The sequence below is a fragment of the Nerophis ophidion genome, linkage group LG18, assembly GCF_033978795.1.
Source record: "Nerophis ophidion isolate RoL-2023_Sa linkage group LG18, RoL_Noph_v1.0, whole genome shotgun sequence".
Classification (NCBI taxonomy): domain Eukaryota; kingdom Metazoa; phylum Chordata; class Actinopteri; order Syngnathiformes; family Syngnathidae; genus Nerophis; species Nerophis ophidion.
In genome coordinates, this window is record NC_084628.1 from 23797103 (window position 1) to 23913981 (window position 116879).

The following is a 116879-nucleotide window of genomic DNA, read 5'->3' on the forward strand; positions in this document are numbered from 1 at the left end:
CGGTCACACACGGTCACACACGGTCACACTCGGCAATTATTTTGACCTGGGGAGCAGATATAGAGGAAAAAATGTGTCTGGGGGGCCGGGATATCTGATTTTCAGGTACAAAAAACTTCACAATGACACAAAATAAACACAACAGTTAAACCTCACACTAAAAACAAGACATTGACTTGTACGTTCAAAAGACAGAATAGAACAAGTCAAGACATGCAATGCCATCTACAAAATGTTATGTAAATGTTAGTCATTACACACGCGGCTATGGTTTTGATGTATTTGTTACAGACATGTTTACGTCAAGTAACATCACATGGTTCCATTTGCACCTTTCAACAAATCTGAAAAGGAATATTAAGAAGTAAAACTTATATTTAATCCTACCTCTTCTCCGAGCACACGGTGACCGTACATACGGGTCGAAAAATGTTGACCTAATTCAGCATTTCTCAAAGTGTGGGGAATAGAGACATGACAGGTGGGGCGCGAGGAAAGGGAGGAAATTTTTTATTTTTTATTTTTTTTTTACTATGCTTTCATTTTCTATACACACTGTAAATCACTTTGTGATTCTGTCTGTGAAATCCGCCGTATAAATAAATGTAAATTACTTATTTTTCCTGTAGGCTTTAAATTTCTCGGCAGGAGCGAAAGTTTGACAGACATAGCAACAGTAACTTTTGCAGGCAGGGCTAAGAGGAACAAACTTTCGCGCGGATGGGTAGCAGGCTAATGTGCGAACCACAATTACACAAAATGGATACATTTGCAACTCGCACCTCAAAGGTCTGCGGAGAAACAAAAATATGACGGGTCTAATCAACCAAAAAGTCAACCTAAAAGAAAATATGGCGAAGGGTATCTTGCTCTTGGATTCACGGCAGCGGAGGTGGGGGCAGAGGAGAGACCCCTGTGTGTTCTTTGTCTAAAACGGCTAGCAGCAGACAGCATGAGGCCCAACAAAGTAAAGAGACAACTCGAGACCACACATGATGTCCAATAAATTGTTTTGTTGGGGCGATGGGGGTAGGTGGGCCTTGAGTCTAAAGTGGTGATGACAGAAAAAAAAAAAGTTTGAGAAGCCCTGACCTAATTGTACGGATCTCACTTTAAACGGCAAACCGATCATTTAAATGTTTTCACTTTGAATATGAAACGAGGAGTAAAATGTACAATATTATCAATTATTTCACAAGGACATGTTTTAAGGATATTGTACAGTATAATTAAATCTAAAATGAATGTGATCACTTTCAGGATCATTTTATTTTTAGCCAGTAAACAACTGTTATGTACTTTTGAATCGGGTTTTCCCCTTTAAATAACAAAAATTATAGAATTTTACAATATTCATTATTATTAAATATTAAATGTGCCAACTAGTTTTACGGCATACATCATCCCCCCTTTACCCATTTGTTAAAAAGACGAAAGTTGATGCGAACGCCTACGTGCTGTCAGAAAACTAAAAGAAGAAGAATGCCTTTGTGCAATTACTGCTAATAAATCAATCAATAAAATGCATCAGTCAAATAGTACAGGCAACTTCGTTAACATGGAGCCACAGACAATTTCATTCAAAAAGTCCCAATTGCTAACATAGAGATACAACAACAAATAAAGGCAAAGAAGGCCTAGTAGGTAATTACAACAACAGACAAAGTATTAAAAATATCGGTCCAATAACTGCACAGGGATGGGCAGAGCCAAAACATGTGTAGCAAGTAAGCTGGAGACTGTTGACACTGAAATAAGGCTATATGTGGCACAGATACAAGATTTATAAACTCTACTTAAACCCCCACTTAAGAACTTTCAGTTTTGGTTTATATTGGCCGCACCAGTGAACCAAAGCGATGGCGTTTTCCCAAAAGGAAAACCACATTTACCATGAGGACTAGCGCATATAGCGTCAAACTGACACGATAATGCCACAATGATTCTGTATTACTGAACTTTCCACAGTAGGAACCTACATTCGTTTTCTACCACTTATTCCCTTTTGGGGACGTGGGGGTCGCTGGCGCCTATCTCAGCTACAATCGGGTGGAAGGAGGTGTACACCCTGGACAAGTCGCCCCCTCATTGCAGGGTCAACATAGATAGACGGACAACATTCACACCAACCTACATATTTTACTCAAACCTTATATTTGCAGTTTGAAGTCACTGCATTGTTTTTTCCTTGTACAGTTCTTTTGAGTTTGTTGCGTGGTTGGTCAGTGTGGAACTGCAAAGTATCGCGCTGGTGGGTATTTATTGCTACCACACAAATTTCCAGTAGCTAAAATTAGTATTATTATTCTGATTTGAGCATTGAAAGTCACTTACTAGTTTAGCAGGAACAGATCCAAAGCAGCATTGGTCTAAAATCTCTTGTCTTTTGACCTCACGCAAGTTAGTGAAAGTCGTGCCATTGTTGATCCTTGATTGTCCCTCCCTTTTTTTTTTTTTTTGAAAACCCGATTCAAAAGTACATAACAGTTGTTTACTGGCTAAAAATAAAATGATCCTGAAAGTGATCACATTCATTTTAGATTTAATTATACTGTACAATATCCTTAAAACATGTCCTTGTGAAATAATTGATAATATTGTACATTTTACTCCTCGTTTCATATTCAAAGTGAAAACATTTAAATGATCGGTTTGCCGTTTAAAGTGAGATCCGTACAATTAGGTCAGGGCTTCTCAAACTTTTTTTTTTTCTGTCATCACCACTTTAGACTCAAGGCCCACCTACCCCCATCGCCCCAACAAAACAATTTATTGGACATCATGTGTGGTCTCGAGTTGTCTCTTTGCTTTGTTGGGTCTCAGGCTGTCTGCTGCTAGCCGTTTTAGACAAAGAACACACAGGGGTCTCTCCTCTGCCCCCACCTCCGCTGCCGTGAATCCAAGAGCAAGATACCCTTCGCCATATTTTCTTTTAGGTTGACTTTTTGGTTGATTAGACCCGTCATATTTTTGTTTCTCCGCAGACCTTTGAGGTGCGAGTTGCAAATGTATCCATTTTGTGTAATTGTGGTTCGCACATTAGCCTGCTACCCATCCGCGCGAAAGTTTGTTCCTCTTAGCCCTGCCTGCAAAAGTTACTGTTGCTATGTCTGTCAAACTTTCGCTCCTGCCGAGAAATTTAAAGCCTACAGGAAAAATAAGTAATTTACATTTATTTATACGGCGGATTTCACAGACAGAATCACAAAGTGATTTACAGTGTGTATAGAAAATGAAAGCATAGTAAAAAAAAATAAAAAATAAAAAATGTCCTCCCTTTCCTCGCGCCCCACCTGTCATGTCTCTATTCCCCACACTTTGAGAAATGCTGAATTAGGTCAACATTTTTCGACCCGTATGTACAGTCACCGTGTGCTCGGAGAAGAGGTAGGATTAAATATAAGTTTTACTTCTTAATATTCCTTTTCAGATTTGTTGAAAGGTGCAAATGGAACCATGTGATGTTACTTGACGTAAACATGTCTGTAACAAATACATCAAAACCATAGCCGCGTGTGTAATGACTAACATTTACATAACATTTTGTAGATGGCATTGCATGTCTTGACTTGTTCTATTCTGTCTTTTGAACGTACAAGTCAATGTCTTGTTTTTTAGTGTGAGGTTTAACTGTTGTGTTTATTTTGTGTCATTGTGAAGTTTTTTGTACCTGAAAATCAGATATCCCGGCCCCCCAGACACATTTTTTCCTCTATATCTGCTCCCCAGGTCAAAATAATTGCCGAGTGTGACCGTGTGTGACCGTGTGTGACCATGTGTCTTGGCTACCACTCTTTACCGCATCTCTCCATGAACCCCGAAAAAAACATCCGACCAGGAGCGTTGGGTTGCAGTGCATTGTGGGTAGGCGAGTCTTGTACATGATCATGTTCTGTCGGTTCATTTGCAAAATAAACCAGAGAGCACAACTCAGCTTTGATACAAAATGAAAGTAAAAATAAGACTGAGAAGATCAAAATAATTGTCAAAGCAGCATCAAAGTTGTTGAAAGAACTATCTTGGTACCGGGTGCAAGCTGTACTACGGAGAGTAGACGTGACGGAGTCATGTTACCACATTCCAACACCCTGTTAATGGTCCGGTGGAATGCCAGAAGTTTGATAGCAACCGAACGTGAATTAAAGGGATATATTAAAAATATGAAAACTAAACCACGTATAATTTGTATTCAAGAAACAGGGCTGAAGCCAAAATTTAACTTTATAATAAAAGGATATATAACGATTCGTAAAGATAGGAATGAAGGGTAAAGAGGATGATGTGCCACATTTATCAAAGAAGATGTAGTCATGGGTAAAGAAACAGCAGAACCTTTAGCAAAAACATTTGTTGAAGTGCACAGTAATGATAATTTGAGAAATGTGGAAAAACAAAAGAGAGAAAAAACAATGAGTTTAAATATTGGGGAAATGATGGAAGACAACGTTAATAGCTTTACCAACACTATGGATATGACATTTTCTTTGAATGAAATGGTTCGAATTTTGAAAAAGGTTAAAAATACGTCACCGGGGAAAGACCTAGCGGGTTATCAAATGATCAAAAACTTAGGTGGCATCGTCAAAGAAGTGGTCTTGAAATGATATGACAGGATATATGAAGAAGGAGAATGACCGGCAGAGGGGAAAATTAGCGGTAACAATTCCAATATGCAAGTCAGGGTAAGACCCGGAAGAGGCAGGAAATTATAAATTTGGGGAAAAGTAATGGAAAAAAAAAAAAGATTAATGAAAGACTAGTATATTATTTAGAGTCAAAAGAAATAATCAAAAAACTAACAAAGTGGTAAATAATGTTCAAGACTGGGGAACGGCTTGAGGTTTAAGATTCTCTGTTGGAAAGACAAAAGTCATACATTTTACAAAGACAAAAGTACCAAACAAGCTCCAAATAAAAACTCTAAGGTGAAAATATAGAAGAGGTACAAGTATTTAAATATTTAGGAATATGGTTTGATAAAAATATGAACTAGTCAACCCACATCAGCAAAATAGATTTGATTAGATTAGATTAGATAGTACTTTATTTATTCCTTCAGGAGTGTTCCTTCCGGAAAATAAAAAAATAGGGGAAAAAGTAAAAAGGTGTTAAATATAATGAGGTCTTTGAGGGGTAATGATTGGGGGGCTGATAGGTTAACGTTGAAAACAATACATGTATATATTTATAACTTTAATTCCATCTGTTATTGATTACGGATGCATTATTTACCAATCTGCTTCAAAAACATGACTTGGGAAAATAGACCGGATCCAGTCACAGGCTTTAAGGTTATGTTGTGGAGCTACTACATCAACCCTAGTGCCAGTATTACAAGTAAAAATGAACGAAAAACCTTTGGACAAGAGGAGAGATCAACTCTCAGCAGTTTATCGGGCAACTTTAAAAGGATCCAAGCAAGGATATCCGACTTGTCCAGTGCTACCAATCTGCCAAGAAAAAGAGAAAACAAAAAAGAATAGTTTTGGGTGGATTATAGGAGACATATGTAATAAAGTTAAAATTGACAATATTAAAGTTAGTCCTACAGTACCAATGCCTGCAATACCACCGTGGATGTTTGATAACCCAAAAGAAAACATGCAATTACTAAAGAATAGAAATTTAAATACAGTAGTTACCGGATAGAAAAATGGATTGAGATATGATATATACGGATGCATCAAAAACTATATAAAAAAAATAAAGGTAAGAGCTGTAGCAGTTATCCCACAAGGAAACATAGTATTAAATAAAATAATCAGTGATAAACTATCTGTTTTTACGGGGGAATTGGTAGCAATTTATATGGCAGTTAACTGGATAGAGGAAAACAAAGCAAGGAAAGTAGTTGTGTGCTCGCAGTCCAACAGTGCATTGATGAGCATAAAAAAACATAGCATCAGAAACAAGACAAGATTTAGTTTATGAAATAGTTCAGGTAATCTATAGAATAAATAAAGCGGGAGGTGTGGTAACATTTCTTTGGGTTCCTTGGAAGATATTGTAGGATGGAATTCACAACACATAGGATATAAAGCATTATACACGTATTTAAAAAACATTGGGTTAAATAAAAGAATATAGAGTAGGGATCCATCTTGATCCACACTCCATTTCAACCAGAAGGTTGCTTGGCGGAAACAACCGCCCACCTCCGGAATCAGTCCCCGCCCATTCCCCTTAGGCGCGAAATTCATTTGAGCGAAAGACATTAGAGTGAGAGGAGCTCTTTAAAGCTCCTGAGAATCTTAAAAAGCTTACAGAAAACGAGAAAAACTTACAGCGGGTGCCTGTCGGACATTCACCGTCGTTTTCGATGATTTCCCCTCGGAGCAAGGATTCGATGTCTGGAGTCTTTGGCACAATCAAGCCTTCTCCTCTGCCTGGAACGGCCGTTGACGGACCCGCCAGCTTTAAGGGAGACGAGCAAGCCGGAGATGTAAGTAAATATATGTATATATGTATCGTATACCGCATGTTTTTTTTCTTGTAAAATGAGAATCATTTGACTCACCAGACTGCGATTGTGTTAAAACGATCGCGTTAGGATCTTACGGCAAATCCTCTATAAAACAAAATAATGAATACACACAATATTAAATAATTCGAAGGTTTAAACACACCTCGATAATCATCTTCCAACTTTGTAAAACCGTTTAAGCAAAGTTCATCGTCTTTCACTTCGTCGTCATCGGCTGGTAAAAAAAAAGTATTACAACGTCGTACAAGTGCAATGCTTTTAACGTTTAAATGCTTAAATGGAGTTAAACCAATGTCTAATAACATGGTAAAGCAGAGGTAATGGTGTGTGTGTGTGTGTGTGTGTGTGTGTGCGTGTGTGTGTGTGTGCGTGCGTGTGTGCGTGCGTGCGTGTCCTGTTGTTTCAGACGATCGTAAACATTTAAACTGTCAAATGGGTGGCCAGTTGCTATTCATACGACATTCTCAAGCTCCCATAAAAACTGAACCCTCCTTTGTACCCCAAACTGACCTGTTGTTTCAGACGACCGTAAAGACCAGTTGCTACGTGACACTGTGTTCTGCGATAGTTTTTTCCATCTGTTTAAATATGTTTTCGTGAGGTATGGAAGTTGTTTCAGTGCGTACGAATGTGTGTGTGTGTGTGTGTGTGTGTGCGTGTGTGCGTGTGTGCGTGTGTGTGTGTGTGTGTGCGTGTGTGTGTGTGTGTGTGTGTGAAGTGTGTGTGTGTGTGTGTGCGTGTGTGTGCGTGTGTGTGCGTGTCCACCAAAAACTTCCCAATCCACGGTAGATAACGATGAAAATATCGAGAAAGGGCTTCCGTCTCTTCTTTCTTTTAGCTGAAATAAGCAGATATCACCCATTTCGTATCTGAATACAAATCCAAAAGATCCCTCCCCTTCCAAGTCCCATTTCTCACGCAAAGACTCGGTCGGCGGCATCTGAATACGATTTAGAAACACTCGACTTTTTTGCGGAGCGTCAATGTAAGTTTTATTATTTTTATAAATCGACACAGGCGTTTCACTAATCATGACCGAATCGAACAAAGTCTTTACGCTAACGTATAAAGCTCCAAATAATGACTAAGCCTTACACCGCCCTTTTGTACCCCTCCTCTACGTGTGTGTGTGTGTGTGTGTGTGTGTGTGTGTGTGTGTGTGTGTGTGTGTGTGTGTGTGCGTGTGTGTGCGTGTCCACATCTCCACACGTAACATTCCCAGCCATCAATACATCGAAATCTGGAAGTTGTTTCAAACGATCGTAAACATTTAAACTATCAAATATATGGTCACATGCTGCTCAGATGACATTGCTTTCTTAAAAAAACTGATCCCTCCTCTGTTCCCTGTCAGGTCTTAACTCCACCCTCTTCCTGGTTTAACCACTCCCACCGCAGGTCTTAACTCTGCCCTCTTTCTGTTTAAAACTCCACCCTCTTCCTGGTTTAACCACTCCCACCGCAGGTCTTAACTCCACCCTCTTCCGGGTAAGCCACACCCACTTGACCTTGACATTTGAACCTGACCTTTGACTTTGACCTTTGACTTTGACCTTTAACCTTGACCCCCTCATAAATCATTAACCTTTGAACTTGACCCCTCATAAATCATTGACCTTTGACCTTGAGGGTCATAAATCATTGATTTATGGGGGGTCATAAATCACTTTTGACTAAAGGTAGGGACTTAAATTCTCTCATGTGGTTTATTTGGTATATACAGTCGCGATCAAAAGTTTACATACCACATAACCTTCCTCCAGAAGGTCTTATCTTTGTCCATGTGATGTCAAATGACACAAAAATTGAGCTGTTTGGCCACAATACCCAGCAATATGTCTAGAGGAGAAAAGGTGAGGCCTTTAACTCCAGGAACACCACCCGACCGTCAAGCATAGTGGTGGTATTATGCTCTGGGCCTGTTGTGCTGCCAATGGAACTGGTGCTTTACATAGAGTAAATGGGACAATGAAAAATGAGGATTATCTCCAAACTCTTCAGGACAACCTAAAATCATCAGCCCAGAGGTTGGGTCTTGGGTGCAGTTGGGTGTTCCAACAGGACAATGACCCCAAACAGTGGAATGGCTAAATCAGAATAGAGAATTGTCTTCCCAAAGTCCTGACTTAAACGTATGGACACTGCTGAAGAAACAAGTCTATGTCAGAAAACCAGCAAATTTAGTTGAACTGCACCAATTTTGTCAAGAGGAGTGGTTAAAAATTCAACCAGAAGCTTGCCAGAAACTTGTGGATGGCTACCAAACGCGCCTTATTGCAGTGAAACTTGCCAAGGGACATATTAACATTGCTGTATGTATACTTTTGACCCCGCAGATTTGGTTATATTTTCGGTAGACCCATTAATAAATTCATAAAAGAACCAGACTTCATGAATGATTTTTGTGACCAACAAGTATGTGCTCCAATCACTTTATCACAAAAAATAAGACTTGTAGAAATTATTGGAAACTCAAGATAGCCATGACATTATGTTCATTACAAGTGTACGTAAACTTCTGATCACAACTGTATGTAGCATCATCTACAACAGGGGTCTCAAACTCAATTTACCTGGGGGACACTGGATGCAGAAACTGTGTAAGGCTGGGCCACAAGAAAATGTTTCTTAATAAAATCTAACATGCACTTTTTAATGAATTCCCCTCACAATTTTTCCGGGAGACTCCTGAATTTCAGTGCACCTCCCGACAATCTACCGGTGCAACCGTTTTCCCGAATTTGTCCGAATTTTCCCCCGGCCAACATTATTAAGAGCTGCTGTGACTGCACTGCCTTTAACGTCCTCTACAACAGTGGTTCTCAACCTTTTTTCAGTGATGTACCCCCTGTGAGCATTTTTTTAAATTAAAGTACCCCTAATCAGAGCAAAGCATTTTTGGTTGAAAAAAAAGAGATGAAAAAGTCAAATACAGCACTATGTCATCCGTTTCTGATTTATTAAATTGCATAACAGTGCAAAATATTGCTCATTTGTAGTGGTCGTTCTTGAACTATTTGGAAAAAAAGACATACAAAAACTTAAAAAAACTTGTTGAAAAATAAACAAGTGATTCAATTATAAATAAATATTTCTACACTTAGAAGTAATCATCAACTTAAAGTGCCCTCTTTGGGGATTGTAATAGACATCCATCTGGATTCATGAACTTAATTCTAAACATTTCTTCACCAAAAATTAAATCTTTAACATCAATATTTATGGAACATGTCCACAATAAATCTAGCTTTCAACAGTGAATATGGCATTGTTTCATTTTTTTCACAGTTTATGAACTTACATTCATATTTTGTTGAAGTGTTATCCAATAAATGTAATTATTAAGTATTTATGTATGACAGCTAATTTTTATAAAATTTTTGATAAATCTCACTTGACCCATGGTACACCTTCGCGTACCATCAATAAGAGGATTACTGCTCTGTAACCCATCATTGCGCATGCTTTTACATCAAACAACCACAGCAACAGATCTATATCATGTTGTGCGAGACTTGTGCCTAACAATGTTGGTGGCTGCAAGACGTACTTACTCAACAGCCATACAGGTCACACTGAGGGTGGCCGTATAAACAACTTTAAGACTGTTACAAATATGCGCCACACTTTGAACCCACACCAAACAAGAATGACAAACACATTTTGGGAGAACATCCGCACCCTAACACAGCTTAAAAACAATAGAACAAATACCCAGAACACTTTGCAGCCCTAACTCTCCCGGGCTACAATATACGCCACCTCAACCGACGCAAATAAGGAGGGTGGGGTCGTGAGGGGTTGGTGGTAGCGGGGGTGTATATAATGTAACTCGGAAGAGTTAGGGCTGCATGGGATTCTGGGTATTTGTTCTGTTGTGTTTATGTTGTATTAGGGTGCGGATGTTGTCCTGAAATGTGTTTGTCATTCTTGTTTTGTGTGGGTTCACAGTCTGGCACATATTTGTAACAGTCTTAAAGTTTTTTTTACGGCCTCCCTCAGTATGACCTGTGTAGCTGTTGATCAAATATGTCTTGCAACATCACGTTTGTACTGGACAGCCAGATACCACAAATAAATGGGCTTGTACGCTGTCTGTACAGGATGTAGAGGGCGTTAAAAGCAGTGCCATCGTGGCACCCCCTGAGTATTGTTGATTTGGTGGAATTCTGCAGGGATTTCTAGAGAATGGATGCCCTGAAAATGAGGGGACTCCCAGGAAAATTGGGAATGTTGGCAAGTATGCGCTGTCAAGCTCCGTTCACATTAAACTCGCGGGCCGCACCTACATTAAATTGTCTATCAAAGTGCGGACCATAATTGGCCCGCGGGCAGCATGTTTGAGACCCCTGATCTACAAAGATACAAAGAATTGCTATTACGACACATTTAGAACAGCAGTTTCTTTCATTAAAAAAATTCATGTTAATTCACGGTTGGGGACGGCGTGGCACAGTTGGGAGAGGGTTCCTGGTTCAATCCCCACCTTTTACCATCCTAGTCACGTCTGTTGTGTCCTTGAGTAAGACACTTCTCCTTTGCTCCTGATGGGTCATGGTTAGCGCCTTGCATGGCAGCTACCGCCATCATTGTGTGAATGTGTGTGTGAATGGGTGAATGTGGAAATAGTGTCAAAGCGCTTTGAGTTCCTTACAAAAAAGGTAGAAAAGCGCTAAATAACTAACTAAGTATAATTCTTATACTTAGCAAACTCATCCCGCGAGCCGGATAAAACCTGTTTGCGGGCCTGATCCATACGTTTGGCATCCCTGATTTAAATGCTGTTTTAGACGAGAAACTGAAGAATTAATTAGCTGTTTTGTGTCAAGTTCAAACACTGATGACTTCTATCAAACAAAACAAGAAGCAAACAATTAAACAGAGACAGAATTTAATTTGGCTCAATGTGGAGAAACGTGGACATCTGTACCCTTGTACAGTGTCATCACACTCTGCCAAAAGATTGCACGCCTCCTACTTTTATTTTGACCTTCCCTGACGACATGGCAACAGCTGCTTCCAAAGGGACGGGGTCGTAAAAGAGTTCAAGAAAGAGGTTGCAAAATAGTTAAAAAAGATGTCGTAAAAGAGTTCAAGAAAGAGGTCGCAAAAGAGTTCAAAAGAGGTTCGTAAAAGATTTGAAAAAAGAGGTCGTAAAAGATTTCAAAAATGTGGTGCCAGGAGAGGAGTCTGGTCCCGCTTCCTCTTCGCTTTTATACAGTATTTCTTGGGTCAGACAATATCTTTCTGTTGATTACAATACATAAAGGAAACAGAAACCCCTTCATGTTGCTTTCCATCTGACATAGTGGAGTTTTACAAGCCTTCTTCTTGGTAGGTTCAAAGACAGCTTTTGGTCTTCTCGCCGGGAACTTATTTCAACACAAAGTTTTTTGTGATTACTTAGATAAACATATTCCAACATTTTGATTCGTAAAATTCCATACACTTGGCATTCTGAATGCATAGGTGTGTTTACTCTGAGAACACTCGACACGCCTAAAATGTGTGACGATCTGTCACTTAATTTCTGTTTGTTTCCTTATTTTTGTACTTACTTCCCGTCAGTGCTCTTATTTTGGTTTTCACTTCCTGCTTGTTCCGCTGAGCACTGTCTTCGTTCACTCACCTGCTGTCGATTGGCACCTGGTCCACACCTGCGGCCAATCAGCATATGTCTATTTATGTTTCACTCGAACACTCCTCAGTTATCGAATATCACTCTGTGTCTGGAACGTTTCTATGCAAGACTGCTTCATTTTTCTGTTGTATGAGATTAAAACTAATCTTACCTCCTCTTCGCTCTCCTGGTTCCTGCATCTTGGGGTCACAAAAACAGCTGCCATGCGAGTTCCTAACGAAATGGTCACGCATACGCAGCAACGCTTTTACCATCCACGTTCCCTTATATAGATTAAATTGTATTTGTACAAATGTCATTTCACCATCGTTTTGATCAGTAATAAAATCATCACATGATGAAGGGTTATTTGAAATACATTTGCCATACTGGCAAAGATGTTTTTACAGCCAGGTGGGAGTTTTGAGTGGCCATGTGTCACCAGTGCTGTTGGTTTATTGAAAGATTAAATTGCAATTTTAAGCTACACTGTACACATGAGGAATGTTGTACTTCAGCAGATGGTCGCGTGCAACATCTAATCAGGTTATGGAAACTCATTTTACACAAAATGCTATTATTTTAAGCTCCTTGTACCATACTTGCCAACATTGAGACCTCCAAATTCGGGATCGGGGGTGTGTATATATTTTCAAGTATTTTTCATATATATACTGTATATATATATACATATAAATAATACGTTCATAAATGAGTATATCCATTCGGCCACCGTGTTCAATGGAGAAGTCTGATCTACAAAATTTGCAGGCAGCATAGCCCTTCTCCTTCGAGCTGTCCTGGATGAACTGAAATGATTTTTTCCAATCATTTTGGAACTTGCAGGCGTACTTCTTGTTCTTACTCGTCGTCGCCATGTCTCTTCTTTGTTCTTCTGCTTTGTCTCTGTTATGTTTTTGGACATTACTGCTTAGACTTAGAAAATATTTATTGTCCCCAAGGGGCAATTTGGTTTGCAGCAGTATAGTCATTAAAAACAAGGTTCAACAGTAAAAAAAGAGGTGCAACAGTAAAATGAGGTACAACAGTAAAAACAAGGTACAACAGTAAAAACGAGGTACAACAGTAAAAACGAGATACAACAGTAAAAACAAGGTACAACAGTAAAAACAAAGTACAATACATAAAATACTTATAACATACAAACCATCATTAAGGCATAAAGCTAAAAACTAAAAACATTTGGAATACAATAAAAACTAATCACATGTCGCATCCCACTAAAGTGACTACATAGCAGCTAAGTTTGTTTAAGGAGCTCATTTATAAAAACAATAGCTGAGGGAACAAAGGATCTTATGTATAGGTTGTTTTTGGCCTTTCTATTACTTGAGGCGTACTTACTGTACATCCTGAGGGCAAGAGTCTAAACTCTAAGAAGAGAGGGTGCTGAGGGCTGGCCAGAATGGCCTTTGCCTTCTGGATGAGTCTGACCTGATAAATCCGACTCAGGGGTTTCAAGGTAGTGCCTATGGTCTTTTGGCACACCTTTATTATACCACCTAGTCTGTTTTTATTGGCCACACTGAGGTTACCAAACCAGGAAGTGATAGAATATGTTAAAATATAGACTCGAAACAAGATGAATAGAACATCTTCATTGGTGTCCTATCAACCTGAAAACCCCTCAGTTTCCTCAAGAAAAACAGCCTCTGATTGGCCTTCTTACAAACACGGTCAGTGTTGGCATCAAAGGTCAATTTATTTTCTAAAATTGTGCCTAGATACCTGTATTCACGGACTATCTCAACAGCAGAGCCATTAATGAGAATGGGTGCTTTTGCAGGGGACTCACTACAAAAGTCAATGTACATCTCCTTCGTTTTATCGCCGTTAAGCTCCAGGTACGAATCATCGCACCATTTGATAAAGTTTTCCAGAACAGGACCGTGGTCTGACTCTTTGTCCTGCAGGAGGCTGACTATGACCGAGTCGTCGGCAAACTTAATAATGTGCCTTGACTTAAGTGTGCTCTGACAGTCATTTGTGTACAGTACAATCAGCAGGGGGGACAGGACCCGTACCTGAGGTGATCCTATGGAGCATAAGCGAGCATCAGACAGTGTGCTATTAACACGGGTCTTCTGTGATCTTGAGGTGAGAAAGTCCACTAGCCAGCATATAGTACCAAAGTCAATATTGGACATATTCAGCAGTCTACGAGCCAGAATGTGTGGCTGCATGCAGTCGAATGCAGATGAAACATCCACAAAGCATAAGCGTGCATGTGTTTTATTTCCATCTAAATGCCCACAACAAGGTGTAGTAGTGTTGCTATTGCATCATCCACACCTTTCCTGTGCTGATAAGCAAACTGTAGTGGGTCAATTGCATCCTGGGTCATGACCATTAAACTCTGTTTCACTATTTTCTCGAAGCTTTTCATCACCAGAGAGGTCAATGCCACAGGGCGGTAGTCATTCAGCCCCCTTGGTGATGGGACTTTTGCAACAGGTACTACAAGGGACTCTTTCCATAATTTGGGGACACAGTTCTGTGATAAAGACAATTGGAGTATGTGAGAGAAAATGCCGGATAAAAACAGACCACATTCTTTGAGTAGTTTACCACTAATGCAGTCAGGCCCCTGACTTTTCCTCACATTTGTCTGCTCAAATGTTCTCCAGACATCCATTTCATTAATCTGAATCTGACTGCTCAGGGGCACCTCTGAATTAATGTATAGTTCATTACTAAAATCATGGGAATCGAATCTCAAATAGAACCGGTTTAACTAATTTGCTAGTACAGAATCAGGCTTGTGAGGGTTAGACAGACATTTTTTGGAGTCTTGCATTCCGACCATGGACTTAATTCCCCTCCAAACAGAGCGCGAACTACCATTTTTTAGTTCTTCCTCTAGCTTATCTTGATACTGTAGCTTGGCCATTTTCATATCTTTTTTGACTTATTTGTCTTTCATGGCTCTCTCAGCCAAAAAGGTTCCTGAACCTTGGATTAGGGGTCGGGGGTTTGGTGATAGTGGGGGTGTATATTGTAGCGTCCCGGAAGAGTTAGTGCTGCAAGGGATTCTGGGTATTTGTTCTGTTGTGTTACGGTGCGGATGTTCTCCCGAAATGTGTTTGTGAGTGTGAGTGAGTGAGTGAATTATACCGTATATTACCACATAAACGCCCTTGGGCAAATAACCGCCCATGTCCTAATAGCCGCCCGGGGTCTGACCCCATTTTGTGAATTAACCGCCTCTTCCTAATAACCGCCTATGTCCAAATTGCCGCCCATGGGCTGTTATATGCATACTTTAGATTAAAATCATATTGATTAAGCCCAATTTATAAGCTAAAATAAAAAATGGACGCGTGGAGTCCAGAGAGTTACATGACCATCAAAGGCTTAACAAAATCTGTGCCGTGATAGCTTACGTTACGTGGGGATTCTGGGTAATCAACATAATGCAATGGGTCACCGCATATAGCGTAACACACACTCAACGACAACAACAAACCCATGAGGAAAAGTTTCAACCCAGCAAGCAACAGTAGCAGTGAGTTGAATGAACAGGATAGCGGTACACCACAACTGATGGACGGGAATACTTTAAGGGCGAAGAAGAACAGAAAGTTTGACTTAAAGTTCAAGCTAGCGGTTGTGAAGTGTGCGGAGCAGAATTCTGGTTTGGCAGCGGCCAGGCAGTTTAACGTTGACTCAAAACGTGAACGAGAATGGAAACAAAAAAAAAAGGGAGAACTACTATCTCAGTTGTCAATCGATGGAAAACGGGCTCGCTTATCTGGTGGAGAAAGTGAGCGACGAGCATGATGCTAATTTGTGTCAGTGGATACATCACCGTCGTGGACTGAACCACCGTGTGTCTCGCAAAATGATCCGCATTAAGGCCAAGGAGTTGTATGCCACCGCGAGTGACACGAGAGACACCGGGGTGGTGTTTGGTTCAACGAGTGGCTGGCTTAATCGATTCCTGCGTCGGAACAACTTTACACTCAGGAGAACAACTGGACAGTAACCATTGTAACCAAATCATGGCCTCGTGCAGGCTGGTGCAAAAATAAAAAAAAGCCTTGTGCAAATAACCGCCTGCTTCTTTTAAACGCCCATCTCCAAAATTGATTTTCAATCAATCAATCAATGTTTATTTATATAGCCCAAAATCACAAATGTCTCAAAGGACTGCACAAATCATTACGACTACAACATCCTCGGAAGAACCCACAAAAGGGCAAGGAAAACTCACACCCAGTGGGCAGGGAGAATTCACATCCAGATTTTGTGAAATAAACGCCCAAAATACTATTTGGTAATATACGCTATTTATATAGCGCTTTTCTCTAGTGACTCAAAGTGCTTTACATAGTGAAACCCAATATTAAACCAGTGTGGGTGGCACTGGGAGCAGGTGGGTAAAGTATCTTGCCCAAGGATACAACGGCAGTGACTCGGATGGCAGAAGCTGGGATCAAACCTGGAACCCTCAAGTTTCTGGCATGGCCGCTCTACCAACCGAGCTATACCACCCCCAATGTCATTGTCATTCTTGTTTGGTGTGGGTTCACAGTGTGGCGCATATTTGTAACAGTGTTAAAGGCCTACTGACTACCCACCACGCAGTCTGATAGTTTATATATCAATGATGAACTATTAACATTGCAACACATGCCAATACGGCCTTTTTAGTTTACTAAATTGCAATTTTAAATTTGCCGGGAGTTTTTTCTTGAAAACGTTGCGTAATGATGACGTGTCCGCTTGACGTCACGGGCTGTTAGGAATATGAGCGCTGCGCACACACACAGCTAAAAGTCGTCTGCTTTAACCGCAAAATTACACAGTATTTTGGAGATCTGTGCTGCTGAATCCTTTGCAATTTGTTCAATTATTATTGGAGAAGTCAAAGTAGAAAGATGGAGTTGAGAAGCTTTACCCTTTAGCCACACAAACACACGGTGATTCCCTGTTTAAAATTCACAGAGGTGAAACTTTACTATGGATCACAGCGAACATGGATCCCAACCGAATGTCAACCAGCAGGTTTCGGTGAGAAAATTGTGGTAAAAAGTCGCTTCTTACCGGAGATCAGCTGAGCTTGTGCCGCCCATACAGCTGCCATCGACTTCCCTGAGACACTGCGCGTCAACACCCGGCCGTGGACACACACCTCCGACTATCAGGTACTATTAAACTCACTACAACACTAGCAACACAATAGAAAGATAAGGGATTTCCTAGAATTATCCTAGTAAATGTGTCTAAAAACATCTGAATCCATCCCAAGGCAATTGCATTTTTTTTTTCTAGTCCGTCGCTATAAATACCCTCAAACACGAATCTTTCATCCTCGCTCAAACTAATGGGGAAATTTGTTGGAGGCTCCCATTAGAAACAATGTGAAGACGTGAGGAGCCATCATTTTGTGACGTCATCGTCTGCGACTTCCGGTAGAGGCAGGGCTTTTGTGTTAGCAAGCAAAAGTTGCGAACTTTATCATGGATGTTCTCTACTAAATCCTTTCTGCAAAAATATGGCAATATCGCGAAATGATCAAGTATGACCCATAGAATGGACCTGCTATCCCCGTTTAAATAAGAAAATCTCATTTCAGTAGGCCTTTAAAGTTGTTTATACGGCCAACCTCAGTGTGACATGTATGGCTGTTGATCAAGTATGCGTTGCATTCGCTTGTGTGTGTACAGAAGCTGCTTGTATTATGTGACTGGGCCGGCACGCTGGTTGTATGGAGAAAAAGAGGACGTGACGACAGGTTGTAGAGGACGCTGAAGGCACGTCCCCAATATTGTTGTACAAGTGGAAATCGGGAGAATGGTTTCCCAGGGAGATTTTCGCGAGGGGCACTGAAATTCAGGAGTCTCCCGGGAAAATCGGGAGGGTTGGCAAGTATACAAAGGGAACATACAAACGGGACAAGCGGTAGAAAATTAATGGATGTATTCTATTTTTATTTACGATTTACACAACGTGCCAACCTCGCTGGTTTGGGGTTTTGTAATATACCTGTGTAGCCGAGTGTCCTGGGTTCGCATAGTCTGGGTACTGATAAAATAAAATAATAAAAGGGAGTCATGAGAGCAGGTCTCTTAATATTGGGTTTCACCACTTCTTTATTGTTCCCTTCTTTACACCTTTCTCCATATACCTCACCTTCTTCAACAATCCACTTTTATATAGACCTCTTATGTCACAGCCTTACGGCAACACTGGAGGGACACCCTGAACTGTTTTTTACGCCTGTACAGCAGGGGTCACCAACGCGGTGCCCGCGGGCACCAGGTAGCCCGTAAGGACCAGATGAGTCGCCTGCTGGCCTGTTTTTAAAAATAGCTCAAATAGCAGCACTTACCAGTGAGCTGGCTCTATTTTTTACATTTTATATTATTTACTAGCAAGCTGGTCTCGCTTTGGTCGACATTTTTTGTTCCAAGAGAGACAAAACTCAAATAAAATTTGAAAATTCATGAAAATATTTAAAAGACTTGGTCTTCACTTGTTTAAATAAATGAATTTATTTGTTTACTTTACTTCTTATAACTTTCAGAAAGACAATTTTAGAGAAAAAAATACAACCTTAAAAATGATTTTAGGATTTTTAAACGCATATACCTTTTTACCTTTTAAATTCCTTCCTCTTCTTTCCTGACAATTTAAATCAATGTTAAAGTATTTTTTTATTATTGTAAAGAATAATAAATACATTTTAATTTAATTCTTCATTTTAGCTTCTGTTTTTTCGACGAAGAATATTTGTGAAATATTTCTTCAAACTTATTATGATTAAAATTCAAAAAAAAAAATTCTGGTAAATCTAGAAAATCTGTAGGATCAAATTTAAATCTTATTTCAAAGTCTTTTGAATTTCTTTTAAAAATCTAGAAGAAATAATGATTTGTCTTTGTTAGAAATATAGCTTGGTCCAATTTGTTATATATTATAACAAAGTGCAGATTGGATTTTAACCTATTTAAAACATGTCATCAAAATTCAAAAATTAATCTTAATCAGGAAAAATTACTAATGATGTTCCATAATTTATTTTTTCTTTTTTTTTTAAGATTCGAATTAGCTAGTTTTTCTACTCATTTTTTTCGGTAGAATTTTTGAATTTTATAGAGTAAAAATTTTAAAAAAATAATTTTCTTTTTTTTTCATGTTTTCTCTTCTTTTAAACCGTTCAATTAAGTGTTTTTTCCATCATTTATTCCCTACAAAAAACCTTCCGTAAAAGGAAAAAAAATATACGACGGAATGACAGACAGAAATACCCATTTTCTTATATATATAGATGTATTTATTAAAGTTAAATTGAGCAAATTGGCTATTTCTGGCCATTTATTTAAGTGTGTATCAAACCAGTAGCCCTTCGCATTAATCAGTACCCAAGAAGTAGCTCTTGGTTTCAAAAAGGTTGGGGACCCTTGCTGTTCAGTCACAAAAATCGCACAGACTCTAGGCCGGTAGGGGGCGGTAACGCGCCTCTGAGCCCGCGACAGGGAGCAGGAAAAAGAGAGCGGTGGCGAAAAAGAAGAAGACAAACAAACAGGATGGCGGAGCCGGAGCTCTCATCCAGCGTGTGTGACTCAGACGATGCCGAAGCCGCGCCGAGTCCCTGGCCCCACATCCACGCCATCTTTGCCCTGCAGAGCCACAAGAAGAACGTCCATGTGATGCGCTGCCAGTTGTGCCTGCCCAAGCAAGTCTTTATTTCAGCCTACAAGAACTCCACTTCCAACTTGAAGAAACACCTCCAGGTAAAGTGGCCACTTTGGACGCAAACTTTGCGGCATATGTGTGTGTGTTGGGGGGCAACGTGGAAGAAACAATAGGAAAATTGTGTTTACAAGAAGAATGCGTAGCCACGGTGTATGTTATTATCCCGGTTACTATCATTTTTATAAAGCATCCTCAACAATTTCAGTGGTTCTCAAACTTTTTCCCACCAAGTACCACCTCAGAAAACACTTGGCTCTCCAAGTACCACCATCATGACCCTACTGCCTTCTGGTCAGGAGAGAACACACAGAAGCTAATACAAATAATAACAGAAGAAATGAGCAAATTAAAAAAAGATGGTTTGACAAAAACAGACTACCCTTGAATCTTAGTAAAAGTAAAACAATGCTAGTCGGTAACAGTAGAAAAGAGCATCATACACGAATACAAATAGACGTAGTAGACGTTGAAAGGGTAAAAGAAACCAGATTTTTGAATCCAAAATCCATCCATCCATCATCTTCCGCTTATCCGAGGTCGGGTCACGGGGGCAGCAGCCTAAGTAGGGAAGCCCAGACTCTCCTCTCCCCAGCCACTTCGTCAAGCTCTTTCCGGGGAATCCCGAGGCGTTCCCAGGCCAGCTGGGAGACATACCGTATTTTTCGGAGTATAAGTTGCTCCGGAGTATACGTCGCACCTGCCGAAAATGCATAATATAGAAGGAAAAAACATATATAAGTCGCACTGCAGTATAAGTCTCATTTTGGGGGAAATTTATTTGATAAAACCCAACACCAAAAATAGACATTTGAAAGGCAATTCTAAATAAATAAAGAATAGTGAACAACAGGCTGAATAAGTGTACGTTATATGACGCATAAATAACCAACTGAGAAGGTGCCTGGTATGTCAATGTAACATATTATGGTAAGAGTCATTCAAATAACTATAACATATAGAAAATACTATAAGTTTACCAAACAATCTGTCACTCCTAATCGCTAAATGCGATAAAATCTTATACGTCTAGTCTGAGCTAAATAATATTATTTTATATTTTACGGTAATGTGTTAATAATTTCACACATAAGTCGCTCCTGAGTATAAGTCGCATGCTGGGCCCAACTATGAAAAAAACTACGACTTATATTCCGAAAAATACGGTAGTCTTCCCAACGTGTCCTGGGTCTTCCCCGTGGCCTCCTACCGGTCGGACGTGCCCGAAACACCTCCCTAGGGAGGCGTTCAGGTGGCATCCTGACCAGATGCCCGAACCACCTCATCCGGCTCCTCTTTATGTAATCTCATATACAAAATATACAACTTAAGGCGACAAGGAACATTTCAATAATGAACAAAGCAAAATACGTCCTGGGTCAAAAATCACTTCATATTCTCTACTGCTCGCTAGTGTTACCATATCTGAGGTATTGTGCAGAAATATGGGGAAATAACTAAAAATGTGCGCTTCGTTTGTTAACCGTGTTACAAAAAAAGATCAATTAGACTGCTACATAATGTTGGATATAGAGAACATAAAAAATCTTCATTTATTGAGTCAAGAATATTGAAGTTTGGTGATTTGGTAAAATTGCAAACAGCTAAAATGATGTACAAAGCAAACTATAACCTGCTACCGAAGAATCAATCAATCAATGTTTACTAGGGATGTTTAATGGCTTTTTTACCGATATCCGATATTGTCCAACTCTTAATTACCAATATCAACTGAAACCGATACATAAAGTCATGGAATTACCACATTATTATACCCAATTTTGTTGTGATGCCCGGCTGGATGCATTAAACAATGTAACAAGGTTTTCCAAAATAATTCAATTCAAGTTATGGAAAAAAATGCCAACATGGCACTGCCATATTTATTATTGAAGTCACAAAGTGCATTATTTTTTTAACATGCCTCAAAACTGCAGCTTGTAATTTAGTACATGCTCTCCCTGAGAGATCACAAGCAGGTTGAGGTGGGTAGGGTTGGGGGGGTAGGGTTGAGGTGGGACCGTAGGGGAGTAGCAGGGGTGTACATTGTAGCGTCCCGGAAGAGTTAGTGCTGCAAAGGTACCTGGGTATTTGTTCTGTTGTGTTACGGTGCGGATGTTCTCCCGAAATGTGTTTGTCATTCTCGTTTGGTGTGGGTTCACAGTGTGGCACATATTTGTAACAGTGTTAAAGTTGTTTATACGGCCACCCTCAGTCTGACCTGTAAGGCTGTTGACCAAGTATGCTTGCATTACCTTGTGTGTAAATATTATGTAACTGGGCTGGCACACAAAGGCAGTCCCTTTAAGGTTTACTGGTGCTCGTTACTTCATCCTACACCCGTGTACACAGCGACGTTTTCAAAGGTCAAATTTTCTACTTTTTGAAAGCGATAAATTTAAAACCGATACCGATAATTTACGATAATACATTTAAGAGCATTTATCGGCCGATAATATCGGACCTCTTTAATGTTTACTTATATAGCCCTAAATCATGAATGTCTCAAAGGGCTTCACAAGCCACAACGACATCCTCGGCTCAGATCCCACATTAGGGCAAGGAAAAACTCAACCCAATGGGACAATGAGAAACCTTGGAGGGGATCGCAGAGGGGGACCCTCCCCCTCTACACCTTTTCGGACTTGTTGTAATGAAAAAAGTGGAAATATGTGATGCATTACATTGTATCGTACGTATGTTCGACATAAACTGAAACTGAACTGAACGTAGGAAAACAAAACACTGTATTTTGATCAAATGATTATTTGGCAACTATTTTTGATTATTATATTTTTTACCAACAAATTGATGGATAACTTGCTTTGAAAACAAGCAGATATTAGTGTTTAAGTGTTTATTTTTGACAACCAAAAACATAGCTTTAAACGTGACACCCCTGAGTGCACGATCAGATATAATAAAGTTTCAAACATTTGCAATCACATGTAGTTCATGTTGCTGTTATTTGTCGAAAAAACAAAAAAATTTAGCAAGACATGCTTTTATTATTTCAAGCTTTTCGCAGGCCACACAATAAGGAGGCGAAGCGCATAAAATGAAGGTGATGTGACAGACCAAATGAAGTGATATTGTGGACCACATTAAATAATGTGACAGACCACATAAAATGATGTGGTGGACCATATTCAATAATGTGAATGACCACATAAAATGATGGGGTGGACCACATTAAATAGTGTGACAGACCACATGAAGTGATATTGTGGACCACATTAAATAATGTGACAGACCACATAAAATGATGGAGTGGACCATATTAAAGGGGAACATTATCACCAGACCTATGTAAGCGTCAATATAGACCTTGATGTTGCAGAAAAAAGACCATATATTTTTTTAACCGATTTCCGAACTCTAAATGGGTGAATTTTGGCGAAATAAACGCCTTTCTATTTATCTCTCTCGGAGCAATGACGTCAGAACGTGACGTCACCTAGGTAGTCAATTGGCCATTTTGTCAAACACATTATACACATCGAGTCAAATCAGCTCTGTTATTTTCCATTTTTTCGACTGTTTTCCGTACCTTGGAGACATCATACCTCGTCGGTGTGTTGTCGGAGGGTGTAACAACACGATCAGGGACGGATTCAAGTTGATTTATGTAGAATGTACATCGATTAGCACGGCATGCTAATCGATGCTAACATGCTATTTACCGGCGATGCTAAGGCAGACATGGCACAGAGATGTATGGACAACCTGCAGATGCATTTCCAACGATAAAGTCAAAGAAATCACAAAGGTGAGTTTTGTTGATGTTGTTGACTTATGTCAGGGGTAGGGCACCTATGGCTCTAGAGCCAGATATGGCTCTTTTGATGACTGCATCTGGCTCTCAGATAAATCTTAGCTGACATTGCTTAACATGGTAAGTAATGAATAATTCCGCTGGTAATCACAGTGTCAGAAATAACGTTCAAAACATAAAACATTCTCATGCATTTTAATGCATTCATCTGGTTTCTACCTCACATGTTCAAAAAGTCGCATTAATGGTTAGAAGTATTTTATTTATTGTTGGTTAGCTTCAGAATAACAATGTTATTAAAAAGAATAAGAGACTTATTATACTCTAAAAATGTTGGTATTACTTAAAAATGCACGCATTTAGTTGTATTCAGTCTTACAAAAAACATTATATGGCTCTCATGGAAATACTTTTTAAAATATTTGGCTTGTATGGCTCTCTCAGCCAAAAAGGTTCCCGACCCCTGAATTATGTGCTAATCAGACATATGTGGTCGCGGCATGACTGCCAGCTAATCGATGCTAACATGCTATTTAGGCTAGCTGTATGTACATTTGAAACTATATTTACATCCAGCGTTTTCTTCCACCCACATTTAATGCCAAACAAACACTTACCAATCAACTGATTTAGGTTGATCCAGTGTCACAAGATGAGAAACTTCCGATCGTTGGTCTGCACATTTCACCAGCGATGGTAAGGCAAACATGGTCGAATACCGTCAATAGCTATTCGCTCAATAGCTTGAGTTTGTTCTTCAATTTCGTTTTCGCTATCGGCCTCCATACTCCAACATGCGTAATCTGTTGAATCGCTTAATCCGCTGAAATCCGAATCTGAATCCGAGCTAATGTCGCTATGTCTTTCTGTGGTAACCGCCACGTTGTTTGTATTGGCATCGCTGTGTGACGTCACAGGAAAATGGACAGTGTCTTCGCAGATAGCGAAAATCAGATACTTTAAAGTTTTTTTTAGGGATATTCCGGGACGGGTAAAATTTTGAAAAAAACTTCAAAAAATAAAATAAGCCACTGGGAACTGATTTTTATTGGTTTTAACCCTTTTAAAATTGTGATAATGTTCCCATTTAAATAATGTGACATACCACATAAAACAGTGGTCCCCAACCACCGGGCCGCACCGGGCCGTGGCCCGATTGTTACTGGGCCGCAGAAAAATTCTTTATTAATTTTTATTTTTTTTTAAATATATATATATTTTTTTAATTAAATCGACATAAAAAATACAATATACACTCACAATTAGTGCACCAACCACAAAAACCTCCCTTTTTCATGGCAAAAACCTCCCTTTTTCATGACAAAGAAAAACAAAACAAAAATATTACATATAGTGAAACCCAAAATCTAAGTTTCATTTAAACCAGTGTTGGTGGAACTGGGAGCAGGTGGGTAAAGTGTCTTGCACAAGGACACAACGGCATTGACAAGGATGGTGGAAGCTGGGATCGAACCAGGAACCCTCAAGTTGCTGGCACGGCCACTCTGCCAACCGAGCAAACCGCCCAAGAAAATTAAACAACCATTATTGATATTATTATTATTGATACTATTCCTTTTGTACATTTTTGGTTTTCTCTTTATTTAATTATTTACTAACTTATTGTTTTTCGTCAACTGGTCTATCTTAAGTATTGTAAGGCTGGGATTGAAAGTGAAAGTGATTTTTTTTTTGTCTGTCAAACTTAACAGAACAAACACATTTAACCAGAAAATACTTTGTCGCCCATTATTTTCACACAAAATGAAGCGATCTTCAGTTTGACACCTGTGACGTAACAATTTTTTTTTCTCATGAGAACTGCTGTATTTATTATTAATTGATTTAAAGTTTGTCGCAATACCAGAACAGGAAGTGAACGAATGTGTTAGTAATTGCGCTGGAATGGAAAATTTGTGTAGTTTAAGCTCTGCTTCTTCCTACTCATTTTCGGAAAGTAGAATCGTGAAACTGTAAACAAAACACGCGACATACTTTAAATATGACTTTGTTAGGCATGTTCCAAATATATCATTACCAGAGATATTGTCAAGCATAAATGTCTGCTTGGATGGATAAACTTTGTTGATATTTTGTTTTTTCTGTCAACAGAGGATTCACCCCGACGACGTGAGCAGGTATACTTATTTAATCGAGTCCCACAGGAGGAAAAAGTTCTGCTCTGAGGAACCTCCCAAGAAAATTACAAAGGTCACCATTGTTGCATACCAAGTAAATAAAATGTGTAGTTTTAAAGGCCTACTGAAATGAGATTTTCTTATTTAAACGGGGTTTGCAGGTCCATTCTATGTGTCATACTTGATAATTTCGCAATATTGCCATATTTTTGCTGAAAGGATTTAGTAGAGAACATCCATGATAAAGTTCGCAACTGGAGAAAAGCCCTGCCTCTACCGGAAGTCGCAGACGATGACGTCACATGTTGATGGCTCCTCACATCCTCACATTGTTTATAATGGGAGCTTCCAACAAAAAGAGCTATTCGGACCGAGAAAACGACAATTTCCCCATTAATTTGAGCGAGGATGAAAGATTCGTGTTTGAGGATATTGATAGCGACGGACTACAAAAAAAAAAACGCAATTGCATTGAGATGGATTCATAAGTTTTTAGAGACATTTACTAGGATAATTATTGGAAATCCCTTATCTTTCTATTGTGTTGCTAGTGTTTTAGTGAGTTTAACAGTACCTGATAGTCAGAAGTGTACGACCACGGCCGGGTGTTGACGCGCAGTGTCTCAGGGAAGTCGACGGCAGCTTTATGGGCGGCACAAGCTCAGCTTATATCCGGTAAGAAGCGACTTTTTAACCACAATTTTCTCACCGAAACCTGCTGGTTGACATTCGGTTGGGATCCATGTCCGCTCTGATCCATAGTAATGTTTCACCTCAGTGAATTTTAAACTAGGAATCACTGTGTGTTTGTGTGGCTAAAGGCTAAAGCTTCCCAACTCCGTCTTTCTACTTTGACTTCTCCAATATTAATTGAACAAATTGCAAAAGATTCAGCAACACAGATCTCCAAAATACTGTGTAATTATGCCGTTAAAGCAGACGACTTTTAGCTGTGTGTGTGTGTGTGTGCAGCGCTCATATTCCTAACAGCCCATGACGTCAAGCGTACGTGTCATCATTGCGCGACGTTTTCAAGAAAAAACTCCCGGGAAATTTAAAATTGCAATTTAGTAAACTAAAAAGGCCGTATTGGCATGTGTTGCAACTTTAATATGTCATCATTGATATATAAACTATCAGACTGCGTGGTGGGTAGTAGTGGGTTTCAGTAGGCCTTTAAACAATAGTAATAAAAAAAAGGTGGGGTACTAAACTGCAAAAAGAACAATGAATCAGAACTTGAGTAGGTTTGTCATTAAGTCATTTTGTTTGCTATTTTCCAAAAGTTACTGTACTCTTATTGCTGGCTTGTTTGCCCCTTCGGCGCGTTACTGTGCGCGCTCGGTCACTTTGCGCACGAATGTTGCGCGCTCCGGCCAGAAGACGGCGGTGTTACGCGCACGGAGTCTGCGCAGTCGCGTTCTTCTCGACACTGCGAAATCCACCGGAACGCAGCGCAGGAAGGAGGGCCCGAGCACGTCGCCATTTTGCGGGTAAAACATTTCACATTTTGCGGTAGCATTGCGCGAGCGCACCGGCGTGGCGTGCGTGTTGGCGTTAGCACCGCGGCTAATAAAAGAAGCTAGCTGGCGTCTCCAACGCTCGCCCCAGCCGGCGCGGCCACGCGACGCGAGTGTACTCGCCCACGCGCGCGAACAGGCTATCGCTGGCGTGTTTTGCGGTGACGTTCGATGCTCGCGACGGCGTGTCTGTGGCGACTTTAGGCGTTTGTACCGAGCGATAAAGCTGCTGTTTGGGAGCCCACAAAGGCACGGCAGGGACACCGGTGATTGGCCGAGACGGACCACGTGACCGGACATCATTTGACTCGCTGGATATGCTTCATCTGTATTGTAACTAAACGTTAACTCCTCCATGAATTAATTTACAAATAGAATGATTCCTGTCAAGCGTGTATTAATTTGACTATATTTGTGGCCGCATTACTGTAGGTTTTCATTTACGTCCTCACTATGTGTGTTTTGTATGAGTGCACTTGCAAAAGTCTTGATTAAACTGTAAGATAGTGATGTGCGATACCACTGATTTTCTTTCCGATCCGATACCAGGTAAAAGTGAGGCGGGTTTCGATTACGATGCCGAAATTTGTGCGAAAATTTAGTATTTTCAAGTATTAACATATTAATATTTAAAAGAACAACAGTAAAAAGCAAGAAAAAAGCAATAATTCAGAATGTAATTAGAAAAAGCTTAGATTGTTAAACTAGTAATTGATAATAATGCACTTCGTCACCTATAACATTATATATATATATATATATATATACATATATATATATATATATATATATATTATAATATGATGTTAGCATTATTTTTAAATTTAAATAATATCAAAAAAAGAACCGTCCATACTTGACTTTTCGGTATACGGCCTTTGGTGGAAAAAGTTTAGGTACCGCTGAGCTTAAATATTAGAAGCTCTCAAAAAAATACAATATACTTATAGGGACGGCGAAACGCAGTGGAGAAGTGGCCGTGCGCAACCCAAGGGTTCCTGGTTCAATCCCCACCTAGTACCAACCTCGTCACTTCCATTGTGTCCTGAACAAGACACTTAACCCTTGCTCCTGATGGGTGCTGGTTAGCGCCTTGCATGGCAGGTCCCTCCATCAGTGTGTGAATGTGTGTGTGAATGGGTAAATGTGGAAGTAGTGTCAAAGCGCTTTGAGTACCTTGAAGATAGAAAAGCGCTATACAAGTACAACCCATTTATCATTTTTGTATTTATTTATTTACTTAAAAAATAAAGGAAGTTTAGTTAGTTCATAAAAAATGTTCTAAATTATTAATTAGTAAAATTACAACAACCACAACAAACACTTTTAAAGCATACCTGAACATAGGGCTGGGTTATATGGCCTTTTTTTTTAATATATCAATATTTTTAGGCCATATCGCGTTACACAATATATATTTCGATATTTTGCCTTAGCCTTGAATTAACACTTGATACATATAATCACACCAGTATGATGATTCTATGTGTCTACATTATATATGCTTATTTTAAACTTTCATGCAGAGAAGGTAATCTCAACTATGTCAATTTACCAAAAGTGTACTTATTAAACAGTTATTAAGCAGTGGCACACACATTCATGTCATTGCACTTTTTTGCATGATGTCACTAAGATGACATATCAAACAACACTAAATTAAAGTGCATTTTTTGTACAGAACGCCACTAAAACAGGTTAAAAAAAATAAAGTGCACTTTTGTGCATGATTTTGTGGGCCTGTGACACCGAATGGAATTGTTGACATGCGGAGTAAGCATTCTTTATTCTCTAGCAGGAGACTTTTCAAATGATGCTACTTATTAGCAGTAATGCTACTTTTTGTAGCAACGCTTTAGCACCAAGCTTGACAAATTACGGTTGTCTGTTCGACATATTACCACTAGAAACCAAACCACCGCCAGACACTATGTGACGTATGTAAGAAGGTGCGCTTGCTGTCTGTGAGAAGGAGATACAGGAAAGAGTGGAAAGAGCCTGTAGTGTAATGCCCGCAGGTAAAAGCAACTGTGTGAGAACGTATACTCGAATACCACGATATAGTAATTTTCTATATCGCACAGAGACAACCCCGCGATATATCAAGTATATCAATATATCGCCCAGCCCTACCTGAACATTATTTTTTTGAACAGGCAGAAATTGTGACACGTTAGGTTATGCAGTTAAACAATCATATTATCATTATTTTTTATTCTACTCTTACATTTGACAAAACAATAGGAAAAATGTAAAAAAAAGAGCAAAAGATAGGTATGTAATGATAAAAAGTTTAAATATTATATCCAACAATACAAATATTCTTAGTCACCCATATTACTGACACAATATTGTTTTTAATATTTTATTAAAATAAAAAACTTTCAATATGGCCCCCGCATACTTTAACTTTTCAGTTTGGGCACCACTGAAGTATCAAAAACAAGCAATATTTTGATTTGAGGATCGATATTGGAGAGTGAAGATCTGGTATCGATCTTCCAGTATTGACCCGCACACCGCTACTGTAAGAGTGTTTTCACACTTTTCATTCTTAGCCCGATTACAACAAATTCTGTTTGTTCTGCTAGTACAGTTTGTTTGGTCAAGTGTGAATGTAATCTGGCTTGTGGCTAAATTAGGGCCCTATGTAGTATTTTATTTTTGAACCCCCCCCCCCCCCCCCCCCCCCCCATTACCAGATTTACGTGTTTTTCGGACTATAAGTCGCGTTTTTGTTTTTTTTTGTAGTTTGGCCGGGGGTGAGACTTAACCAAACTATGAATTTTTTTTTGTTGTTGTTGTTTTTTTTGGGTTTGGCCGGGTCTCACCCCCCACTGGACTGTGGAGAAGACTGCGATTTATAATCCGAAAAATACGGTAGTCACACTATTTTATTTATGTAAAACAATTTATGTATTCTTTTAATCCGACTTGAATTTAAATTTGGTGCACATTTTGTACTAAACTAATTCAATTGTTAACATATTTTTTGGGGTTCAAAATAATAATGAAAAAACAAATAAAACAAAACTGCATGTCTTTCTTACACATCGCCGGCTAGGATTTGACATCAGTACTACTGCCAATTAGTCCAGCATAAACGATGCACGTCATGGAGTGGTGTGGGAAATTTGCCAGTACAATGGAACCTTCATTTACGAACTGAATTGGTTCGTGAACCTGGTTGGTGAATCGAACCAAATAAATCATATAGGGAAGTTCCTTCTCTATAAGAAACAATGTAAACATTAATAATTGGTTCCCTATTTTAGTAAACGAAGATTTTAAAGACACTATAATGTTTATATACTTACATATTATTTGTGTGTATGCATATATATATATATATATATATATATATATATATATATATATATGTATATATACATATGTATGTATGTGTGTGTGTGTGTATATATATATAATTGTATATATATGTGTGTGTATATATATATACACACACATGTATACACACATATATATATATATATATATACACACACATATATATATTGATATATATATTTTGATAAGAAAAAGACTATATATATATAGTCTTCATTTATATATACATATATATATAGTCTTTTTACCATCAAAATATCACAACAATTGCAAGTTTAACTGTCAATGCACACACACAAAAGTCCCTTTGGTGATTTCAAAAACGTTAACAACAATGTTGCTTTAATAATAATAAAAAACATTTAAAAAGTAAAATAATTTTTACTTTGCTGTCAGTAAATGGCAGACGACGTGCCATCACAAGGCGTAGAAGGGAGAGCTGTCAGAGAGAGGAGGGCATGGAGAGTTTTAAGTCCTCAGCAAATCCCTCATTCTCTCCAGGCTGGTTTGTGGGCCTTTTTGGACTTGTTTTGAGTAAGCAAACTAGACAAAAATGGCGAGAGAAGAAACACTGACGCACTGAGAAGTAGAGACCAAGGGATGGACTGCGTAAACAGGATGTGACAAAATTGCAGCGCACCGTCTGCACTGTACTGCAGAGGAAGTGACGTCATCAAAATGGCAGCAGCACACAAAATAAATGAATTAAGCGTTGGTACACCGAGGTATTTTTTTGTGCCATCTAAATATTTCTGAACCGAAAAGTTTTCAAATTAAGGGCTACTTACTAAATGATATGGCACCCGTGAGAACAGTCAGGATCAAAACAACCCAATAATAATAACCTCAAATCACTCCTTTCAACACTCAAAAAGCAATGCAATAAATTAAGAAATAAGACAAACAACCTGACTAAATCCTTAAAAAAAACTTACATCAACGACAAAATAGAGGAAAACACAAATAAGCCACGTGAGCTCTGGTAAATTCTCTGGATGCAGCTAGAAACTTAAAACCAGACTCACCAACATCAACACAGGTGTCTCCCTCATTACAGACAAAATGGAGATAGCAAGCAGACTTAACACCTTTTTCACCTGCATAGCCATAACTCGTTAACAAGCTGTTCCATCACTGGTCGCTTTGGTGTAGAAAACATTAAAGCCTCCTACAGAAAGCTAGGAGTAATCAACAACAATTTCAAATTAGAAATGGTCTCAGCTGACGAGGTGCTTAATAAATAGAGCGCGCTCCACCCAAACAAGGCCACCGGCCTTGACAATATCCCCTCCAGATTCCTTGTGAACTCTGTCACCACCATTGCCCCAATAATCACACATATAATAAACCTCTCAATCAAACAAGGCCAAGTATCCAAGGATTTCAAGATAGCAAGAGTAACCCCCCTTTATAAAAAAATTACTAAATCAATGTTAGTATTTGAGTGGGCCTCGGGTCCCTCTGTAGTGGAAAAGTTGGGCCTCGAGGTCAAAAAGGTTAAGGTGTAGATAAGACAAATATATCAATCAAATGCATCGACTATTGTGTAACAAATGTCATGCAGCGAATTCTGATACATTTGTATTAAGGCTGGGCGATATATCGAATTTGTAAGATATATTGATATATTTTTAAACAAGCTATGAATTAAGAAAATCTCGTAATATTGATATATTTTATTACCTGTTAAAATTACCAAACAATTTTAGACCAAAAATTTGTTGTGTTCCTTGTGTTCCTCCATGGGCTACTGAACCCCTCTCCTTCCTCCTTCCATGACTCGCTTACACGTATAACAACATCCATGATTGGTTGGTTGTTTACTATGATGAGTCACGATCGGTTAGCGACAGGCCAATCAGAGGCAAGATAGGGCGGGTCATCGAACCAGGAAGGGAAATCACAAAGTGCTTGACTGCAAATATATTTTTTATCTGAGTTTGACACATTTTGTATTATTTACATAGCTATTTTATTTATTTTACGTAGAAATAATATTTTTCTTTTTTATTTATGTTAGGTAATTCTGTGCTACTTAAACAGTTTCTTTTCTGTGCTGTTAATACACATCTTGACTAGATAGATAGATAGTACTTTATTGATTCCTTACTGGGTTAATAAAAGTGCCACTGACTGTTTACAGTACAGTTGTCATTCAGCTCAATTTCACTGAATATCGCTCAAAAATGAATATTTTTACATGTATACTTTAACCGAAAAATACATTGAATATCGAGTTTAAGTAAAAATATATCGAGATATACTTTTTCGTCCATATCGCCCAGCCCTAATTTATATTCATGTATATGTTTTTACTGTTACGAACAGCCCTCTGAGGGCAGCCATAACTGTCATGTGGACCTCAATGAAAACAAGTTTGACACCCCTGGTTTAATGATCTTATTGTGTTTTAATTTGTAAAAGTTTTGGAATACATTTTTAACAGTAAAGGTAAAATGAGGGTTGCACGTCCGGTTTATGTGAGGTCACGCGCGGTCATTGCCTGTTGTAGACGCGCGTCCGCGTGCGGATCTTGGATGTTTTTTTTTTAATGAGAAAAGTTTCTATTGGGGTTTGTCCTAACGGGGGAAGATGTTAATGTCTCTTGTTTTGATATTAACGTTCAAGATAGCTCGCCAGCTGTTTGCGTGCCAGCTTGCTTCTCCAGTAAATGTCTGAGTTTATCAAAATGCGGTCGTCACGGTTCCACCGTCGTTTTAATACAATCCGTATCCTATAGTTAAATGTTTCATGTGATCACATTGAGAAGGAGGAGGAAGTGGAGGTGTTCAAGCGGCCTTTTATCACTAACCTTGGCATGTGTGTTCATGTGTATGTTATCAGAAGATGGGCCCAAAAAGAAAGCCAAGTCTGGAACAAAAACGCTTGACCGCCCGAGTGAGGATGCGTGCGTACAGAGCTCGACTCGCCCTCAAGCGTGCTGCTGCTGCCAACGATATGTTTATGCAGAGACTAAACTTTGCTCCTAGTGTGAGTTTACGTTACACACTATATGCTCCATCAGTTAGATTCTCATCAGCGCTGTTGATGTGCTTTGAACAGCTACATATTTCCTATCCATGATGTCAGTTGGTGTCATTCATGTCCTGGCTGGTGTGCTTGGTGGCGAAGGACACTTTGAGGCCATGTTCACACGAATACAGATACTTGAAAGTGAAAAGCTAAAACCATCTCCGTCCACACGATTCAAAAGCGTCTTTGTTTACACGAAAACACATCAGAAGCTTGCAAAACACTGGTGGCATTATAACGTAGCGCTCAGGAAATATCATAAATGTTTTGGGATTTTTAATCGCCCAACACACAAAATGAAACAGCACTTGTAAATAAATGTAGTCACATTCTGTTGCTAAATAATGTTAAAAAACATGACATAATGTCGCACAAACCAAAGAGCTCCATTTCACCCATTGATGAATTTGGCAGAAAATAGATATTTTAAGACTGTCCTTATGTTGATAATCTCACAGCAATTACATTCAGAATCGGTTCTTGATAAAAACAAATTCTCGTTTCAAACCGATCCCAGCAGTATAATATTTGATGTAAAAATGATAATAAAACCTTTTTATAACTGGTTATAAAAGCTCTCTTGGCCGCTGACGTTTGAAGTATATGAGTGCCGTAGTTAAGCACGGACATGTACAAAAGAAAAAAACAATTATATATATATATATTTATTTATTTTATTTTTATTTTTTCATGAATACTTCAAAATTGTACATTTATTTAGAATCGGTCTGAATAAGAATCGCGATTTGTCCCGCAAATTTAACAGTGACAAATAGGGGTGTCCAAAAAAGAATTAGATTTTCAAGTGAATCGCGATTCTCATTTGTAGCGAGTCTTAATCGATTCAGAAAAATAAAAAAAAAAGTAGATTTTTTAATTATTAAAAAAAAAAAAAAAAAAAAGTCCTATCCATACACTGATGCAAATCATTTTGTTGTTGTATGTGAATATTGTAAATACTTACTATACAAAAGACAAATGTTAAATACTTTTGTTGCTGCCTTATTTGTATTTCACTTTATTAAATATATGGGTAAAATCTTTTTTTAAACAAAACCAGTTTTCTTTTAGGTAATTCAAACATTTATCAGAGCTGGTTGTCTATTTTATGGCGGTATGTAGTTAATCATAGAACTGACACCCAATGTTGTTAAAACGTACTGATTTTTGAAACAAGAATCGATTCTCAATTGAATCGTTACCCCCAAGAATCGAATCGAATCGTGTGGTGGCCAAAGATTTACAGCCCGAGTGACAAGTAAACGGCTGTCTTCACCGCAGTGTAGCGTCTTTGCGAGCAGCCAACTTTCCTCCACAGTGCAAAGCTGCTTTTAAATCCGAATTCCTTGTTTCCCTGGCAGCAAATAAACTACTTTTCTTACAAGTATCATTATAACTGAAGGTCGAGAAATAGCTTAAAATCCGGAGGAGGCTACAATTGGCCGTGCTAACCGCTAAGCTCGAGCTCTTGAATGTACACGAATGTGAGCGGACCAATGCAAATATCAACAGTATCGATACAAGGTATAGCATCAGGATAAGGTCGATACTATGGTGACTAGATTGATATTTTTTATAATTACGAAAACTTTTTTTTTTTTTTTTTTTGCTGTTACAAATTCAGAAAAAAAGTCCAAAGGCAAAAAACAAAATATTTAAATTGGAGCCAATCGTGGGAAATGATTTAGAAAATATATGTTTTTTATGAATGTAGTTACGTCCTGTTTATCTGTCTGATTATATTTGTATTTAATCATTCAATGATCTTGAACATTTTAAGCATTAGTATCAGCATTTGTTAACTTTATAACAGGTTTTGTAACCTGTTCATCATTTAAATAGCAAATAATAACACGCAGTTTGCAAAAGTGGCTGCTTTTCACGGACAAACTTATACATTAAGATGTAAACGAGAGACCAAAACATAAAAGTACGAGTTTCAAAGTTACCCACTTTCGTGTCTACATGGTATTCAGAAAAAGATACTATTTGGGTCCATGATGACATGAGAACAAACAATAGAAATATGTTGACATACAGTTGTCATTGTATGTAGTAGGGCTGCACAAACATGAATGATCTCAATTCACAACCTGCAATCTATTTTCTCAATATTTTCTGATTGAAATCAAATATAAAAAAAAAACTCCTTCATGAACTCACGCTGCGATGGCGTCAGCACGACGGCCGACACTTCCTCCTCACCCTCACTGGCTGTGTCATTCATCAGCTCGCAGGAGAAGCGATCGCATTATTGGGGCATAGGCGAGCATGTTTATGGACTATTTAATTTTTCTAGTCATTCCTAACAACAACAACAACAAACTCCTGTGAAGAATCCCAGAAATGACTGGAAGTGTCCAAAAAGGAGTCTAAAAATAATTTTTGTAAAAAAACAAAAAAAAACAGCGGGTGTGAAAGTAATCTTGCAAAAGAATCTCAGTGAATGAATGCAGACTCGTGCAGCCCTATTGTGTACATGTCAGTGTTTTCCGCCACAAATACATTTGAACTTGTACCTTCTTGACAGAAGGAATGTTAATTATTGTTCGCTTTTTTCTATTTGACTGTTCAAATATGGTTATCTTCTTCTGTTTTAATTTGTAAACGTTTTAGGGTGAGTTTTGATAAACAAGGGTTGCACATCCTGTTGTAGACACGTGTGTGTCTTCATATTACTTTGAGAAGAAAGCACAGCTTGAAGGGTCGATTTGCAGTATTAAACTTTTTTTTGCTCAGACAGCGATGTATTTGTGTAAACGTTTAGCTTGGTGTAAGACGTTAGTGTGTATTGTATTCGTGTTAGCTTTTAAGCCAGATAGCGTAGCGTTTAGTGAGCTAGCTGATTCTCCAGGAAATACGCAATCAAAATCAGTCACGATTTTACGATAATCACAGTTTCAAACTGTAAAACTAATTGTCTGGAATTTGAGCGCGATTTATCAATACCGGTTATCGTTATAACATTTTTTTGCTTGTATTGTTTTTTATTTGCTTGTTTTTGCAACTACATCATGGCCAATTAGGCAAATGGGACAATTACGACTTTAAACCCGCCGCCGCCACAAATAGATTGCAGTCCTGTGGGAAACACTCGACACACTGTATGTCCTCTTCATTAGGTACATCCGCACATGCTCTCATTCTGACGCCACTTGATGGAAGCCACCTTTCATTCAGCCATGCTTTTGCCTCAGGAGCAGAACAACCCGGTGGGTGGCCACAGCGACTGGATGGCGGGCAAAACCGTCGCAGACTTTGAAGTGAACACCAGCCTGCCAGCCATGTCGACCCCATGGCATGAGGAGGAAGATGACTTTAACGTGGGAGGAGACGATGACTTTAAGATGGAAGAAGACGACTTTAAAGCGGGAGGAGAAGATGACTTTAAGGTTGGAGGAGCCCGGGGGCTGAGGTCCAAGCCGAGGTTCTCCTTCTCGGAGGTCAAACTCCTGCTGGAGGCAGTCAAGGAAAACCGACACATTGTTCTCAGTGAGTATATGGAAGGTGGATCTTCTCATGCTTTTCGATACGAAAGTGAAGTAAGTTTTTCAAAGCCTTTGATGTAAAAGTTGGTCCAAATTGACGAAGTAAATACCATATTTGGACCTGCTTTTTCCAAGTTAATAAAGTTAAAGTACCAATGATTGTCACACACACACTAGGTGTGGTGAAATTTGTCCTCTGCATTTGGCCCGTCCTCTTGATCACTCCCTGGGAAGTGAGGGGAGCAGTCTAATGTAACCAGGGTCTTCTTCCTGTCATTCAGGGAAGTTCAATCACGGCGTGTCGTCAGATTCCAAGAAACAGAAGTGGGCGGAGATCACGGATCAGATCAACAGCCTGGGAGAGAACCAGAGAGAGGTGACGTGTTACAATTTACACACATCATCGCCATGTTACAATTTACACACATCATCGCCATGTACAGTAGTGTTTCCTTAAAGGGGTCAAAATATTTTTTTTTCTTACATGCAATACACTTCCTAGTGGTTTACATTAAGGTTTCTTTTTGGGCCGCTGAAAAAAATATGTTTCTCTCGCTGTGGTCTGTATGGGCGGCACTCAGTTGTAATACACTCCTCCACCACTTGTGGCAGTAATGACAACCTCAAGCAAACAGAAGAAGTTTAGAGCTAAAATGGTGAAAATGTATTTTATTTTTAATTTAATTTCATTGACAGTTTAGTTAAACATACTAAATATACATTTTGACATCATTGAATGTGAAACATTTTTTTATTAGTTATTTATGAGTTCATTCTTATGCAGCATATATGATTTGTGCTTATTTTTCTAATTAGCCTGACCGAAGCCGAAGGTTTATGTTTAAATAATTAATAATCTTTGTGATTAACACATGCTTTCATATCATTTGACAAGGTTGTAAACTGTAAGTATGTTAGATATAATTATTGAAGACCATAAAATCAAGAGTAAGATGAGTAATTAAGTGTTATATATTTGAGTGGTCTCCAGACCCCTCTGTAGTAGAAAAGTTGATCCCTGAGGTCAAAAAGTTCAAGAACCCCTGTTCTAAATAACATGTAATGGTGGCCAATATTTTGCATATATTATGTTTTACAGACCGTTTTCAAGCCGCTTTCTCTTCAGTATGTGCTATTTTGGGGGCGCTATTGTTTACGTGCCTCCACTTCAACTGCGTCTTCTTCCTGTCAGCCATGTTGTAGTTTTTAGCGCTGCTAAAGCGAGTCTACTGACAGATATAAGTTGAAAGCATATGCTTCTACTGACAGCTATAAGTTAGAACTATATGCCACTTTGTATTAGAAATGAAGGATGCATGTGCATCTACGAGACAGTCTTCCCCTCAACAAGAGGATAGAGAAAAAGAAGGAGCTTATTTACTATAATCACGGACCCTTTTAAAGCCCTTTTTGTCAATTTACACTATATATGTATAATATATACTTTGTGAAATTAGTTATTTACACAGAAATATTGTGTAAATGCTAGTAAATTAGATGTTATTTAGACCAGTGGTCCACAATCTTTTTGCACCTTGCACCACAGACCGGTTTAATGAAGGCATCATTTTCAGGGACGGGCGTTCCACTTGTGCCAGACAAATACAGTAAAAGTAAGTGCATGAAAAATACCATTCACTATAACGCTCAATTAGTGAAAGCCTTGGGCTTGTTCCTTTGCAGCGAGTTGCAGATGGAAATCAGCCTTTGGCTACACTCTGTCACATTTATATTTTATATGTTTATTAATGTGCATTGTATCTTGTAAGAAAGCGGTAAAAAAATGGTAACTCACTATTTGTGTATTTATATATATACAAACCCCGTTTCCATATGAGTTGGGAAATTGTGTTAGATATAAATATAAACGGAATACAATGATTTGCAAATCTTTTTCAGCCCATATTCAATTGAATGCACTACAAAGACAACATTATTGATGTTCAAACTCATAAACTTTTTTTCTTTTTGCAAATAATAATTAACTTAGAATTTAATGGCTGCAACACGCGCCAAAGTAGTTGGGAAAGGGCATGTTCACCACTGTGTTACATCACATTTTCTTTTAACAACACTCAATAAACGTTTGGGAACTGAGGAAACTAATTGTTGAAGCTTTGAGAAAGTGGAATTCTTTACCATTCTTGCTTGATGTACAGCTTAAGTCGTTCAACAGTCCGGGGTCTTGTTGTCGTATTTTACGCTTCATATTGCGCCACACATTTTCGATGGGAGACAGTCTGGACTGCAGACTGGCCAGGAAAGTACCCACACTCTTTTACTATGAAGCCACGCTGTTGTAACATGTGGCTTGGCATTGTTTTGCTGAAATAAGCAGGGGCGTCCGTGATAACGTTGCTTGGATGACAACATATGTTGCTCCAAAACCTGTATGGACCATTCAGCATTAATGGTGCCTTCACAGATGTGTAAGTTACCCATGCTTGTGCGAACTAATACACCCCCATACCATCACAAATGCTGGCTTTTGAACTTTGCGCCTATAACAATCCTGATGGTTATTTTCCTCTTTGTTCCGGAGGACACCGCGTCCACAGTTTCCAAATATAATTTGAAATGTGGACTCGTCAGACCAGATAACACTTTTCCACTTTGCATCAATCCATCTTAGATGAGCTCGGGCCCAGCGAAGCCAGCGGCGTTGTTTGGTCTTGTTGATAAATGGGTTTTGCTTTGCATAGTAGAGTTTTAACTTGCACTTACAGATGTAGCAACCAACTGTAGTTACTGACAGTGGTTTTATTAAGTGTTCCTGAGCCCATGTGGTGATATCCTTTACACACTGATGTGCAATAATTTTTCCAGATTCTCTGAACCTTTTGATGATTTTACGGACCGTAGATGGTAAAATCCCTAAATTCCTTGCAATAGCTCGTTGAGAAATGTTGTTCTAAAACTGTTGGACAATTTGCTTACAAATTGGTGACCCTCGCCCCATCCTTGTTTGTGAATTACTTAGCATTTCATGGAAGCTGATTTTATACCCAATCATGGCACCCACCTGTTCCCAATTAGCCTGCACACCTGTGGGATGTTCCAAATAAGTGTTTGATGAGCATTCCTCAACTTTATCAGTATTTATTGCCAACTTTCCCAACTTCTTTGTCACGTGTTGCTGGCATCAAATTCTAAAGTTAATGATTATTAGCAAAAAAAAAAAATGTTTATCAGTTTTAACATGAAATATGTTGTCTTTGTGGCATATTCAACTGAATATGGGTTGAAAATGATTTGCAAATCATTGTATTCCATTTATATTTACATCTAACACAATTTCCCAAGTCATATGGAAACGGGGTTTGTACATCTATAAACAAGCTCATTGGTGTGTCTAGTGGGACAGGCGAAAGTTTAGTCTGAGAAAATGCAGTCGTTTATAAATTATTTAATGTTTCTCTGCGGCTCGGTAGCAAATGCGTCACGGACCGGTAACGGTCTCCGGACTGGTGGTTGGGGACCACTGATGTAGACCATAAGAATGTGTTTTAAATGTAGAAAAATTCAATCATAAAATGACCCCTTTAATGTGTCCCAGATAGGCCAAAATATGAACACTAAAAACACTAGTGGTGTAACGGTACGTGTATTTGTATTGAACCGTTTCGGTACAGGGGTTTCGGTTCGGTTCGGAGGTGTACCGAACGAGTTTCCACACGGACATGAATTTACCATGAATTGATTTACGTGGACCCTGACTTAAACAAGTTGAAAAACTTATTCGGGTGTTACCATTTAGTGGTCAATTGTACGGAATATGTACTGTACTGTGCAATCTACTAATACAAGTTTTAATCAAACATTAATTAGCATACCGCATGCTGTGTAAATAATGCACACCGAGGTACAACACACGGCATGCTAGCAACGACCGGGCTAAGATAGACTGACCATACCTCCTCTTTTCACTGGATATGTCCTCTTTTGCGAGGCTGTACGGGTGGAGTTTCTTAAATGCCTCAAATGTCCGGCATTTTAAGTTAGGGTTGCGTGTATTTTCAATGTACGTTTAGGGTTAAGAAAGGGTTAAAAACAAAACAAATTGTGCACGCAGCACCATTCGTGAGGGAGGGGCAGAGACAGAGAGAGCGAAAGAGTTATGATAAACGCGCATGCATCGCCAGGCTCTGCTTATTATCCATAGATTCATCAGATTTTATTTTTTATTATCTATAGCAGGGGTGTCAAAAGTGTACCCCGCAAGCCATTTGCGGCCCACAGCAAATGTTTTAAAGGCCCACAGCACATTCTAAAAATACTATTAAAATAAACAAAAACATAAACAAAAGTGAGATAAAAAAGCTTAAAGGCTAGATGTAATTTAGAAAAAGTTGTAACGTTGACTAATAAAACAAAGCTGTTTTTTTTTTTCTTTTAAACCGTCATTGCTCAAAACTAAATATTCAATCAAAATCAATGTTATTATGGATTATTGACCTATCCAAGGTTCGGATTACTTCACATCAAATATTCCACTAAGAAAAATATTTTTGGTGGAAGATTTTGCAAATTTGGTAAATAAATAACCCAAAAAATTATAATTTGTTGTTTTCTTACTCTACTGAAAATTAACCGAACCGTGACCTCTGACCCGAGGTACGTGCCGAACTGAAATTTTTGTGTACCATTACACGCCTACTAAACACATTTTATAGAGAATAACTATCGTTGCATGTACTTAACTGCTTCTTTCTTGAATTTGATAGTGTTTCTCACCTTTTTTATCAAAACTGCTGACCCTCGCAACTTTTTTTGGTAGATTGTTTTGCAGCTGTACGTCAAAAAGTGTGCGAGTCTTTGTTTGGACACTAGAATATGTGGGCAAAAAGACCAGTTTGTGAAGTGCAATAACTGAGACGGTATTTGGAAACCGGGGAAAAGTTTGGGCGTTGAAAACCAAATCATGAAAGAAAAACCCCAAGGTATTGCTCGTCATTCCTCCAATCTGATCCAGATCAACGTCAATGTGTTTTTTTCCCTCCCAGGTGCGTCAGATCATGAAGAAGTGGGCGGACCTTAAGTGCGATGGCAAGCGGCGCCTGGTGGCCCTTCACTCCCCCAACGGCTCATTTGACAGACGACGGAAGAAGTCGTCGTTGGGCCCCGTGGAGAAGATGGTCCATGAGATCCTGCTGATGAGTCCCAAAAGAGGTGAGGCGCCATCTTGTATCACGCGATCACACGCTTCATTTCATCAAATGGTGCGTTGTTGTCAGACGGCAACAGCGGCGTGGACTTGGGAGGCGAAGACGAAGACTCCAAGTTGTCCGCGGAACAAGGAGGTAACATAAGCCCCTCCTACTCCAGCCTCAACGTGCCCAATAGCACGCTCTCCCTTCCTGGAGGGCTTTGCCTGGACTTCTCTCCTCTGTCCTCGCCTGAGAAGGAACACAGCGGTAAGTCCGTGTCAATGGCGCCACGTCTCTACTGGACCTACAGCGCTTTGTCTCCTGCTTTCCAGGCGACCCGTTCCACTCGTCGTCGGACTTTGACCAGCAGGATGATGCAGGTAAGGGTTTGGGATGTATATTGTTAAGAATTTATCGGTACGATACTCTTATAGATGCCAGTATTTATCGGTACTCTTATCGGTACAGTACATAATTTGTGGTAATAAATATGTGAAAAAATGCATTTAGCGTTTTTATCTGCACGAATTAAACCATGACACTTCAACCATGATGTACTATGTCATCTCAGAGCAGCTGTTTTTTTGAAGTCTTTAAAAGTCAACTGTGTGTGCAGTGCAGTTATGTCATCTTTTTGTAAAGACCACACAGATCCATCTCTGTTTCTATTCATTCCAGCTAAATAATGTGTATGTATGTATAAATCAGACATTTTAAATATGTCCAGGCATGTGATTTTTTCCGTCTGTAGTCGGAAATCCATCTTTTTTTTATCTATGTAAAAATATAAAAAAATATTTTATATTATGTTATGGGTGTTAAAATCTTAATCCATCTCTTTGCAATACCTGACAATAACTATGGTTTTCCTGTAATGAGTACAGTTTTTGATAATCCATTGCTAAAAAGTACTGTTTTCCATTAAAAACGATTAACTTAAAAATCGAAGCTAAGTAGTGAAGCAACCCCACGAGTAGGGGACAAAATATATGGAAATCATCAATGTTGATTGGTTGGTTTACTTATAAGAACATCCACGATTGGTTGGTTGTTTACTATGACGAGTCACGATTGGTTAAGATTAGGGACAGGCGAATCAGAGGTAAGATAGGGCGGGTCACCGAACCAGAAAGAGAAATCAGAACAGACATCCCAAATGACAACGAGAGAGTCGGAGAAGAGAAGAGGGAATATTCAAGTGGGTGATTTAAACATTTAAAAAAACTAGTGAATTCTTCAGATTTTTCTTTTAGCGATGTAGATGACGTCCAGGAAACCGAAAATGCTTCTACTTGGCCACATTTGGACAAATGTATGCTCCTGGTTAAAATAATGCCCAACAGATTAATTTGAGGTGTTTACCATGTAAGCCCAAATCAAAACTGCTCTGGACATGGAAGAAGTAGAATACACATTTAAGAACATACATGATTGTGGCAGACATGTGATGACTTTACATATGGTAAAGTCTGTCTAAATCAGGAGTCTCAAACTCAATTTACCTTGGGGCCACTGGATACAGACACTGGGTGAGGCTGGGCAGCAAGAAAAGATTTCTTTAAAAATCTAACATGCACTTTTTAATGAATTCACCTTCTATTAATGGCTTTCTCACCCTAGCAACATACTTGCCAACCTTCACAAATTTTCTGGGGGACTCCTGAATTTCAGTGCACCTCCCGACAATCTACTGTTGCAACCATTCTCCCGAATTTGTCCCAATTTTCACCCGGCCGACAATATTAAGGGCTGCCGTGATTGCACTGCCTTTAACGTCCTCTACAACAGTGGTTCTCACCCTTATTTCACTTTGAACATTTTTTAATTCAAGTACCCCCTAACCGAGCAAAGCATTTTTGGTTGAAAAAAAAAGATAAAGAAGTAAAATACAGCACTATGTCATCAGTTTCTGATGTATTAAATTGTATAACAGTGCAAAATATTGCTCCTTTGTAGTGGTATTTCGTGAACTATTTTGAAAAAAAGATATAAATATAACTAAAAAACTTGTTGAAAAATAAACAAGTGATTCAATTATAAATTAAGATTTCTACACATAGAAGTAATCATCAACCTAAAGTGCCCTCTTTGGGGATTGTAATAGAGATCCATCTGGATTCATGAACTTATTCTAAACATTTCTTCACAAAAAAAGAAATCTTTAACATCAATATTTATAGAACATGTCCATAAAAACAGTCTAGCTGTCAACACTGAATGTTGGATTGTTGTATTATTTTTTCACAGTTTATGAACTTACATTCATATTTCATTGAAGTATTATTTAGGGTTATGGGTTATGGGTTTGGGTTTGGGTTAGGGTTAGGGTCAGTGTTATGGCACTTCCTGAATATTGTTGATCTGGTAAATATCGACAGGGGTTTCGATAGAATTGGTACCCTACAATTCAGGGGACTCCCGAGGAAAATTGGGTACGTTAGCAAGTATGACGCTGTCAGGCGCCCTTCATATTAAATTCGCGGGCCGCACCAACATTAAATTGTCATATCGAAGTGTGGGCCACATAATAATGTCTCGCGGGCCGCAATTGGCCCGCAGGCCGCATGTTTGGAACCCCTGGTCTAAATGCTAAATTTCATTTTCATTGGTGTTTTAAAACAAGACAGTAGCTACTAGCTGATGGGTTCCCACTTCTCTGTGAGCGCTTTGAGTATCTAATAATAGAAAAGCGCAATATAAAATCCATCCATCCATCCATTTTCTACCGCTTATTCCCTTTTGGGGTCGCGGGGGGCGCTGGCGCCTATCTCAGCTACAATCGGGCGGAAGGCGGGGTACACCCTGGACAAGTCGCCACCTAATCGCAGGGCCAACACAGACAGACAGACAACATTCACACTCACATTCACACACTAAGGCCAATTTAGTGTTGCCAATCAACCTATCCCCAGGTGCATGTCTTTGGAAGTGGGAGGAAGCCGGAGTACCCGGAGGGAACCCACGCATTCACGAGGAGGACATGCAAACTCCACACAGAAAGATCCCGAGCCTGGATTTGAACCCAGGACTGCAGGAACTTTGTATTGTGAGGCAGACGCACTAACCCCTCTCCCACCGTGAAGCCCCGCAATATAAAATCTAATCCATTAATTATTATTATTATTATTATTATTATTATTATTATAGTTTGTTCATTACTTCTACTACCGTATTTTCCGGAGTATAAGGCGCACTTAAAATCCTTTTTTTTTTCCCTCAAAACTTGACAGTGCGCCTTATAACCCGGTGCGCCTAATGTAAAGAATACGTTTGGTTGAGCTTAACCACCTCAAGGCTATTTTATTTGGTACATAGTGTAATAAGTGTGACCAGTAGATGGAAGTCAAACATAAGAGATAAGGCTGTAGGCTGCATTATTACGGGTCTCAAGTAAACACCAACATTTTAAATGTTCCATTGAAAATATGGAACATTACACACAGCGCTCAAAATTCTATTAAAATGTTTTAGTACGACTTTGGTAAGCTATGACGCCACACCGCTTGAAGGATTGTTGGTGCATTTAACATAGGAGTTTTATTATGGTATGTCCCCCGTCCTCCTTCCAAGACGTGTGCTTGCACGTTTAAGAACATCCATTATTGGTTGGTTCTTTACTATTGTGAGTCACGATTGGTTGAGATTAGGGCAACACATTAGGGACAGGCCAATCAGAGGCAAGATAGGGCAGGTCATGAAACCAGGAAGGGAAATCACAACAGACATCCCAAATGATGACGAAAGAGTCGTAGAAAAGAAGAGGGAATATTCAAGCGGGCGATTTATCCATTAAAAAATTAGTGGAAGATTCCAGATGAATTCTCTTTAGATTTTTCTTTTAGCGATGTAGACGACGTCCAGGAAACCCACAATGTGTCTACTTGGCCACATTTGGACAAATGTGTGCGTCTGGATAGAGCATAAATTTGAGTTGTGTACCACGTAAACCCAGATCAAAACTGTTCGGAAGTTGCCAAGTCGGGCATATTACGTAAAAGAAATGCTGCCGAAAAAGTTATGCCAAAGTGAGGAAGATCATAGCCGCAAAATTACGTTACGTCAACTAACTTGCCGCTGACCAGAAGCGTACATGTGTGACAGTGTAGTACAGATTTGGGCAATTATTTTGACTCGGGGGCCAAATTTAGAGAAAAAAAAATGTGAGTGGGGGTCGGTATATCTGATTTTAGGAACACTAATACAAAACCTCACAATAATGTCTGATTGAATGCTAAAAACTTTATGACAGACCGCCTTAAAAAACATAATGGAATTTTTATTTTTTCTATGAAGGATAAAACAGTGAATATTGACAACACATGAACGTCACGTCACACCCCCTTTCAATCGAAGTGAAACGCAACAAAAATGCAACAATTAGTGAAACATGAATGCAGAGGCTACAAAATAAACCCACTTAAAATCTGATACATCTGATATTTGCTGAATTTCCCTTAGGGATCAATCAGACATAATCAGAATCAGACAATAAAGTACTTTCTATTGTACTATATTCTATTGTATATATCACTAAGCTTTAGAACTTTGTTGTGAAAATCTCCTTCCGCGTCTGTGGAAACCATACTTGCCTACCTTGAGACCTCCGATTTCGGTAGGCGGGGAGGGGCGTGGTTAAGAGGTGAGGAGTATATTTACTGCTAGATTCATAGATTCACAAAGTCAAGTATTTCATATATATATATATATATATATATATATATATATATATATATATATATATATATATATATATATAAGAAATACTTGACTTTCAGTAAATTCTTGCTATATATATATATATATGTATATTTATTATATATATATATATATATATATATAAATAAAAGAAATACTTGAATTTCAGTGTTCATTTATTTACACATTTACACACACATAACAATCATCAACTCATTGTTGAGTTAAGGGTTGAATTGTCCATCCTTGTTTTTCTAACCATATGCATGTACAGTAGATGTCGGTATTGTCCTGTTTAAGAGTGTCACAACATTGTTGTTTGGCAGACGAACTGCTTTGCGGTAGACGAAAACGGACTGCTGTTGTTGTGTGTTGTTTTACCGCGCTTGGAGGACGTTAATGAAACTGCCTAACAATAAACCCACATAAGAAACCAAGAACTCGCCCTTGATCATTTTACAGTTATAACGTCATTGGGCAGACACGCTCTTTATACACGTCACTCAGGTCCGCATGGAGCTGGAGGGGGCGTAGCCTCCAGCTCTGCCTGAATTTCAGGAGATTTTCGGGAAAAAATTTGTCCCCGGAGGTTTTTGAGGGAGGTGCTGAATTTCGGGAGTCTCCCGGGAAATCCGGGAGTGTTGGCAAGTATGGTGGAGCTGCTGCTGTGACATATATGACCATAGCAACTAATTAAATCACCATAGAAACTAATTAGATTACTATAGTAACTAATATATCATCCATAAGCGCAAATTCCAAGCATTGAAATACTTTGTGTAGTTGAAGACTTGCGGTCATTACAAAACATCACTGCCCATCATAATGGCAGCTACACTTTCCGTCTTAAAGATCTAAAAAAATTATTTGGGATTGAAAAGCTAGACTTTGCCCAGGTCTGGTCAAGTACATTGTCGAATGGGGCATAAAAAGGGTCTGCCTGCAAATTTATTTTTTATCTGAGTTTGATACATTTTGTATTATTTGCACAGCTATGTAATATATTTTACATAGAGAGAATTTGTATTATTTTATTTATGTTTTCTTTGCTGTTAATACCCATCTTGACTAACTGGGTTAATAAAAGTGCCACTGACTGTTTACAGTACAGTTGTCATTCACTTCAATTTCACTGAATCTTGCTCAAAAATGAATATATTTATATATATACCATTCTTCCATCCATTTTCTACCTTACTTTCACCGAAAAATATGTTGAGATCTATATCGAATATCGAGTTTAAGTAAAAATATATGGAGATATACTTTTCTGTCCATATCGCCCACATCCGTAGTAAGGGGTGTGGTTGGGTGTAGGCTGGTCATGACGCTCTGTTCACGTCTCCTCTTTTTCTTCCAGAACCTTCCGTGGACTTTGACGACAACGACAACTCCACCTTTTCCTACCGCTCCTCCTTTCTGCCGCCCACTGACAACGCGCAGGCTGTCGCCAAGCCCATCCACACCTACTCCAGGAACCAGAACCACAACCCCACCACCTCAAAGGCTCAGGCACGTCCCCTTTTTGAGCCTAGCACCACCTCGTCTCCCGCCGCGCCTCCTCCGGCGCACTCCCCCTCGGACGCCGCTCCCCGCCCCGGTACCTCCTCCGCATCTTCCTCACTGGCCCCGCCCACCACCTCCAATGGCTCCTCTCAGCCTTTCGGAGTCCTGCCGCCTCCGAATCACCTCGCTCCGCCGCTCCCCAGGCACGCCCCTCCGGACTCCGCCCAGCCAGACCTGCTCCCGCCGGGACCCGCCCACAAGGCGCAGCAACGCGTGGCCCAGCTGGCGTCTCAGAGCGTGCAGCAGCAGCGCGCCACCCGCCACCTGCTCTCCTCCGTGTCTCGCTCGCTGGAGACGCTGGCCCAGTCGGTGCAGCTGCTGGTAGAGAGCCAGCAGGAGTTTGTGCACGAGTCGCTGCTCTTGCAGAGGGAGACGCTGGACATCCTCAAGGACTTCTCCGGCACAGCGCTGACCATGCTGCGCGACAAGTCCAACGCCGGCCAGGCGCCGGCTCAGCATCCGCCAGCCTCGCGCATCTGAGGCTGCGGGAAGGTTCCGTGACCAGAGGCCACCTCGGTCCTCTCCCGTCACACGGCCGTCACGTTGTGGACATCATGGACGTCAGAGTCCTCCTCGATGCTCTCCCGCACCACTCAAACGGTCCGTTACGAGCTACGGAGGGAATGCGGGCGGCCATCTGAGGTCGCCGCCAGCGACGTTGACCCTTTCCTCAAACCATGAGACGTTTGAAAGAGGCAGAATAGGACACGTTTTGTTTTTAACTTCATTTCCTTCACTGGATGAACAAATCATGAAATATATCTAACCATGTGCTCGCAGGATGACGCGTGGCAGACACACGCACATAAATGCAGGATCTTCTGACGCGTCACTTGAGTGGAATAAAACTGTAGTGGTGTGAGAACTTCCAGATGACGTCACACACTTCCCAGTTAAACAATGACATCGAGTCAATTAGTATGCTAGTGTGTGAGCCATTGTGATGCTTATTAAAGTAGCAGCAACGCTAATGTTGACCATGTTGGTTTCGGACGATCATTCCAACGCCGTTCTTCTGCCGTCCCGCCAAACCTCCACTTTTCCCCTTCACAATAAAAGTGAGCGCATAATTCAGCTATTCGTGTTCTCAAAATGGCTGACTTGACCGTTTCTTTGCAAGGGCAGAGGTGTCATCAAAAGGAAATGTCCAGCAACTTCCCGCCAGGCTGCTCCTCCCAACACGCAGGTTACGTGTTGTGCGTGGAGGCTCGCCATCCGTGAGGGGCCCTGTTTATTGTACAGAAAGGGTTCAGACCTCTTTTAAATTGTTCATTCTGTTTCATTGCATCCATTTTCTAAAATCAAAAGTGCTTTTTTATCATTAATGTACACCAAGTAGCCCATCTTGACAGAAAAAACAGAAATATAGATTTTTTTTCTTTGTCAATGTATTTAAAATATAAAACTTAAACACATGTACATAAGTATTTCGACCCATTGTTCAATACTTAATTGATGCACCTTTGGCAGCAATTACAGCCTCAAGTGTTTTTGAATACGATGCCACAAGCTTGGCACACCTATCTTTGGGCAGTTTGGCCCATTCCTCTTGTCAGCACCTCTCAAGCTCCATCAGGTTGAATGGGAAGTGTTAGTGTTCGTCTGGGATGTCTCTGTATATTGCAGCATTCATCTTTCCCTTTATCCTGACTCGTCTCCCAGTTCCTGATGCTGCCACCACCGTGCTTCACTGTAGGGATGGTATTGGCCTGGTTTCCTCCAAACATGATGCCTGGCATTCACGCCAAACATTTCAATCTTTGTCTCGTCAGACCGGATAATTTTATTTCTCAAAGTATTGAGCAAAGGCTGTGAATACCCATATACATGTGATTTTTTGTTTTTTTTATACATTTTCAAAAATCTCTTTTTTTTTTTCCGTCAAGATGGGGTGCTGAGTGTATAACAAGGAGAAATAAAATTAACTTTTTTTATTGTAGCGCATGGCTGCAATGAAAGAGGGCCCCCCACGGACTGCTGGGCCCTATGCACATGACCGGCTCCACTTTAGCTGTATGATCATTTAATGAATTACTTCCCAAGAGTTAATTTTACAGACAATCATTCATTAAATTGATAAAAAAAAAATCTAAATAAATGGTTTTGCCTAATCAAATAATTGATTTAAAACATTGTAAGGGGGGCGCCACAGAAAATATTGCTTAGGGCCCTTATTTAGCGAGGAGCGGATTATATGAGAACATACATTTGCAGAAAGTTCCATTGAGTTATTGTCACCCTGTTCAAATCATAGCCCTTTTTCAAGTTTTTCAGGAAACACAAAAAAAATGTACCAAAACAAAAGCATTAACTGATCATTTCTCTCCTAAATGATGGCTACTTGTACAGTAATAATACTCTGTAAACTATGTAACTTAAAAGAAATTACTTAGGCAATTGTTTTACATGCCTTTGTGACTTCAACAAGCTATGCTAACACTTTATTTTGAAGGCGTCTACATACGGGTCACACAAGCCTGTCATACACTTGATCATGATCATTAACGTGACTTCAAAGTATAGATCTTCATGACACTCCTGTAGACACCTTCAAAATAAAGTTGTTACCACCCCTTGCTGAAGTCACCAAAAGTGCCTTTTTATTTCTCATGTGCCATTATTTTGAAGGGGTGGATCACATGATCAATTGAGGATGTCTTCGATTTTACTCTAGGTGGCCGGTGCCATAAAGATGATTTAGGCAAAACAATGTTCACATAAAAACACTCAGGCAATTAGGCAATTATTTGAACAGTGTGACAATATCACAATCACAAATATTTTACCTCTTTTCCTACTACTCACTTTTTGTGTTACAAACTAGACTATTTTACAATGAAACACTTTTAATGAGTATAACTGAAAAATAATGGGACCAAAGAAAGTTGCTAGTGAGTAACACTACTGGGAGTTGGGTGGCATCGCTCTCCACCAAAAGCCTTTGCAAAAAAAAAAAAGTACTAATGATATTTAAAGGTATCTTTGCCTATAGCAAGGCTATTAAAGTACAGTTTCAAGAGCCCGAGATCTTAGGGGCTGACATAAAAGTTTGGATGTTTCTTTAAAAAGTGCCTCCACGGGTTATATTCCCTCAGCTTTCACACTGCATTGTCAATAAATTCATTATTCTGCCCTCGCAACTCGTTTCCAGCGTGTGCATCTAGACAGATAGTTAACAGCATGAAGAAACAGAAGCCAAGTTTATGATTGATGTTCCTTCTTTTGAATTATTTTTCTTAGTTTTATTTCTTTAAAGGTCTTCCTTTATTTAGGTTTGTAAGACTAAAAATAGAAATATTACAAAGTATAATGTCCATTGTGTGAATGTAAAGTGTTAATACACACAGCAAACCATAAAAGAAACAGAAGCTAAGTTGATTGATGTTCCTTCATTTGAATTACTGTTCTTCCTTAGTTTTATGTCTTTATAGGTCTTTCTTTATTTAGGTTTGTAAGACTAGAAATAGAAGTATTGCAGAAGTAAAATGTCCATTGTGTATTTTACATATATAAAATAAATAAATGGTAAATGGGTTGTACTTGTATAGCGCTTTTCTACCTTCAAGGTACTCAAAGCGTTTTGACACTACTTCCACATTTACCCATTCACACACTGATAGAGGGAGCTGCCATGCAAGGCGCTAACCAGCACCCATCAGGAGCAAGGGTGAAGTGTCTTGCTCAGGACACAACGGACGTGACGAGGTTGGTACTAGGTGGGGATTGAACCAGGGACCCTCGGGTTGTGCCGCAAGGCCACTCTTCCAACTGTGCCAATAGAATGTTAAGTGTTAATACACAAAGCAAACATTGCACACACGTGGTTTACCACAATTAAACCTAAAGTGTAGCTTTAAAGTATTTAACCAGTTCTGATCGCCAGAGTTAAACAGTTAAAAACAACTCGACCACAAATACAAAAAGATATCACAACATCAGCAATTTCAATACTTTGTTGTCCAATTGCTGTTAAAGTCAGATTACCACGATTAGTGCCATCTTCTTTTACTCACCAACTGCTGCTTTGTGACACACAGTTGTGCTGATAAGTTTACATACCCTGGGAGAATTTAAGGAGGGACTTGAAGAAAAATGGGCTGCATGGTCGCGTGGCCAAAAAGTAAAATTTTGGTCTTATCACTCCAAATTACTTAGTCCCAGAAGCTTTGAGGCTTGTCTCTGTGCTGTTTGGCGTAATGTACGCAGGATACTTTGTGACATTTACGCAGAAATGGCTTTCTTCTGGCGACTCGACCATGCAGCCCATTTTTCTACAAGTGCCTCCTTATTCTGCATCTTGAAACAGCCACACCACAATTTTTCAGAGAGTCCAGCTGTATTCCAGCTGAAGTTATTTGTGGATTTTTCTTTGCATCTCGAAGAAGTTCGCTGGCAGTTGTGGCTAAAATCTTTGCTGGTCTACCTGAATCCCTCATTTTCCACTTCTGAATCAGCATTTGAACACTGCTGATTGGCATTCTCAATATCTTTGTATACCCCTTTCCTGATTTATGCAGTGCAATTACCTTTTCTCGCAGATCCTTTGACAGTTTGTTTGCCTTCCAGAAACATCTATGCAGCACTGGATGAAAGATGCAATGGTCTGTCAGAAGCCCAGAAACTCACTTACCTTATATATACACACACACACACACTTTAATTACAAACAGGTCACAGGTGAGGATTGGAACCTTGATTAGCCATTCAAACCTGCTAGTGTCAACTTTTGTGCATGTTCCATCCATCCATCCATTTTCTACCGCTTATTCCCTTTCGGGGTCGCGGGGGGCGCTGGCGCCTATCTCAGCTACAATCGGGCGGAAGGCGGGGTACACCCTGGACAAGTCGCCACCTCATCGCAGGGCCTTTTGTGCATGTTATCAGATCAAAGTCAGTGAGGTATGTAAATTTTTGATCAGGGTCATTTGGGTACTTTCTTTTGTCATTTTGATTTAAAAAGAGTTTACACAGTTGTTTGCCAATAAATAGCTTCACGCAACCATCAAGCATGAGTGGAAGAATGGTTTTCGTGTTATAATTCACATTATCTGAAGAATGGCCAAGAAATCATAAATTCTCCCAGGGTATGTAAACTTATGAGCCCGACTGTATGCTTCGCTGTTGCCCCCTGCGGGGTGGTGGGAGCACTGCATACATGAACAACTCTGTTTTGAATGGTTTCATCAAGCCTGTTTGAGTGTTGTTAGGCGGGACAAATTAAAAGCTTTGGCGGGTTGCCAGATGAGTGCGCCTGCCCTAGAGGGTGCTAAATTTCCAGAGTGTTGTTAGCTATATACCCGCCTTTTAGCACATAATTAGTTCGCCCGTACATAACACAGACTTTATCTTTGCGTGTTGTCAGCTAATTTTAGCAAAGTTTAGCCACCAACTCTAGCTACCATTGGATATTTATTTGATCATAATATGAGTGCAAGTTGTTATTTGCTTCCGTGCAAAATTGGTATACCCCAAAAACTTTTTCACACAGAACGATAAGTTTTCCATGTTTTAATTTTTTTTTAATCCAATATTATCTACCCTGTACGTCATAATCGTGTATCGGTTTGTGTTGGGCTTTCACATAAAATCCCTCAAAATATATTTGTGGTCATGACGTGACAAAACATGGAGTAAAGGGTCGGAATATCTGAATGAGCTCTTTTTTGTTGCTGAAAATACGATCAGAAAACTCTTCAACGATACAAAAAAAAAGAAAAGTTTTCAACCCTATGCTTGAAATGTGCTCACTAAGCTACATAGATACTAGGGATGTGCGGGGCCATACTGGAATATCGATAACGCTGATGTTTTGTGTGTACTTTGTAAGATTTAGTTTTACTGGCTTGGCTATATTGTTATTCACACCCCTACCTAAATATTCTTCAGATTTTGAAATAAATATATAATAACAATATTCTACATATAATACTAAGTTAATTAAATAAATAATATAATACATTCTAAATAATAGTAAATAACTATATTCTCTATGCCGGGGGTCACCAACCTTTTTGAAACCAAGAGCTACTTCTTGAGTACTGGTTAATGCGAAGGGCTACCAGTTTGATACACAATTAAATAAATTGTCAGAAATAGCCAATTTGTTCACTTTACCTTTAATAAATAAATGTATATATATATATTAAAAAAATGGGTATTTCTGTCCGTCATTCCGTAGTACATTTTTTTCCCTTTACGGAAGGTTTTTTGTAGAGAATAAATGATGAAAAAAACACTTAATTTAACGGTTTAAAAGAGGAAAAAACTCGAAAAAAATGAAAATTAAATTTTGAAACATAGTCTATCTTCAATTTCGACTCTTTAAAATTCAAAATTAATCCGAAAAAAATGATGAGAAAAACTAGCTAATTCGAATCTTTTTGAAAAAAATTTTTTGGGAACATCATTAGTATTTTTCCTGATTAAGATTAAGTTTATAATTTTGAGGACATGTTTTAAATAGGTTAAAATCCAATTTGCACTTTGTTAGAATATATAACAACTGGACCAAGCTATATTTCTAACGAAGACAAATCATTATTTCTTCTAGATTTTCCAGAACAAACATTTTAAAAGAAATTCAAAAGACTTTGAAATAAGATTTAAATTTGATTCTACAGATTTTCTAGATTTGCCAAAATAATCTTTTTGGATTTTAATCATAATAAGTTTGAAGAAATATTTCACAAATATTGTTCGTCGAGAAAACAGAAGCTAAAATGAAGAATTAAATTAAAATGTATTTATTATTCTTTACTAAAAACAAAACATTTGAACATTGATTTAAATTGTCAGGAAAGAAGAGGAAGGAATATAAAAGGTAAAAAGTTAAATGTGTTTAAAAATTCTACAATAATTTTTAAGGTTGTATTTTTTCCCCTAAATTTGTCTTTCTGAAAGTTATAAGAAGCAAAGTAAAAAAAAAAAAAAGATTTATTTAAACAAGTGAGGACCAAGTCTTTAAAATATTTTCTTGGATTTTCAAATTCTGTTTGAGTTTTGTCTCTCTTAGAATTAAAAATGTCGAGCGAAGCGAGACCAGCTTGCTATTAAATAAATCAATTTTAAAAATAGAGGCTGCTCACTGGTAAGTGCTGCTATTTGAGCTATTTTTAGAACAGGCCAGCGGGCTACACATCTGGTCCTTAGGGCTACCTGGTGCCCGCAGGCACCGCGTTGGTGACCCCTGCTCTATGCTATGTTATTATTCTATATACGCAACTTTTTTAAATTTAAGCAGACACATTAGGTACATTTGCACAAAGAATTGGTAATCAAATTAGCATTGCCGATACCAGCCGCATTTTACTCGGTATCATATCAGAAAGTAAATCAGTGGTATGAAAGAATGAAATTAGTTTATTTTGGTCATATAATCAACCATTTTGTGTGATCAACTTATCAGCACAGATTATACATATTAACAATCATACACATTCACACACACACAAAAAGAAAAAGAATGACCGAAAAAGGAACAGGCTGAAACCAAGTCTAATATTTGCTTATCCTATACATTCACTGAAAATTAGATTGCCTGGAACATCAACGTCCAAAAAAATCAATCAGATGAAAGTAATCGTTGCGACATTTGGTAATTTTACAGTATTTCAACTTTCAAGGCTTTCTTGTACCTTAACAGAAAACTACATGTCTTCAAGTCATCACTGAACTTGTTCCACCTCCCAAAACTGAAATACATTTGGATTTTATATTTGTTCTTACTTTACACATTTCAAAAACCAATATCCCCCGTTAATTATCCTCCTAATTTAAATGATTTAAGAATACAAGCTGGAAGGCTCTGGTTGTTTACTCGAAACACAATTTCCATTGTTTTTAAAAACACAATATCTGAAAATTTAAACACATTAGAACTTATAGCAGCACACTTTGGGTATTATTTTAATGACCCTTTTTCGAAGTTTAATTATTGGGTCTATGTTTGTTTTATAAACATTTCCCCAAACTACAACACAATATGTTGAATATGGAACAATAAAATAATAATATAACATATGCAGACACGTCTTATTCAGCGTGTGTCTTACTTTATAAAGAATAGCAATGGATTTGGATATTTCTCCCTTTATATATTAAATCTGGGGTTTATCACATAATTTATGATCAATTATTAGTCCCAAGAATTTAGTTTCATATACTCTATAAATTTCAACTTGATTTAATTTTCATTTTGCTTGGCAATTGGTCCTCGCACCACTAAACACCATGCAGTTAGATGTCTTATCATTTAATGAAAACTTTTATTAATATCAAACCATTTTTTTAGCTGAAGCAACTCAACCTCTGTTATCCTCAACACTTCTTTCAAGTCTTCTCCTGAACAATATACATTGGTATCATCTGCAAACACAATACATTTCAATATATTAGATATTGAACAAATATCATTGAAATAACAAAAGGTCCCAATACCGAGCCTTGTGGAAACCCACAAGTTACTCTTTTCGGCTGTAATTTAGTCTTATTATTTTCCACATATTGAGATTCATTACTTAAATAATTACTTAACCACTGTTGTGAAATGTTGTGTATCGGACATCACTAATGAATACATCACTTAAAGGCCTACTGAAACCCACTACTACCCACCACGCAGTCTGATAGTTTATATATCAATGATGAAATATTAACATTGCAACACATGCCAATACGGCCTTTTTAGTTTACTAAATTACAATTTTAAATTTTCCGGGAGGTTTCGTCTTGAAAACGTCGTGTAATGATGACGTGTACACAAGACGTCACGGGTTTTAAGGAAATATGAGCGCTGCACACACACACAGCTAAAAGTCGTCTGCTTTAAACGGCAATAATTACACAGTATTTTGGAGATCAATTGAAGAAGTCACAGTAGAAAGATGGAGTTGGGAAGCTTTAGCCTTTAGCCACACAAACACATGGTGATTCCTTGTTTAAAAATTCCTGGAGGTGAAACTTTCCTATGGATCAGAGCGCGGTCAAGCCAACATGGATCCATACCAAATGTCAACAAGCAGGTTTCGGTGAGAAAATTGTGGTTAAAAAGTCAGTTCTTACCGGAGAAAAGCTGATTCGACCTTGTGCCGTCCATAGCTGCCGTCGACTCCCCTGAGACGCTGCGCGTCAAGACACCCGTGGACACACCCTTCCGACTATCAGGTACTATTTAACTCACTAACACACTAGCAACACAATAGAAAGATAAGGGATTTCCCAGAATTATCCAAGTAAATTTTTCTAAAAACATCGGAATCCGTCCCAGTGCAATCGCGTTTTTTTTTTTTAACTTATTGTTTTTTTATCTTTTTTTTTTTTTCTAGTTCGTCGCTATCAATATGCTCAAACACGAATCTTTCATCCTCGCTCAAATTAATGGGGAAATTGTCGTTTTCTTGGTCGGAATAGCACTTTTTGTTGGAGGCTCCCATTAAAAATAATGTGAATATCTGAGGAGCCCCCACAGTTGTGACGTCATCGTCTGCGACTTCCGGTAGAGGCAAGGCATTTCTCTTAACACCAAAAGTTAATAACTTTATCGTAGATGTTCTCTACTAAATCCTTTCAGCAAAAATATGGCAATATCGCGAAATGATCAAGTATGACACATACAATGGACCTGCTATCCCCGGTTAAATAAGAAAATCTCATTTCAGTAGGCCTTTAACAGTAATAATATTTAGGTTCGAACCTTTAACAGCCAGCTAGGTGGGCTCTTTTTACACATCCGATTTTATTCCAACAGTGCTGTAAGTGTATTTAAAAGTCGAACAGCAATGAGATATATTATTATATTATACTATTATATAAGCTGTAGGCGCTTGTCCGAGCGAAATCAAAACGAATAATTTGCCCTCAAGATACAGTTTGAAGCGTCTGGTGCGATAATGTGTCATTTTCCATCTGGCAACACTGACATGTGTCACTTAGTGTAGTTCAAGTGGCGTTCATTAAGCCTCGAAGTGGTCTTCAAACTCCACGCGAGGCATAATTATCCAACTTCAGCCGTGGAATACACATTTTTAAACCGCTTAAAAAAACATTTGGATGCATTTATACTTCTTTTCTTTGTGTTTTTCCCGTTCTTTTTGTGGGACCAACCGGAAGCTAAGGAGCTAGCTTAAAATACAAAAACACGCGTGGAAGAAAATGCGCCCAAAAATGGATTCAAGTGGACTTTTGAAGGTTTAACGCAAGTCAAGTGAAGATGGATCATGTTTGATACACTTGCTGTCGACAGGTAAGGCCTAAAACCTTAACATGTGCTTCCCCAGAAAACCAAACACTAGCGTTAAGTACCCGTATTTTTTTACTATCTTATTTTCACAAATATTTATGTTTTTGTGTTGGTCATATTGTTACATTGTTGATATATTTATATCATATGTTGTGTTGTTTAAAGAAAATATATGTGCCGTATTTGACTGATCATGGAATGAGTGTACGGAAAGCTGGTGATGTACTGCCATCTAGCGGTAACTCTTGCTTTGTGCACTTTAGCAAGATATTCTATCAATACATATGCTGGAAATATTACTAGGAATCATTCCTATGCGTTTTACTTGCGTAATTGTTAGACATCGTAAGCAAACTTTAAATGGAAGAAACCGAACTTTGTTTGTTGAAGCTTGTTTTGGACAAGATACAATGAGTCTTGGACATTTTAGAGACTGGACTTATTTTCCATTCTTCTTTTAAAAAACAACTCAGTCGAATTAAAAGGAAAGTATTTTTTTCAGATATTGCCAAATATTCGGTATTAGATTTAGGCTTGTATAGCCTCTATGAATGTGCTATAGTTTGTTATAACGTTGTTCAAGTTAGATCAGTAGTTCTTAACCTTGTTGGAGGTACCGAACCTTGTTAGTTTCATATGCACATTCACCTAACTCTTAGTGAAATATAAAAACTTTTTTTTTCTCCAAATTCAAGACAAAGTTATGTGTTTTTGGTTACACTTTAGTATGGAGAACATATTATAAGTAACAAAGAATTAATTTAGAATTTTTTGAACACTAGGGGAACATATTCTAAGTAACAAAGACTTAATTTGGAGTCATTTGGTTAGGGTTAGGGTTAGAGGGTTAGGGTTTTCAATGAGGCCATGCCGAATAAGGCATTAATAAGTACTTAATAATGACTAGTTAAGAGCCAATATGTTTCTTATTTGCATGTTAATAAGCAACTAATTAATGGTGAATATGTCCCCCATACTAAAGTGTTACCTTGTTTTTTTACTAGTGCACAAAATGAACCGTGCATGAACATCACCTTGTTCAAACAACAAAACCGACACTAAACTCACACTAGACTGCATAAACTCACAACAAATTACACACCTGCAAATCAGTGTGACTTCTGCTGTTGCCGTATCCGTAATACGCCAATAGGGAGAAGTTTTTATTGAGACGATGAGTTGGGTGTGTTTTGACCTCTGCCAAACCCCTGAGGCCGACTCACCGAACCCCTAGGGTTCGATCGAACCCAGGTTAAGAACCACTGAGTTAGATCCTAAACAGTGTTGTATGAGCTACCCACCACTAGATGGCAGCAAGATTAGCATACTGTCCCATACTAGTAAACAGGAAGTGGTTGTGAAGGGGGGCAGGGACACTTCCCGGTTGAGCTGAGGCGTGCAGAAAAAGCCCCATTGCATGATGGGAACACATAGTTGTGTTCAAGTGTAATGTTAATAGTAATACTATTGTAATGATCAGACAGTGTTGTGTAGTAGACTCTTGTACATGTGCAGTCTTGTTGAGTGTGTGTTTGCTAGTGTGCACGTGATGATGCCATCACTTAACATGGTGTGTGTGTGAATGACTTGTGTGTGTGAGACATGTACAACTCATACTTACCTGGCAGGGGAGATACCATGATCAAGAAGGTGGTTCACCTAGGGTGAGGCTCAGCCATTGCACTCCGGCTGTGCTGACCCTTACGAATTCCCCAAATGTGGGAATCTCGACTGCATAATTTGTGGTAGTGGGGGACTGCGTTCGCGCTCTCCCCTGATTTAATGTAAATGTAATATTTCAAAATCCCTGTAGTGTCGTTATCGTGTCGTCTACACCGTAGTGAATGAGTCGGTGTCACCGATGCTTTGGCTCATGCGTCGAGCTCCCACAGCGAAACTTTGTGACGGCCCGCGAATCGCCCTTACAAAGCCATGTGACTGATCATGGGCTGCTATGGTCACGTGACCAACATGCGAACTGTGTCGCACTGGCACCTGCGCGCCAAATTGTGTTTATAAGGAAGTGCATATGTCAACGAGATTCTGCTGTCATCAGAATCGCCGCACTTCTGTCGTTGGTCATTTGTCATTTATCGTCGTTGGAGATCATTTCCACCGTGTGGGAATATTTTGACCGTATATCGAAAAAAAGGTATTTGTGTTAATTTCTCTGTCGTTTCATCCTGTTCTCTCAAAGTTTTTGCATTGTCCCACCCACACAAACATCTTATTGGTTACATTGACAATCTGACAAATACAATCTCTGCGATAGCTCAGTTGGTAGCGTGGAGGACTGTAATTATTCGCGCCGAGGTTCCATAGTGCGCTTGTTCAAATCCAGCTTGAACTCAATACCTTTTTACCATGAATTGATTAACATGGACCCCGATTTAAAGAAGTTGAAAAACTTATTTGGGTGTTACCATTTAGTGGTCAATTGTATGGAATATGTACTGTACTGTGCAATCTACTAATGAAAGTTTCAATCAATCATGTTCACATTATTTATTGACAGTATCTAAAAAAGATAAAAATATATTTTTATTTAAATGAAGATATGAAATAATCCTAAATGAAATACAATGAATTGGTTTGTATTGTAGCTTAGATAGGCGCCAGCGCCCCCCGCGACACCAAAAGGGAATAAACGTTAGGAAATGGATGGATGGATGGTTTATATTATTGTATATACTAGGTCAGTGGTTCTCAAATGGGGGTACGCGCCACAATCAGCACAGTTCAGTACGTGAACCTGAATCACTTCTGCAGCAGCAGTTCTGTGTGTAGGTCGGCGAATCATGAGGCATTCAGTAACAGCTTCCCCAGCGGCAGATCTCGGTGTGTGTCAACATAAAAACTAAATGTTCTGTAGCAAAGAAAATGTAAACTTAAATATGCAAACAAAAAGAAAATAAATACCTTCAAAATAAAACAAATAAATTAAGAGCCAGAAATGCCAACATAAAAACTAAATGTTCTGTAGCCTACGTTTAAAAGTATAACACAGAAAATATCAACTTAAATGTGCAAACCAAAAGAAAATAAATAGGCTACCTTAAATAAAACATAACAAATATTAAACCAAGTGCCAGAAATGCCAACATTAAACAAACATTTCTGTATCTTACATTTAAAAATATAAAAATGTTAATATTGTTGTGCTTGTAGCGTGAAAGCAAGACAACTTTGTGTATCGTTGACACACAAAAACGTGTGCGTCCTTTATTCTTTTAGAACCAAACCAGACTGACTTAAAACACTCAAAAATGGCGGGAACAACAAACCCCCACCTTTGGGAGAATCTCCGGCCGGCCACTTAAAGGGGCCGCGCCGAATTACCTGCAACGGAACAACCTTGTCATGTGCCTAATTGAACAGTACAGTGAAACAGAACAACATTAAGGTCAAGCACTAGGTGTGGCGAATTATGTCCGTAAATCAACCGCTACACACGTCCCCCCAGAATTCGCCATCACTAAGGAAAATAAACGGTCAATAGACAGGGGCACGAACAGGTCTACCAGACCGGGTGCGCCGGACTGGTACTAACGCCGGGGAGTCAGCAGGGGGAAACGGAATGGAATCTGCACAGTCCAAGGTACCGAGGGATTGCTCAGAAGGATGCAAAAAGTCATTATGAGGCCTAGGCAACGCGGGCGGACGACCCCGGCGTGGGGGTACAGCTGTGGTAACCGGCTGACTAAGATCCAAGTGGGCCGCTTTCAGCCGGTCCACCGTGATCTTTTCAGACCGACCCCCGATATCCAAGAGAAAATGTTTGTCCCCGCTCTCTAGGACGCGAAATGGCCCATTGTAAGGGGGCTGAAAGGGGCCGCGGTGGGCGTCGTGGCGGACAAAAACAAAAGCTGCACCTCTTAAAGAAGTGGGAACATGAGACGGCGTAAGTCCGTGCTGAGAAGTGGGGATGGGGGCAAAACCCTTGGCAGCATCGAGGAGAGCAGCTCGTTGCTCACCAGCGGACCAAGATGCCGTCGTGTTAGGAATGAAATCTCCCGGCACACGCAGGGGCTGCCCATACACCAACTCTGCCGAGGAAGATTGCAGGTCTTCCTTGGGGGCAGTCCGAAGGCCCAGCATTACCCAAGGGAGTTTGTCTACCCAGGCGCTGTCCTTCAGGGACGCCCTAAGCGCTGCCTTCATGGATCTGTGAAATCGCTCACACATACCATTGGCCTGTGGGTGATATGCCGTTGTGTGGTGGAGTTTCACTCCCAAGCTCTCGGCCACAGCGGCCCAAAGCTCAGAAGTGAACTGCGAGCCCCGGTCGGATGATATGTCCGACGGGGTACCGAAACGGGCAACCCACGTACCAATGAACGCGCGTGCCACCTCTGCGGAGGTGGCGGACGTCAGAGGTACTGCTTCCGGCCAGCGGGTGGTCCTGTCAACCATCGTGAGAAGGTATGTGTAGCTGCGTGAGGATGGAAGAGGGCCGACCAAGTCCACATTGACATGGTCAAAACGGCGCTCCGGAACCGTAAACGGTGCCAGTGGAGCCCGCGTGTGGCAGTGCACCTTTGAGCGCTGGCATGCTACACAGGTGGAAACCCAGTCCCTAACATCTTTCTTTAATCCCCGCCAGACAAATTTTGCAGCTACTAGCCGCTGGGAAGGTTTCCTGCCCGGGTGAGAAAGGCCGTGGATGGAGTCGAAAACACGCCGCCTCCAACAGGCGGGCACAAGGGGCCGTGGCCGACCGGTAGCGATGTCACAAAGGAGCATAACCCCTGTGTCCTCAAAAGGGACCTCAGACAACCGTAACCCTGTGGTTGCAGCCTTCAGAGCTTTAATGTCAGGGTCGTCGGCCTGGTCAACTGCCATTTGAGCAAAATCGAGCCCGACATGGACGGCGCCAGCGACAGCTCGGGAAAGGCAGTCAGCAACGACATTGCTCTTACCAGCAAGATGTTGGATGTCTGTCGTGAACTCTGAGACGTAGGAGAGGTGCCTCTGTTGCCGAGCCGACCACGGTTCAGCTGTCTTGGCCATCGCGAAAGTGAGCGGTTTGTGGTCCACAAAAGCTGTGAAAGGCCGGCCCTCAAGCAACGAACGGAAATGGCGTATGGCCAGATAGAGGCCGAGGAGCTCACGGTCAAATGTGCTATATTTCCGCTCGCAGGGGCGCAACTGCCTGCTAAAGAAAGCCAAAGGTTGCCAAGTGCCGCCCACCCACTGCTCATGCACTGCACCTACGGCATATTCTGACGCGTCTGTGGTGATTGCAATGGGAGCATCGGGTAATGGGTGTGCCAGCAGGGTAGCGTTAGCGAGAGCAGACTTGACCCCCACAAAAGCACTGTGCCGCGTGTCAGACCAGTCCACCATGTGCTTGGGAGCAGCTCCTTTAAGCGCATCATACAGCGGCCGCATGAGGTCAGCTGCCCTGGGAATAAAACGATGGTAAAAATTTACCATGCCCAGGAACTCCTGGAGAGCCTTAACCGTGAGTGGGCGGGGGAAGTTTGCGATGGCAGCCACCTTTGCTGGGAGGGGAACTGCCCCGCACTCCGTGACACGATGACCGAGGAAGTCGATCACAGACACCCCGAATTGGCACTTAGCCGGGTTAACAATGAGCCCGTGTTGGCTAAGACGCTGAAAAAGAGTCCTAAGGTGGGTCACATGTTCGGCTTGCGAGGTGCTTGCTACCAGGATATCGTCCAAGTAAACAAACAAAAACGGCAAATCACGTAAAACAGAGTCCATCAACCGCTGGAAAGTCTGTGCGGCGCTCTTAAGGCCAAACGGCATGCGTAAAAATTCAAACAGTCCAAATGGGGTAATTACCGCTGTCTTCGGAATATCAGAGGGGTGGACCGGCACCTGATGATAGCCCCGGACGAGATCTACCTTAGAAAATACAGTTTTACCAGCCAGGTTGGCGGAAAAGTCTTGTATGTGGGGGACAGGGTAACGGTCCGGGGTAGTCGCCTCGTTGAGTCTGCGGTAATCCCCGCACGGCCGCCAACCACCTCCGGGCTGTCTGAGCGGCGAATTATCCCGAGGCGTTCCATGGTCTCAAATTCAGCTCTAGCGATTGAGAGCTTAGCGGGGTCCAGGCGCCGGGCACGTGCGTGCACAGGGGGGCCCGTGGTGGAGATGTGGTGTTCCACACCATGTTTGGTGGTAGCTGACGAGAACGTGGGCTGCACCAGGGTGGGGAAATCGGCGAGGAGGCGCAGAAAAACGTCTGCGGTGGGTAGCATGCTGGAAAGTCTGATTGAGTCTGTCGCGCTGAGACTGCACTTGTAGGAGCAGAACGTAATTGCATCCACCAAACGCCTGTTTTTAACATCCACAAGGAGGCCGAAAGCACAGAGAAAATCTGCCCCGATGAGCGGCACTGTCACTTTAGCAGTCACAAAGTTCCAACTGAAACGCTGTCCACCAAAACACACTTCCACGTACCGTATTCCATAAGTGCGGATGGGGCTGCCGTTGGCCGCTTCCATGGGGGGGCCATGAGACTCAGACAGCATGTCCAAGTTTGATGCTGGCAGGACGCTCCTCTGCGCGCCCGTGTCACACAGGAACCGACGTCCAGAGAGGGAGTCTTGGATGAAGAGCAGCCTGCCAGTACTGCCGACACTCATGGCTACTGCTGAGCGCCGGCCCCGGCGTTTCCCGGCGGCGGTCCTCGAAAACTACACGGGGGTCGGCAGCGCCTGGCTTTTGTCCCGAACTTCGCATGGAAAAAACATAGTCCAGAATCCGGTTGCCGCCTGGGGGGCGCCGCTACCGCGGCGGTAGCCGCGATAGTGGGCGAATCTGCCTCAGCCGGTAGAAATGCAGCCACATAGGTCGGTTGGGTGGCTACAAAAACTTTATCCGCTTCCGCAGCTAGTTCGCGGCAGTCCAAAATGGCGGTGTTAGCCAAAGCAGCCCGCACCTGAGAAGGCAGGAGTGTCAGGAAAAGCTGCACGAACAGAAATCCTGGGCTGTGCTCACCCAAGAGGTTTAGCATTTTGTCCATGAGTTCAGAGGGCTTGCAATCGCCAAGCCCCTGCAACGAAAAAAGGCGCCGAGCTCGCTCCGCGTCGGTAAGTCCAAATGTCTGTAACAGGTGAGCCTTCAACGTGAGGTACTTGTTCCTCTCCGGTGGGTGCGTAAGGACGCTAGCCACTCTGGACGCCGTCGCGCTCCCGAGGGAGGACACAACATAATGGAACTTAGTGTCATCTTCGGTGATACCTCGCAGGGTGAACTGTGCCTCGGCCTGGGCAAACCATACAGTCGCGGAAGATTCCCAGAACTCGGGCAGCTTCAGAGAAACTGCATTCGCCGTCATGGTCGAAAAAAATCCACTGAATTCGTTCAGTGAAACGTCGGGGTCACCAGTGTTGTGCTTGTAGCGTGAAGGCAAGACAACTTCGTGTATCGTTGACACACAAAAACGTGTGCGTCCTTTATTCTTTTAGAACCAAACCAGACTGACTTAAAACACTCAAAAATGGCGGGAACAACAAACCCCCACCTTTGGGAGAATCTCCGGCCGGCCGCTTAAAGGGGCCGCGCCGAATTACCTGCAACGGAACAACCTTGTCATGTGCCTAATTGAACAGTACAGTGAAACAGAACAACATTAAGGTCAAGCACTAGGTGTGGCGAATTATGTCCGTAAATCAACCGCTACAATATCAACTTAAGTTAGCTTGGAGAATGAATGGGTAACGGATGCCAATGGCATGAAACATATCCCTGCGACGGGAGGAGAATCACTCGCGGCATTGAGGCAAGCAGAGCAGCGAGCGAGAGCGTTGTCGTTCACTGAGTGATTCATGTCGTTAATCTGCGGTGAACGAATCGTTTGCTCAGTCCCTCCCCCGGGCCCCCATGATGAGTAGCTGGCTGTGTCGTTTGCCAACGTCGACGGTTCAGTGAGTCACAAAATGCCTCAGTTACACTCATACCGGCATGGTCGCGGTATGAGAAAGGAACGAATCAGTTCATGTAGTGATTCGGTTCAGTAAATTCACTCAAAAGATTCGTTCATTCGAACAAATCATTCGCGAACGACACAACACTACAGTGGTTCTCAACCTTCTACTAGTGATGTACCCCCTGTGAACATATTTTAAATTCAAGTACCTCCTAATCAGAGTAAAGCATTTTTGGTTAAAAAAAAGAGATAAAGAAGTAAAATACAGCACTATGTCATCAGTTTCTGATTTATTAAATTGTATAACAGTGCAAAATATTGCTCATTTGTAGTGGTCTTTCTTAAACCATCTGGAAAAAAAGATATAAAAATAACAAAAAACTTGGTGAAAAATAAACAAGTGTTTCAATTATAAATAAAGATTTATACACATAGAAGTAATCATCAACTTAAAGTGCCCTCTTTGGGGATTGTAATAGAGATCCATCTGGATTCATGAACTTAATTCTAAACATTTCTTCACCAAAAAATAAACCTTTAACATCAATATTTAAGGAACATGTCCACAAAAACTCTAGCTGTCAACACTGAATATTGCATTGTTGCATTTCTTTTTCACAGTTTATTAACTTACATTCATATTTTCAATAAATATATTTATAAAGGATTTTTGATTTGTTGCTATTTTTAGAATTTTTTATTTTTTTTTAAATCTCACGTACCTATTGGCATACCTTCAATTACCCCTAGGGTATGTGTTCCCCATTTGAGAACCACTGCGATAGAGAATATATAAGTTTTGACTTATCATCAGTATGATGATTCTATGTGTCTACATTAAAACATTTTTGTTCATACCGCATTAATATATGCTCATTTTAATCTTTCATGCAGAGTAGGAAATCACAACTAAGTCAACTAAGTCAATTGACCAACACTGTATTTATTAAAGTTATGTTTCAGGGCAAATCACTCCACGGAGACAGCCCTCGCAAAAATGACTAATGATCTATTGCTAACGATGGATTCTGATGCGTCATCTATGTTGCTGCTCTTCGATCTTAGCGCTGCTTTCGATACTGTCGATCATAATATTTTATTAGAACGTATCAAAAAACGAATTGGTATGTCAGACTTAGCCCTGTCTTGGTTTAACTCTTATCTTACTGATAGGATGCAGTGTGTCTCCCATAACAATGTGACCTCGGACTACGTTAAGGTAACGTGTGGAGTTCCCCAGGGTTCGGTCCTTGGCCCTGCACTCTTCAGCATCTACATGCTGCCGCTAGGTGACATCATACGCAAATACGGTGTTAGCTTTCACTGTTATGCTGATGACACCCAACTCTACATGCCCCTAAAGCTGACCAACACGCCGGATTGGAGTCAGCTGGAGGCGTGTCTTAATGAAATTAAACAATGGATGTCCGCTAACTTTTTGCAACTCAACGCCAAAAAAACGGAAATGCTGATTGTCGGTCCTGCTAGACACCGAACTCTATTTAATAATACAACTCTAACATTTGACAACCAAACAATTAAACAAGGCGACACGGTAAAGAATCTGGGTATTATCTTCGACCCAACTCTCTCCTTTGAGGCACACTAAAACGGCCTTCTTTCATCTCCGTAATATCGCTAAAATTCGCTCCATTCTGTCCACTAAAGACGCCGAGATCATTATCCATGCGTTTGTTACGTCTCGCCTCAATTACTGTAACGTATTATTTTCGGGTCTCCCCATGTCTAGCATTAAAAGATTACAGTTGGTACAAAATGCGGCTGCTAGACTTTTGACAAGAACAAGAAAGTTTGATCACATTATGCCTGTACTGGCTCACCTGCACTGGCTTCCTGTGCACTTAAGATGTGACTTTAAAGTTTTACTACTTACGTATAAGATACTACACGGTCTAGCTCCATCCTATCTTGCCGATTGTATTGTACCATATGTCCCGGCAAGAAATCTGCGTTCAAAGGACTCCGGCTTATTAGTGATCCCCAAAGCCCAAAAAAAGTCTGCGGGCTGTAGAGCTTTTTCATTTCGGGCTCCAGTACTCTGGAATGCCCTCCCGGTAACAGTTCGAGATGCTACCTCAGTAGAAGCATTTAAGTCTCACCTTAAAACTCATTTGTATGCTCTAGCCTTTAAATAGACTCCCTTTTTAGACCAGTTGATCTGCCGTTTCTTTTCTTTTTCTTCTATGTCCCACTCTCCTTTGTGGAGGGAGTCCGGTCCGATCCGGTGGCCATGTACTGCTCGCCTGTGTATCGGCTGGGGACATCTCTGCGCTGCTGATCAGCCTCCTCTTGGGATGGTTTCCTGCTGGCTCCGCTGTGAACGGGACTCTCGCTGCTGTGTTGGATCCGCTCTGGACTGGACTCTCGCGACTGTGTTGGATCCATTATGGATTGATCTTTCACAGTATCATGTTCTCATAGTCATCATTGTCACCGACGTCCCACTGGGTCATTATTGTCACCGATGTCCCACTGGGTGTGAGTTTTCCTTGCCCTTATGTGGGCCTACCGAGGATGTCGTAGTGGTTTGTGCAGCCCTTTGAGACACTAGTGATTTAGCGCTATATAAGTAAACATTGATTGATTGATTGATTGATTAGCAGGTGACTTTTCAAATAATGCTACATATTAGCAGTATTGCTACTTTTGGTAGCAACGCTTGTGCCCAACACTTGACAAATTAAAGTTATCTATTCGACATATTCCCGCTTGAAGCCAAACCACCGCCAGACGATGGACCCCCAGCTGTTTGTCTTGGGAATTAATTGTTCCTTAATTCGCATCTTCTTTCTCTCGTATTACCACTCGCACGGCTTCGCTAGCATCACAGCTAATGTTACCCAGTCTGCTACCTCTCTGCTCCGTGAGGGCGTATACGTATGTGAAGTATGACGTGACAGTATGTGACGTGTGTAAGTTTGTGCGCTTGCTGTCTGTGAGAAGGAGACACAAAGAGTGGGAAGAGCCTGTAGTTTAATGCCCGCAGCTAAAAACAACTGCGTGAGAACGTATACTCGAATATTACGATCTAGTCATTTTTTATATCACACAGAGACAACCCCGCGATATATCGCTTATATCGATATATTGCCCAGTCCTGATATACATTGTTGTGTTTTTTAAAAAAAATCAGCGGTGAAGTTTTGTTAAAAATAAAGTTGAATTTATGAAAATATCTTGATCAGGTAATCCGATCCAATTTTACACATTTTGGCACGTCATGACCACAAACGTAAAACATATTTGGAGGGATCTTATGTGAAAGAATAACACAAAGTGGCACATAATTATGAATTAAAATGTAAATAATAGATGATTAATCAATATAAAAAAGAGAAACATGTGGTGTGCAAAAGTAATAATCTCCCTTGAGTTAATACTTTGTGGAACGACTGCCTTTCTTTGCAATTACATCTGCAAGTCTTTTGGTTTGTGCCTCTAGCAGCTTTGCACATTTATAACTTTTAACTTTATATCAATAAACAAAACATGTGTAACAAACATACAAATAATAATATATTTAACAACAGTAGCAAAGTGATCATTAAAATATATATTATAAGGTTATCTTTGTTCACTATTCTATTATGTCACTGAAAATCTTAACCAGTGTAGTATGTGCTACTGACCACCAGATGGCGGCAACATTAGCATGTGTTACTGTCCAAACAAAGCAACAGGAAGTTGCAGTAGAAGGGGGAAGGTAGAATTCCTAGTTGAGTGGTTCAGTTGATGAAACAACACAGGTTAGTTTTCAAAAATAACAACTGTATTAATTCCCATAAACGTTGGTGTCATTTCAAGGATTGAAATAACTTTATTGTCACAGCAGCACAGACGGACAAGTGTGTCTGTACTAGTAAACCGGAAGTGGTTGTGAAGGGGGGCAGGGACACTTCCTGGTTGAGCTGAGGCGTGCAGAAAAAACCCCATTGCATGATGGGAACTCATAGTTGTGTTCAAATGTGTAATATAAATAGTAATAATATAGTAATGATCAGACAGTGTTGTGTAGTAGACTCTTGTACATGTGCAAGCTTGTTGAGTGTGTGTGTTTGCTAGTGTGCACGTGATGATGCCATCACTTAACATGGTGTGTGTGTGAATGACTTGTGTGTGTGAGACATGTACAACTCATACTTACCTGGCAGGGGAGATACCATGATCAAGAAGGTGGTTCACCTAGGGTGAGGCTCAGCCATTGCACTCCGGCTGTGCTGACCCTTACGAATTCCCCAAATGTGGGAATCTCGACTGCATAATTTGTGGTAGTGGGGGACTGCGTTCGCGCTCTCCCCTGATATTCTGTTCAATATCAATTTCTTAGGCACCATTATTGTGTCAAGTTTAAAACTTGACACATGTAGTTCATCTAAAGCAATGTGTCTTAATCACAGATACTTAGGTATTATGGTGTTTTGACAAATGCCAAGCTAATGAGGCAACAGCAAGATGACTTATCACATATTTTAGTAAACATAAAAATATATGACTCGCATAAATATTGGAAACCTGTGATGTCATTATCTGATGGTTAGTTTCATTCTGGAAGGGTTGAACTCAGCAGAGACATCTGCCTGCTTGCCGAACACCGACATGGCCCCTTCTGATGTTATGTCACCTATTGTCTATTATTAAACTAACCAATGCAGTAAGGAACTGCAATTTAAGTCGTTTTTTGGTACATAACTACAAAATAAAGAAATATAAAAAGTATGATCACTCAGTGAGTAATCCAAGACTTAAATGTTCGGATCAAACCAGGAAGTAAAATCCTCCATTTTCTTCTTCCGTGGTACTATATTTCTGCCTCGGTTGTGTGTTTTAATTATTTTTTGAATCAAAATAATACCCCAAAAAATGTATGTTTTGGATATTTTGTTAGGTAATAAATTAATGATCTATAAGGGTTTGGTGAAAAAAGCTCCATCCTTGGGTTCGATAGTGAGTTTCTTGACTATATGACAACATGCGTCATTACTTACAAATTGCTTTGATCCAAAACACGAAATGTGAGCATTTAACTAAAAACTAGCATGTTTGCCTTTTGGTAAATATATGAATGTATGTGAGTTTGTGTAAAAAGGAATGTTACCATGGTAACATGAAACCACGACTTTGTTATCTTTGCCCTGGAATATAAAAAACATTGCTCTGTCAGTTGGGAAATAATTTCAGTGAGGTACATCCTTACCTGTTACTCCAGCAATGGAGTCACAGAACATGATGAATGGAGAATCATGAGATATGATTAATGTCTCTTGTTTGCAGACAACAGCAACACTTTGCAAAACTCATTCTGACCTTATCAGGTTTACAGAGTTTATTAATATACACGGATTAAAAAATTATTTTGTTTTATAAATGATTATCTGAAGTGGTTGTGTGTCATTTCATTTTGCTCTAGATGTTATTCAAGTCCTCCTTATTCTGCACAACAAACAAACAACTAAACAGAAAAGTTAAAGACAAGATCGCAATGATCATTAACTGAAGTAAACATTTTCAAATAACATGCAAATGTAAACAAAAACAGACAATTTACAATACTTCATTATCCACATGTTATTAAAACATCATTATGTCAACTTAAGACCACTTCTGATTAACATTTGTCACAGTAAATCAACCATGAGGAGCAGGAGTGATCAAACACTTCCAGTCATTAAAAGTATTTTATAGCCTTCAAAACAATGCAGTCATTCAAAAAGTGCATGGTTGTTGTTTGGTGTGTTGATATGTGACGTGGTGGCTAATAAATGTGTTGCCTTCACTTTAGCTTGTTGTGTCTGGAATGACATCCTCCCTTCTGACAATTTAGTGGCACTGCTTCTCAGTCTCTTGGCCAAGATCAACGTTAGTGTCTGTTCTCATCAGTGTAGTATCTGATGCATCCTCTATGTGGGGTCTAAATAATAAATTGATTATTGGAACAGGGAAATTACTTAAGGGTATGCTTCATCTACTCCATGCATTGACCTGATATTGCAGTACCCCCAGGAACAGTGCACCTCCTCTCTAGTCAAAATTCTTTAAATTGTTGTTCTTTACTACTGAAATGCAGATAATCAGACTCAGTACTTTGAATTCCACAGCATAATCATGGAAGGCTTAGACTGAGGTAAAATGGTCATCATTGTGCGCATGTACATTATGCATGACACGACTACCACTACAATGATGTGGGTACTTACAGGTACGTTTGTAGATCCATTTTCTTTCCTCTTCCATGTGATCTTGTTGCCCCACTCTCCTTCATCACATTATCTTCTTCTGCATTAATGTCGTTCTTCCCATATTTTTCTGTACTCTCATAACTTTGCAGTTTCGTTTTAAACTCGCCAAACGTTACAGTGTCATTTGTCTGGGTAATGTGCACGGCGAATGGCTTATATGAGTCAGGCAGCCCCTTTACTACCATGGCTATCTGAAGCTCATCACTTATCTGTTCGTCTGCTCTTCTTAATGACGTGAAAATAGTCTCTGCTCTAATAATATAGTCAATAACTGTTTCATTGCCAGTCTTGTGGAGCGAGGAAAGTTCACAATACAAACTTACAACGTGGGGTTTGTCCTTTCCCGCGTGATGCTCGCAAAGAATCTCTAGTGCTGCTCTTCCATCACGTTTCGCGTCCCTCATTTTCAACAACAAACTCTTATTGTCTAGACACTGCACCAGCTCCGCAAATGCCTACCCGTTCTTTGCCTCATCTTCCGCGAGAGCTTTTTCGTCTTCCTCATCTATGTGCGGGTAACCCAGGATAACTTCTCTGAGACCACGTAACTCCATGTGTGCGAGGAACCTCGTTTCCCAGAGTTCGGAACTGTTGTCGTCGCCGTCGAATAAAAGTCTAAACCACCTTTGGCCTGAATGATTGGGCCCATAACTTGTAGCATTACTCTTTTCTGCAGCAGACCAATCGTTATAACAGTCACCAATGTGGTTAGCTAGCACTTTATAGTCACATGAGGAAACAAACAAACTGCGATTATTTCTTTGGTCCAGGAACTTACTGCACCGTTTATTTTGCGCATGGTCACAAAAACCATTTCAGTGCACGCAGGCACATGACGTCACTGCGTAAGATATTCAAAATGGCTTTGCTATTTAAATTTTTCAATGTGCTTAACAATAACGTCACTAGGCCATGAACGTCAGCAAAGTTTTCCTCTGTCAAAATGACAATGCCACAACAAGTTCACTGACCTTTACCATGAACTGATTAATTTATAAAAGTTGAAAAACGTATTCGGGTGTTACCATTTAGTGGTCAATTGTACGGAATATGTACTGAACTGTGCAATCTACTAATAAAAGTTTCAATCAATCAATCAAACCTCCTTGACTAACATAGTCTGTCCATAAACAGTGCAGTGTGCAGTACTCACCACAGGATGGCAGTAGTGTTAGCATGTGATCTTGTCCAAACAAAGAAACAGGAAGTTGCAGTAGAAGGGGGAAGGTAGAATTCCTAGTTGAGTCGTTCAGTTGATGAAACAACACAGGTTAGTTTTCAAAAATAACAACCGTATTAATTCCCATAAACTTTTGTGTCATTTTAAAGATTCTAATAACTGTACTGTCACACCAGCACACACGGACAAGTGTGTCTGTACTAGTAAACCGGAAGTGGTTGTGAAGGGGGGCAGGGACTCTTCCCGGTTGAGCTGAGGCGTGCATGATGGGAACACATAGTTGTGTTCAAATGTGTAATATAAATAGTAATAATATAGTAATGGTCAGACAGTGTTGTGTAGTAGACTCTTGTATATGTGCAGGCTTGTTGAGTGTGTGTGTTTACTAGTGTGCACGTGATGATGCCATCACTTAACATGGTGTGTGTGTGAATGACTTGTGTGTGTGAGACATGTACAACTCATACTTACCTGGCAGGGGAGATACCATGATCAAGAAGGTGGTTCACCTAGGGTGAGGCTCAGCCATTGCACTCCGGCTGTGCTGACCCTTACGAATTCCCCAAATGTGGGAATCTCGACTGCATAATTTGTGGTAGTGGGGGACTGCGTTCGCGCTCTCCCCTGATCTTCTGTGTAATGAAAAATGTCTACTTACAATATCTCAAAGTGAGAAAGTTAGTAAATAGTTCTTAATCATTACACTATGTGCTTTTCATTTTATTTGAATAGTTACTTCTCACAAAAACAGTACTTATATGTGAAAGCTGCTGCTATCCAATGGTAACAACTGAGTAGTCTGTAATGGTTTCAGCTAATATCCTCAAATTGTAATCTAAGAAAACTCTCCAACCCTGAAGTTCAGTTTATTAAACCATCACTCTACTATAATTTGAAATAAATAAATCTACCAGAAAATATATGATCAGATCCTTAAACTACTGTTTCTTAAACATTCTTTGACGTAATAAAGATGTGAATATACTAGAAAACAGATTTAGCCCTTTAGCTATTCCCACACCCTAGCCCACCGAGCACCACACTTTAGTCATAGGGGACTTCATCACCCGAAACATAAAGCTTAGCAAACCAGCCACAATAAAGTGTATTCCCAGGGCCAGAGCACCTGAGATCGAAGCTAATCTTAGGGAGCTGACTCGCAACAGGCCTAGTAAACACGTACGACAGGCTAATCGCACCAGTAGTTATGCGAACATGGTTATACACGTTGGCTCCAATGACACTAGCATGAGACAGTCAGAGATTACAAAGAGAAACGTAGCCATGATTTGTGATCTCGCTAGGAAGATGTCCAGGCATCGAGTAATTGTCTCTGGCCCCCGACACTGATGAGAGATATAGCAGATTAGTCTCGCTTAACAAGTGGCTGGCTAGCTCCTGTAGACAACAGGGACTAACATATATTGATAATTGGCACTCCTTCTGGGGAAAACCTGGCTTGCTGATGAGAGACGGCCTTCACCCTAACCGGGAAGGCTCTATCATCTTTACTAGGAACATAGATTTCTCTATAAGTCACATTTGACCAACTGCACTAGAGCAAGCCCAGTCACAGGCAATTACAGAGCCTGCTAGTCTGGCTGAGGAGTCAGTTAAGTTAGAACTAACAAGCGCCAGGCTGGATAATCCCTGCACACATAGCAATTTCCTTAGGATAATACACAACTCACATAATGTATTTTCTGTGAGTTGGACATGCGTTCTACTGCGGCGGCAAATTATGATGCGTGCCCTGCACTCTTCAGCATCTACATGCTGCCACTAGGCGACATCATACGCAAATACGGTGTTAGCTTTCACTGTTATGCTGATGGCACCCAACTCTACATGCCCCTAAAGCTGACCAACACACCGGATTGTAGTCAGATGGAGGCGTGTCTTAATGAAATTAAACAATGGATGTCCGCCAACTTTTTGCAACTCAACACCCAAAACACGGAAATGCTGATTATCGGTCCTGCTAGACACCGACCTCTATTTAATAATACAACTTTAACATTTGACAACCAAACAATTAAACAAGGCGACTCGATAAAGAATCTGGGTGTTATCTTCAACCCAACTCTTTCCTTTGAGTCACACATTAAAAGCGTTACTAAAACGGCCTTCTTTCTTGAATCTCTCTACCCTGACAGACTCCTCTTGACGTTCGCAAACAGACACTGCAGCTGTAGTAGAGATTCTGTTACTTTTAAAAAGACTGTGTGTGCGTTTCCGGCCTGTCCAATAAACAATGTGTGACTAGATGTCTTGGTTGTTAAATATGTTTTACTGCACTGAAATGAAAATAATAAATAAATAAAAGTGGGAAATAAAAAAAATAGTAATAGCCTACTAAAATCACTCGCGGCATTGTGGCAAGCAGAGCAGAGAGCGAGAGCGTTGTCGCAATACACCGCTTCCCACCTACAGCTTTCTTCTTTGAGGTCTCCATTATTCATTGAACAAATTGCAAAAGATTCAGCAACACAGACGTCCATAATACTGTGGAATTATGCGATGAAAAGAAACGATGCTGGAACAAAATGTCCTCTACAATGCGTGACGTCACGCGCACGCGTCATCATACCGAGACGTTTTAGCTTGATAATTCCGCGCAAAATTTAAAATTGCAATTTAGTAAACTAAACTGGCCGTATTGGCATGTGTTGCAATGTTAATAATCATTGATATATAAACTATCAGACTGCGTGGTCGGTAGTAGTGGGTTTCAGTAGGCCTTTAAAAGACCTGCCGTCAGAGCCAACAAATTGCTGCTGCCAACCTGCTAAGCTAACAAAACAGCTCGAGCTAAAATGCTGGGACTCATGGTGCGTTCCATTTGTACCGGGAAGTCGAAATTTCTGAGTTCCTAGTCATAATTTCAACTGGATAAATAAATAAATGATAAATGGGTTGTACTTGTATAGCGCTTTTCTACCTTCAAGGTACTCAAAGCGCTTTGACACTACTTCCACATTTACCCATTCACACACACATTCACACACTGATGGAGGGAGCTGCCATGCAAGGCGCTAACCAGCACCCATCAGGAGCAAGGGTGAAGTGTCTTGCTCAGGACACAACGGACGTGACGAGGTTGGTACTAGGTGGGGATTGAACCAGGGACCCTCGGGTTGCGCACGGCCACTCTACCACTGCGCCACGCCGTCCCTGGAACAATCCTGGAGGTCTAATTTCCGACTCGGAAAGTCTGAATATTCTCACCGCCCTCGAGTTTGTTTCAAAGCTGGCAGCTCTGGATGTAAACAATGTTATACGCTTCTATAATATTTGTCATTAGAACTTCTGATTATTTTTTGTCGCAGTAAATCGACCGTGAGGAGCAGGAGTGATCAAACACTTCCAGTCATTAAAAGTATTTTATAGCCTTCAAAACAGTGCAGTCATTCAAAAAGTGCATGGTTGTTGTTTGGTGTGTTGATATGTGACGTGGTGGTAGGGCTGGGCAATATGGCCTTTTTTAGGCCTTATATTTCAATACATGATATACGTATATCTTAGGGGTGTAACGGTACGTGTATTTGTATTGAACCGTTTCGGTACAGGGGTTCCGGTTCGGTGCGTAGCAGTACCAAACGAGTTACACACGAACATATGAAGTAGCCGCCTATGCTAAAGTCTTAATAAGCTGCTCCGCTCCGTTCTGCCTCTGTCTGTACACAGCACCCTGCATTGTCCCTCCACACAACCAACCATGTGATTGGTTACATACAAAGCCAATCAGCAATGCGTATTCAGAGCGCATGTCGTCAGCGCTTTAGTGTCGATGTCGAGCAGATAGGTGTTTAGCAGGGGAGCAACGCACTCTCCCAAAAATATATTCCAAGTCAACTACTTTCTAAACATCACTATGAACCTGTTGACCTTCTAGAAACAAACTTCAGCTCAGCCCACTCGCAGTTGGCTTTAGGTGAAGGCTAGTTAGCTTTTAGCCTAACGTTAGCTCATTTTGCTGTGTTTGCGTGTGTGCGTGTGTGTGTGTGTGTTACGGACAGTGTTGTTTGAGGTGTTTAAGCAGCAAAAAAGGACATTAAATGAAGAGTTTCTGTCTCTGATAGTGTATAAAATAATTCAAGTGCATCATAAAGCCTACATGAACTCCATGGTTGTCAGGGATGAATTTTTAGCTATAGTTACATGAATCATTAGTAATGTAGCACTGTAACAGCATAGTTTTGAATGGCAGGGTCCATGCTATCACATGTTGATATTAATATAACATTTACATAATAAAAATCAACTACAGGCTTCCCCAATGCTGTAATAAATTAAGCATGATGAGTTGACTTGAAACTGTTTAATGTTGCACTTTATATATGTAGAAGAAAAGTTGTGTCATTTTATTTAATCAAATCAACAACTTGAAGCGGTTTAATGCGGATTAACGTGGGCAGAATTATTAGAGGGTTCCCAATGTTAAAAGGATCAAGCCATTGTTTACAAATATGGTAAATAAATACCAAAAAATGTATATTTTGTTGTTTTCTTACTCTACCGAAAATGAACCGAACCGTGACCTCTGAACCGAGGTACTTACCGAACCGAAATTTTAGTGTACCGTTACACCCCTAGTATATCTCGATATTTTGCCTTAGCCTTGAATGAACACTTGATACATATAATCACAGCAGTATGATGATTCTATGTGTCTACATTAAAACATTGTTCTTCATACCGCATTAGTATATGCTCGTTTTAAACTTTCATGCAGAGAGGGAAATCACAACTAAGTCAATTGACCAAAACTGTATTTATCAAACAGTTGTTAAGCAGTGGCACAAACATTCATGTCATTTCCAAAACAGAAAGTGCAAGATTGACAGAGACATTTTAAAACAAGCTATGAGTGCACTTTTGTGCAAGATGTCACTAAGATGACATATCAAAACAACACTAAATTAAGGTGCACTATTTGTACAGAACGCCACTACAATAGTTTAAGATGAATAAAGTGCACTTTTGTGCATGATTTTGTGGGCCTATGGCACCAAATGGAGATGTTGACATGCGGAGTACGCACTCTTCATTCTCTAGCAGGTGACCATTTAAATGATGCTACATCCATCCATCCATTTTCTACCGCTTATTCCCTTTTGGGGTCGTGGGAGGCGCTGGCGCCTATCTCAGCTACAATCGGGCGGAAGGCGGGGTACACCCTGGACGAGCCGCCACCTCATCGCAGGGCCAACACAGATAGACAGACAACATTCACACTCACATTCACACACTAGGGCCATTTTTTTGTGTGTTGCCAATCAACCTATCCCCAGGTGCATGTCTTTGGAAGTGGGAGGAAGCCGGAGTACCCGGAGGGAACCCACGCATTCACGGGGAGAACATGCAAACTCCACACAGAAAGATCCCGAGCCTGGATTTGAACCCAGGACTGCAGGACCTTCGTATTGTGAGGCAGACGCACATATTCGCAGTAAATCTTCCGAGGATGTCGTAGTCGTAGTGGTTTGTACAGTCCTTTGAGATATTTGTGATTTAGGGCTATATAAATAAACATTGATTGATAATGCTACTTTTGGTAGCAACGCTTTAGCACCACACTTGACAAATTCTTACTTAATATTTTTGTATAATTGTTCTATATGGTTAAAATGCTTTTGTGCTAAAAAGTTTTTTACATGAGGGAAAATGAGCTTGTTGAATGTGTGTTTGCTAGTGTGCACGTGATGATGCCATCACTTAACATGGTGTGTGTGTGAATGACTTGTGTGTGTGAGACATGTACAACTCATACTTACCTGGCAGGGGAGATACCATGATCAAGAAGGTGGTTCACCTAGGGTGAGGCTCAGCCATTGCACTCTGGCTGTGCTGACCCTTACGAATTCCCCAAATGTGGGAATCTCGACTGCATAATTTGTGGTAGTGGGGGACTGCGTTCGCGCTCTCCCCTGATATTCTGTTCAATATCAATTTCTTAGGCAACATTATTGTGTCAAGTTTAAAACTTGACACATGTAGTTCATCTAAAGCAATGTGTCTTAATCACAGATACTTAGGTATTATGGTGTTTTGACAAATGCCAAGCTAATGAGGCAACAGCAAGATGACTTATCACATATTTTAGTAAACATAAAAATATATGACTCGCATAAATGTTGGAAACCTGTGATGTCATTATCTGATGGTTAGTTTCATTCTGGAAGGGTTGAACTCAGCAGAGACATCTGCCTGCTTGCCGAACACCGACATGGCCGCTTCTGATGTTATGTCACCTATTGTCTATTATTAAACTAACCAATGCAGTAAGGAACTGCAATGTAAGTCGTTTTTTGGTACATAACTACAAAATAAAGAAATATAAAAAGTATGATCACTCAGTGAGTAATCCAAGACTTAAATGTTCGGATCAAACCAGGAAGTAAAATCCTCCATTTTCTTCTTCCGTGGTACTATATTTCTGCCTCGGTTGTGTGTTTTAATTATTTTTTGAATCAAAATAATACCCCAAAAAATGTATGTTTTGGATATTTTGTTAGGTAATAAATTAATGATCTATAAGGGTTTGGTGAAAAAAGCTCCATCCTTGGGTTCGATAGTGAGTTTCTTGACTATATGACAACATGCGTCATTACTTACAAATTGCTTTGATCCAAAACACGAAATGTGAGCATTTAACTAAAAACTAGCATGTTTGCCTTTTGGTAAATATATGAATGTATGTGAGTTTGTGTAAAAAGGAATGTTACCATGGTAACATGAAACCACGACTTTGTTATCTTTGCCCTGGAATATAAAAAACATTGCTCTGTCAGTTGGGAAATAATTTCAGTGAGGTACATCCTTACCTGTTACTCCAGCAATGGAGTCACAGAACATGATGAATGGAGAATCATGAGATATGATTAATGTCTCTTGTTTGCAGACAACAGCAACACTTTGCAAAACTCATTCTGACCTTATCAGGTTTACAGAGTTTATTAATATACACGGATTAAAAAATTATTTTGTTTTATAAATGATTGTCTGAAGTGGTTGTGTGTCATTTCATTTTGCTCTAGATGTTATTCAAGTCCTCCTTATTCTGCACAACAAACAAACAACTAAACAGAAAAGTTAAAGACAAGATCGCAATGATCATTAACTGAAGTAAACATTTTCAAATAACATGCAAATGTAAACAAAAACAGACAATTTACAATACTTCATTATCCACATGTTATTAAAACATCATTATGTCAACTTAAGACCACTTCTGATTAACATTTGTCACAGTAAATCAACCATGAGGAGCAGGAGTGATCAAACACTTCCAGTCATTAAAAGTATTTTATAGCCTTCAAAACAATGCAGTCATTCAAAAAGTGCATGGTTGTTGTTTGGTGTGTTGATATGTGACGTGGTGGCTAATAAATGTGTTGCCTTCACTTTAGCTTGTTGTGTCTGGAATGACATCCTCCCTTCTGACAATTTAGTGGCACTGCTTCTCAGTCTCTTGGCCAAGATCAACGTTAGTGTCTGTTCTCATCAGTGTAGTATCTGATGCATCCTCTATGTGGGGTCTAAATAATAAATTGATTATTGGAACAGGGAAATTACTTAAGGGTATGCTTCATCTACTCCATGCATTGACCTGATATTGCAGTACCCCCAGGAACAGTGCACCTCCTCTCTAGTCAAAATTCTTTAAATTGTTGTTCTTTACTACTGAAATGCAGATAATCAGACTCAGTACTTTGAATTCCACAGCATAATCATGGAAGGCTTAGACTGAGGTAAAATGGTCATCATTGTGCGCATGTACATTATGCATGACACGACTACCACTACAATGATGTGGGTACTTACAGGTACGTTTGTAGATCCATTTTCTTTCCTCTTCCATGTGATCTTGTTGCCCCACTCTCCTTCATCACATTATCTTCTTCTGCATTAATGTCGTTCTTCCCATATTTTTCTGTACTCTCATAACTTTGCAGTTTCGTTTTAAACTCGCCAAACGTTACAGTGTCATTTGTCTGGGTAATGTGCACGGCGAATGGCTTATATGAGTCAGGCAGCCCCTTTACTACCATGGCTATCTGAAGCCCATCACTTATCTGTTCGTCTGCTCTTCTTAATGACGTGAAAATAGTCTCTGCTCTAATAATATAGTCAATAACTGTTTCATTGCCAGTCTTGTGGAGCGAGGAAAGTTCACAATACAAACTTACAACGTGGGGTTTGTCCTTTCCCGCGTGATGCTCGCAAAGAATCTCTAGTGCTGCTCTTCCATCACGTTTCGCGTCCCTCATTTTCAACAACAAACTCTTATTGTCTAGACACTGCACCAGCTCCGCAAATGCCTACCCGTTCTTTGCCTCATCTTCCGCGAGAGCTTTTTCGTCTTCCTCATCTATGTGCGGGTAACCCAGGATAACTTCTCTGAGACCACGTAACTCCATGTGTGCGAGGAACCTCGTTTCCCAGAGTTCGGAACTGTTGTCGTCGCCGTCGAATAAAAGTCTAAACCACCTTTGGCCTGAATGATTGGGCCCATAACTTGTAGCATTACTCTTTTCTGCAGCAGACCAATCGTTATAACAGTCACCAATGTGGTTAGCTAGCACTTTATAGTCACATGAGGAAACAAACAAACTGCGATTATTTCTTTGGTCCAGGAACTTACTGCACCGTTTATTTTGCGCATGGTCACAAAAACCATTTCAGTGCACGCAGGCACATGACGTCACTGCGTAAGATATTCAACATGGCTTTGCTATTTAAATTTTTCAATGTGCTTAACAATAACGTCACTAGGCCATGAACGTCAGCAAAGTTTTCCTCTGTCAAAATGACAATGCCACAACAAGTTCACTGACCTTTACCATGAACTGATTAATTTATAAAAGTTGAAAAACGTATTCGGGTGTTACCATTTAGTGGTCAATTGTACGGAATATGTACTGAACTGTGCAATCTACTAATAAAAGTTTCAATCAATCAATCAAACCTCCTTGACTAACATAGTCTGTCCATAAACAGTGCAGTGTGCAGTACTCACCACAGGATGGCAGTAGTGTTAGCATGTGATCCTGTCCAAACAAAGAAACAGGAAGTTGCAGTAGAAGGGGGAAGGTAGAATTCCTAGTTGAGTCGTTCAGTTGATGAAACAACACAGGTTAGTTTTCAAAAATAACAACCGTATTAATTCCCATAAACTTTTGTGTCATTTTAAAGATTCTAATAACTGTACTGTCACACCAGCACACACGGACAAGTGTGTCTGTACTAGTAAACCGGAAGTGGTTGTGAAGGGGGGCAGGGACTCTTCCCGGTTGAGCTGAGGCGTGCATGATGGGAACACATAGTTGTGTTCAAATGTGTAATATAAATAGTAATAATATAGTAATGGTCAGACAGTGTTGTGTAGTAGACTCTTGTATATGTGCAGGCTTGTTGAGTGTGTGTGTTTACTAGTGTGGACGTGATGATGCCATCACTTAACATGGTGTGTGTGTGAATGACTTGTGTGTGTGAGACATGTACAACTCATACTTACCTGGCAGGGGAGATACCATGATCAAGAAGGTGGTTCACCTAGGGTGAGGCTCAGCCATTGCACTCCGGCTGTGCTGACCCTTACGAATTCCCCAAATGTGGGAATCTCGACTGCATAATTTGTGGTAGTGGGGGACTGCGTTCGCGCTCTCCCCTGATCTTCTGTGTAATGACAAATGTCTACTTACAATATCTCAAAGTGAGAAAGTTAGTAAATAGTTCTTAATCATTACACTATGTGCTTTTCATTTTATTTGAATAGTTACTTCTCACAAAAACATTACTTATATGTGAAAGCTGCTGCTATCCAATGGTAACAACTGAGTAGTCTGTAATGGTTTCAGCTAATATCCTCAAATTGTAATCTAAGAAAACTCTCCAACCCTGAAGTTCAGTTTATTAAACCATCACTCTACTATAATTTGAAATAAATAAATCTACCAGAAAATATATGATCAGATCCTTAAACTACTGTTTCTTAAACATTCTTTGACGTAATAAAGATGTGAATATACTAGAAAACAGATTTAGCCCTTTAGCTATTCCCACACCCTAGCCCACCGAGCACCACACTTTAGTCATAGGGGACTTCATCACCCGAAACATAAAGCTTAGCAAACCAGCCACAATAAAGTGTATTCCCAGGGCCAGAGCACCTGAGATCGAAGCTAATCTTAGGGAGCTGACTCGCAACAGGCCTAGTAAACACGTACGACAGGCTAATCGCACCAGTAGTTATGCGAACATGGTTATACACGTTGGCTCCAATGACACTAGCATGAGACAGTCAGAGATTACAAAGAGAAACGTAGCCATGATTTGTGATCTCGCTAGGAAGATGTCCAGGCATCGAGTAATTGTCTCTGGCCCCCGACACTGATGAGAGATATAGCAGATTAGTCTCGCTTAACAAGTGGCTGGCTAGCTCCTGTAGACAACAGGGACTAACATATATTGATAATTGGCACTCCTTCTGGGGAAAACCTGGCTTGCTGATGAGAGACGGCCTTCACCCTAACCGGGAAGGCTCTATCATCTTTACTAGGAACATAGATTTCTCTATAAGTCACATTTGACCAACTGCACTAGAGCAAGCCCAGTCACAGGCAATTACAGAGCCTGCTAGTCTGGCTGAGGAGTCAGTTAAGTTAGAACTAACAAGCGCCAGGCTGGATAATCCCTGCACACATAGCAATTTCCTTAGGATAATACACAACTCACATAATGTATTTTCTGTGAGTTGGACATGCGTTCTACTGCGGCGGCAAATTATGATGCGTGCCCTGCACTCTTCAGCATCTACATGCTGCCACTAGGCGACATCATACGCAAATACGGTGTTAGCTTTCACTGTTATGCTGATGGCACCCAACTCTACATGCCCCTAAAGCTGACCAACACACCGGATTGTAGTCAGATGGAGGCGTGTCTTAATGAAATTAAACAATGGATGTCCGCCAACTTTTTGCAACTCAACACCCAAAACACGGAAATGCTGATTATCGGTCCTGCTAGACACCGACCTCTATTTAATAATACAACTTTAACATTTGACAACCAAACAATTAAACAAGGCGACTCGATAAAGAATCTGGGTGTTATCTTCAACCCAACTCTTTCCTTTGAGTCACACATTAAAAGCGTTACTAAAACGGCCTTCTTTCTTGAATCTCTCTACCCTGACAGACTCCTCTTGACGTTCGCAAACAGACACTGCAGCTGTAGTAGAGATTCTGTTACTTTTAAAAAGACTGTGTGTGCGTTTCCGGCCTGTCCAATAAACAATGTGTGACTAGATGTCTTGGTTGTTAAATATGTTTTACTGCACTGAAATGAAAATAATAAATAAATAAAAGTGGGAAATAAAAAAAATAGTAATAGCCTACTAAAATCACTCGCGGCATTGTGGCAAGCAGAGCAGAGAGCGAGAGCGTTGTCGCAATACACCGCTTCCCACCTACAGCTTTCTTCTTTGAGGTCTCCATTATTCATTGAACAAATTGCAAAAGATTCAGCAACACAGACGTCCATAATACTGTGGAATTATGCGATGAAAAGAAACGATGCTGGAACAAAATGTCCTCTACAATGCGTGACGTCACGCGCACGCGTCATCATACCGAGACGTTTTAGCTTGATAATTCCGCGCAAAATTTAAAATTGCAATTTAGTAAACTAAACTGGCCGTATTGGCATGTGTTGCAATGTTAATAATCATTGATATATAAACTATCAGACTGCGTGGTCGGTAGTAGTGGGTTTCAGTAGGCCTTTAAAAGACCTGCCGTCAGAGCCAACAAATTGCTGCTGCCAACCTGCTAAGCTAACAAAACAGCTCGAGCTAAAATGCTGGGACTCATGGTGCGTTCCATTTGTACCGGGAAGTCGAAATTTCTGAGTTCCTAGTCATAATTTCAACTGGATAAATAAATAAATGATAAATGGGTTGTACTTGTATAGCGCTTTTCTACCTTCAAGGTACTCAAAGCGCTTTGACACTACTTCCACATTTACCCATTCACACACACATTCACACACTGATGGAGGGAGCTGCCATGCAAGGCGCTAACCAGCACCCATCAGGAGCAAGGGTGAAGTGTCTTGCTCAGGACACAACGGACATGACGAGGTTGGTACTAGGTGGGGATTGAACCAGGGACCCTCGGGTTGCGCACGGCCACTCTACCACTGCGCCACGCCGTCCCTGGAACAATCCTGGAGGTCTAATTTCCGACTCGGAAAGTCTGAATATTCTCACCGCCCTCGAGTTTGTTTCAAAGCTGGCAGCTCTGGATGTAAACAATGTTATACGCTTCTATAATATTTGTCATTAGAACTTCTGATTATTTTTTGTCGCAGTAAATCGACCGTGAGGAGAAGGAGTGATCAAACACTTCCAGTCATTAAAAGTATTTTATAGCCTTCAAAACAGTGCAGTCATTCAAAAAGTGCATGGTTGTTGTTTGGTGTGTTGATATGTGACGTGGTGGTAGGGCTGGGCAATATGGCCTTTTTTAGGCCATATATTTCAATACATGATATACGTATATCTTAGGGGTGTAACGGTACGTGTATTTGTATTGAACCGTTTCGGTACAGGGGTTCCGGTTCGGTGCGTAGCAGTACCAAACGAGTTACACACGAACATATGAAGTAGCCGCCTATGCTAAAGTCTTAATAAGCTGCTCCGCTCCGTTCTGCCTCTGTCTGTACACAGCACCCTGCATTGTCCCTCCACACAACCAACCATGTGATTGGTTACATACAAAGCCAATCAGCAATGCGTATTCAGAGCGCATGTCGTCAGCGCTTTAGTGTCGATGTCGAGCAGATAGGTGTTTAGCAGGGGAGCAACGCACTCTCCCAAAAATATATTCCAAGTCAACTACTTTCTAAACATCACTATGAACCTGTTGACCTTCTAGAAACAAACTTCAGCTCAGCCCACTCGCAGTTGGCTTTAGGTGAAGGCTAGTTAGCTTTTAGCCTAACGTTAGCTCATTTTGCTGTGTTTGCGTGTGTGCGTGTGTGTGTGTGTGTTACGGACAGTGTTGTTTGAGGTGTTTAAGCAGCAAAAAAGGACATTAAATGAAGAGTTTCTGTCTCTGATAGTGTATAAAATAATTCAAGTGCATCATAAAGCCTACATGAACTCCATGGTTGTCAGGGATGAATTTTTAGCTATAGTTACATGAATCATTAGTAATGTAGCACTGTAACAGCATAGTTTTGAATGGCAGGGTCCATGCTATCACATGTTGATATTAATATAACATTTACATAATAAAAATCAACTACAGGCTTCCCCAATGCTGTAATAAATTAAGCATGATGAGTTGACTTGAAACTGTTTAATGTTGCACTTTATATATGTAGAAGAAAAGTTGTGTCATTTTATTTAATCAAAGCAACAACTTGAAGCGGTTTAATGCGGATTAACGTGGGCAGAATTATTAGAGGGTTCCCAATGTTAAAAGGATCAAGCCATTGTTTACAAATATGGTAAATAAATACCAAAAAATGTATATTTTGTTGTTTTCTTACTGTACCGAAAATGAACCGAACCATGACCTCTGAACCGAGGTACTTACCGAACCGAAATTTTAGTGTACCGTTACACCCCTAGTATATCTCGATATTTTGCCTTAGCCTTGAATGAACACTTGATACATATAATCACAGCAGTATGATGATTCTATGTGTCTACATTAAAACATTGTTCTTCATACCGCATTAGTATATGCTCGTTTTAAACTTTCATGCAGAGAGGGAAATCACAACTAAGTCAATTGACCAACACTGTATTTATCAAACAGTTGTTAAGCAGTGGCACAAACATTCATGTCATTTCCAAAACAGAAAGTGCAAGATTGTCAGAGACATTTTAAAACAAGCTATGAGTGCACTTTTGTGCAAGATGTCACTAAGATGACATATCAAAACAACACTAAATTAAGGTGCACTATTTGTACAGAACGCCACTACAATAGTTTAAGATGAATAAAGTGCACTTTTGTGCATGATTTTGTGGGCATATGGCACCAAATGGAGATGTTGACATGCGGAGTACGCACTCTTCATTCTCTAGCAGGTGACCATTTAAATGATGCTACATCCATCCATCCATTTTCTACCGCTTATTCCCTTTTGGGGTCGTGGGAGGCGCTGGCGCCTATCTCAGCTACAATCGGGCGGAAGGCGGGGTACACCCTGGACAAGTCGCCACCTCATCGCAGGGCCAACACAGATAGACAGACAACATTCACACTCACATTCACACACTAGGGCCATTTTTTTGTGTGTTGCCAATCAACCCATCCCCAGGTGCATGTCTTTGGAAGTGGGAGGAAGCCGGAGTACCCGGAGGGAACCCACGCATTCACGGGGAGAACATGCAAACTCCACACAGAAAGATCCCGAGCCTGGATTTGAACCCAGGACTGCAGGACCTTCGTATTGTGAGGCAGACGCACATATTCGCAGTAAATCTTCCGAGGATGTCGTAGTCGTAGTGGTTTGTACAGTCCTTTGAGATATTTGTGATTTAGGGCTATATAAATAAACATTGATTGATAATGCTACTTTTGGTAGCAACGCTTTAGCACCACACTTGACAAATTCTTACTTAATATTTTTGTACAATTGGTCTATATGGTTAAAATGCTTTTGTGCTAAAAAGTTTTTTACGTGAGGGAAAATGAGCTTGTTGAATGTGTGTTTGCTAGTGTGTACGTGATGATGCCATCACTTAACATGGTGTGTGTGTGAATGACTTGTGTGTGTGAGACATGTACAACTCATACTTACCTGGCAGGGGAGATACCATGATCAAGAAGGTGGTTCACCTAGGGTGAGGCTCAGCCATTGCACTCTGGCTGTGCTGACCCTTACGAATTCCCCAAATGTGGGAATCTCGACTGCATAATTTGTGGTAGTGGGGGACTGCGTTCGCGCTCTCCCCTGATATTCTGTTCAATATCAATTTCTTAGGCAACATTATTTTGTCAAGTTTAAAACTTGACACATGTAGTTCATCTAAAGCAATGTGTCTTAATCACAGATACTTAGGTATTATGGTGTTTTGACAAATGCCAAGCTAATGAGGCAACAGCAAGATGACTTATCACATATTTTAGTAAACATAAAAATATATGACTCGCATAAATGTTGGAAACCTGTGATGTCATTATCTGATGGTTAGTTTCATTCTGGAAGGGTTGAACTCAGCAGAGACATCTGCCTGCTTGCCGAACACCGACATGGCCGCTTCTGATGTTATGTCACCTATTGTCTATTATTAAACTAACCAATGCAGTAAGGAACTGCAATTTAAGTCGTTTTTTGGTACATAACTACAAAATAAAGAAATATAAAAAGTATGATCACTCAGTGAGTAATCCAAGACTTAAATGTTCGGATCAAACCAGGAAGTAAAATCCTCCATTTTCTTCTTCCGTGGTACTATATTTCTGCCTCGGTTGTGTGTTTTAATTATTTTTTGAATCAAAATAATACCCCAAAAAATGTATGTTTTGGATATTTTGTTAGGTAATAAATTAATGATCTATAAGGGTTTGGTGAAAAAAGCTCCATCCTTGGGTTCGATAGTGAGTTTCTTGACTATATGACAACATGCGTCATTACTTACAAATTGGTTTGATCCAAAACACGAAATGTGAGCATTTAACTAAAAACTAGCATGTTTGCCTTTTGGTAAATATATGAATGTATGTGAGTTTGTGTAAAAAGGAATGTTACCATGGTAACATGAAACCACGACTTTGTTATCTTTGCCCTGGAATATAAAAAACATTGCTCTGTCAGTTGGGAAATAATTTCAGTGAGGTACATCCTTACATGTTACTCCAGCAATGGAGTCACAGAACATGATGAATGGAGAATCATGAGATATGATTAATGTCTCTTGTTTGCAGAGAACAGCAACACTTTGCAAAACTCATTCTGACCTTATCAAGTTTACAGAGTTTATTAATATACACGGGTTAAAAAATTATATTGTTTTATAAATGATTGTCTGAAGTGGTTGTGTGTCATTTCATTTCGCTCTAGATGTTATTCAAGTCCTCCTTATTCTGCACAACAAACAAACAACTAAACAGAAAAGTTAAAGACAAGATCGCAATGATCATTAACTGAAGTAAACATTTTCAAATAACATGCAAATGTAAACAAAAACAAACAATTTACAATACTTCATTATCCACATGTTATTAAAACATCATTATGTCAACTTAAGACCACTTCTGATTAACTTTTGTCACAGTAAATCAACCATGAGGAGCAGGAGTGATCAAACACTTCCAGTCATTAAAAGTATTTTATAGCCTTCAAAACAATGCAGTCATTCAAAAAGTGCATGGTTGTTGTTTGGTGTGTTGATATGTGACGTGGTGGCTAATAAATGTGTTGCCTTTACTTTAGCTTGTTGTGTCTGGAATGACATCCTCCCTTCTGACAATTTAGTGGCACTGCTTCTCAGTCTCTTGGCCAAGATCAACGTTAGTGTCTGTTCTCATCAGTGTAGTATCTGATGCATCCTCTATGTGGGGTCTAAATAATAAATTGATTATTGGAACAGGGAAATTACTTAAGGGTATGCTTCATCTACTCCATGCATTGACCTGATATTGCAGTACCCCCAGGAACAGTGCACCTCCTCTCTAGTCAAAATTCTTTAAATTGTTGTTCTTTACTACTGAAATGCAGATAATCAGACTCAGTACTTTGAATTCCACAGCATAATCATGGAAGGCTTAGACTGAGGTAAAATGGTCATCATTGTGCGCATGTACATTATGCATGACACAACTACCACTACAATGATGTGGGTACTTACAGGTACGTTTGTAGATCCATTTTCTTTCCTCTTCCATGTGATCTTGTTGCCCCACTCTCCTTCATCACATTATCTTCTTCTGCATTAATGTCGTTCTTCCCATATTTTTCTGTACTCTCATAACTTTGCAGTTTCGTTTTAAACTCGCCAAACGTTACAGTGTCATTTGTCTGGGTAATGTGCACGGCGAATGGCTTATATGAGTCAGGCAGCCCCTTTACTACCATGGCTATCTGAAGCCCATCACTTATCTGTTCGTCTGCTCTTCTTAATGACGTGAAAATAGTCCCTGCTCTAATAATATAGTCAATAACTCTTTCATTGCCAGTCTTGTGGAGCGAGGAAAGTTCACAATACAAACTTACAACGTGGGGTTTGTCCTTTCCCGCGTGATGCTCGCAAAGAATCTCTAGTGCTGCTCTTCCATCACGTTTCGCGTCCCTCATTTTCAACAACAAACTCTTATTGTCTAGACACTGCAGCAGCTCCGCAAATGCCTACCCGTTCTTTGCCTCATCTTCCGCGAGAGCTTTTTCGTCTTCCTCATCTATGTGCGGGTAACCCAGGATAACTTCTCTGAGACCACGTAACTCCATGTGTGCGAGGAACCTCGTTTCCCAGAGTTCGGAACTGTTGTCGTCGCCGTCGAATAAAAGTCTAAACCACCTTTGGCCTGAATGATTGGGCCCATAACTTGTAGCATTACTCTTTTCTGCAGCAGACCAATCGTTATAACAGTCACCAATGTGGTTAGCTAGCACTTTATAGTCACATGAGGAAACAAACAAACTGCGATTATTTCTTTGGTCCAGGAACTTACTGCACCGTTTATTTTGCGCATGGTCACAAAAACCATTTCAGTGCACGCAGGCACATGACGTCACTGCGTAAGATATTCAACATGGCTTTGCTATTTAAATTTTTCAATGTGCTTAACAATAACGTCACTAGGCCATGAACGTCAGCAAAGTTTTCCTCTGTCAAAATGACAATGCCACAACAAGTTCACTGACCTTTACCATGAACTGATTAATTTATAAAAGTTGAAAAACGTATTCGGGTGTTACCATTTAGTGGGTGTTACCATTTAGTGGTCAATTGTACGGAATATGTACTGAACTGTGCAATCTACTAATAAAAGTTTCAATCAATCAATCAAACCTCCTTGACTAACATAGTCTGTCCATAAACAGTGCAGTGTGCAGTACTCACCACAGGATGGCAGTAGTGTTAGCATGTGATCCTGTCCAAACAAAGAAACAGGAAGTTGCAGTAGAAGGGGGAAGGTAGAATTCCTAGTTGAGTCGTTCAGTTGATGAAACAACACAGGTTAGTTTTCAAAAATAACAACCGTATTAATTCCCATAAACTTTTGTGTCATTTTAAAGATTCTAATAACTGTACTGTCACACCAGCACACACGGACAAGTGTGTCTGTACTAGTAAACCGGAAGTGGTTGTGAAGGGGGACAGGGACTCTTCCCGGTTGAGCTGAGGCGTGCATGATGGGAACACATAGTTGTGTTCAAATGTGTAATATAAATAGTAATAATATAGTAATGGTCAGACAGTGTTGTGTAGTAGACTCTTGTATATGTGCAGGCTTGTTGAGTGTGTGTGTTTACTAGTGTGGACGTGATGATGCCATCACTTAACATGGTGTGTGTGTGAATGACTTGTGTGTGTGAGACATGTACAACTCATACTTACCTGGCAGGGGAGATACCATGATCAAGAAGGTGGTTCACCTAGGGTGAGGCTCAGCCATTGCACTCCGGCTGTGCTGACCCTTACGAATCCCCCAAATGTGGGAATCTCGACTGCATAATTTGTGGTAGTGGGGGACTGCGTTCGCGCTCTCCCCTGATCTTCTGTGTAATGAAAAATGTCTACTTACAATATCTCAAAGTGAGAAAGTTAGTAAATAGTTCTTAATCATTACACTATGTGCTTTTCATTTTATTTGAATAGTTACTTCTCACAAAAACAGTACTTATATGTGAAAGCTGCTGCCATCCAATGGTAACAACTGAGTAGTCTGTAATGGTTTCAGCTAATATCCTCAAATTGTAATCTAAGAAAACTCTCCAACCCTGAAGTTCAGTTTATTAAACCATCACTCTACTATAATTTGAAATAAATAAATCTACCAGAAAATATATGATCAGATCCTTAAACTACTGTTTCTTAAACATTCTTTGACGTAATAAAGATGTGAATATACTAGAAAACAGATTTAGCCCTTTAGCTATTCCCACACCCTAGTCCACCGAGCACCACACTTTAGTCATAGGGGACTTCATCACCCGAAACATAAAGCTTAGCAAACCAGCCACAATAAAGTGTATTCCCAGGGCCAGAGCACCTGAGATCGAAGCTAATCTTAGGGAGCTGACTCGCAACAGGCCTAGTAAACACGTACGACAGGCTAATCGCACCAGTAGTTATGCGAACATGGTTATACACGTTGGCTCCAATGACACTAGCATGAGACAGTCAGAGATTACAAAGAGAAACGTAGCCATGATTTGTGATCTCGCTAGGAAGATGTCCAGGCATCGAGTAATTGTCTCTGGCCCCCGACACTGATGAGAGATATAGCAGATTAGTCTCGCTTAACAAGTGGCTGGCTAGCTCCTGTAGACAACAGGGACTAACATATATTGATAATTGGCACTCCTTCTGGGGAAAACCTGGCTTGCTGATGAGAGACGGCCTTCACCCTAACCGGGAAGGCTCTATCATCTTTACTAGGAACATAGATTTCTCTATAAGTCACATTTGACCAACTGCACTAGAGCAAGCCCAGTCACAGGCAATTACAGAGCCTGCTAGTCTGGCTGAGGAGTCAGTTAAGTTAGAACTAACAAGCGCCAGGCTGGATAATCCCTGCACACATAGCAATTTCCTTAGGATAATACACAACTCACATAATGTATTTTCTGTGAGTTGGACATGCGTTCTACTGCGGCGGCAAATTATGATGCGTGCCCTGCACTCTTCAGCATCTACATTCTGCCACTAGGCGACATCATACGCAAATACGGTGTTAGCTTTCACTGTTATGCTGATGGCACCCAACTCTACATGCCCCTAAAGCTGACCAACACACCGGATTGTAGTCAGATGGAGGCGTGTCTTAATGAAATTAAACAATGGATGTCCGCCAACTTTTTGCAACTCAACACCCAAAAAACGGAAATGCTGATTATCGGTCCTGCTAGACACCGACCTCTATTTAATAATACAACTTTAACATTTGACAACCAAACAATTAAACAAGGCGACTCGATAAAGAATCTGGGTGTTATCTTCAACCCAACTCTTTCCTTTGAGTCACACATTAAAAGCGTTACTAAAACGGCCTTCTTTCTTGAATCTCTCTACCCTGACAGACTCCTCTTGACGTTCGCAAACAGACACTGCAGCTGTAGTAGAGATTCTGTTACTTTTAAAAAGACTGTGTGTGCGTTTCCGGCCTGTCCAATAAACAATGTGTGACTAGATGTCTTGGTTGTTAAATATGTTTTACTGCACTGAAATGAAAATAATAAATAAATAAAAGTGGGAAATAAAAAAAATAGTAATAGCCTACTAAAATCACTCGCGGCATTGGGGCAAGCAGAGCAGAGAGCGAGAGCGTTGTCGCAATACACCGCTTCCCACCTACAGCTTTCTTCTTTGAGGTCTCCATTATTCATTGAACAAATTGCAAAAGATTCAGCAACACAGATGTCCATAATACTGTGGAATTATGCGATGAAAAGAAACGATGCTGGAACAAAATGTCCTCTACAATGCGTGACGTCACGCGCACGCGTCATCATACCGAGACGTTTTAGCTTGATAATTCCGCGCAAAATTTAAAATTGCAATTTAGTAAACTAAACTGGCCGTATTGGCATGTGTTGCAATGTTAATAATCATTGATATATAAACTATCAGACTGCGTGGTCGGTAGTAGTGGGTTTCAGTAGGCCTTTAAAAGACCTGCCGTCAGAGCCAACAAATTGCTGCTGCCAACCTGCTAAGCTAACAAAACAGCTCGAACTAAAATGCTGGGACTCATGGTGCGTTCCATTTGTACCGGGAAGTCGAAATTTCTGAGTTCCTAGTCATAATTTCAACTGGATAAATAAATAAATGATAAATGGGTTGTACTTGTATGCGCTTTTCTACCTTCAAGGTACTCAAAGCACTTTGACACTACTTCCACATTTACCCATTCACACACACATTCACACACTGATGGAGGGAGCTGCCATGCAAGGCGCTAACCAGCACCCATCAGGAGCAAGGGTGAAGTGTCTTGCTCAGGACACAACGGACGTGACGAGGTTGGTACTAGGTGGGGATTGAACCAGGGACCCTCGGGTTGCGCACGGCCACTCTACCACTGCGCCACGCCGTCCCTGGAACAATCCTGGAGGTCTAATTTCCGACTCGGAAAGTCTGAATATTCTCACCGCCCTCGAGTTTGTTTCAAAGCTGGCAGCTCTGGATGTAAACAATGTTATACGCTTCTATAATATTTGTCATTAGAACTTCTGATTATTTTTTGTCGCAGTAAATCGACCATGAGGAGCAGGAGTGATCAAACACTTCCAGTCATTAAAAGCATTTTATAGCCTTCAAAACAGTGCAGTCATTCAAAAAGTGCATGGTTGTTGTTTGGTGTGTTGATATGTGACGTGGTGGTAGGGCTGGGCAATATGGCCTTTTTTAGGCCATATATTTCAATACATGATATACGTATATCTTAGGGGTGTAACGGTACGTGTATTTGTATTGAACCGTTTCGGTACAGGGGTTCCGGTTCGGTGCGTAGCAGTACCAAACGAGTTACACACGAACATATGAAGTAGCCGCCTATGCTAAAGTCTTAATAAGCTGCTCCGCTCCGTTCTGCCTCTGTCTGTACACAGCACCCTGCATTGTCCCTCCACACAACCAACTATGTGATTGGTTACATACAAAGCCAATCAGCAATGCGTATTCAGAGCGCATGTCGTCAGCGCTTTAGTGTCGATGTCGAGCAGATAGGTGTTTAGCAGGGGAGCAACGCACTCTCCCCAAAATGTATTCCAAGTCAACTACTTTCTAAACATCACTATGAACCCGTTGACCTTCTAGAAACAAACTTCAGCTCAGCTCACTCGCAGTTGGCTTTAGGTGAAGGCTAGTTAGCTTTTAGCCTAACATTAGCTCATTTTGCTGTGTTTGCGTGTGTGCGTGTGTGCGTGTGTGTTACGGACAGTGTTGTTTGAGGTGTTTAAGCAGCAAAAAAGGACATTAAATGAAGAGTTTCTGTCTCTGATAGTGTATGAAATAATTCAAGTGCATCATAAAGCCTACATGAACTCCATGGTTGTCAGGGATGAATTTGTAGCTATAGTTACATGAATCATTAGTAATGTAGCACTGTAACAGCATAGTTTTGAATGGCAGGGTCCATGCTATCACATGTTGATACAAATATAACATTTACATAATAAAAATCAACTACAGGCTTCCCCAATGCTGTAATAAATTAAGCATGATGAGTTGACTTGAAACTGTTTAATGTTGCACTTTATATATGTAGAAGAAAAGTTGTGTCATTTTATTTAATCAAAGCAACAACTTGAAGCGGTTTAATGCGGATTAACGTGGGCAGAATTATTAGAGGGTTCCCAATTTAAAAGGATCAAGCCATTGTTTACAAATATGGTAAATAAATACCAAAAAATGTATATTTTGTTGTTTTCTTACTGTACCGAAAATGAACCGAACCATGACCTCTGAACCGAGGTACTTACCGAACCGAAATTTTAGTGTACCGTTACACCCCTAGTATATCTCGATATTTTGCCTTAGCCTTGAATGAACACTTGATACATATAATCACAGCAGTATGATGATTCTATGTGTCTACATTAAAACATTGTTCTTCATACCGCATTAGTATATGCTCGTTTTAAACTTTCATGCAGAGAGGGAAATCACAACTAAGTCAATTGACCAAAACTGTATTTATCAAACAGTTGTTAAGCAGTGGCACAAACATTCATGTCATTTCCAAAACAGAAAGTGCAAGATTGTCAGAGACATTTTAAAACAAGCTATGAGTGCACTTTTGTGCAAGATGTCACTAAGATGACATATCAAAACAACACTAAATTAAGGTGCACTATTTGTACAGAACGCCACTACAATAGTTTAAGATGAATAAAGTGCACTTTTGTGCATGATTTTGTGGGCATATGGCACCAAATGGAGATGTTGACATGCGGAGTACGCACTCTTCATTCTCTAGCAGGTGACCATTTAAATGATGCTACATCCATCCATCCATTTTCTACCGCTTATTCCCTTTTGGGGTCGTGGGAGGCGCTGGCGCCTATCTCAGCTACAATCGGGCGGAAGGCGGGGTACACCCTGGACAAGTCGCCACCTCATCGCAGGGCCAACACAGATAGACAGACAACATTCACACTCACATTCACACACTAGGGCCATTTTTTTGTGTGTTGCCAATCAACCTATCCCCAGGTGCATGTCTTTGGAAGTGGGAGGAAGCCGGAGTACCCGGAGGGAACCCACGCATTCACGGGGAGAACATGCAAACTCCACACAGAAAGATCCCGAGCCTGGATTTAAACCCAGGACTGCAGGACCTTCGTATTGTGAGGCAGACGCACATATTCGCAGTAAATCTTCCGAGGATGTCGTAGTCGTAGTGGTTTGTACAGTCCTTTGAGATATTTGTGATTTAGGGCTATATAAATAAACATTGATTGTCTCGGAACATAGACTTCGCATTGAGCCACATTTGACTAACTGCACTAGAGCAAGCCCGGTCACAGGCAATTACAGAGCCTGTTAGCCTGGGTATGGAGTCAGTTAAGTTAGAACTAGCCAGCGCCAGGCTGGATGATCCCTGTACACATAGCAATTTTCGTAGAATAATACACAACTCACAAAATGTTTTTTCTACTGTGTCTATGACTACGTCAGAGTTAGACATGCGCTCTACTGAGGTGGCAAATTATGATGCGTTCAGTTTATCGCAGCGCCAAGTAGACAATCTGAAAATTCCCGTCATATCAATTCCTAGATATGGTCGTAATTATTTTAAGTACACTGCGCATAATAAACGTAACATTATTAATATTGCTACGACGGATAATTTCATCAACAACTCCTTAAAACAGCCCACTACCTATAATATGGGCTTTCTAAACATCAGATCTTTGTCTCCCAAAACGTTATTAGTCAATGAGGTCATTAGAGACAACAACCTTAACGTCATCGGTCTTAGCGAAACCTGGCTTAAACCAGACGAGTTTTTTGCGATAAATGAGGCATCCCCTCCTAACTATACGAATGCGCATATTGCCCGTCACCTCAAAAGGGGAGGGGGTGTCGCACTAATATACAACGAAAACTTTAACTTTAGTCCTAACTTAAATAATAAATATAAATCGTTTGAGGTGCTTTCTATGAAGTCTGCCACACCTCTGCCTCTGTGCCTGGCCGTTATCTACCGCCCCCCAGGGCCCTATTCGGACTTTATTAGTGAATTCTCAGAGTTTGTTGCTGATCTAGTGACGCACGCCGATAATATAATTATAATGGGGGACTTTAATATCCATATGAATACCCCATTGGACCCACCGTGCGTGGCGCTCCAGACTATAATTGATAGCTGTGGTCTTACACAAATAATAAATGAACCGACGCATCGCAGCGGCAATACGATAGACCTAGTGCTTGTCAGAGGTATCACCGTCTCAAAAGTTATGATACTCCCGTATACTAAAGTAATGTCCGATCATTACCTTATAAAATTCGAAGTTCAGACTCATGTTCGGCAAGCTAATAAGAATAATAACTGCTATAGCAGCCGCAACATTAATGCTGCCACAACGACGACTCTTGCGGACCTACTGCCCTCGGTAATGGCACCGTTCCCAAAGTATGTGGGCTCTATTGATAACCTCACCAACAACTTTAACAACGCCCTGCGCGAAACCATTGATAGTATAGCACCGCTGAAGTTAAAAAAGGCTCCAAATAGGCGTACGCCATGGTTTACTGAAGAAACTAGAGCTCAGAAATTATTATGTAGAAAGCTGGAACGCAAATGGCGCACGACTAAACTTGAGGTGCACCATCAAGCATGGAGTGATAGTTTAATAACTTATAAACGCATGCTTACCTTAGCTAAAACTAATTATTACTCAAATCTCATCCGCATTAATAAAAACGATCCAAAATTTTTGTTTAGTACTGTAGCATCGCTAACCCAACAAGGGACTCCTTCCAGTAGCTCCACCCATTCGGCAGATGACTTTATGAAGTTCTTTAATAAGAAAATTGAACTTATTAGAAAGGAGATTAAAGACAATGCGTCCCAGCTACAACGGGGTTATAGTAACACAGATACGATTGTATATACGGCGGATACTGCAAATATCCAAAATAGTTTCTCTCGTTTTGATGAAATAACATTAGAAGGATTGTTACAACGTGTAAATGGAATAAAACAAACAACATGTTTACTTGACCCACTTCCTGGGAAACTTATCAAGGAGCTTTTTGTATTATTAGGTCCATCAGTGCTAAATATTATAAACTTATCACTTTCCTCGGGCACTGTTCCCGTTGCATTCAAAAAAGCGGTTATTCATCCTCTCCTTAAAAGACCTAACCTCGATCCTGACCTCATGGTAAACTACCGACCGGTGTCTCACCTTCCCTTTATTTCGAAAATCCTCGAAAAAATTGTTGCGGAGCAGCTAAATGAGCACTTAACGTTTAACAATCTATGTGAAACCTTTCAATCCGGTTTCAGGGCAAATCACTCGACTGAGACAGCCCTCGCAAAATTGACTAATGATCTATTGCTAACGATGGACTCTGATGCGTCATCTATGTTGCTGCTCCTCGATCTTAGCGCTGCTTTCGATACCGTCGATCATAATATTTTATTAGAGCGTATCAAAATACGAATTGGTATGTCAGACTCAGCCCTGTCATGGTTTAACTCTTATCTTACTGATAGGATGCAGTGCGTCTCCTATAACAGTGTGACCTCGGACTATGTTAAGGTAACGTGTGGAGTTCCCCAGGGTTCGGTCCTTGGCCCTGTACTCTTCAGCATCTACATGCTGCCGCTAGGTGACGTCATACGCAAATACGGTATTAGCTTTCACTGTTATGCTGATGACACCCAACTTTACATGCCCCTAAAGCTGACCAACATGCCGGACTGTAGTCAGTTGGAAGCGTGTCTTAATGAAATTAAACAATGGATGTCCGCTAACTTTTTGCAACTTAATGCCAAAAAAACGGAAATGCTGATTATCGGTCCTGCTAGACACCGACCTCTATTTAATAATACAACTTTAACATTTGACAACCAAATAATAAAACAAGGTGACTCTGTAAAAAATCTGGGTATTATCTTCGACCCAACTCTCTCCTTTGAGTCACACATTAAAAGCGTTACTAAAACGGCCTTCTTTCATCTCCGTAATATCGCTAAAATTCGCTCCATTTTGTCCACTAAAGATGCCGAGATCATTATCCATGCGTTTGTTACGTCTCGTCTCGATTACTGTAACGTATTATTTTCGGGTCTCCCCATGTCTAGCATTAAAAGATTACAGTTGGTACAAAATGCGGCTGCTAGACTTTTGACAAGAACAAGAAAGTTTGATCATATTACGCCTGTACTGGCTCACCTGCACTGGCTTCCTGTGCACTTAAGATGTGACTTTAAGGTTTTATTACTTACGTATAAAATACTACACGGTCTAGCTCCAGCCTATCTTGCCGATTGTATTGTACCGTATGTCCCGGCAAGAAATCTGCGTTCAAAAGACTCCGGCTTATTAGTGATTCCTAGAGCTCAAAAAAAGTCTGCGGGCTATAGAGCGTTTTCCGTTCGGGCTCCAGTACTCTGGAATGCCCTCCCGGTAACAGTTCGAGATGCTACCTCAGTAGAAGCATTTAAGTCTCATCTTAAAACTCATTTGTATACTCTAGCCTTTAAATAGACCTCCTTTTTAGACCAGTTGATCTGCCGCTTCTTTTCTTTCTCCTATGTCCCCCCCTCCCTTGTGGAGGGGGTCCGGTCCGATGACCATGGATGAAGTACTGACTGTCCAGAGTCGAGACCCAGGATGGACCGCTCGTCGGGACCCAGGATGGACCGCTCGCCTGTATCGGTTGGGGACATCTCTACGCTGCTGATCCGCTTCAGATGGTTTCCTGTGGACGGGACTCTCGCTGCTGTCTTGGAGCCACTATGGATTGAAATTTCACAGTATCATGTTGGACCCGCTCGACATCCATTGCTTTCGGTCCCCTAGAGGGGGGGGGTTGCCCACATCTGAGGTCCTCTCCAAGGTTTCTCATAGTCAGCATTGTCGCTGGCGTCCCACTGAATGTGAATTCTCCCTGCCCACTGGGTGTGAGTTTTCCTTGCCCTTTTGTGGGTTCTTCCGAGGATGTTGTAGTCGTAATGATTTGTGCAGTCCTTTGAGACATTTGTGATTTGGGGCTATATAAATAAACATTGATTGATTGATTGATTGATTGATAATGCTACTTTTGGTAGCAACGCTTTAGCACCACACTTGACAAATTCTTACTTAATATTTTTGTACAATTGGTCTATATGGTTAAAATGCTTTTGTGCTAAAAAGTTTTTTACGTGAGGGAAAATGAGCTTGTTGAATGTGTGTTTGCTAGTGTGTACGTGATGATGCCATCACTTAACATGGTGTGTGTGTGAATGACTTGTGTGTGTGAGACATGTACAACTCATACTTACCTGGCAGGGGAGATACCATGATCAAGAAGGTGGTTCACCTAGGGTGAGGCTCAACCATTGCACTCCGGCTGTGCTGACCCTTACGAATTCCCCAAATGTGGGAATCTCGACTGCATAATTTGTGGTAGTGGGGGACTGCGTTCGCGCTCTCCCCTGATATTCTGTTCAATATCAATTTCTTAGGCAACATTATTTTGTCAAGTTTAAAACTTGACACATGTAGTTCATCTAAAGCAATGTGTCTTAATCACAGATACTTAGGTATTATGGTGTTTTGACAAATGCCAAGCTAATGAGGCAACAGCAAGATGACTTATCACATATTTTAGTAAACATAAAAATATATGACTCGCATAAATGTTGGAAACCTGTGATGTCATTATCTGATGGTTAGTTTCATTCTGGAAGGGTTGAACTCAGCAGAGACATCTGCTTGCTTGCCGAACACCGACATGGCCGCTTCTGATGTTATGTCACCTATTGTCTATTATTAAACTAACCAATGCAGTAAGGAACTGCAATTTAAGTCGTTTTTTGGTACATAACTACAAAATAAAGAAATATAAAAAGTATGATCACTCAGTGAGTAATCCAAGACTTAAATGTTCGGATCAAACCAGGAAGTAAAATCCTCCATTTTCTTCTTCCGTGGTACTATATTTCTGCCTCGGTTGTGTGTTTTAATTATTTTTTGAATCAAAATAATACCCCAAAAAATGTATGTTTTGGATATTTTGTTAGGTAATAAATTAATGATCTATAAGGGTTTGGTGAAAAAAGCTCCATCCTTGGGTTCGATAGTGAGTTTCTTGACTATATGACAACATGCGTCATTACTTACAAATTGGTTTGATCCAAAATACGAAATGTGAGCATTTAACTAAAAACTAGCATGTTTGCCTTTTGGTAAATATATGAATGTATGTGAGTTTGTGTAAAAAGGAATGTTACCATGGTAACATGAAACCACGACTTTGTTATCTTTGCCCTGGAATATAAAAAACATTGCTCTGTCAGTTGGGAAATAATTTCAGTGAGGTACATCCTTACCTGTTACTCCAGCAATGGAGTCACAGAACATGATGAATGGAGAATCATGAGATATGATTAATGTCTCTTGTTTGCAGAGAACAGCAACACTTTGCAAAACTCATTCTGACCTTATCAAGTTTACAGAGTTTATTAATATACACGGGTTAAAAAATTATATTGTTTTATAAATGATTGTCTGAAGTGGTTGTGTGTCATTTCATTTCGCTCTAGATGTTATTCAAGTCCTCCTTATTCTGCACAACAAACAAACAACTAAACAGAAAAGTTAAAGACAAGATCGCAATGATCATTAACTGAAGTAAACATTTTCAAATAACATGCAAATGTAAACAAAAACAAACAATTTACAATACTTCATTATCCACATGTTATTAAAACATCATTATGTCAACTTAAGACCACTTCTGATTAACTTTTGTCACAGTAAATCAACCATGAGGAGCAGGAGTGATCAAACACTTCCAGTCATTAAAAGTATTTTATAGCCTTCAAAACAATGCAGTCATTCAAAAAGTGCATGGTTGTTGTTTGGTGTGTTGATATGTGACGTGGTGGCTAATAAATGTGTTGCCTTTACTTTAGCTTGTTGTGTCTGGAATGACATCCTCCCTTCTGACAATTTAGTGGCACTGCTTCTCAGTCTCTTGGCCAAGATCAACGTTAGTGTCTGTTCTCATCAGTGTAGTATCTGATGCATCCTCTATGTGGGGTCTAAATAATAAATTGATTATTGGAACAGGGAAATTACTTAAGGGTATGCTTCATCTACTCCATGCATTGACCTGATATTGCAGTACCCCCAGGAACAGTGCACCTCCTCTCTAGTCAAAATTCTTTAAATTGTTGTTCTTTACTACTGAAATGCAGATAATCAGACTCAGTACTTTGAATTCCACAGCATAATCATGGAAGGCTTAGACTGAGGTAAAATGGTCATCATTGTGCGCATGTACATTATGCATGACACAACTACCACTACAATGATGTGGGTACTTACAGGTACGTTTGTAGATCCATTTTCTTTCCTCTTCCATGTGATCTTGTTGCCCCACTCTCCTTCAACACATTATCTTCTTCTGCATTAATGTCGTTCTTCCCATATTTTTCTGTACTCTCATAACTTTGCAGTTTCGTTTTAAACTCGCCAAACGTTACAGTGTCATTTGTCTGGGTAATGTGCACGGCGAATGGCTTATATGAGTCAGGCAGCCCCTTTACTACCATGGCTATCTGAAGCCCATCACTTATCTGTTCGTCTGCTCTTCTTAATGACGTGAAAATAGTCCCTGCTCTAATAATATAGTCAATAACTGTTTCATTGCCAGTCTTGTGGAGCGAGGAAAGTTCACAATACAAACTTACAACGTGGGGTTTGTCCTTTCCCGCGTGATGCTCGCAAAGAATCTCTAGTGCTGCTCTTCCATCACGTTTCGCGTCCCTCATTTTCAACAACAAACTCTTATTGTCTAGACACTGCAGCAGCTCCGCAAATGCCTACCCGTTCTTTGCCTCATCTTCCGCGAGAGCTTTTTCGTCTTCCTCATCTATGTGCGGGTAACCCAGGATAACTTCTCTGAGACCACGTAACTCCATGTGTGCGAGGAACCTCGTTTCCCAGAGTTCGGAACTGTTGTCGTCGCCGTCGAATAAAAGTCTAAACCACCTTTGGCCTGAATGATTGGGCCCATAACTTGTAGCATTACTCTTTTCTGCAGCAGACCAATCGTTATAACAGTCACCAATGTGGTTAGCTAGCACTTTATAGTCACATGAGGAAACAAACAAACTGCGATTATTTCTTTGGTCCAGGAACTTACTGCACCGTTTATTTTGCGCATGGTCACAAAAACCATTTCAGTGCACGCAGGCACATGACGTCACTGCGTAAGATATTCAACATGGCTTTGCTATTTAAATTTTTCAATGTGCTTAACAATAACGTCACTAGGCCATGAACGTCAGCAAAGTTTTCCTCTGTCAAAATGACAATGCCACAACAAGTTCACTGACCTTTACCATGAACTGATTAATTTATAAAAGTTGAAAAACGTATTCGGGTGTTACCATTTAGTGGGTGTTACCATTTAGTGGTCAATTGTACGGAATATGTACTGAACTGTGCAATCTACTAATAAAAGTTTCAATCAATCAATCAATCAAACCTCCTTGACTAACATAGTCTGTCCATAAACAGTGCAGTGTGCAGTACTCACCACAGGATGGCAGTAGTGTTAGCATGTGATCCTGTCCAAACAAAGAAACAGGAAGTTGCAGTAGAAGGGGGAAGGTAGAATTCCTAGTTGAGTCGTTCAGTTGATGAAACAACACAGGTTAGTTTTCAAAAATAACAACCGTATTAATTCCCATAAACTTTTGTGTCATTTTAAAGATTCTAATAACTGTACTGTCACACCAGCACACACGGACAAGTGTGTCTGTACTAGTAAACCGGAAGTGGTTGTGAAGGGGGACAGGGACTCTTCCCGGTTGAGCTGAGGCGTGCATGATGGGAACACATAGTTGTGTTCAAATGTGTAATATAAATAGTAATAATATAGTAATGGTCAGACAGTGTTGTGTAGTAGACTCTTGTATATGTGCAGGCTTGTTGAGTGTGTGTGTTTACTAGTGTGGACGTGATGATGCCATCACTTAACATGGTGTGTGTGTGAATGACTTGTGTGTGTGAGACATGTACAACTCATACTTACCTGGCAGGGGAGATACCATGATCAAGAAGGTGGTTCACCTAGGGTGAGGCTCAGCCATTGCACTCCGGCTGTGCTGACCCTTACGAATTCCCCAAATGTGGGAATCTCGACTGCATAATTTGTGGTAGTGGGGGACTGCGTTCGCGCTCTCCCCTGATCTTCTGTGTAATGAAAAATGTCTACTTACAATATCTCAAAGTGAGAAAGTTAGTAAATAGTTCTTAATCATTACACTATGTGCTTTTCATTTTATTTGAATAGTTACTTCTCACAAAAACAGTACTTATATGTGAAAGCTGCTGCTATCCAATGGTAACAACTGAGTAGTCTGTAATAGTTTCAGCTAATATCCTCAAATTGTAATCTAAGAAAACTCTCCAACCCTGAAGTTCAGTTTATTAAACCATCACTCTACTATAATTTGAAATAAATAAATCTACCAGAAAATATATGATCAGATCCTTAAACTACTGTTTCTTAAACATTCTTTGACGTAATAAAGATGTGAATATACTAGAAAACAGATTTAGCCCTTTAGCTATTCCCACACCCTAGTCCACCGAGCACCACACTTTAGTCATAGGGGACTTCATCACCCGAAACATAAAGCTTAGCAAACCAGCCACAATAAAGTGTATTCCCAGGGCCAGAGCACCTGAGATCGAAGCTAATCTTAGGGAGCTGACTCGCAACAGGCCTAGTAAACACGTACGACAGGCTAATCGCACCAGTAGTTATGCGAACATGGTTATACACGTTGGCTCCAATGACACTAGCATGAGACAGTCAGAGATTACAAAGAGAAACGTAGCCATGATTTGTGATCTCGCTAGGAAGATGTCCAGGCATCGAGTAATTGTCTCTGGCCCCCGACACTGATGAGAGATATAGCAGATTAGTCTCGCTTAACAAGTGGCTGGCTAGCTCCTGTAGACAACAGGGACTAACATATATTGATAATTGGCACTCCTTCTGGGGAAAACCTGGCTTGCTGATGAGAGACGGCCTTCACCCTAACCGGGAAGGCTCTATCATCTTTACTAGGAACATAGATTTCTCTATAAGTCACATTTGACCAACTGCACTAGAGCAAGCCCAGTCACAGGCAATTACAGAGCCTGCTAGTCTGGCTGAGGAGTCAGTTAAGTTAGAACTAACAAGCGCCAGGCTGGATAATCCCTGCACACATAGCAATTTCCTTAGGATAATACACAACTCACATAATGTATTTTCTGTGAGTTGGACATGCGTTCTACTGCGGCGGCAAATTATGATGCGTGCCCTGCACTCTTCAGCATCTACATGCTGCCACTAGGCGACATCATACGCAAATACGGTGTTAGCTTTCACTGTTATGCTGATGGCACCCAACTCTACATGCCCCTAAAGCTGACCAACACACCGGATTGTAGTCAGATGGAGGCGTGTCTTAATGAAATTAAACAATGGATGTCCGCCAACTTTTTGCAACTCAACACCCAAAAAACGGAAATGCTGATTATCGGTCCTGCTAGACACCGACCTCTATTTAATAATACAACTTTAACATTTGACAACCAAACAATTAAACAAGGCGACTCGATAAAGAATCTGGGTGTTATCTTCAACCCAACTCTTTCCTTTGAGTCACACATTAAAAGCGTTACTAAAACGGCCTTCTTTCTTGAATCTCTCTACCCTGACAGACTCCTCTTGACGTTCGCAAACAGACACTGCAGCTGTAGTAGAGATTCTGTTACTTTTAAAAAGACTGTGTGTGCGTTTCCGGCCTGTCCAATAAACAATGTGTGACTAGATGTCTTGGTTGTTAAATATGTTTTACTGCACTGAAATGAAAATAATAAATAAATAAAAGTGGGAAATAAAAAAAATAGTAATAGCCTACTAAAATCACTCGCGGCATTGGGGCAAGCAGAGCAGAGAGCGAGAGCGTTGTCGCAATACACCGCTTCCCACCTACAGCTTTCTTCTTTGAGGTCTCCATTATTCATTGAACAAATTGCAAAAGATTCAGCAACACAGACGTCCATAATACTGTGGAATTATGCGATGAAAAGAAACGATGCTGGAACAAAATGTCCTCTACAATGCGTGACGTCACGCGCACGCGTCATCATACCGAGACGTTTTAGCTTGATAATTCCGCGCAAAATTTAAAATTGCAATTTAGTAAACTAAACTGGCCGTATTGGCATGTGTTGCAATGTTAATAATCATTGATATATAAACTATCAGACTGCGTGGTCGGTAGTAGTGGGTTTCAGTAGGCCTTTAAAAGACCTGCCGTCAGAGCCAACAAATTGCTGCTGCCAACCTGCTAAGCTAACAAAACAGCTCGAGCTAAAATGCTGGGACTCATGGTGCGTTCCATTTGTACCGGGAAGTCGAAATTTCTGAGTTCCTAGTCATAATTTCAACTGGATAAATAAATAAATGATAAATGGGTTGTACTTGTATAGCGCTTTTCTACCTTCAAGGTACTCAAAGCACTTTGACACTACTTCCACATTTACCCATTCACACACACATTCACACACTGATGGAGGGAGCTGCCATGCAAGGCGCTAACCAGCACCCATCAGGAGCAAGGGTGAAGTGTCTTGCTCAGGACACAACGGATGTGACGAGGTTGGTACTAGGTGGGGATTGAACCAGGGACCCTCGGGTTGCGCACGGCCACTCTACCACTGCGCCACGCCGTCCCTGGAACAATCCTGGAGGTCTAATTTCCGACTCGGAAAGTCTGAATATTCTCACCGCCCTCGAGTTTGTTTCAAAGCTGGCAGCTCTGGATGTAAACAATGTTATACGCTTCTATAATATTTGTCATTAGAACTTCTGATTATTTTTTGTCGCAGTAAATCGACCATGAGGAGCAGGAGTGATCAAACACTTCCAGTCATTAAAAGTATTTTATAGCCTTCAAAACAGTGCAGTCATTCAAAAAGTGCATGGTTGTTGTTTGGTGTGTTGATATGTGACGTGGTGGTAGGGCTGGGCAATATGGCCTTTTTTAGGCCATATATTTCAATACATGATATACGTATATCTTAGGGGTGTAACGGTACGTGTATTTGTATTGAACCGTTTCGGTACAGGGGTTCCGGTTCGGTGCGTAGCAGTACCAAACGAGTTACACACGAACATATGAAGTAGCCGCCTATGCTAAAGTCTTAATAAGCTGCTCCGCTCCGTTCTGCCTCTGTCTGTACACAGCACCCTGCATTGTCCCTCCACACAACCAACCATGTGATTGGTTACATACAAAGCCAATCAGCAATGCGTATTCAGAGCGCATGTCGTCAGCGCTTTAGTGTCGATGTCGAGCAGATAGGTGTTTAGCAGGGGAGCAACGCACTCTCCCCAAAATGTATTCCAAGTCAACTACTTTCTAAACATCACTATGAACCCGTTGACCTTCTAGAAACAAACTTCAGCTCAGCTCACTCGCAGTTGGCTTTAGGTGAAGGCTAGTTAGCTTTTAGCCTAACGTTAGCTCATTTTGCTGTGTTTGCGTGTGTGCGTGTGTGTGTGTGTGTTACGGACAGTGTTGTTTGAGGTGTTTAAGCAGCAAAAAAGGACATTAAATGAAGAGTTTCTGTCTCTGATAGTGTATGAAATAATTCAAGTGCATCATAAAGCCTACATGAACTCCATGGTTGTCAGGGATGAATTTTTAGCTATAGTTACATGAATCATTAGTAATGTAGCACTGTAACAGCATAGTTTTGAATGGCAGGGTCCATGCTATCACATGTTGATACAAATATAACATTTACATAATAAAAATCAACTACAGGCTTCCCCAATGCTGTAATAAATTAAGCATGATGAGTTGACTTGAAACTGTTTAATGTTGCACTTTATATATGTAGAAGAAAAGTTGTGTCATTTTATTTAATCAAAGCAACAACTTGAAGCGGTTTAATGCGGATTAACGTGGGCAGAATTATTAGAGGGTTCCCAATGTTAAAAGGATCAAGCCATTGTTTACAAATATGGTAAATAAATACCAAAAAATGTATATTTTGTTGTTTTCTTACTGTACCGAAAATGAACCGAACCATGACCTCTGAACCGAGGTACTTACCGAACCGAAATTTTAGTGTACCGTTACACCCCTAGTATATCTCGATATTTTGCCTTAGCCTTGAATGAACACTTGATACATATAATCACAGCAGTATGATGATTCTATGTGTCTACATTAAAACATTGTTCTTCATACCGCATTAGTATATGCTCGTTTTAAACTTTCATGCAGAGAGGGAAATCACAACTAAGTCAATTGACCAAAACTGTATTTATCAAACAGTTGTTAAGCAGTGGCACAAACATTCATGTCATTTCCAAAACAGAAAGTGCAAGATTGTCAGAGACATTTTAAAACAAGCTATGAGTGCACTTTTGTGCAAGATGTCACTAAGATGACATATCAAAACAACACTAAATTAAGGTGCACTATTTGTACAGAACGCCACTACAATAGTTTAAGATGAATAAAGTGCACTTTTGTGCATGATTTTTGTGGGCATATGGCACCAAATGGAGATGTTGACATGCGGAGTACGCACTCTTCATTCTCTAGCAGGTGACCATTTAAATGATGCTACATCCATCCATCCATTTTCTACCGCTTATTCCCTTTTGGGGTCGTGGGAGGCGCTGGCGCCTATCTCAGCTACAATCGGGCGGAAGGCGGGGTACACCCTGGACAAGTCGCCACCTCATCGCAGGGCCAACACAGATAGACAGACAACATTCACACTCACATTCACACACTAGGGCCATTTTTTTGTGTGTTGCCAATCAACCTATCCCCAGGTGCATGTCTTTGGAAGTGGGAGGAAGCCGGAGTACCCGGAGGGAACCCACGCATTCACGGGGAGAACATGCAAACTCCACACAGAAAGATCCCGAGCCTGGATTTGAACCCAGGACTGCAGGACCTTCGTATTGTGAGGCAGACGCACATATTCGCAGTAAATCTTCCGAGGATGTCGTAGTCGTAGTGGTTTGTACAGTCCTTTGAGATATTTGTGATTTAGGGCTATATAAATAAACATTGATTGATAATGCTACTTTTGGTAGCAACGCTTTAGCACCACACTTGACAAATTCTTACTTAATATTTTTGTACAATTGGTCTATATGGTTAAAATGCTTTTGTGCTAAAAAGTTTTTTACGTGAGGGAAAATGAGCTTGTTGAATGTGTGTTTGCTAGTGTGTACGTGATGATGCCATCACTTAACATGGTGTGTGTGTGAATGACTTGTGTGTGTGAGACATGTACAACTCATACTTACCTGGCAGGGGAGATACCATGATCAAGAAGGTGGTTCACCTAGGGTGAGGCTCAGCCATTGCACTCCGGCTGTGCTGACCCTTACGAATTCCCCAAATGTGGGAATCTCGACTGCATAATTTGTGGTAGTGGGGGACTGCGTTCGCGCTCTCCCCTGATCTTCTGTGTAATGAAAAATGTCTACTTACAATATCTCAAAGTGAGAAAGTTAGTAAATAGTTCTTAATCATTACACTATGTGCTTTTCATTTTATTTGAATAGTTACTTCTCACAAAAACAGTACTTATATGTGAAAGCTGCTGCTATCCAATGGTAACAACTGAGTAGTCTGTAATAGTTTCAGCTAATATCCTCAAATTGTAATCTAAGAAAACTCTCCAACCCTGAAGTTCAGTTTATTAAACCATCACTCTACTATAATTTGAAATAAATAAATCTACCAGAAAATATATGATCAGATCCTTAAACTACTGTTTCTTAAACATTCTTTGACGTAATAAAGATGTGAATATACTAGAAAACAGATTTAGCCCTTTAGCTATTCCCACACCCTAGTCCACCGAGCACCACACTTTAGTCATAGGGGACTTCATCACCCGAAACATAAAGCTTAGCAAACCAGCCACAATAAAGTGTATTCCCAGGGCCAGAGCACCTGAGATCGAAGCTAATCTTAGGGAGCTGACTCGCAACAGGCCTAGTAAACACGTACGACAGGCTAATCGCACCAGTAGTTATGCGAACATGGTTATACACGTTGGCTCCAATGACACTAGCATGAGACAGTCAGAGATTACAAAGAGAAACGTAGCCATGATTTGTGATCTCGCTAGGAAGATGTCCAGGCATCGAGTAATTGTCTCTGGCCCCCGACACTGATGAGAGATATAGCAGATTAGTCTCGCTTAACAAGTGGCTGGCTAGCTCCTGTAGACAACAGGGACTAACATATATTGATAATTGGCACTCCTTCTGGGGAAAACCTGGCTTGCTGATGAGAGACGGCCTTCACCCTAACCGGGAAGGCTCTATCATCTTTACTAGGAACATAGATTTCTCTATAAGTCACATTTGACCAACTGCACTAGAGCAAGCCCAGTCACAGGCAATTACAGAGCCTGCTAGTCTGGCTGAGGAGTCAGTTAAGTTAGAACTAACAAGCGCCAGGCTGGATAATCCCTGCACACATAGCAATTTCCTTAGGATAATACACAACTCACATAATGTATTTTCTGTGAGTTGGACATGCGTTCTACTGCGGCGGCAAATTATGATGCGTGCCCTGCACTCTTCAGCATCTACATGCTGCCACTAGGCGACATCATACGCAAATACGGTGTTAGCTTTCACTGTTATGCTGATGGCACCCAACTCTACATGCCCCTAAAGCTGGCCAACACACCGGATTGTAGTCAGATGGAGGCGTGTCTTAATGAAATTAAACAATGGATGTCCGCCAACTTTTTGCAACTCAACACCCAAAAAACGGAAATGCTGATTATCGGTCCTGCTAGACACCGACCTCTATTTAATAATACAACTTTAACATTTGACAACCAAACAATTAAACAAGGCGACTCGATAAAGAATCTGGGTGTTATCTTCAACCCAACTCTTTCCTTTGAGTCACACATTAAAAGCGTTACTAAAACGGCCTTCTTTCTTGAATCTCTCTACCCTGACAGACTCCTCTTGACGTTCGCAAACAGACACTGCAGCTGTAGTAGAGATTCTGTTACTTTTAAAAAGACTGTGTGTGCGTTTCCGGCCTGTCCAATAAACAATGTGTGACTAGATGTCTTGGTTGTTAAATATGTTTTACTGCACTGAAATGAAAATAATAAATAAATAAAAGTGGGAAATAAAAAAAATAGTAATAGCCTACTAAAATCACTCGCGGCATTGGGGCAAGCAGAGCAGAGAGCGTTGTCGCAATACACCGCTTCCCACCTACAGCTTTCTTCTTTGAGGTCTCCATTATTCATTGAACAAATTGCAAAAGATTCAGCAACACAGACGTCCATAATACTGTAGAATTATGCGATGAAAAGAAACGATGCTGGAACAAAATGTCCTCTACAATGCGTGACGTCACGCGCACGCGTCATCATACCGAGACGTTTTAGCTTGATAATTCCGCGCAAAATTTAAAATTGCAATTAGTAAACTAAACTGGCCGTATTGGCATGTGTTGCAATGTTAATAATCATTGATATATAAACTATCAGACTGCGTGGTCGGTAGTAGTGGGTTTCAGTAGGCCTTTAAAAGACCTGCCGTCAGAGCCAACAAATTGCTGCTGCCAACCTGCTAAGCTAACAAAACAGCTTGAGCTAAAATGCTGGGACTCATGGTGCGTTCCATTTGTACCGGGAAGTCGAAATTTCTGAGTTCCTAGTCATAATTTCAACTGGATAAATAAATAAATGATAAATGGGTTGTACTTGTATAGCGCTTTTCTACCTTCAAGGTACTCAAAGCACTTTGACACTACTTCCACATTTACCCATTCACACACACATTCACACACTGATGGAGGGAGCTGCCATGCAAGGCGCTAACCAGCACCCATCAGGAGCAAGGGTGAAGTGTCTTGCTCAGGACACAACGGATGTGACGAGGTTGGTACTAGGTGGGGATTGAACCAGGGACCCTCGGGTTGCGCACGGCCACTCTACCACTGCGCCACGCCGTCCCTGGAACAATCCTGGAGGTCTAATTTCCGACTCGGAAAGTCTGAATATTCTCACCGCCCTCGAGTTTGTTTCAAAGCTGGCAGCTCTGGATGTAAACAATGTTATACGCTTCTATAATATTTGTCATTAGAACTTCTGATTATTTTTTGTCGCAGTAAATCGACCATGAGGAGCAGGAGTGATCAAACACTTCCAGTCATTAAAAGTATTTTATAGCCTTCAAAACAGTGCAGTCATTCAAAAAGTGCATGGTTGTTGTTTGGTGTGTTGATATGTGACGTGGTGGTAGGGCTGGGCAATATGGCCTTTTTTAGGCCATATATTTCAATACATGATATACGTATATCTTAGGGGTGTAACGGTACGTGTATTTGTATTGAACCGTTTCGGTACAGGGGTTCCGGTTCGGTGCGTAGCAGTACCAAACGAGTTACACACGAACATATGAAGTAGCCGCCTATGCTAAAGTCTTAATAAGCTGCTCCGCTCCGTTCTGCCTCTGTCTGTACACAGCACCCTGCATTGTCCCTCCACACAACCAACCATGTGATTGGTTACATACAAAGCCAATCAGCAATGCGTATTCAGAGCGCATGTCGTCAGCGCTTTAGTGTCGATGTCGAGCAGATAGGTGTTTAGCAGGGGAGCAACGCACTCTCCCCAAAATGTATTCCAAGTCAACTACTTTCTAAACATCACTATGAACCCGTTGACCTTCTAGAAACAAACTTCAGCTCAGCTCACTCGCAGTTGGCTTTAGGTGAAGGCTAGTTAGCTTTTAGCCTAACGTTAGCTCATTTTGCTGTGTTTGCGTGTGTGCGTGTGTGTGTGTGTGTTACGGACAGTGTTGTTTGAGGTGTTTAAGCAGCAAAAAAGGACATTAAATGAAGAGTTTCTGTCTCTGATAGTGTATGAAATAATTCAAGTGCATCATAAAGCCTACATGAACTCCATGGTTGTCAGGGATGAATTTTTAGCTATAGTTACATGAATCATTAGTAATGTAGCACTGTAACAGCATAGTTTTGAATGGCAGGGTCCATGCTATCACATGTTGATACAAATATAACATTTACATAATAAAAATCAACTACAGGCTTCCCCAATGCTGTAATAAATTAAGCATGATGAGTTGACTTGAAACTGTTTAATGTTGCACTTTATATATGTAGAAGAAAAGTTGTGTCATTTTATTTAATCAAAGCAACAACTTGAAGCGGTTTAATGCGGATTAACGTGGGCAGAATTATTAGAGGGTTCCCAATGTTAAAAGGATCAAGCCATTGTTTACAAATATGGTAAATAAATACCAAAAAATGTATATTTTGTTGTTTTCTTACTGTACCGAAAATGAACCGAACCATGACCTCTGAACCGAGGTACTTACCGAACCGAAATTTTAGTGTACCGTTACACCCCTAGTATATCTCGATATTTTGCCTTAGCCTTGAATGAACACTTGATACATATAATCACAGCAGTATGATGATTCTATGTGTCTACATTAAAACATTGTTCTTCATACCGCATTAGTATATGCTCGTTTTAAACTTTCATGCAGAGAGGGAAATCACAACTAAGTCAATTGACCAAAACTGTATTTATCAAACAGTTGTTAAGCAGTGGCACAAACATTCATGTCATTTCCAAAACAGAAAGTGCAAGATTGTCAGAGACATTTTAAAACAAGCTATGAGTGCACTTTTGTGCAAGATGTCACTAAGATGACATATCAAAACAACACTAAATTAAGGTGCACTATTTGTACAGAACGCCACTACAATAGTTTAAGATGAATAAAGTGCACTTTTGTGCATGATTTTGTGGGCATATGGCACCAAATGGAGATGTTGACATGCGGAGTACGCACTCTTCATTCTCTAGCAGGTGACCATTTAAATGATGCTACATCCATCCATCCATTTTCTACCGCTTATTCCCTTTTGGGGTCGTGGGAGGCGCTGGCGCCTATCTCAGCTACAATCGGGCGGAAGGCGGGGTACACCCTGGACAAGTCGCCACCTCATCGCAGGGCCAACACAGATAGACAGACAACATTCACACTCACATTCACACACTAGGGCCATTTTTTTGTGTGTTGCCAATCAACCTATCCCCAGGTGCATGTCTTTGGAAGTGGGAGGAAGCCGGAGTACCCGGAGGGAACCCACGCATTCACGGGGAGAACATGCAAACTCCACACAGAAAGATCCCGAGCCTGGATTTGAACCCAGGACTGCAGGACCTTCGTATTGTGAGGCAGACGCACATATTCACAGTAAATCTTCCGAGGATTTCGTAGTCGTAGTGGTTTGTACAGTCCTTTGAGATATTTGTGATTTAGGGCTATATAAATAAACATTGATTGATAATGCTACTTTTGGTAGCAACGCTTTAGCACCACACTTGACAAATTCTTACTTAATATTTTTGTACAATTGGTCTATATGGTTAAAATGCTTTTGTGCTAAAAAGTTTTTTACGTGAGGGAAAATGAGCTTGTTGAATGTGTGTTTGCTAGTGTGTACGTGATGATGCCATCACTTAACATGGTGTGTGTGTGAATGACTTGTGTGTGTGAGACATGTACAACTCATACTTACCTGGCAGGGGAGATACCATGATCAAGAAGGTGGTTCACCTAGGGTGAGGCTCAGCCATTGCACTCCGGCTGTGCTGACCCTTACGAATTCCCCAAATGTGGGAATCTCGACTGCATAATTTGTGATAGTGGGGGACTGCGTTCGCGCTCTCCCCTGATATTCTGTTCAATATCAATTTCTTAGGCAACATTATTTTGTCAAGTTTAAAACTTGACACATGTAGTTCATCTAAAGCAATGTGTCTTAATCACAGATACTTAGGTATTATGGTGTTTTGACAAATGTCAAGCTAATGAGGCAACAGCAAGATGACTTATCACATATTTTAGTAAACATAAAAATATATGACTCGCATAAATGTTGGAAACCTGTGATGTCATTATCTGATGGTTAGTTTCATTCTGGAAGGGTTGAACTCAGCAGAGACATCTGCCTGCTTGCCGAACACCGACATGGCCGCTTCTGATGTTATGTCACCTATTGTCTATTATTAAACTAACCAATGCAGTAAGGAACTGCAATTTAAGTCGTTTTTTGGTACATAACTACAAAATAAAGAAATATAAAAAGTATGATCACTCAGTGAGTAATCCAAGACTTAAATGTTCCGATCAAACCAGGAAGTAAAATCCTCCATTTTCTTCTTCCGTGGTACTATATTTCTGCCTCGGTTGTGTGTTTTAATTATTTTTTGAATCAAAATA

The 116879-nt window shown here is 40.4% G+C and overlaps 1 protein-coding gene and 19 non-coding genes across 27 annotated transcripts; all 20 read left to right on the top strand.

Annotated features, from left to right (window-relative positions):
* The first annotated feature begins 19573 nt into the window (after positions 1–19573).
* zgc:113149 (uncharacterized protein LOC541363 homolog) lies at positions 19574–49607 on the top strand. 8 transcript variants are annotated; one of them, XM_061877745.1, is made up of 9 exons: positions 19575–19864; positions 25711–25809; positions 33449–33595; positions 36835–37129; positions 37407–37501; positions 42129–42294; positions 42360–42539; positions 42605–42652; positions 48328–49607. In XM_061877745.1, exons 1-9 carry the CDS (start codon positions 19658–19660, stop codon positions 49011–49013), a joined length of 1923 nt encoding a protein of 640 aa, XP_061733729.1. In that variant the 5' UTR covers positions 19575–19657; the 3' UTR covers positions 49014–49607. The 8 variants fall into 8 exon arrangements, with proteins under 8 accessions (XP_061733730.1, XP_061733729.1, XP_061733731.1 ...); XM_061877749.1 differs by having other exon boundaries at positions 19753–19864; positions 25711–25736; XM_061877746.1 differs by lacking the exon at positions 33449–33595 and having other exon boundaries at positions 19574–19864; positions 25711–25830.
* A 10776-nt stretch (positions 49608–60383) lies between these two features.
* LOC133537667 (U1 spliceosomal RNA) lies at positions 60384–60547 on the top strand. The gene has a single exon (XR_009802786.1). It is a non-coding gene; the product is annotated as a U1 spliceosomal RNA (small nuclear RNA).
* A 10280-nt stretch (positions 60548–70827) lies between these two features.
* Positions 70828–70991, top strand: LOC133537668 (U1 spliceosomal RNA). Its single transcript, XR_009802787.1, has one exon. It is a non-coding gene; the product is annotated as a U1 spliceosomal RNA (small nuclear RNA).
* Positions 70992–71862: 871 nt separating this feature from the next.
* LOC133537651 (U8 small nucleolar RNA) lies at positions 71863–71995 on the top strand. Its single transcript, XR_009802772.1, has one exon. It is a non-coding gene; the product is annotated as a U8 small nucleolar RNA (small nucleolar RNA).
* Positions 71996–72516: 521 nt separating this feature from the next.
* Positions 72517–72707, top strand: LOC133537630 (U2 spliceosomal RNA). Its single transcript, XR_009802751.1, has one exon. It is a non-coding gene; the product is annotated as a U2 spliceosomal RNA (small nuclear RNA).
* A 1863-nt stretch (positions 72708–74570) lies between these two features.
* Positions 74571–74734, top strand: LOC133537669 (U1 spliceosomal RNA). The gene has a single exon (XR_009802788.1). It is a non-coding gene; the product is annotated as a U1 spliceosomal RNA (small nuclear RNA).
* A 5142-nt stretch (positions 74735–79876) lies between these two features.
* On the top strand, positions 79877–80040 carry LOC133537680 (U1 spliceosomal RNA). The gene has a single exon (XR_009802798.1). It is a non-coding gene; the product is annotated as a U1 spliceosomal RNA (small nuclear RNA).
* Positions 80041–80911: 871 nt separating this feature from the next.
* LOC133537652 (U8 small nucleolar RNA) lies at positions 80912–81044 on the top strand. The gene has a single exon (XR_009802773.1). It is a non-coding gene; the product is annotated as a U8 small nucleolar RNA (small nucleolar RNA).
* Positions 81045–81565: 521 nt separating this feature from the next.
* Positions 81566–81756, top strand: LOC133537631 (U2 spliceosomal RNA). The gene has a single exon (XR_009802752.1). It is a non-coding gene; the product is annotated as a U2 spliceosomal RNA (small nuclear RNA).
* Positions 81757–83619: 1863 nt separating this feature from the next.
* LOC133537670 (U1 spliceosomal RNA) lies at positions 83620–83783 on the top strand. The gene has a single exon (XR_009802789.1). It is a non-coding gene; the product is annotated as a U1 spliceosomal RNA (small nuclear RNA).
* Positions 83784–88925: 5142 nt separating this feature from the next.
* Positions 88926–89089, top strand: LOC133537681 (U1 spliceosomal RNA). The gene has a single exon (XR_009802799.1). It is a non-coding gene; the product is annotated as a U1 spliceosomal RNA (small nuclear RNA).
* An 871-nt stretch (positions 89090–89960) lies between these two features.
* On the top strand, positions 89961–90093 carry LOC133537654 (U8 small nucleolar RNA). The gene has a single exon (XR_009802775.1). It is a non-coding gene; the product is annotated as a U8 small nucleolar RNA (small nucleolar RNA).
* Positions 90094–90614: 521 nt separating this feature from the next.
* Positions 90615–90805, top strand: LOC133537632 (U2 spliceosomal RNA). Its single transcript, XR_009802753.1, has one exon. It is a non-coding gene; the product is annotated as a U2 spliceosomal RNA (small nuclear RNA).
* A 1880-nt stretch (positions 90806–92685) lies between these two features.
* LOC133537682 (U1 spliceosomal RNA) lies at positions 92686–92849 on the top strand. The gene has a single exon (XR_009802800.1). It is a non-coding gene; the product is annotated as a U1 spliceosomal RNA (small nuclear RNA).
* An 8948-nt stretch (positions 92850–101797) lies between these two features.
* Positions 101798–101961, top strand: LOC133537688 (U1 spliceosomal RNA). The gene has a single exon (XR_009802806.1). It is a non-coding gene; the product is annotated as a U1 spliceosomal RNA (small nuclear RNA).
* Positions 101962–102832: 871 nt separating this feature from the next.
* On the top strand, positions 102833–102965 carry LOC133537645 (U8 small nucleolar RNA). Its single transcript, XR_009802766.1, has one exon. It is a non-coding gene; the product is annotated as a U8 small nucleolar RNA (small nucleolar RNA).
* Positions 102966–103486: 521 nt separating this feature from the next.
* On the top strand, positions 103487–103677 carry LOC133537633 (U2 spliceosomal RNA). Its single transcript, XR_009802754.1, has one exon. It is a non-coding gene; the product is annotated as a U2 spliceosomal RNA (small nuclear RNA).
* Positions 103678–105561: 1884 nt separating this feature from the next.
* LOC133537671 (U1 spliceosomal RNA) lies at positions 105562–105725 on the top strand. Its single transcript, XR_009802790.1, has one exon. It is a non-coding gene; the product is annotated as a U1 spliceosomal RNA (small nuclear RNA).
* Positions 105726–110868: 5143 nt separating this feature from the next.
* LOC133537672 (U1 spliceosomal RNA) lies at positions 110869–111032 on the top strand. Its single transcript, XR_009802791.1, has one exon. It is a non-coding gene; the product is annotated as a U1 spliceosomal RNA (small nuclear RNA).
* A 5135-nt stretch (positions 111033–116167) lies between these two features.
* Positions 116168–116331, top strand: LOC133537683 (U1 spliceosomal RNA). Its single transcript, XR_009802801.1, has one exon. It is a non-coding gene; the product is annotated as a U1 spliceosomal RNA (small nuclear RNA).
* The last annotated feature ends 548 nt before the right edge of the window (positions 116332–116879 follow it).

Coding starts and splice junctions, on each gene's coding strand:
- zgc:113149 (XM_061877745.1), top strand. CDS start 19,658: ATGGCGGAGCCGGAGCTCTCATCCAGCGTGTGTGACTCAGACGATGCC. Junction 33,596..36,834: donor GACTAAACTTTGCTCCTAGT/GTGAGTTTACGT, acceptor CTTTTGCCTCAG/GAGCAGAACAACCCGGTGGG. Junction 42,295..42,359: donor GCTGATGAGTCCCAAAAGAG/GTGAGGCGCCAT, acceptor CGTTGTTGTCAG/ACGGCAACAGCGGCGTGGAC.